The sequence below is a fragment of the Procambarus clarkii genome, chromosome 37 (assembly GCF_040958095.1).
Source record: "Procambarus clarkii isolate CNS0578487 chromosome 37, FALCON_Pclarkii_2.0, whole genome shotgun sequence".
NCBI lineage: Eukaryota > Metazoa > Arthropoda > Malacostraca > Decapoda > Cambaridae > Procambarus > Procambarus clarkii.
This window is the reverse complement of record NC_091186.1, coordinates 36,970,246-37,114,424: the sequence shown is the minus strand read 5'-3', so window position 1 is coordinate 37,114,424 and position 144,179 is coordinate 36,970,246. Positions and strand designations below refer to the sequence as shown.

General features: G+C 42.8%; 2 protein-coding genes across 4 annotated transcripts in view; both read left to right on the top strand.

Annotated features, from left to right (window-relative positions):
- The first annotated feature begins 38,915 nt into the window (after positions 1-38,915).
- LOC138372107 (uncharacterized) lies at positions 38,916-127,152 on the top strand. 2 transcript variants are annotated; one of them, XM_069337396.1, is made up of 6 exons: positions 38,919-39,239; positions 87,893-87,963; positions 102,628-103,329; positions 103,809-103,955; positions 121,844-122,059; positions 122,168-127,152. In XM_069337396.1, the coding sequence occupies exons 2-6, from the start codon at positions 87,958-87,960 to the stop codon at positions 122,678-122,680; spliced, it is 1,584 nt and encodes a 527-aa protein (XP_069193497.1). In that variant the 5' UTR covers positions 38,919-39,239; positions 87,893-87,957; the 3' UTR covers positions 122,681-127,152. The 2 variants fall into 2 exon arrangements, with proteins under 2 accessions (XP_069193496.1, XP_069193497.1); XM_069337395.1 differs by lacking the exon at positions 87,893-87,963 and having other exon boundaries at positions 38,916-39,239.
- Positions 127,153-132,413: 5,261 nt separating this feature from the next.
- Positions 132,414-144,179, top strand: part of LOC138372106 (uncharacterized) — a 13,590-nt gene continuing 1,824 nt past the window's right edge. Inside the window, exons 1-3 of one of the 2 annotated variants that reach the window (XM_069337394.1) lie at positions 132,414-132,513; positions 136,923-137,029; positions 139,913-140,019. In XM_069337394.1, the coding sequence (XP_069193495.1) occupies positions 139,975-140,019 (45 nt within the window). In that variant the 5' untranslated portion in view covers positions 132,414-132,513; positions 136,923-137,029; positions 139,913-139,974. Of the gene's footprint in view, positions 132,514-133,097; positions 133,241-136,922; positions 137,030-139,912; positions 140,020-144,179 lie in introns of those variants that run through there. The other variant, XM_069337393.1, reaches the window with a different exon arrangement.

The window sequence follows — 144,179 nt, the reverse complement described above, 5'->3', positions numbered from 1 at the left end:
TATACATACATATACATTCACATACATATTCAATCACCCACACAAATACACACATCAATAATCTTTGTATCACAAATGATTCAACAAGAGGCTCACAAGTCACTATACTAGGCACTTTACATCTATGGTGAGTCGTCCAATTACTAGTCTTGCTCTACACCCACCCAACTGGGCGGCAGCTTAACAGTCATGTGCTCCACACCCACCCAACTGGGCGGCAGCTTAACAGTCATGTGCTCCACACCCACCCAACTGGGCGGCAGCTTTACAGTCATGTGCTCCACACCCACCCAACTGGGCGGCAGCTTAACAGTCATGTGGTCCACACCCACCCAACTGGGCGGCAGCTTTACAGTCATGTGGTCCACACCCACCCAACTGGGCGGCAGCTTAACAGTCATGTGCTCCACACCCACCCAACTGGGCGGCAGCTTTATAGTCATGTGCTCCACACCCACCCAACTGGGCGGCAGCTTAACAGTCATGTGCTCCACACCCACCCAACTGGGCGGCAGCTTTACAGTCATGTGCTCCACACCCACCCAACTGGGCGGCAGCTTAACAGTCATGTGTTCCACACCCACTCAACTGGGCGGCAGCTTAACAGTCATGTGCTCCACACCCACCCAACTGGGCGGCAGCTTTACAGTCATGTGCTCCACACCCACCCAACTGGGCGGCAGCTTAACAGTCATGTGCTCCACACCCACCCAACTGGGCGGCAGCTTAACAGTCATGTGCTCAACACCCACCCAACTGGGCGGCAGCTTAACAGTCATGTGCTCCACACCCACCCAACTGGGCGGCAGCTTAACAGTCATGTGCTCCACACCCACCCAACTGGGCGGCAGCTTTACAGTCATGTGCTCCACACCCACCCAACTGGGCGGCAGCTTAACAGTCATGTGCTCCACACCCACCCAACTGGGCGGCAGCTTAACAGTCATGTGCTCAACACCCACCCAACTGGGCGGCAGCTTAACAGTCATGTGCTCCACACCCACCCAACTGGGCGGCAGCTTAACAGTCATGTGCTCCACACCCACCCAAATGGGCGGCAGCTTTACAGTCATGTGCTCCACACCCACCCAACTGGGCGGCAGCTTAACAGTCATGTGCTCCACACCCATCCAACTGGGCGGCAGTTTAACAGTCATGTGCTCCACACCCAACCAACTGGGCGACGGCTTTACAATCATTTGCATGAATTACTTACAGTAAGCAAATTTTAGATACTTCGCTAAGATTTCGGGCAGCACATCATTATAAATGAAGTACTTACACTTTTCTTGGACACCAATGATGGTGTTATCTCTGAATTCCGCGATTTTTTTTAAATTCCAGTACTGTATATAATGACGCAAAGTATGCGAATAGTTCTGCAATAGTGATCCTATCCTGCGTCATAATTTACATACATATCTACTTCTGTTTTGTGTATTAAAATTACTACATTTTTATGTTAATTTATTTCTGTAAATGATGATGATGATAAATTTCAATAAATGTAAGTAAGAACATAAGAACGGAAACTGGTCGCGTAAATGGAAATGGTTGGGTACATTTCCTTTCACCTACCTAATGCGAATATTCATGTGTCCGGACACTGGCGATGGTGTGGTATTGCCTATTTATTTGACCATATCTTTGCTTTCATTTAAGATATGTTTTCCTTGAAATGTATTTACATTATCGTCTACATCTGTCTTTATTCTGAAATAAAAACCTTTGACGTTACTTTGCATATATGTATATTAATTATAAAATTGATTGGCTTGTGTGCAGGCCTTCACACTCCCTGAGCGAGCCATCAAGTAACTATAAAAAGGCATATATCTTCACTTTCACTTCAGTTATATTTATACCAAAGTATTAACATGCAGCTTATATGTCTTTCTGATGACATAAAAAACTTCGTTTTTTACAATATATAGATTCAATTAACATTGATTTTCAAAAGGTCATAGTTCCCATCGAAAGGGAGAGCGTCGGCCAAGAAGCCTTGTTTAAAATATGAATATTTTTCCTCTCTAATAAGGTATAATCTCTGTGATGCATTAACACAAACTATTTTATATCTGCCTTTCTGATAACATATATAAATATAATCTTTATTTGTGAATATTTGTTAATTAAGCAATATATCAGAGAGCGTGTAGGGTTCGGTGTTCTATGAACGAAAAGGACTGGAGTAGTTTAAATAGCGAACGCATACCAACGAATAACGCTAGTTTCTATATAACAAATGTATTGTCATGTGGAATTGATTTAACTTCCAAACACTTTTTTTTAATAAATATTAAATATTTTGTGGCTGTTTATGAAAAATATTATTATAAATACACATTCTACTTGTTAATATTACCAATTAAATTTGCGACAATTTGAGCCATGAAATACGACGACTGGATCACTGTGTACAGGAGGCTGTTATGGCAGCAAACACTCTCCAAGCGACCATATATCTTGGATAAGTCGCTCCACACAATTGTCGCTTGGACCGTCGACTTCCTATGGCGTCACCTCTCTCATATTTACGTCTCATTTCGTTATGAAATTAGATTATTTCAGAGTAAAAATAGGTTTGATCATGTTCTACGTGTAGCACCAACATTATAGTAAGTAAATATACCATATTTCTTCATTACTTACGTAATGCTAATACGATTTGGGTAGTTTTGGCCTGATTTGGGCGATTGGGGTAATTCTATGGACCCAGGGCAGGGCCGACAGGTGTTGTTGACGTTCGTTCGTTCCGTAATTGTGAACATTTTGCCCTCTGCGGTTTTTCTCACCTTTATCAGTCCATCTCTAACGAAGCACTGATGAATCGCATCTGGGTTTTTTTGACGGATTTGACGCAGGCGGTAGAGGAGGTGCTGTCTGTTCCTAGTCAAGCACTCGTTGATGTATAATCCCTTCCGTTGGGCTACAGCTGTCCGGACTAGATTGGATTTCGTGAACTGGGAAGACAGCTTCAGGCGAATTTTCCGTTGGTTTTGACCTGATGGATTCTTTTTGCCTACTCTGTAGGCAGCAATAACGTCTGATTTGTTTAGAATGAGCTGCAATTTGTCTTTTACGAGATCCAGAGCTATTTCGACACAGTTTTCACCTTCATGTTCCACAGGTATATCTTGGGACGACACTATAACAGAGTCTAGCAGCTTTTGCTGGTCTTGTTCATCCTGGGAGACAGAACGCTGGGCTGAAAATGTACTGATACATGCAGTCATTTTGCTGAGAGCTTCCTCCTGTTTTTTAATGGCTTCATCAGTTTTCAGAAGGTTGCTTTCCTCACGGAGGTCATTCAAATCATGCTGTAGTTGGTCTTGGCTTGCCTTGCAGTTTCTAATATCCTCGCGGAGGAGGGTTATTTCTTGTTGTTGTTGTTGGAGATTAGCGCGGATCGCTAGATTCTCATTTAGAAGACTCAAGATGATAGCATTTTGAGACTCGAGGACTTGGCACAACTTTTTGAACCACTGATTCTCGGCCCAGTTATAGAATTCCGGTGAGGGACCGGAAGCTCGCTTAAGTTGCTTATAGTGGGATGCTAGCATGTCCATAGGAGAGGGTTGAGAGTACTCTGCTCCCTTGCTCAAAGGGGTGGAGGGGAGGGCAGCACCGCTGCCCTGGACCCCAGAGCTTCCAGACGGAGAAACACGAATATTGTTTGAGTTGGCCGGGATGGTTGCCTTGTTAAGGGGTTTGTTGTCCTTCTTTCTCTGCACAGCCCCATGTTTAGGAGACATGATTGGTTAGAATGGACTGGGGGTATATATTGTGAAGAAACTTGCGTCAGGCAGCGCGGTGGCGGCAGCATGCACTGGTACTCACAGCCGTAGAGGAATGTTTTGAAACTTAATTGAGATGGAATGAGTTGATTTTGGTCGGTTACTTTGGTTTTGCTATAACATGCTAGGACTCCATGTACTTAGCTGCCTGTGGGTGGCGGTCTACATCATCTGGCGATAGTATAAGGGCTGATATACAGCTTAGAATGAGGAGCGTAGCGTGATCACGTTGGTCTCGTAGCGTAGCGAGAAGACCTCCTCCCTCTGCTTCTTTCCATAGGTTATGCCAAAAGGTCTTGGGCACTCCTGCAACTTTCCGTAGGGTTTTCCAAAAGATCTGGGGCACCCTGCATCTTTCTGTAGGTTATACCAAAAGGTAGATCAATTTTGAATTTCCCCTAACATGATTGTTCCAACCAGGCATACTACTTCTTTTATTGGTTATAAGTAAGTAAGTAATTATCAAAAGAAGGCACCAAACCGGGAAGGCTATGTAGCACCATCAAGTACGCAAAATAATCAGAGGGCGCTAAATATCACCAAGGATGCCAATACGAGAACAAAAACGCATAAGGCGAACGACATCAAAAGTATCCGAGTCACCAAGAATTCTATCGAGGGACAGGTGACCGCGAGGGGCGGTCGGAAAGCAAGACACACGCTCGTCCTGGAAGTCAGGACATTCAAGAAGGACATGCACGACCGTAAGAGGGACGATGCAACTAGGACAATAAGGAGCAGGGCGGCGCTCCATCAAGTGACCATGGGTTAAGCGAGTATGGCCAATACGCAACCTCGCCAGAGCTGTTTCCCACCGCCGGTTACGGTGGAAGGAGGACGGCCACGAGGAAACACAACATTTAAGAGTACGTAGCTTGTTACCAGTAACAGACAACCAAGAAGCCTGCCAACGGGTAAGGACTGAGGAATGGATAACCGGGTAAAAGTCGGAATACGGAATGCCTTTGCGAGAGATGGGACAAGAGCGGACAGCTTCCTTGGCAGCAGCATCCGCACGCTCATTTAAAGACACACCAATATGGCTGGGAACCCAACAAAACTCAACCGACTTAAATTTACTGTGAACGAGAAACAGCCAATGCTGGATCTCGACAACTACCGGATGAACCGGATTAAAGGACCCGAGAGCCATGAGGGCACTACGAGAGTCAACAACAACCACAAAGGAAGACTGACAACGAGAAAGCAGGAGACGAAGAGCATAGAGAATAGCATAAAGTTCCGCTGTAAAGATGCTAGTCTCCGGAGGCAAGCGACACATATAAGTGCGATCAGGAAAAACAACAGAGTAGCCAACACCGTCCGGTGACTTAGACCCATCGGTGAAGACAGAAACGGAGCGGGAGTGAGAAGAAAAGTGCTCGAGGAAAAGGCGTTTGAGAACCGTAGGAGGGGTAAAAGCTTTAGTGATACGGGTCAAGGATGTACAAAACCGCGGAAGAGGGACCCTCCACGGGGGCAAAGAAGGAACAACACGAGGAGAAACATCAGAAATACGAACGGAAAGAGAATCCTGTAGGCGAGATAACCGGACAGAAAGAGGGAGGTGGTGAAGAGGAACAGGAACCGCAGGAGGGGTAAAAGTTAAAGCACGACAGAGGCGAGAGGAAGGATGTTGTAAGGACCGCGCAAGATAGCGAAGACAGTAGCGATCACGGCGGTCCTGGAGAGACAGGAAGCCAGTGTCAACATACAAGCTAAGGATGGGAGTCGAACGAAAGGCACCAGAACTGAGACGCAACCCAGTATGGTGCAAAGCATCAAGACGGCGAAGAGTAGAAGGAGAAGCAGACGAGTAAGCAGGGCAACCATAATCGAGCTTAGACAGGACGAGAGAGGAATGTAAAGCAAGGAGAGTGCGCCTATCTGCCCCCCAAGAAGTATGGGACAAGACCCGAAGGAGGGTAAGGGCCTTAGAGCACTCAACACGGAGGTAAGAGATATGGGGAGACCAAGACAAACGAGTGTCAAGAAATAACCCCAAAAGCTTCGCGGAATCTTTGTATTCAAGGGGATGACCATAAAGTGACAAAGAGGGACGAAGAACAACCCGTTTCCGCGTAAAAGTCATGGCACAAGTCTTAGAAGTAGAGAACTTGAAGCCATGACCTGTGGCCCAAGACGACACGGCATCAATGGCAAGTTGAAGCCAGCGTTGAAGGAGAGGCGAATCATCACCCTGACAACAAAGGGTAAGATCATCGACATAGAGAGCGGAGAAGACACCAGAAGGAAGAGAGGAAAGAAGACCATTGAGGGCAACCAGAAAAAGAGTAGTGCTCAGAACACTACCCTGGGGCACACCTTCGTATTGTTGAAAAGAGGGAGAGAGAGCGGTACCAAGGCGCACCCGAAAGGAACGACGAGAGAGGAAGCTGCGGAGAAAGAGAGGGAGATGACCACGAAGGCCAAAAGAATGAAGTTGAGATAGGATATGATAACGCCAAGTGGTGTCATAAGCCTTTTCTAGATCAAAAAGGACGGCAACAACGGAGGTCTTCGCAGCAAAAGCAGTACGAATATAGACCTCCAAGTTCACCAGGACATCTGTCGTGCTGCGGCACTTGCGGAAACCAAATTGAGAAGGGGAGAGGAGGTGATGGTGTTCCAGGAACCACATCAGACGAACGTTAACCATACGTTCAAAGAGTTTGCAGACACAACTTGTGAGAGCAATAGGGCGAAAGTCCTTAGGGGAAGTACCCAGAGACCCCGGTTTGCGAACAGGGAGGACAACGGCATCGAGCCAGTCCTCAGGGACTGACGACGACTCCCAGATCCGATTATACAGACTCAGTAAATACTGAGACGTGCTCGGAGGGAGATGGCGAAGCATCTCATAATGAATACCATCGGAGCCCGCCGCCGTAGAACCGCAGAGGGCCAGGGCAGAACGAAGTTCAGAGAGAGAGAAGGGATCATTATAGGGAAGCTGAAGATGAGTGCAGAAATCTAAAGGACGAGACTCAAGGACAGGTTTACGAAGAAGGAAAGATTGGGGAAGATGAAGACCAGAGCTAACAGAAGAAAAGTGGGAACCCAGTTCGGAAGCGACCTGCAACGGGTCCGCCACAAGAGTATCATGGAGGTGAAGGACCGGAGAAACATCGGGAACGAACTTACCCGCTATCTTGCGGATACGCTTCCAGATCTGGGCCAGAGGGGTTTCGGACGTAATTGTTGAGACATAAGATGCCCAACATTCACGTTTAGCCGTACGGATGGCCCTACGGGCCACCGCACTCGCTTTCCGAAAGAAAAGAAAAGAATCGGTCGTCTGCCTACGGCGGTGCCTCTTCCAGGCTGCACGCTTACAGCGGACAGCCCGAGCACAGTCCGCATTCCACCAGGGAACGCACTTCCGTGGACCCCGAGAGGAAGAGCGAGGAATAGAGCGGAGGGCAGCGTTGAAGACAGTGTCATGAAAAAGGAGGAGAGCGCGAGAGAGGGGCAGAAGGGAGAGGTCAGAGAGAGTAGCACTGAGGGAAAATAGGGTCCAGTCCGCCTTAGCAAACTGCCACCTAGGGAAAGAGAGGGAAGGGCGAAAAGAGAAAAAGGAAACAAGGATGGGGAAATGATCACTTCCATGGAGGTCATCAAGAACCTGCCACGTGAAATCTAAGTAAAGAGAAGAAGAGCAGAGAGAAAGATCAAGACAAGAAAGGGTGCGAGTTCGAGAGTCCAAATGAGTGGGCTCACCAGAATTTAGAAGAGACAGGGAAGAAGAGAGGAGAAACGGCTCAAGGAGGCGACCCCGGGTATTCGTCAGAACGTCACCCCAAAGAGAATGACGACAATTGAAGTCACCCAGCAGGAGCACAGGCTCCGGCAAGGAGTCTAGGAGGTGTTTCAAATCAGGAAGAGAGAGCGGGACACTCGGGGGGAGATAAATGGAACAAACTGTGTACCATTTCCCCACAAAGATACGAGCAGCAGAACAATGGAGAGGCGAAGGAAATAGTAAAGGAACAAAGGGAACATCAGCCCGAATCAAGAGAGCAGAAGAATTAGAAGCCCCAGCAATGGCTGGGGGGGGGGGGGAGAGAAAGGAATAGCCACGAAAACGACCAGGACGAGCACCAAGCATTGGCTCCTGGAGACAGACACAAAGGGGCGAAAACCGCGAAATCAGAAGTTGGAGTTCGAGGAAATTGGCGTAATAACCTCGAACGTTCCATTGAAGAATGGACAACGACGAGAAGAGAAAGGACAAAAACAGAGAACAAGGAAGAAACAAAGGCGAAAGAGCAACAGAGCACGTTAAAGAATATCAGGGTCGGGATCAGGGTCAGCAAAGTCAGGGTTATGGGGCATGGGTAAACTGAGCAAAGACGGAGGGAAGGAAACGGGAGAACAGATCAGAGGTGGGCGGGCAGGGTCCGGAGGAGGAGGAGGAGGAGGAGGAGGAAGAGGAGGAGACAACGGAGAGGAGCAGTCAAGGACAGCAGCAGGAAGAGGGGGAGTAGAAAGAGGGGAGCGCACCCCAGCAAGAGCAGCAACCGAAAGGGAAGCAGGGGCCAAAGAAACCTCCATAGCAGGAACAGGGGGCGCGAGCACTGAAACGGGAGGGGAAGGAGCAACAGAGCCAGAAGGAGGAGCTGAGGAAGAAAGCGAAGCCTTCTTACCCGCCGGGGAAGAGGAAGGAGAGGAGCCAGGCTTACGTTTCTGACTTAAAGAGACCGGTGTCCCAGCAACTACGTACCGGGCAACGGATTCCAGTGTCTCAACAGGAGAAGCCGAACGAGAGCACACACGACGGCCGTTAGGAGAGCGATGGACATCCGCCCGCACCGACAGGCAGTGGGGAGAGCCGATAGATGGAGGAAGAGGATGGGAAGGAGGATCGGAGGGGGACGAGGAAGAAGACACAGAAGACACGACAGACCGGGTAGAAGGAAGGGGAACCCCAGACAGAGGACCAGGAGGAGGATCCTTCGGGAGAGAACCCAAAGGGACAGAGGAGGGGGCAGTGGGCGCATCAGGGTCCAAGGCCCGGAAACGGTTGTGAGTCTGAGGAAGGCGGGAAGGACGAGGAGAGGAAGAGCGCAACACGCGAGCATAAGAGATATTAGCATAAGGCGGGAGCCGGCGAACCTGGCGCCTCGCCTCAGGAAAAGATAAACGCTCCCGGTGCTTCAAGTTGAGGACAGCTGCCTCAAGCTTGTAATGGACACACGCACGGGAGAAGGTAGGATGGGCCTCACCGCAGTTGAGGCAACGAGCCTGGGGAGAAGCGCACTCCGACTTAGAGTGACCTTCGCCACCACACAAAGGACAGAGAGAGACAGTCCCGGAGCAGCGGAGGGCACCATGCCCAAACCTCCAGCACTTGTTGCAGAGCCGAGGAGAAGGAATGTACTCCTGGACAGAGCACCTGGCACCAGCAAGAATGACAGAGGGTGGAAGGGTCCTACCATCAAAGGTAATCTTCACAACCCGGAGGGGTTGACGGCGACTACCACGAGGGGAACGAGTAAACGTGTCCACCTGGAGAATAGAATGGCCCTGGGCAGTGAGGATATGGCGAATATCGTCGTGGCAGTCGCGCAGGTCCCGAACACCGGTCGCAACATGGGGCGGGAGCAAAATAGTGCCAACACTGGCATTCAACTGAGCGTTCTTTGAGACCCGAACGGGGGTCTCGCCAAGGCAGGATAAGGCAGCCAAGCGGGAAGCAGCATCCTGAGAAGGAGCAGCAACGACACGTGTACCGAGACGAGTGGGGTTGAAAGTAATGGAGGCATCCACGGAATCAATGAGATGCCGATGGAGGGAGAAATCGTCAGGAGGCGCAGAATCAAGAGGGAGGAGATCAAAATATTTGGCCCACGAAGCGGGACCAAACAAGGCTTGATAGGTAGCAGAGCTGGAAGGAATCGAGCGAGGGCGGCCGTGACGAGGACGGCGGTGAGAACCCCCAGAGAGAGAGGGGTTAAAAGGTGCAGTAGTTACAACCAGAGAAGGAGCCGCGCCAGGGGACGAGGTAGTCACCACTGGGGGCTTGGGGCTCGACCCAACCACAGAGGAGGGAGGGGAGCCAGAGGAAGGAGTCAGAGAGGCCAAAGGAGGAGCAAGGTCGGGGCCCAATGCAGCGGAGGCTACAGAGCCCGGTCTTCCAATACGTACCGACTCGGGGGCTTGGTCGCCCACCCCACGAGCCTGAGAAGGTAAACCAGAAGAAGCCGAAGCAGGGGTAATCATCTTGACGAAAGAAGAATTCACTCACGAATGTGCCCCCACACCCACCATGGAGCCACAATTAGAGGCAGGACACCCAACAAGAAGCTATCGCCGATCTTGTCGGGGCCTCCTAGGGGTGCGTCGTGAGTATACGCCCCACAAACGCCACCTTAAGAAACCGACAGTCCGTCGAGATCGGGTTCAGTGACGAAGTGGGGATTGACAATAAAAGGTTCCCCTCGCTCTCGACGTCGGGTACTGCAGTTCTACGGGTGCAAGAGGATGCCTCCTCAAGCACCCGGGCGTCAAAATAGAAGAAGTCCAAGGGAAGAACCAGAACGAGCAAAAGGTCGGCAGGAAACGGCAAGCAGATAGGAGAAGAGGGGGGAGAAAAACGAAACAGAAGGAAAAGGAAAAGATGCCCAGCAGAATTGGAGAGGACGGCAGCAGGAGCACAAGGCTAGAAAAGGACAGAGGACTGTCCCAAGGAGCATCACACTCCGGCAGCCGCCCACTAAGCCCCCACACGGCGACAACGAGCTGAGCGGGGAGGGGGTTATTGGTTATAAGATAAATACTCTCTTCCCCTGCCCTATATAGCACTGAAACGACTGATGTGAAAAAGTCCTTGAGATTGTTCTGATGCAAATTGCACTGGATAATATTGCAAGCAATTGCATCACTTGTGATTTGAGTATTGGTTAAGCAGTCATTTAAACTTATCCAGGTCAGCAAGAGTGGCCTTCCTACGTTTAGGTGTGTTCTAGGGAGGTTTATGTTATCTTTGGCAGCAGCAACTTGTGAGTGAGGTATATTGGAGGTGGCCATGGCAGGATGATACCAGGACAGGTTGTCATCACTGACAGCCTTATACTTAAAGGTGTGACCAGTTATATCATCAATAAGAAAATGATCAATATGAGACCTTCCATTCCTATCTCATGACATAAAGCTATACTATTAGTAAATCATTAATAGCAGGATTATGTAAATTTTCAGCATCCATGAATTCATTAAACAAATTGAAGTATACATCTTAGCGGGTAAAATCAGTGTTAAAAATCACCTACCACCCCATGAGTTCAGCATTATGATACAAATTAGTCAATTGATATATTTCTGATTATACATTTCCATACTCATCTGCACAGTTGATATTGCTTGTGGAAACCATGCATATACACACACACATAATCAAATACTGCTGAGCACCTTTCAGGCCCCTGAGAAAAGGGGCCTGACATCCGAGCGGACAGCACATCGGATTCGTAGTCCTGAGGTTCCGGGTTCGATCCTTGGTGGAGGCAGAAACAAATGGGCAGAGTTTCTTTCATCCTGATGAGTCTGTTCACCTAGCAGTAAATATGTACCTGAGAGGTAGACAGCAGCTACAGGCTGCTTCCTTGGGATTGTGTAACAAAAAGGAGGCCTGGTCGAGGACCGGGCCGTGGGGGACGATAAGCCCCGAAATCATCTCCAGATAACTATAGGACACAAGTATAGCAGGAGTGAGCCCTGATACAATATTGACAACCTCAACTTTACATTGCATATTGTTATGCCCAGGATAGCAGCAGCACCATAGGGTCTTCCAGGACCTGACCAGTCAATAGACATGTCAATACTGGCAGTGGAAAAAGAACTATCAATAAATTTGAAGTGGTTTTGATATTCATAAGATGTAAGCCAGTGTTCTTGCAAAACAAGAATATTTTGCACATACCAAAATGCTTTTAACGTTGATATATTCAGGGTTTGTTATTTCTCTAATTACCTTAATAACCGGGAATTATAACTTTACAAATACTGAAGCATTGTCATGGGGGTAAATAAACCATATTACGTGAAGATCATTTATGTGCTAATTAAAACAACACTTATAGTAAGAGGACAGTAAATTGGAATGTTGAGACAATTGTCAAGTAATAATAATATAATAATTAACAGGTTTTAAGAGCCATCTATTGCACATTATTCTATCTATAAATAATCTGAACTAATAACAGAGCCTAAATAAATAATAATCAAACATCATTCACATCCATCAAGACAAGAAATTAAACGACCAATCAAAACCATATAGGTTACTCCTACACCTCATAATACAGGCCAATAATGATCATAAATATACTTTTTTTTTTTTTTTTTTGAGATATATACAAGAGTTGTTACATTCTTGTACAGCCACTAGTACGCGTAGCGTTTCGGGCAAGTCCTTAATCCTATGGTCCCTGGAATACGATTCCCTGCCGCGAAGAATCGTTTTTTTCATCCAAGTACACATTTTACTGTTGCGTTAAACAGAGGCTACAGTTAAGGAATTGCGCCCAGTAAATCCTCCCCGGCCAGGATACGAACCCATGACATAGCGCTCGCGGAACGCCAGGCGAGTGTCTTACCACTACACCACGGAGACTGCCAATTATCGATTAAACAATAGTGAAACTAAGGACTTTACATCAAATTTGTTAAATCACTAATTTAAAAGCAGACATCCTTTTATATTAATAAATTGTCAGATTAAGGTATTTGTAAACAAATGAAATAAATAACAGTTAAGCTTTTGATGAAATACTCCGCATTATAATACAAATTCTGGAGTCACTCATATATATGCAAAGTTTTGGTTTATAAAATACCAGATATAAGATAATACAAATATCAGAATCAGGCTAATATTATTGCCAGATTCATATACAGTACTGTGTATATATATATAATTGCTTGCTACTTATATATATATATATATAATATGTGACGGTAAGGCGTTGGTGTTCGGCTGTTCAAAGCTAGGGGTATGGCCTCGTCACATAGTATTAAAAAAAAATAGAAAATCTGGAACTTCGTCTGTGGTAAGGTAAGGAGAAGACACACAAAACACAAGTAAACTTTAACAATGAAATTTTAATTACGTTAAAGAAATAAAACATGAATAAAATGGACAAACAATTTCGTATAATAAAATCAATCAATCAAAATAATAAGAATAATTAAATGACACAATGAAAAGTTACGTTAAGACAAAATAACAAGAAGTGCAATAGACAAGTATATGAAAGGTGCTGGAATATTGGCTTTAAGCTATCACCTCTCTCAGTATACGTACGCTAAAGCTTACGTCTAGCAGGGAGAAGTGTTAACTGTGAAAGCACGGAACATTCTGAGGACTGAGGTCGTGGCGGCCCCAGACATCAAGTAGTATGGGGGGGTGAGTGCAGTTGCAGCCAGACCGGCGACCAATCAGGCGAGAAGCCGGCAGTAAGACAGGTAGTTTGGCGGTTTGAGTCTGAGCAGGTGTCCCTGGCTGCATACGTTTTGCGCTCTGGCAAACCCTGCTGGTGTTGTTGTCGTTGTTGGACATTTCTTCCATAGTAGTTTTATATATATATAACGACGTAATTGTGGAGGGAAGAGCAGGCTCAATCTCTTGAAGGAGATTATCGTCACAATATATATATATATATATATATATATATATATATATATATATATATATATATATATATATATATATATATATATATATATATATATATTATTAAATATGACCGAAAAAGTAAGATTAATAATTCTAACACGAATTTTCTCAATCTTTCGTACATTACGCTTCACTGTTGGAGGTAAATCAAAAATCACTTCTCCAAAATTCATTTTTATTTCTAGTCTGACGCGACACGGGCGCGTTTCGTAAAACTTATTACATTTTCAAAGACTTCACAAATACACAACTGATTAGAACTTATGTCTCTCTGATATTATATCTACATTTGAGTGAGGTGGGAAGGGTGATGTGGCATTAACACAAGATAGAACAGGAGGGGATATTAATAGGGTATTAAAAGTATCAACACAAGACAGAACAGAAACAATGGGTATTGAATAGAAGTGTTTGTAGAAAGCCTATTGGTCCATATTTCTTGATGCTTCTATATTGGAGCGGAGTCATGAGGTGGGTAGAATATAGTTGTGCAATAATTGGCTGTTGATTGCTGGTGTTGACTTCTTGATGTGTAGTGCCTTGCAAACGTCAAGCCGCCTGCTATCGCTGTATCTATCGATGATTTCTGTGTTGTTTACTAGGATTTCTCTGGCGATGGTTTGGTTATGGGAAGAGATTATATGTTCCTTAATGGAACATATAACTTCTTTTCCACTGCTCATAAAACGGAGGAAAGGGTCCTGAAAGATATTGTTAATAGAAACGTTATCCCTACAGACAAAAATCAGAGGATACAACTGACGATTTACTATAAAACCAGAAAAACGGCCAGCCTACTCATGAGAAACTCTCCAGACACAAAACAGAACGCTTTAAAAGAGACTAACGTCGTCTATGCCTTCAAATGCCCACTTGGGGACTGTAAGCTCCAAAAAACCCAGTATATAGGCAAGACAACAACATCTCTTTCTAGGCGTTTAACGATGCATAAGCAACAGGGCTCCATTAAGGAACATATAATCTCTTCCCATAACCAAACCATCGCCAGAGAAATCCTAGTAAACAACACAGAAATCATCGATAGATACAGCGATAGCAGGCGGCTTGACGTTTGCGAGGCACTACACATCAAGAAGTCAACACCAGCAATCAACAGCCAATTATTGCACAACTATATTCTACCCACCTCATGACTCCGCTCCAATATAGAAGCATCAAGAAATATGGACCAATAGGCTTTCTACAAACACTTCTATTCAATACCCATTGTTTCTGTTCTGTCTTGTGTTGATACTTTTAATACCCTATTAATATCCCCTCCTGTTCTATCTTGTGTTAATGCCACATCACCCTTCCCACCTCACTCAAATGTAGATATAATATCAGAGAGACGTAAGTTCTAATCAGTTGTGTATTTGTGAAGTCTTTGAAAATGTAATAAGTTTTACGAAACGCGCCCGTGTCGCGTCAGACTAGAAATAAAAATGAATTTTGGAGAAGTGATTTTTGATTTACCTCCAACAGTGAAGCGTAATGTACGAAAGATTGAGAAAATTCGTGTTAGAATTATTAATCTTACTTTTTCGGTCATATTTAATAATATATGTCTACAGGAAAGACTGCTACCAAAATATACTAATATATATATATATATATATATATATATATATATATATATATATATATATATATATATATATATATATATATATATATATATATATATATATATATTGGTGTATACTGGCAGCAGGTTTTCTTTCAAACATGTTTTATTGAATATGACCGCATATTCTGTATTTATTATTTTCTGGTTTAGGGCTTCTATCCCTCTAACTATTTTCTTAGCATCAGGGCTTAGTTGAAATAGGAGTTCTCCAAAACTCATTTTCGTACTTTTAAGGTGAAGAAAAGAAGTGATTTACTATAGAATGTATTACACATATTTATACAATTTGCACAACGTTTCGAACCTCCATGGTTCATTCTCAAGTGAAGAGATCTTACAATGCTGGTTGATTTTATATCCGCACTGGGTCAGGTGATAAAGACAATAAAGACAATGGTATCTGTGCATGGGGTTCAACCACTGCAAACCACCTCAAGTCCATCATCACCCAGCAAAAATCTGCTATCAGAATAATATCAAATTCTGCTTTCAGACAACACACAGCCCCCTTGTTTAACTCCCTAAACATGCTAAACATAATCTCACTCCACAAATTCTCTTGTGTCAACTACATTTACAAAACCCTGTTCTTAAATGCAAATCCTTGTCTGAAACTCTTCCTGGACAGATGTAATAGGACCTATTATCACCACACCAGAAATAAATATCTCTTTGATATCCCCAGAGTTAAACTTAATCTGTGTAAACACTCTATGCAAATAAAGGGACCCAGTGTATGGAACTCACTCCCTACTGAATTGAAAAGCTGTCCAACTTTTACATCATTCAAAATCAATACTAAAAAGTACCTAATTTCATCTTCATAGTTTTTCCCTTTTTGCCTTAAAATTGCACTGTATCTATTGCTACCCAATCTCCCAACCTTTATGTTCCCAATCTGAACATCTTTACCATTATGATCATTGCTGTTTTCTTATATGTGCTGCCAATCTGCTGTATGGTGTTTATAAATCTTGTTTATCTGTATCTTTTGCTACCCAGTCTCCCAATCTTTATGTACCCAATCTGAACATCTTTACCATTGTGATCATTGCTGTCTTATATGTGCTGTCAATCTGCTGTATGGTGTCTATTAATCTTGTTTAAATTACTAATCAAGCTGTCAATGTAATCAATCAGAGCTTTAATATAACAATGTGCTTTAATATACTTACTAAGCTCTCTCATCTCATTTTTCTCTTGCAATGTATCTTTATCATTTATCAATTCTGATAAGAAATTACCTACTTAATATTATCTGCTAGGTTAAGGACCTGCCCGAAACGCTGCGCGTACTAGTGGCTTTACAATGTGGAATGTGGAATGAATGTGGAATGTGGAATGTGGAATGACCTTCCCAACCATGTTAAAGACTGTACCTCTCTCAACCAGTTTAAGTTAAAAACGAAGCTATACCTAATAAATTCCCTGTAACCCACCTTACCCCTCTGTTGTCAACCCATGTATGTTTTTTTTTTTTTTTTTTTTTCAAATCAACGCTGTTTGAATGTAATTTTCTGTAATAATCTGTAATTGTATTTGTGCTGCTTTTTCAACAATGTTCCCCCCTCTTTTACCTCTATTTTTATATGTACTCAACACATCTTATTCTTTTTACCCATTAGTTTTAAGCTTTAGTCATTAATGTTTTTCCTGCCCGAGACGCTTTGCGTAATAGTGGCTTTAGGCATTGTATGTACTAGCTCTATCTATAAAGCCAACAAACTTTGTAAAAATCTCTTTATGTATGTACCTTACCTAAATAAAAATTATTATTATTATTATTATTATTATTATTATTATTATTATTACAAGAATGTAAATACTGTACTATCCAATGTATTCTCACAAACCCAATGTACCTTCTTGTATATATATAAATAAAATATAATAAAATAAAAAACATAAGAGTCAATCAACTTCCCGACCCTTCAACTTCTCTAACTTATTTATTTATTTATTTATATATATGCAAGAAGGTACATTGGTATGGTGAGGATACACAATGCTCTCTAGAGTGGAGTACTGCTGCACAATGACAGCACCTTTCAAAGCTGGAGAAATTGCTGACCTGGAGAGCGTGCAGAGAACCTTTACTGCTAGAATCCACTCGGTAAAACATCTAAACTATTGGGACTGACTAAAGAGCCTAAATTTGTACTCCCTTGAGCGCAGGCGGGAGAGATACATAATAATTTACACGTGGAAAATATTAGAGGGGCTGGTCCCAAACCTGCACACACAAATAACATCACATGAGACCAGAAGACATGGCAGGATGTGCAGAATACCCCCGTTGAAAAGCGGAGGTGCGACAGGTACTCCGAGAGAGAACTCTATCAACATCAGAGGCCCGAGACTGTTCAACACGCTTCCACTACACTTAAGGGGCATAACTGGCCGACCCCTCACAGTGTTCAAGAGAGAACTATCAACATCAGAGGCCCGAGACTGTTCAACACGCTTCCACTACACATAAGGGGCATAGCTGGCAATCCCCTCAGTGTTCAAGAGAGAACTGGATAAGCACCTCCAAAGGATACCTGATTAACCAGGCTGTGACTCATACATCAGGCTGCGAGCAGCCGCGTCCAACAGCCTGGTTGATCAGTCCAGCAACCAGGAGGCCTGGTCGACGACCGGGCCGCGGGGACGCTAAGCCCCGGAAGCACCTCAAGGTAACCTCAAGGCAAGGTATACATAGCATAGTAATTACAATCTTGTAAAGCCACTAACTAGTACGCGCAGCGTTTCGGCTCAGTCTTTTAACTCAAAGTTGAAATATATAAACAGTAAAATGCGCAAATAAGGCTTTGTTAATTTAGTAGTTTTTATTTTGTTGATAAATATTTATCTATGCTATGTAACTTTACTACCTTCCCTACCCTACACCACTTTCTCTCCCCTACACAACCTTTTTATCCTTCACCATTTTCCCTACCTTGCACCATCTTCCCTATTATTTGATCATAATGCTATATTTCCCACAAAGGGGCCGGCCTTGGGGCTCGACCATTTTGTGTATACATGATATACACACTCATTCCACACATTCTCTTGTGCTCGTTACTCTTACAAAACCTTTTTCCTAAATTCTAATCCGGTTTTGAAACTCTTCTTTAGATAGACATAATAGAACTCGCAGGGGTATCACACCAGAAGTATTTATCGATATTTCTCTGATATTTCTCGCGCCATACACAAAAACACCCAATATATATGGAACTCCCTCCTTAATTAATGAAATAAAAAATTGGCTAACATATAGTATACTTCTGTTACGACCCTGGGTTCCTCAGTGGAAACCAGAGGTCAAAATTGAGCTAAATAAGCTGCGATGCAACTGGTGTACAGGAGACCTTAACTGCTCGACCATCATGACCGTACAAAAGATGATGGTAGCCGAGGCTATTTGCCCATCATCCCGACGGCAAAGCTCTGCTGGTAGTCTTGGTCATAGTATTTTATCAAATCACCTCATTTTTGGGGGCCACGTGAGCAAAACAAATGCGAACAAGCCTGAATGGTCCCAAGGCATATATGCAACTGAAAACTCAGTATGGGTTCGAGTCACTTCTGGGGTGTGGAGTTTTCAGTTGCATATATGCCTGGGGACCATTCAGGCTTGTTCGCAAATATATATATATATATATATATATATATATATATATATATATATATATATATATATATATATATATATATATATGTATATATATATGTATATATATATATATGTATATATATATACATATATATATATATATATATATATATATATATATATATATATATATATATATATATATATATATATATATATATATATATATATATATTTAAACCTAGAAGGGGTATATATATATATATATATATATATATATATATATATATATATATATATATATATATATATATATATATATATATATATATTGTGACAATAATCTCCTTCAAGAGATTGAGCCTGCTCTTCCCTCCAAAAATACGTCGATACATCTATATAAAACTACTATGGAAGAAATGTCCAACAACGACAACAACACCAGCAAGGTTTGCCAGAGCGCAAAACGTATGCAGCCAGGAACACCTGCTCAGCCTCAAACCGCCAAACTACCTGTCTTGTTGCCGGCTCCTCGCTGATTGGCCGCCGGTCCAGCTGCTACTGCACTCACCCACCATACTACTTGATGTCTGGGGCCGCCACGACCTCAGTCCTCAGAATATTCAGTGCTTTCATACGGTTAACACTTCTTCCTGGTAGACGTAAGCTTTGGCGTACGTGTACTGAGAGAGGTAATAGCTTAAAGCCAATATTCCCGCACCTCTCATTTTTTGTATATTGCACAGCTTGTTATTGCTCACTTGTCTTAACATAACTTTTCATTGTGTCATTTAATTATTCTTATTTTGATTGATTGATTTTATTATACGAATTTGTATGTCCATTTTATTCATGTTTTGTTTATCTAACGTAATTAAAATTCCATTGTTAAAATTTACTTGTGTTTTGTGTGTCTTCTCCTTATCTTACCACAGACGAAGTTCCAGATTTTCTATTTTTTTTTATACTATGTGACGAGGCCATACCCCTAGCTTTGAACAGCCGAACACCAACGCGTTACCGTCACAATATATATATATATATATATATATATATATATATATATATATATATATATATATACCTTTTGTATCCATTTGTATGTATCCAAACCTTTCCAGATATTCTAAAAAAAGCGAGAGTAATGCCTGTCCACAAATGTGGTGATCTCACAGATGTTAACAACTACAGACCTATATCAATCCTGCCAAACTTGTCAAAAAATGTTGAAAAACTAATCTATAAGCAGCTTTACTCTTATCTAGCCAAACACAATATACTTAGCCCTTGCCAATATGGCTTCAGACCCAAAAAAAGCACTAACGATGCACTTATTAGTATGCTTAACTCGATTTATACAGCTCTTGATAAAAATGAGTTCCCTGTTGGGTTATTTGTGGACCTGCATAAGGCTTTTGACACTGTCAACCACCAAAACCTTCTTCTTAAATTACATCATTATGGAGTCAGAGGACACTCCCTGCAATACCTCAAATATTACCTAACTGACAGGCTCCAGTATGTTTCTGTGAATAATTCAATTTCTCCCACCCTACCCATCAACATTGGTGTTCCTCAGGGCAGCATACTTGGCCCTCTCCTCTTTCTCATCTACATTAATGACCTTCCAAATGCCTCCCAACACCTCAAAACCAAATCTATTAGCTGACGACACAACCTTCATTTACTCCAGTCCTGACCCCCTTGCTCTAAATGCCACAGTAAATACTGAGCTAAATAAAGTCCATCTTTGGCTAACTGCCAACAAACTCACCCTTAACATTGACAAAACTTTCTATATTCTGTTTGGCAATAAATCCTCTAATCAAATAAATCTCAAAATAAGCAATACCCAAATTTGTAACAAATTAGATGGCAAATTCCTTGGCATTCTCATTGACCACAAGCTGAATTTCCAGGGACACATTCTAAATATATAAAAAAAGTTTCAAAAACTGTTGGCATTCTTTCTAAGATCAGATATTATGTACCCCGACCTGCCCTGGTGACTCTCTATTACTTCCTCATCTATCCATATCTCAACTATGGTATTTGTGCTTGGGTTCTACTACCCAAAATCATTTACGTCCTCTAATTACTCAACACAAAGCTGCTATTAGGACAATATCCAACTCTGGCCCCAGACATCACTCGGTACCCCTACTCAAATCTCGGAATATGTTAGACATTAGGTCACTGCACATTCTTTCATGTGTATTATACATATATAAAACGCTAAACTGTAATGCCAATCCTGACCTCAAAAGCTTCATAGAAGGTTGTAACAGAACCCATGAGCACCACACCAGAAATAAATAGTTTTGATATTCCTAGAGTACGACTTAATCAAACTAGAAATGCTCTACAAATCAAGGGACCCAGAATGTGGAATGACCTTCCCAACCATGTTAAAGACTGTACCTCTCTCAACCAGTTTAAGATAAAAACGAAGCTATACCTAATAAATTCCCTGTAACCTACCTTACCCCTCTATTGTCAACCAATGTCTGTTTTTTTTTAAAGAGCGCTGTTTGTCGACAGAATTGTATTTGTGCTGCTTTTTCAGCTATGTTTTCATTTCATGTTTTCATTTTACTCTTTATGCTCAATTAGTATTAAGCTTTAGTCATTTAAGTTTTTCATGCCCGAAACGCTTTGCGTAATAGTGGCTTTAGGCATTGTATGTACTAGCCCTATCTATAAATCCATCACTCCTTGTAAAATCTCTTGTATGTATGTACCTTACCTAAATAAACATTTGATTTTGATTTGATTTGAATTTCACACTTTTCTAAACAAAATATTTTCTTTGCGACTACTAGAAGATGCACTTGTAATAATTATTACGAGAATATAGAGAAATGTAGTTATATATATATATATATATATATATATATATATATATATATATATATATATATATATATATATATATATATATATATATGTATTGAATTTTGTATTTGAATAAATATTAGAGAAATGCTTCCTTCATTAAGAGGCTCGTTGGGTTGTTATCCCTCGTTCGGTGCCGTGAACGAGGCGCACCTCGCCGCCCCAGCAGACGCCTCCTGGCCGCGGTCCGAGCAACACGCTGCCCGTTGGAGCTCCCTGACTGCCGGTAGGTACCTCTGTACCTACTAGTTTGACTTTGATTTTTTTTATATAATTCACTGTGTTTAGGGGGTTAGGTCTAAGTGTATAAGACCTAAGGTTGTTGTGGTATCAGATTTAGCTACTGAACGGGCTACGGTGAGCCCGTGACACCTAAGGTTAGGTCCAGTGTATATATGTATGTCATTCATTCCCCACAACAAGGTGCCTGTTTACTGGTAGATGAACATGCCAATTAAGACATCACTCGGTACCCCTACTCAAATCTCTGAATATGTTAGATATTAAGTCACTGCACATTCTCTCATGTGTATTATACATATATAAAACGCTAAACTATAATGCCAATCCTGATCTCAAAAGCTTCATAGAAGGTTGTAACAGAACCCATGAGCACCACACCAGAAATAAATACAGTTTTGATATTCCTAGAGTACGACTTAATCAAACTAGAAATGCTCTGCAAATCAAGGGGCCCAGAATGTGGAATGACCTTCCCAACCATGTTAAAGACTGTACCTCTCTCAACCAGTTTAAGATAAAAACTAAACACTACCTAATAAATTCCCTGTAATCTACCTCACTCCTCTATTGTCAACCCGTGTCTGTTATTTTCTTTTTTTTAATCAACACTGTTTGTCAACCTATTGTATTTGCGCTGCTTTTTCGTTCATGTTCCCCCCCTTTTTTTTTTTTTATCTTTATTTGTATTTGTTCTCAACACTTTTTATTCTTTATGCTCAATTAGTATTAAGTTCTAGATATTAATGTTTTTCTTGCCCGAAACGCATTGCGTAATAGTGGCTTTAGGCATTGTATGTACTAGCTCTATCTATATATCAATCCATTAATGTAACATCACTTGTATGTATATACCTTACCTGAATAAACATCTGAATCTGAATCTGAATCTGAAAAGTGATATGAATACATAGCCGATGATTTCGGGGCTTAGTGTCCCCGCGGCCCGGTCCTCGACATGGCCTCCACCCACCAGGAAGTAGCCCGTAGCAGCTGTCTAACTCCCAGGTAACTATTTACTGCTAGGTAACAGGGGCGTCAGGGTGAAAGAAATATTTTGGCCATTTGTCTCCGCCTCCACCGGGGATCGAACCTGGAACCTCAGGACTATGAATCTGAAGCGCTGTCCACGCAGCTGCCCCTACCTGGTCGGGATTCGAACCCAAAATTCCAGACTGTAAGTCTAGGACGAACCCGACTGTACTGCCGGGACTCAAAGTTTTTAATAAGCTACATAGATATCGGTCTCAAATTAGGACAAATGGTGGGGGATGCAGTTAGGTTTCATAACCCTGCTAATTTGTCCTCTAGATAGTAGTATCCCTCTGGTAAATTCAGGTGCCGCACACAAGGTCCTGTCCATGCATGTTGCATGCATGGAAATTGATACATGGTGTATTCCACATTTAGGCTTTGAGAAATCTGCCAGATGTGTGTGTATCCCAGGCGTATTCTGGTCACTATAACATGATATTGCCGAGTTCTTGTTCAATTAGTTCCATATATATTGACAATTGACAGATTAAAGTAGTCACTTAATGAAACCCCCATATCAATTTCTACTAGTGGTTTTCTACAGGGCTGTCTATGCTAGCATATCAGTGTCATCCCTTGAGGTAACACTATGTATAACAGGCAGGACAGAGTAAATATGTGATTAAACCACATGACACTTAATGAAGCCCGACCAAGAGCCCTGAAAGACATAATGGTAAATCCTAGCCGAATTAAACGGAAATTAATCAGGCGTGCAGAAAATACCTAGACTGGGGAAAAACCTGATATGACAATGGATGATAAATTTAATCCCAGGGCGTGAGGCCGTGCCGCCAAGGAAAGGAGATAAGGTTTTCCTGACCAGTCTACTAGCACGTAGACTGGCTGTAAAGGCAAAGTATTAGCTGCAAACAGCGGAACACTTGGGGACCGGCGCTGCACCCCCCCCCCCCTTCCCTTTTCGCAGCGGGAGTAGAAACAGGAGGGACAACTGGCGTAATGCATGACAGGGAAAGCAGACCCTTGCAGGAAGGGGAGGCGGGCTGGAGTTTAGTGCAGCGGACCGGGGCAGGAACAGTGAGGGCAGGTCTGCGCTTCTTCCGGCTATTTACAGTATATGCCACCCAGTACCCCCCACACTGCGCCTGCGGATCGCGCAGTGCACTTTTTTTTTCTTCTTCCCTTCTCCTTTCCCCCTCAGAAATATCGCCGCTTTTTGTGCAAAAAGCAGTGGTCATTTCATTAGCAGCTAAAACATTCATTGTATATCACTATTTTCTGGGTCGTACTACTGTACTGTTCAGTGCCAGGAGTGCACTCTGCGAGTCACAGTAAGCAAGTCCACTGCCATTCTTTAGTTTTTTTTTTGTACCACAGATGTGGCCACACATTTACAATGCTAACCAGCATATATACATTTTCTTCTGTCCTCCATGGACAGGGTTAGAGATGTGTTAAACATGTAGTTCAGGTGAACAATCCACCACAGATGATTCAGTGCTTTTAAAATGCTAAGCTAATCTCAACCACAAATGATTCGGTGCTTTTAAAATGCTAAGCTAACCTACATACGTAAATACATATAGAGATTTACGTATGCCCTACATAGGGCTCGATGTCTTTTATATAGTCATTAATGTGCATTTACAAAGGTGAAATGTAATTCTGATCAGCTTCCATATATACTATATACACACATACATACACACACATACGTACATATACACACATGCATTCACATTTCTTTTACCGACAGGGTGAGATAGCTGATAAACTAGTGTGCAATTAGGCACTAATCACTGAAGGTGATTAAGGTGCTTTTACAAGCTCAGGTTATATAGTTACATCACATACATTGTATAATTGATACATTACATGGTTAATCTTGGGTACAAGTCCAATATATCAGTGTTCCAGTACTCGTATAGTAATTACAGTTGAGCATACCTTAGCCCAGGAGGGTGAAAGTTGGTCAATATGGGACATTTTACAATATAATTTTAAAGTGCACGTTTTCTTTCACAAAGTTGACACATTGTGTACAGTACTTGACAATTGGGTTTTGAGAAAGCTGCCAGATACGTTTATATCCCAGGCGTATTCTGGCCACTATAACATCACATTGCCGGGTTCCTGTTCTATTAATCCCATATAAAAATGTAGTGGGTGGTGGAAATACCACATCGAATGAGGGCACGAGTTTTCTGTATGGAGATAAGGGCACATTCCTCGGCCCTAATAGCAAAATCGAGCAGACCTTGCATTCTAGGCGCGGAGGCAGCCTGTAAAGTATGCATTAGAACGTTAAACTACAAGGGACTGAGGATCCCTCTTGTGGCATTCTCAGTTCAAAGTGTTTGCTCTCTGTGCCATTAAACAAAACATATGCTGTTTGATGACAAAAAGCCCTCCATTGATCTCGGTAATTTTCCTTGTATTCCAAGCTCAGTAAGCTGTTCTAGTATGACTTTTTTTTTTGTATCAGAAGCTGCTGCTAGGTCGATGAAGACTGCTTGAAACTAGCTCATCTGCACCCCATACCCCTCTTGTGGGTAGTAGAAAGGGTTAGAGGCACATAATGGGCTTAGGGACTAAAATTTAAATTCAAAATTCAAATTTTTATTCAGGTAAGAGTACATACATAGGCAAAGAATTAAATATAATTACACACAGAAATCACAATGTGATGCATGAACAAATCCACAAGGGCCGTGATGAGGATTCGAACCTACGTCAGAGATCATCCCAGACACTTCCTTAATTGACTGAGCTACGACATTGCATTGCTCTTCAAAAAGTCACTTGAATGCCAAACCTTTTTAGATATTCTAAAGTGAGAGTAACCCCTGTCCACAAATGTGGTGATCTCACTGATGTTAACTACAGACCTATATCAATCTTGTCAAATATTTGAAAAACTAATCTACAAGCAGCTTTACTCTTATCTAGCCAAACACAATATACTTGGCTCTTGTCAACATGGCTTCAGACCAAAAAAAAAAAAACTCGCTAACTATGCACTTATTAGTATGATTAACTTGATACATTCAGCTCTTGATAAAAATGAGTTCTGTTGGGTTATTTGTGGACCTGGTTAAGGCTTTTGACACTGTCAACCACCAAAACCTTCTTAAATTACATCATTATGGAGTCATAGGTCACTCCCCTGCAATACCTTAAATCTTGCCTTACTGACAGGCTCCAGTATATTTGTGAATAATTCAATTTCTCCCACCCTACCCATCAACATTGGTGTTCCTCAGGGCAGCATACTTGGCCTTCTCCTCTCATCTACATTAATGACCTTCCAAATGTCTCCCAACACCTCAAACTAATTCTATTTGCCGACGACACATTCTTCATTTACTCCAGTCCTGACCCCCCCGCACCCCCTTGCTCTAAATGTCGGTGAATACTGAGCTAAGTAGTGTCTTTGGCTAACTACCAACAAACTCACCCTCAACATTGACAAAACTTTCTATTTTTTTTTGGCAATAAAATCTCAAATCCCATAAATCTCAGGATAAACAATACCCAAATTTGTAACAAAGATGGCAAATTCCTTGGCATTCTCATTGACCACAAGCTGAATTTCCAGGGACACATTCTAAATATATCGGTTTCAAAAACTGTTATCATTCTTTCTAAGATGAGATATTATGTACCTCACCCTGCCCTGGTGATGCTCTATTACTCCCTCATCTATCCTTATCTCAACTATGGTATTTGTGCTTGGGGTTCTACTAACCAAGATCATTTACATCTTACTCAACACATAGCTGCTAATTAGGACTATATCCAACTCTGGCCCCAGACATCACTTGGTACCCCTACTCAAATCTCTGAATGTTTAGATATTAAGTCACTGCACATCCTGTGTGTAAAATGCTGAACTGTAATGTCAATCCTGACTTTAAAAGCTTCCTAGAAGGTTGTAACAGAACCCATGAGCACCACACCAGAAACAAATACCTACTCGATATTCAACGAGTACGACTTAATCAAACTAGAATTGCTCTACAAATCAAGGGACCCAGAAGGTGAAATGACCTTCCCAATTATGTTACTGTACCTCTCCCAACCTGTTTAAGATAAAAACTAAGCACTACCTAATTTAACTCCCTGTAACCTACCTTACCCCTAAATGTCAACCCATGTCTATTTTAAACAATACTGTTTGTTGACCAAATTGTGTATTTGCCATTTTAATGCCATGTTCCCCCCCTTTATTTTTATTATTTAGCAATACCCTGGCAAGGTATTGCTAACCGGTTTGCCCAGACTAAGTGTGTCTAAAGCTGAATCCCTGCGATGTGTACAATCATGGGGGCCTAGTAGGGGACCATCAGAATAGAGGGAGGACAATGACCGAGGGGGGGGGGGCAGACCCCCCACCAGGCAAAACAAAGGAAAAAACCCTGCAGAAGCACGTCTGTTTTATTTGTACGTTTCATTTAGGTCCGTGATGCTGTTTTTATAGATTTCACACATACTGAATGTAATGCAGTATTCAAATCCTCCTGAAAAAGAAAATGGTACTGTCATAATTAACCATTGAACTGCAGAGCCCTCTTTAAGGCGCACAATTGCAGAGTACCATATGGCATTTTTAGTTAAAGGGAATGATTCAAAACTCCCGTGGCTACATGGGGTTCACATCCTGTAGCTCGGGACTCCAGTAAATGGATGCCATCTGGAAAAAGGACTCGGTGCCGGCACCATTGCTGGCTGGCCGCACATGGATTTCTTCCCAGAAAAACTTTAGATTCTGAGCACCCATCAGCTGAAATCATTGCAGTTTTGTGAGGAAGAATACATAAATACTCAGACCCAGGCGATATCTTGTTTGGAAGGAAATAATTTAGATTTCGTTTACAATTGGAGAAACAATGTTGATTACCTGCTGTCCAGCTGACTGGTATTCTGTGCAACCCAGTATGCAGGCAACCCAAACTCTCGTACCGCACTCTCGATGTCCATGATTTTTTTATACTGTATCAATGACCAGGTCACTTAGTCCTGCCCTGAAGGGCGAGATGATTTCCTGCGGGCATTGCCACAAGGGAGCACCTTAGGTGTACCGAGCCTTTTCAGGGAAAGGTAGACCAAATGGCTTGTTAGGTGTCCCTGATTCCACCTGGGGGAATCATTCTACGACCTCCGTTGGAGGGGAATGAATTTCTTCAGGCCTAGGAGTGTCTCGGGCATTAGGGAGGGCAGTGAATCGGCCCTCGCTACGCCGAGACATGGGGAAGTCTCAGAAAGAGGCAATGGAAGCAGCTTTCAGACGGAGGTGCAGCAGGCACCGAAGAAAACTGCTATCGAGGCTTCACCACGTGCTTCTACCAGCAAGACGGCAGAAATAATGGACCTAGAGCACAGTACCAGTCACACACCAGCCAGTGTCAATGTACCTCACCACAGCCCAGTCACAGGACAACAGTGAGACAGGAGAGAACAGTCAGTCTCACACCAGACAGTCAGACTCTGGACATCTTCCAAAATTAAAGATGTGCAGTCAGACCACTTTCCTACAACATTAGTAGTAATGGCAATGGAAAAGGAACCAGAACTCAAACTTTCATCATAGTCAACCTGAAAGGAGAATTAATAATGCCACAAGACCAACAGACTGCAAATTACTTAGAAAAAGTCCTGCAAGGGAAACCCGTGTTGGGAAAAGCTGGACCCTTCACAAAGACGCGCAAGTCGTGCTTTTGGGTTCCAATAATGTCTCGTCCCTATACATGTCATACACATTTCTCTATAGTTCATTTGTCTTATAATATTCTAGACCGTTTTTCTACATTTAACACTCTTTTCTTGCATTGAATTTGCTTTTTTAACCATTTTATCCCCTTTGTTTACATTGGTTTTTAGATTATTTTCCTGTTGAGATGGTGCTCTGTACATCTGAAAGGGGTCGGTTCCAGACTGGTTTTTCAACATTTAACACTTATTTCTCCCTACACAAGGGTCTCTAACATCCTCCCTGGCATTTTCGCTCGTCGATGGTGTAATTGCATTTACTGCAGTTACGAAGATTAATGTCCAATCGGGGACACACACCAGGTGTCTGGAACTTGGTTATCACCTGCACTGGTAAATTAGAAGTGGTCTTGTTGCTAGCCTGCAAGGGGAGTCCTCCTGTGAGTGTGTGGTCTCAAGATATCTTCAACTAACTTGAATGGCTCATTGCAGTGCACCATGCACCGAGTCATGCACAGGGCCCTATCTGTTAGCCCTGGATGGAAACTGTTGGGTGTCATTAGGATGCCCACATAATCAGGAATTCTGGTATCATACGGAGGCTGCCGTATGTCCAGGTAAAAGGTAGATATAGAGGAATTAAACATTCATGCCAGTTAGGGAGTACACAGTGAAGGTGTCGGCCATGAGAGGGAGGTGCTAGTGAGGCAAGAGATAAGCTGACCTCTGGGGGTCAATCTTAATAAGTGACGTAGTCGTAACGTGGTCATGACGTCATTCTCCTACCTATCGTGTAACAGTCTTATTGGTTCCAGCACCTTTGCTGCAATGCCATTGGTCAATTGGCAGACCTGGTGTTTGTGCCCCGAGGAAGTATTAAAGAGCGTTCTCGTGAGGAAGTCTGTACATGGTGGTTGTCATTGTCTATCGGCCAATAGACAGAACACCATTCATTCCTCACCGTCAGTTAAACTTTCTGCTCAATATACCAGCGCTCGCCCGGAATTGCGACAATGAATGTTTAGAAAACTAGTGATGGTCTCTGAATCACCAGACCAAGAGACTGGTATGGGGGTAACCCCTGGGGACAAATTGAGATACTGTACTGTGAGTGACCTAGTGACCTAAGGAAGTGCTGCTGCTTAAGTACTTTGTGAACTTGTACACAGGTACCTGCAGGTGTAATAACTTAGTCGCCGCTGTCCCCACTCAGTCTACAGCGTGTAGCAGCCTCCAAGCTGTCACACGCCCTGCCTCACTGTACTACGTGACATCACCGCCCGTCATCACCTTGCTCACCGCCAGTGCATACAGCATGCCATCCTGCGAGTACCCTACCGTGTCCAAGTACGGTGTTCGGAAAGCTTGTTGTCAGTGGTCTCGCGTCGTAACGAGCGAAACCAGCTGCCAGGCCACCTAAAAGGTCTGCTTGAATGTGCAAGAGTGAATAAGGAAGGTAGCCTACCTGTAAGTAAAAGATCTTGTGTTTAATGTGTTGATCAGTGGCCAACCACATTTCTCAGCTTCTCAATACCTGACACAGGTATAGGTGGAGAGACGCCAGACGGTGTATGCGTGGTCGAGAGATATCACGACATTACACTCGTCTGAATGTGAGCTTTGCATACCCCACACAATAACAAAAGTATTGTGCATGATTATTGACCTATTGACAGTGCCTTCATTTTCTAGTGTGGTTTGGTAAACACACTGACAAGGTCACTAAATTACATAACGGATGAAAGTGACTGTTTTCGTTACAAACGACAGTGCTTTTGTAAATGTGTAGCTATACAGGGTATGCTGGTGAAATGAAGTACCTAGTCTCCAAAAGTAACCATCGTTATATTCAATGTGAATAGCTACATTAAGCCTGTATATCTTCTTGAAAATGTTGTAAACCCTGAACGTCTGACAAGTGGTCTCATAGCTGTCACATGGAAAGGTGCCACAACTATACCTGACAGAATTTACTCTAGAGCAGCTTTAGGCTGGTACTGAAACATAGCCCTATACAACCCTTTTCTATGTAGATGCTGGAAGTGTCAATGCTGGGTAAGTCACGACCAGGTACTGCACAAGCAGAGACTATTTTTATGCCATGTGTGGTGACTCATAAATCTGAGGCGTTTTTTAAACAAATAAAGGAACTGCACCCAGTAAGTGAAAAAGCATAAACTGTGGCAGGTGTGGTGTTTAAGCCTGGCACCTTGACTGTCAAACGACCAGCTGTTTACCGTCCGGGTGCCCAGCTCTGCCCGTCTGGGACGGAGGTTGCCAGGTACAGCTGCTGGCTCTAATCCTTGTGCAGAGACATCTGGACATTATGTTCGTAGCAGCTAGCTACAAAATACTCCATCTGCCAACCACCAAGTGCACCATGGGGCCAGATGGCGGGTTTCTGTTCAACCTGCTGCTGTCCGTCAAGTGTCGGGAACCTACCACCCGGGGGTGTCGACCCCGCACTCTTCTTCCCTTCCACACAATCTCAATTGTGTGGAGGGGAAGGCTTTCCCTCTTCACAATTGAGATCATAGATACTAGTTATGTGATGTAATACAGCTGCAAACACCAGACATTGTTGCACTCATGGAGATAAAACTTGAAGATAATATTGTAAATAGTCATATTCCCAACTGGCTAGTCTGTTTGGAGATGGGACAGAAAAATTAAGGCGGTGGCATAGCTGTGCTGGTGAAAGAACTCCTGAAGGTAAATGAAATAATGATTGCCAGTCCATGAGAAGTTGACATAATAGCACTAGAGATCTGTAATCAGGATAATAAACTATCATAAATGCATATAGTTCACCGCCATGCAACACATGGTCAAAGGAGCTGGATAATAAGAGAGGCTTATAACAATGAGATTATAGCGAGAGCTGATAGATATCATGACTGTTGGTAGACGGTAGTGTTGGTAGACAACTTGAAATCCATAGACTGGGAGGCATATGAAGCTAGAACAGGATTTTTGGACTTGTAGATTCATGAACCTCATCATGGAAACTTTAATGTATCAACATGTTAAACAAGCTACAAGGATGAGGGAAGGGGATGTTCCCTCTATGCTGGATTTGATACCAGGAAAGAGATGATTTGACATTCAGTACCTCCCTTGGGGAAAAGTGACCATGTCTTTTTAAGAATAAAGTATGCAATGTTATAATCCGGAAGAAAAGGAGGTTGAAGCAGTTGAAAAACCTGATTTCAGGAGATCATTATGGGGGATTTTGGACATTTCTTTAAGGAATTTAACTGGAAAGACTTGCTGTTAAGACATCAAGTAAATGAGATGCATGTCATATTTTGTGAAATATATGATAAAGGCACAAAAACAATCTATACCAAAACAGATGCAGAACTAGGAAAAAAGATTGGTTCAACAGAAATTGTGAAAGGGCCAGAGACCAAAAGACACAAAAATGGAATCGATATAGGAAGAGGCCAAACCCCCAAACATACCAGCGATACAAAGATGCGAGAAACAACTACACGGCAGTGAGGAGAGGGGCAGAAAATTTTTGAAAAAGGGATCGCGGACAAATTTAAAACAGAACCAGGTCTATTCTATAAATTTATAAAAAACAAATTGCAGATTAAAGATAATATTTAGAGGTTGAAAATGGGGAATAGATTAACGGAAAATGAAAAGGAAATGTGGAAAACATTAAACAAAAAGTTCCAAAGTGTGTACAAAATAAAATCTTCAGAGAACCAGACACAATGGGAATTCCAGAGAACATAGAGCACAGAGGTGTCTAGAGATAAGATCTGGGTGCCTAACCCGGTCATTGGCACACATGGAATGCCTCTAACCACATGGGGGTTTCTATATGCCATTGCTCCTCGTGCGCCTCTGAGGGGGCTCGGTTCTTGCTCGTGGTCCCTGGTACACAAGAACTTCAATGAAAATGGTCTAGAAACATATCAGTCGAGTAAGCTACGAGGAGCCTCCGGGACTTGCCCAGAAAATGGCATTTCATTACATTCAACGCTGGTTCATTTTGGCAATTTTCAGGCTGTGGTCTTTAGTTTTAACCATGCAGTCTTTTGGTTTGCCTCTTTCTGGGTTCCTTCCCCAGTTGGTGGCAAGTATAAATAACTTTACATTGAAGTGTTCAAAGGCCATCACTCCTTTTGCCTCCGAGACCTGGTTCTGGCTTGTAGCCCTCTGTAGACCAATAGAACTTTGCGACTAATGGCACAGAGAAATATGGCATTAATCAGTGTACGAGTTTCAGGGAGCCTCTGGGGCTCATCCAGAAACTGGCATTTCATTACATTCAACACTTTTTTAATCTAGATTTTGCATAAGAGAAAATATTTCGGATTCATCTGTTTCACTAATGGCCTTTTGCTCTCTCCATAGGACCACCGGAGATATTTCAGATACTGGTTCCTCGAATCAGGAACATGTACACTCCTTCACACCTTCACCTTCAATAACAATTGAAGGGAAGGTGTGGGGTAGAGAAGAGATCTCTATTCTTATTTATATGAATAGAGAATATGAAGCTAAGAATAGAGAATATGAAGCCGAGGTCGAAGATCTCAAGAAAAAATTAACAAAATGAGGTATGTAGTTAATAAACATATTGTAGTCTCTAGAGTGGAATATTGTTGCAACCTAACAGCCCTATTCAAAGCTTGCTGACTTGATCCATTATTTGTTGACCCGATCCATCCTCCTGCTTCCTTGACTCCATTGTCTCTGCATGCTTTGCCTATACCCCATAACCCCAATTCACTGATCAAAGATTAAGAACTCTTTTGCAGGAGACAGAAGAGGAACACCAGAGACGCGTACATAGTCTAAAGGAAAGACTAAAGAAATATGAGGTATGTAGTTATTAAACGTATTATAGTCTCTTAGAGTGGAATATTGTTGCAAACAACCCTATTTAAAGCTGGAGTAATTGCTGACATGATTCATCCTCCTGCTCCCTTGACTCCATTGTCTTGCTTGCTTTGCCTATACCCCGTAACCCCAATTTCACTGATCCTGGTCTTACTTAGTCTACTGTGTTGTTCTTTGCCTTTGTTTCTCCCTTGTTATCTCTGCTTCTGTTCTCTATTTTTGTCTGTCTTTTCTTCAATGAGATATTCGTGATTTTTATGCTAACTTTCATAAACTCTAACCTTTAACCCTTAAGTTGCACAACACATCATATGATGGGTTGAGTGACTTGGTATAAATTGTGCATCCCATCATATGATGTATTGGAGTACTACGCAAGATTTAAAACGACCCGCAGATACACGGGGTTCACCACACCATCATCAGGGCTCTTGTAAACACACTGTTTTCAAACAAAATCGTGGGCCAAATTCCCGGGTGTGAGGGGCCTCAGTATTGAGTGAGCCACCAAGCCTGACGCACGCAGCATGAGCTCACAGCACTGCTGTTCAGCTTGTGACCACAGCATCAGCTAAAATTGCCATAATATACATGTTCATGCTATTATTTAGCAATATTATTATTACAGAAGACCCCTGACTGATAAAAATGACCAGGATTCTGATAATAGCAGGATTGTTGTGATAATTAGCACTGTAGTGGGAGGAGTAATCTTGGTGGGGAGGGGGGTAGCGTTGTCTGCCGACTCTGTGTGACCACCTTTTACTGTCTGGACTCACTATTGTATCTGCTCTTATTCTTGTGTTTTGCTTTATCGTGTATCTTGTATCGTGATCCCTCTGCATCTCTATGCACACTGATATTGATCCTGATCAAAATCTTCTGTCTCATATCTATACCAACCAGCACATTGATCATCATTATTGCAAGTATTTCACAGCACACCAGGCTAAAAACAAACTCCAAAATAGCACCTATCTATCAGTTTATAACCAAAATGTTAGATCACTTGGTAAACATTTTGACGATTTAAATGCACTACTCACAGCACTAGGTACTAACCTATCGTTCATTATTTTAACAGAAACTTGGCTAAATAAAGACTATACCCAACTCTACAACTTAGCTGGTTATAAAGCCATTCATAACTGTAGGCCTAATAAAAAAGGTGGTGGCACAGCTATATATTACCGAGATACATTTATCTGCAACAGTGTTATTAGTGACAGAGATGACTACTGTGAATATACTTTTGCTCAGTTTACAATTAAATCCCTTAAATCCTCTTTGACTATTGGAGCCATCTATAGATTTCCTAATACTAACATAGCTTCTTTCTCAGACAACCTAAGGAATCTTATTATAAACAACAATCTCAACAAAAACCACATCATTCTGGGAGGAGACTTTAATATTGACCTGGGTCAACAAAATTGCTCTCAAGTTGACTATTTCCTTAACAGCATGAACTCCTGTATGCTAATCCCCACTATCACCAAACCTACCCGAGTCACTCAAACATCAGCCACTATCTTGGACCACATATGGACAAACATAACAGCTCCCCTTGTATCTGGTATAATCTACGACAGAACAACTGACCACTATCCTACCTTTCTCATAGCGAACATGGACATAACACCACCAAAAAGCAAGAAACTTTCATTTAGGCTACACAGTGAATCAGCTTTAGACAATCTTACAGAGGCACTTCACAATATTAACTGGGATTCTGAATTCAATAATACCCATGATATAAATTCATTAGCTAACCTCTTCCTCTCCAAAACTCTAAGCCTCTACAACCTTCATTGTCCCCTTCTTACAAAGCAAGTAACTGACAAAAGATTAAACAATCCATGGCTCACAAGTGGCATTCCCAACTCAATCAACAAGAAACATGAATATGAAAAGAAAGTTAGGATTGGCCTAGTTTCAAAGGAAGTAGCTAAAAGGTACTCATCAATGCTTACCAGTATCATAAGAAAGGCAAAACTTGCATATTATGTCAATAGATTCAATGAAGCAAAAGGCAACATGAAAAACACTTGGAAAACTATCTCTAGTATCCTAGGAACTAAACAACACTCACATAACCAAATAAAACTCTACAAGGATGGGGATATACCGTCAACTGATTTAGAAATGGCAAATGAATTTAATAGTTTCTTTTCATCGGTTGGTGCTAATCTTGCCAGTAAAATCCCACTGACTCAGACACATATTAACACATATCTCTCAGGCAGCTATCCAAACTCTCTTCTCCTTTCACCAATCAGCCCGGCAGATGTTGTGTCCATCATACACTCTCTAAAAACCAAGGCAGGGAACACCAGTGAAATTCCGTCCATTGTGTACAAGAGAGCCTCCCATGCCCTTGCCCCACCCATAGCACTACTGTTCAACAAATCTAGTGTCACACCTTCCCTGATATCCTCAAAAAAGCAAGAGTAACGCCAGTCCATAAAGGAGGCAATCCGGCGGACATAAACAATAATAGACCAATATCAAATCTACCCATTCTATCAAAGATATTTGAAAAAATTATTTACAAACAGCTCTATTCCTACCTCGTAAAATTCGACATACTCAGCCCCTGCCAGTTTGGCTTCCGGTCCCAAAAGAGCACCAACGATGCAATCATTAGTCTCCTTGACGTTATCTACTCAGCCCTTGACAAAAATGAGTTTCCGATTGGACTCTTCATTGACCTAAGAAAAGCCTTTGATACTGTTAATCACAACTACCTCTTACTTAAACTCCAGCATTATGGAATCCGAGGCCTTGCCCTTGACTACATCCGATCCTATCTTAGTGACAGACACCAATATGTAACCATCAATGATACAACTTCGTCCACTCTACCAATTACCGTTGGAGTGCCACAGGGCAGCATCTTAGGACCTCTTCTATTTCTTATATATATAAACGATCTGCCTAATGTCTCTAATATTCTCAAACCTATACTGTTTGCTGACGATACTACTCTTATCTATTCAAACCTCAACCCACATACACTAAATAATGTTGTGAATAATGAATTAAAAAAAGTCCACTTATGGATGTCAACGAACAAACTAACATTAAACATCGAAAAGACTTACTACATCTTATTTGGAAGCAAATCATCAAATGCAATTCAGCTACAGATAGACAACATTAACATCAGTAATAAAGATGATGGCAAGTTTCTTGGCCTATTCCTAGACAAGAGACTCAACTTCAGCACCCACATTCAACACATAACTAAGAAAGTCTCTAAGACAGCTGGTATACTCTCCAAAATCAGATATTATGTTCCTAACTCTGCTCTCCTCTCACTATATTATGCACTAATTTACCCCTATCTTAATTATGGTATCTGTGCATGGGGGTCTACCACTGCAAACCACCTTAAGCCCATCATCACACAGCAAAAATCTGCTATCAGAATGATAACTAACTCAGCTTTCAGACAACACTCAGCTCCCTTGTTTAAATCCCTAAACTTGCTAAATATTAACTCCCTCCACACATTCTCTTGTGTCAACTACATTTACAAAACCCTGTTCTTAAATGCAAACCATGCTCTGAAACTCTCCCTGGACAGATGTAATAGGACCCATTATCACCACACCAGAAATAAATATCTCATTGATATCCCCAGGGTCAAACTTAATCTGTGTAAACACTCTATGCAAATTAAGGGACCTAGTTTATGGAACTCACTCCCTAGTGAATTGAAAAACTGTAAAACTTTTGCCTTATTTAAAAGCAAAGCCAAAAAGTACCTAACTTCATCTTCTTAGTTTCCTACACTGAGCTTTAAATTTGCTCTGTACCTAGTGTTACCCAATCTCCTAATTTTTATGTAATTTCAAACAACCTTATCATTGTGTTCATTGCTGTCTTCTTTTATGTGCTAGCCATATGCTGTATTGTGACTACCAATTTTTGTCAACTACCATTCAAGCTGTCATTGCAACCAATCTTATATTGTTTCTGCTGTATTATACCTACCAATTTTTTTGTCAACTACCATTCAAGCTGTCATTGCAATCAATCTTAGCTACCTATGTGCTTTAATATACTGTACCTACAATTTTCTCTCATCTTTTTTTCATTTCATGTAATCTGTTATCATTTTTTGTCTATAATTTTGCAAGTATTTACCTCCTTAAAATTTTCTTAGATTAAGGACCTGCCCGAAACGCTGCGCGTGCTAGTGGCTTTACAAGACTGTAATTACCATATTTGTATCCTCACATTCCTTATGTACATTCTTGTATATGCATAAATAAAATAAAATAAATACCAGCTAAGTTGTTCACTATGGTAAACAAAACTTTTTATGGACTTTTTATTGATTTTATGGACTGGGAAGCTAGCTTGAAGAGAATTTTTCGCTGGTTTAGACATAATGGATTCTTTTGCCTGCTCTGTAGGCAACAATAATGTCGGTTTTATTTAGTGACACGCAATTCGTCTTTTATGAGAGCATGAACTATTTCAATACACTTTTCACCTTCACGTTCCACAGGAATATTTTGGGACGACACAATAACATAGTCAAGCAGCTTTTGCTGGTCCTGTTCATCCTGGGAGATGGAATGTTGGGCAGATGACACATTTGCAGATGACACTAAGATCTATGATAAAGAAGGAAGTGAAAGTGATATTGAGACCTTACAAAGAGATCTACATGAACTCCACCAATGGTCAGATGACTGGCAAATGCTCTTTAATGTCGATAAATGCAAGACCTTGCCTGTAGGGCATAACATTCCTCGTCACAACTACCAAATTACCAGCTTTACCTTACAACAGATAGATGAAGAATGCGACATTGGAATCAGAATCCATCATTCACTAAAAGTTGCACAACAAGTGGGAGCGGCAGTAAAAAAAGCGAACCAAATCTTGGGAATAATTAAGCGGGCCTTTACCTTCAAGTAAACTAAAGTAGTCCTTCAATTGTATAAGTCTCTGGTGCGCCCCCACCTGGATTATTGCATACAGGCATTGAGACCTTATCTTCAGAAAGACATAGCTGCTCTGGAGAAGATGCAACACCGGGCAACAAAAATCATACCAGAGCTTAGTCATCTCTCGTATCAGGAAGGGTTGAGGGCCACTGGCCAAACACTGCAAATCAGGCATGACAGACAGGGCGGAGCTCATCGAAACACTTAAAATACTAACTAATTTGGACGATGTTGATCCGGACACTTTCTTCACAAGGTCAGATGTAACACGAACGAGGAGCAACGGGTTCAAGCTCAACAAGCCACAATGTAGGACAGAAAACAGGAGAGGCTCTTTCACCCGTATGGTTGTAAACCCGTGGAACAGCCTACCAGCCAAGGAGTAGATAAGGTAAACGCCAAAACTCTACTGGGTTTTAAAATAGATAGAAAAGATCATTCGGGCAAACGGGAAGGACTTTTGAGAAGCCGCCAGCTTCCTGTCCTCGTCAAAGTCACTAGTATTAATAGCTTTTAGGTAATTTCAGCTAAATTATATGTCGAAAAACAAATCAGTAACCAAAGAAACTGGGAAGAGCACCGTGGCGGGTAAGCGAGCGAGCGAGTGACGTCATCACAACAAAGGTTGCTATGCGACGTCTCCACGACTCGTGAAGTTCGCCTGTCTTAAAGACCTGTGTCCACAATACCCGCCAAATTGTCCCTCCCACAGTACTCTCAGGACACTTATGGCAGTGTAAGTGTGTGGTGAGGCCACACCACTGAAGACATTGAGGATATACCACGAGGGAGAGACAAAACTGTTGAAGGAATGCGTCACTGGCTCCACCTGACCACCTTGTTCCTCGCACTCTCATCGTCCTCCGTAAGTACTTGAGTACTTTCTGCTCCACCATTGTCTTACACCTCAACATGTAATTGTTGAGGTGTGGAAATAGGCCTATGGAATTGTTGGGGTGTGGACGTAGGCCAATGGAATTGTTGGGGTAAATTATATGCCTGGCATTGTTAGGGGTGTGGACATTGTCCTATCGAATAATGATAATTGTTATTATAATAATAATAATAATGAGAAAATCCACTGGGACTGTATGGTGTTGCAAACCCATGACCAAGGCATTGCCAGCTGCATACTCTACCACTGTACCACCACTGACTTCCTAAGTCTTACAATCAGATTTCTACTGATATCACAGGAAGTCTGTGATATCCTGAAATCACAGGAAGTCCTGAAGCCAGTCCAAGTTTTACGTAAGACCCCTAAGCACTCGGGTAAAGGGGTAAAGTATTGTAGTTGAAAACCCTATGCCCAACTTCAGATACACAGAAAATCACACTAAGGTGATATACATCAATGAACATTCCACTGAGGCTGTGAGGTAACGCAAACATTGCAGGTTCGCATTGCCTCACTGCTCGAGTGAATTTTCTCATTGATGTAGTGTACATATATCATGTTAGTGTGATTTTCTGTGTAAATAATAATAATAATATTATTATTTATTCAAAAGATTGTGTGTACTAAGAACATAAGAGTATTGTTCAATTGAAGGGACAGGAGTTACACATACTAATGAAGCCACTATTATGCAAAGCCTTTCGGGCAAAATTAATAATATAGAAATTTTTTAATCAATGTTGTGACAGGGTAAAACACTTAATACTATTAGAGAAGTAAGTTAACAAAATGAGTGTTCAAGGAAAATTAAAAATTAATGCAAAGGTGATACTTACAGATGACAAGCATAGACTATTACATTATGGAGTCAGTAGTTCTAGCAACAGTACAGTAGTTTATTTACATTAATTACAGGATGGAAATACAAGGTCTAATTCAGAAAAGTAAGTGAACTGCTCCTCATAACATTTTTTTGGAACATATCAGAACGTAGAGTAACATACTATAATTTAAGGTTAATGGGACCAACACTTACAAATAACCAAGATCATAAAGGACACGAGTAAACACTTTATCAAAGAAATGCATGAAATTAGATGACATTAAATGTAGACAGTAAATGTAGAAATTAAATGAGTAATACAGTGTCCTCGCTTGAACGAACTATATGAGGCATGGCCAATTCGTTCCAGTGTGGAATTCATTCCATCCGTCCAGCTCCAGCAACCCCCTTCCCCCCAAAAAATACAATCACATTAACCCTTAACATGCTCGGGGTCTAATATCCTGCCATCCGCACAGGCGCATGTCATTTTGAAAAAAAAAAATTTTTTTTTTTTTTTTTGCTAATCTGTTAAGTTCTGTTCACTGATCACGGGAAAAATAAAAAAAAAATCTATTGTACTTGCTTTTGTTGCAATAGAGCCGAGAAGCTCGGTGATGACGTCACAATCTGCATGTTCGCTCATGCAGTACACGCCCGGGAGGTGTTGCGCGCGGTCCTCAAACAGCCAGAGTTGCCACAAATATATTTTCGCGCTATTTATTTACAATGTCTAAACGCATTTTATCTAATTTTTTTTCACTAATTGTGTTTCAAATACTGTTTGAACATATTTTGTATCAATAATTGTTGCATATTTGAGTATACACAGGCGCACACAAATGTTTTCAATTACGGCAATATAATATGTCATTACAGTCTATTATATTGTATGTTCTGCTTATATTTGTATATATTTACACACACGCACACGCTATCTGCTTATATGTTTACATATTTACACACTCGCACACGCAATACACACTTTGAAGCACACTTAGAAGATTTCTAGACTGTGGTAGTCATTGAAGCAGTCGACAGCACATAATGGGATACCACACGTTTCACACCATGTTTGCACAAGCTTCCGTTTCTTGTCTCTACGTGTCGTTGTTTTACACACCAAGCAATCACGTTGGGCTATTGCACGCTTCACACCAGGTGGCAAATACTTAAGTTTGTGTGCTAGGAAGCCTTCAGTGTGAGCGAGGCGTGGAGTACCAGCATGCTGCAACAGTGGGTTTATGATGGGCCGCTGAATACCTGGGACATCTTTTGCAAACTTTCCTAATAACTGTATTGCAGCATCAAATACAAAGTCACGGAAAGTGGGCTTACGTCCAGTTCTCACAAGGTACATGTTGAAACAGTTCAGCATGCTCATGTCCACAAGATGGAAGAACACTTTTTTCGTCCACCTACATGTCTTCCGCACACACTCTGCAGTGCCAATCATCATGTCTGATTTATCAATCAACCGCATGTTGATATTATAGTCTAAAACACAGTCTGGCTTATATAGTGGTGCGTTTGTTTTATGGCTCACTTTCCCACTGTTCACCATTGTTCCATCATGAATTGTTGTCAACAAGTTCACCTCTCTTTTGTCTTTCCACCGAACTGACAGAATGTTATCACTTTTCCTTCTCTGACACTCGCCAACTGCAATGTCGTTGTCAAACACAGGCATTTCCCTTCATTGTGGCTTTACTGTACCAACCAATCCGGTTCTATTTTCTAGCAAGAACCGAGCTAGCAAGGGACTTGTATAGTAATTATCTGTGTATAAAATGTGTCCCTTGTTCATCCACGGAGCCATGATGGTCTTCACTACACTCTCCGAGAATCCATGTTCGTCGTTACCGGGAATGTCTACATCACTAGCCGAGTACAGAATCATGTGTAACACGTATCCTGTCTCACAATCACAAAGAACAAAAAATTTCGGGCCAAATCGGTTTCATTTTGAGGGAATGTACTGTTTGAATGGAACACGTCCCTTGAAAAGTATGAGAGATTCATCAACCACCAGCTTCTGTGCTGGAACGTAAAAATCTCTGAATTTTCCAATAACATCGTTCATGTAGTGCCTCACTCGCCACAGTCTATCATCAGGTGTTCGGTCCTGAACACTTCCAAAATGTAGACACCTGAGGAGTATTTGAAACCTGTCTCGTGACATATATTTCCCGAATAAAGGTGTTGGTATTGTCTTGTCCTTGCTCCAATAGTCATTTATTGCATGTTTGTGACAGTGCTTCATCAACAAACAGAGTGCCAAAAACACATACATTTCCGCCACTGTGGTATTTTTCCAACGCTGCAGTCGTGAAAATTCTGTGATTTCCCTCTCAATCAGGTAAGCAGCATGCAGGTTTGTTTGGTGTACAATGTATTCCATGAGTGGTTCATCATAGAATGCTGTAAAATATTCCATCTCAGCCATGTCCTCACCTTGATTAGGGAAAAGGTTTGTAATCCCTACATCTTTATCGTCAAAGTGAGGAATATTAGGAATAAAATCGTCACCATCACTCCACTCAAGTACACCAGGCGTCCTGCGAGATGCAGAGGAAAGACGGCGAGGAAGCGATGCATACCGGTGACCAGGAGCTGAATACCGTCTGCGAGAAGCACGGCAGCTACGTGCACGTGAGGTGGATGCACGTGAGGTGGATGCACGTGAACACGAGGGTCTTGGTCCCTCATGTGGTGCCATGCGGTGGCGCTTGGCCGGGCGAGATGCTGCTGACGCGACAATTTCTCGCCCAGTTACACCACTGGTACCAGCCACAGGCTCAATAAAACTTTGATCTGAGTCACTAAACCCAGAAAAGGAGTCGCCTCCCTCTGACTCGTCACCCTCAAACAGAAAATATTCACAGGAACTGTGAGGTCGTGGTAGAATTGGGGTAGAAAATGGGCGAGGAGGCATGGGAGAGCGTATAGGCCTCGCCATGGCATGGCGGTCATTCTCACTTTCACTGCTGCTGCTACTATCACCCGACAACTGTGTATAATCCTCATCGTTGTCTGAATCGTCAAACACACTTTCTTCACCTTCAGAGAATAATTTGTGGGCTATTTGCTCTGGGGTGAGGGACTGAGTGGTGCGTGCCCGTGAGGCGTTTGACCGTGCGCTCGCCATGGTGACTCTCGCTAAACTGAGGCCTCCCATGCCTTCGGATCGTGAGCGGGAATTTTTTTCAAAATGGCCGCTGTTTACTAGAGCCCCTGGGCAGCGTATGGGACCCCCAGCTACACCGCGGGCCATTCAAATCGTGCACGGTACCCATACACTTCATATGAAGTGAAGCGCAGTTGACTGGTAAAACGATTTACACTTCATATGAAGTGATGCGCACTTTAAGGGTTAATACATATGCCAGTACACATTTGCCTTATGAAAAATTTAAATAACAAAGAATTTGTATTGCAATGAGTGCTGGTAAGGTGTGTCCTTACCAGTTGAGTTGTGTAGTGCAAACTTTGTTAGCCTCAATATCCTGAGTGCCACACATATGATATGAATATAAGTGTTTAAAGAACAGTAACTTTTCTAACAAATATACATTATACACTACAGTCTGTACATAAAGTACGGACCACAAGAATCACACTACTGCAGTACACGTATATTACTTAAACTATACTTTGTGCATTTAATGTCATTAGAACTGTGCTGTACAGCTCAATTGGCACTCCCAGGTAAGTTATGTCTAGTGCTGGGTGCTGGTCCAGTTGCCTGGGCATCCTTGGAAGGTGAGTCCTTGCTAGTGCTGGGTGCTGGTCCAGTTGCCTGGGCATCCTCAGAAGGTGAGTCCTTGCTAGTGCTGGGTGCTGGTCCAGTTGCCTGGGCATCCTCAGAAGGTGTGTCCTTGCTAGTGCTGGGTGCTGGTCCAGTTGCCTGGACATCCTCAGAAGGTGAGTCCTTACTAGTGCTGGGTGCTGGTCCAGTTGCCTGGGCATCCTCGGATCGTGAGTCCTTGCTAGTGCTGGGTGCTGGTCCAGTTGCCTGGACATCCTCAGAAGGTGAGTCCTTGCTAGTGCTGAGTGCTGGTCCAGTTGCCTGGGCATCCTCGGATCGTGAGTCCTTGCTAGTGCTGGGTGCTGGTCCTGTAGGCCTACTGTGAAACCGTACCAAAAACTTTTGAATCTTAGTTTGTTTCTTTGTTGTGAGCTTCATTATAATATCTTTCATGTCCTTTAGGTGCAGGTAATAATCTGTCAGCTCTTCATTATCAGTTACAGCAACCAAATCGAGCAGATCATTAACCTTTTGCAATGATGCAGCATATGGAATAGGTAATGCACTATCATCTTTCTCTTCCACATCCTCATCATTATTACCAGTAACAGACTGGATAATCTAATCATCAGTTAATTCACTATAACCTGGATCATCAGTATCATTATCTAACCACTCATTCTCATCAGAAAGTTGTAAATCTTCCTCACTTGCATCTATGAATGTCTCAAAAATTGCATTATCAAAGCCCTCAAAAGCACAGTCATCTTCATTCTAACCAGGTACTGGACTCAGAATTTTATTCCATGCATTCTTTAACCCCTAAGCTGCTTTGGGCTATTTGGCTTACAACACCCACAGGCACAACAACAAAAATAACAAAATTATTTTGTCTTAAAAAAGTGTTCATTTGTGTTACCTGAGCACGGGAAAAATAATAAAAAAAATTGTAAGTGGCATATTTTGGCCGCAGTAGGGTGGGGGGAAAGTCTGGCAAAAAAAAGAGGTGTTGACAAAGCAAGTGTCGGAGGCGGTCTGCTTCGCCCCAGCTGTCAGGTGGAAGTTGCCACAAAGATGATATTACCTAATTATTTCAATGTCTCTGATTTTTTCTTAGTTTTTTTGCAGTAATATTATTCAATAGTGTGTAGTGTGATATATTTATATAATAAAATGTGTGAATCATTGCTGCATTCAAAATTATGGTGTGCATATTATTGATTCAATTATTATGTTCATAAAACAATGAACAAATACTTTTGCAGTTATTACACTATATACACACAGGTTATATATAAGTATCTGCATGTTTTGTTCACCGTAATGAACCACAAAGTTGATATGGTGAGTCAAAAAGCCACGAGAAGTGGCCACCACATACCAGCCACTCGTCACTCACTCACTCAAAAACTCCTCACGCGTTCATCTAAGCTGGCATAGTGCACAAAGAGCATAGTGGCCACCCTTACACAGCATGACAAGTCAGGAAGGTGACGCCACCTCCCTCACCAAAATGGCTTCTCCCAACACTCCTTTTGCTGTTATTACACAATATATATATGTTATATATAAGTATCTACATTTGTAATTATCTAAGTATAATTGCCTTAGTGTAGTTAAAGGATAAGAGCTATGCTCGTGGTGTCCCCTCTTCCCAGCACTCTTTGTCATATAACGCTTTGAAACTACTGACGGTCCTGATCTCCACCACCATTTTGCCTAACTTGTTCCAACCGTCTACCACTAAGTTTGCAAAAGTAAATTTTCTTATATTTCTTCGGCATCTGTGTTCAGTTAGTTTAAATCTATGACCTCTTGTTATTGAGGTTCCAGGTCTCGGGAAATCTTCCCTATCAATTTTATCAATTCCTGTTATTATTTTGTACGTAGTGATCATATCACCTCTTCTCCTTCTGTCCTCTAGTTTTGGCATATTTAATGCCTCTAACCCTCTCCTCATAGTTCTTGTCCTTCAGTTCTGGGAGCCACTTAGTGCCATGTCTTTGCATGTTTTCCAGTTTGTTGATGTGCTTCTTAAGATATGGGCACCATACAATTGCTGTATATTCCAGCTTTGGTCTAACAAGTTGTGAACAATTTCTTTAATATTTCACCATCTATGTATTTAAAAGCAATTCTGAAGTTAGAAAGTGTAGCATAGGCCCCTCGCACAATATTCTTAATGTGATCCTCAGGTGATAGTTTGTATCTAGAAGTACCCCTGGATTTCTTTCTTTATCAGACTTCTTTAAAGATTTCTCACATAATTTATAAGTTGTGTGGGGGGGGGTCTATGTTCTCCTATTCCACATTCCATAACATGTCATTTATTTACATTAAATTCCATTTGCCAAGCGGTGCTCCATATACTTATTCTGTCCAGGTCTTCATGAAGGATATGACACTCGTCTAAGTTACTTTTCTTCCCTATTATCTTAGCATCATCAGCAAACATGTTCATATAATTCTGTATTCCATCTGGTAGAGCGTTAATGTAGACAATGAACATTACCGGTGCATGAACTGAACCCTGTGGTACTCCGCTTGTGACATTTCTCCAGTCCGATGCACTTCTTCTTATTACTGCCCTCATTTTTCTATCAAATTTTTTTTCATCCATGTTAGCAGCTTACCTGTCACCCCTCCAATGTGTTCCAGTTTCCAGAACAACTTCTTATGTGGAACTATGCCGAAAGCCTTTTTTTAGGTCCAGATAGATGCAGTCAACTCAACCATCTCTTTCCTGTAAAATCTCTGTGGCTCGATCATAGAAACTGAGTAAATTTGTTACACAGGATCTTCCAGACTGAAAACCATACTGGCGGTCTGATTTTATATCGTTTGTCTCCAGGTGTTTTGACTATTACACTTGTCAACGATACGGGTCTATAATTGAGGGGGTGTTCCCTGCCGCCACTTTTGTAGATTGGAACTATGTTGGCCTTTTTCCACGCATCTGCTACGATTCCTGTACACAGGGATGCCTGAAAATCAGGTGAAGTGGAATGTTGAGCTCAGATGCACATTCTCTCAGAACCCCATGGTGAAACTCCATCTGGGCCAACTGCTTTGTTCTTACTTAGCTCCTTGAGAATATTTTACACTTGGTCTCTAGACAACTCTATATGCTTTATGTTCTCTGGAAGTCTTATTTATGTCTGGTTCTCTGAAGATTTCATTTTGTATAAACACACTTTGGAACTTTTCGTTTAATGTTTCACACATTTCCTTATCATTTTCCGTGAATCTGTTTCCCATTTTCAACCTCTGGATATTATCCTTTACCTGCAATTTGTTTTTTATGAATTTGTAGAATAGGCCTAGTTATGTTTTTCATTTGTCCTCTATCCCTTTTTCAAAATTTCTTTCTGCTTCTCTCCTTGTAGTTGCTGTGTAATTGTTTCTTGTACCTTTGTTTCACTGGTATATTTGAGGGTTAGGCCTCTTCCTATATTGATTCCATTTTTATGTCTTTTGGTCTTTGGCCCTCTCGCAATTTCTGTTGAACCAATCCTGTTTTCTGGCCCCTGCATCTCTGTTTAGGTATGAATGTTTGTGTGCCTTCATCCTATATTTTGCAAAATTTGGCATACATCTCATTTACTTAACCTGGCTAGCAACAAGTCTGTCCAATTACACTCATTAACATTTTTTTTTAAGTTCTCCATAGTGTCCTCTCTTGAAATCAAGTTTATCGACTTTTTCAATGTCCCCATTTTCTTCTAGGTGATATCTTAAGGCATATTTAATGTCTAACATGACATGATCACTCTTTCCCAAGGGTGTTACCATAGCGAGCCACTAAGCTTGTTTGGTGATGGCAGACAGTAACAAGTGGCACCACACAACTGATGTTCCCCTCCCTCTCTCAGTGGTTCAATGCCAGACACACTAACATTTCTCCTTCAAGTACAGTATACTGTTTGTGGTGTTATTACACTATATACACACATCTATATAAATAAAAATGGAAATGTTCGTTTGTTCAAAATCGCTTATCTCCAAGAGTTCTTCACCGATTGCCTTGAAATTTTCACACAACGTTCCCTTCGCATCCGAGCGGGTTTTTATATACATACTATATAGATGTCACATCTGTGACAGGAAAAAACATGCTTTTTTTGAAAAGCAGTGTTTTTCGGGTGTTTTTCATATGAGGGAAATCTTCGAAACCTCTTTATTGATTGCTTTGAAATTTTGACACAACATTGCATTCGAATAGGCGAGTGTTTTTACATACCTACTATATACATGCCTCAACTGTGATAGGGAAAAACATGCTTTTTTTGAAAAACAGCGCCATCTGTAGGACGTAAGAGCAACACAAGCTGTAATCTCTGAAAGTTCTACGCTAATTGCTTTGAAATTTTAGCACAATGTTCCATTCGAATACATGCGTGTTTTTATGTACCTACTGTTTAGGTGCCGCACCTGTGACAGGTAAAAACGTGCGTTTTTTGAAAAGCAGCGCCATCAGTTGCATGCAAGAGCAACACAAGATATACAAAATATGTTACGATGACATTTCAATGTTTCCGATTGCATTGATAAATTGAATTTTCATAGATTTTTATTTATTTTCATTTTGATTTAATTATTTTGTGTGACGTTGCATTGGAATTGAGCTGTGTTGTTTACCATACCGTTTATTTCGTGGGTATACAGTAGCTTATTTTTTTCTTTTTTCATTGTTTTTCATTTCATATTTTTAACTATTATTAGTTTTCAGTGCAATTGATGGTGAAATTGAGCTGTGTAGATTGATCTGTGTTTGAATTGAAATATTTCTTTAGTATTTTTTGTTTTTGTTTTGAAAACAAGAAAATGGACAACACGTTTATTTCAAAACTGCAAATGTACAACAAACAGCTATGAATCCATCGGCTACAACGTTAACTGCTTTCTTCACGTTATGTCAAAATGACGAGTTTGCGAAAACACTGCTGTATTCGGAAGTGCATACGTATTACACATGGAATGCCAGTAGAAAATCATTTGAACGACGCAAATGAGGAGACCGAGTCAACGGACAACCTGGCATATTCAAATAAACTACGATAGGCAGACTATACACCATGCATCCCAATCAAGATGAAGGCTTCTTTCTTCGCATGCTGTTGGTAAATGTGCCCGGTCCAATGTCTTTTCAGCCACTGAGATTTGTCAACGGCGTAACACATGCCACATTCCGTAATGCATGTCAAGCTGGAAGTTTATTGGAGAACGACCGACACTGGGATGTATGCATTAATGACGCGTCCAACACGTTACATCCAAATCAAATTTATACAGTTTGCAATCATATTGACCGCCTGCTCTCCTTCATCTCCAACAGAGTTATGGGAGAAATATAAATTGCACATGGTTGAAGATATTATCTGTTGAATATGAAGGAAAATTCAGATATGAACTTGGATTTCACAGCGGAAATCTACAACAAAGCGTTGATAATGATTGAAGATTTGTGCTTAGAATTCGTGAACAAAGTTCTAAATCAATTGGAAATTTAATCACCGAATCGATCTGCTGCTGCTTCGTTCGATGTAGAATTGCGTCGTGAACAAAATTACAACATGAGTGATCTGTTGTCGTATGTGCAATCAAATATTCCTAAGCTAAACGCTTGAGCGAAAAGGCATTTACAATCGAATACTGTAACCCCGCGCTTATCCGAGATTCGAACATCCGGAAAATGCCCTTATACGGCCAAAATCGTGACCGGATAAAGTTCTCAATATCCAGCCAAAATGGCTACAGGAACCGGATAAAAGTGGGTTTGGCCAGATGAAAATTCGGTCGTACCGTATTAATCCCGTCTGCCTGTGGCTCTAGACGCATGGTGGAGGAGGGGGTGGGGTGGGTGGGTGGTGTCGGGAGGGTGGGAAGGGAGCGTCGGGAGGGACCACCTGGGTACAGGAATTACCATTAATTTTAGAAAAATTAATCATAGCCAAAAACAAATGAAATAAGTACTTGTAATTATGTAATAACAAAATAAATAAGTTTCCTAAAAGCAATGTGATGTGCACAGGCTGAAGTTTCCTTAAAAAAATATTGAGTTTTTTTCCTCCTGGTGGCCTACGTAACGTACTATAACTGCCCCAAGTGGACCCGTCCAACATTGGTCAACCCATGTGTGGTCCCGTCCCTCGTGTTATACCACAGTGCTGCGCCATTAGTGAAATATTTTTTAAATAACTTTTCTATTTTCATAGTAACTTTAAACATTTTTGGCCAAGACTATGTCTGGTAGCAGCATCAATCGTTCTGGAGGTGTTAAGAGGAAGAAGGTTGTCCTAGCAATTAAAGACAAGTTACGGGTTGTTCAACAAGTGAGGCGCCACAGGCAAGCCAAGCGCCTTCAACAAGTGAGGCGCAAGCAAGCGCCATCAACAAGTGAGGCATCACAGGCAAGCCAAGCGCATTCAACAAGTGAGGCGCCACAGGGAAGCCAAGTGCCTTCAACAAGTGAGGCGCCACAGGCGAGCCAAGCGCCTTCAACAAGTGAGGCGCCACAGGCGAGCCAAGCGCCTTCAACAAGTGAGGCGCCACAGGCGAGCCAAGCGCCTTCAACAAGTGAGGCGCCACAGGCAAGCCAAGCGCCTTCAACAAGTGAGGCAAGCAAGCACCTTCAACAAGTGAGGCTTCACAGGCAAGCCAAATGCCTTCAACAAGTGAGGCTTCACAGGCAAGCCAAGCGCCTTCAACAAGTGAGGTGCAAGCAAGCGCATTTAACAAGTGAGGCCTCACAGGCAACCCAAATGCCTTCAACCAGTGAAGCTTCAGCAGCTGGCAGTCAATACTAACTTTGCTTAACCCTTAAACTGCTAGGGGCCCAAATGGAATTCACACCCACAGGCGCAACAAAAAAAAAAAAAAATCCAAAAAATTCTTTCATCTTATAGAAGTGTTCATTTTTGTTCTCTGATCACAGAAAAAAATAACAAAAAAATCGTAGGTGGCATATTTTAGCCGCAATAGGGTAGGGAAGTGTGGCGAAAAAGGGGCGTTGGCAGAGCCTTTGCCAGACGAGGTCTACTCCGCTCGAGCTGTCAGACAGCAGTTGCCACAAATATATTATTACCTAATTATTTCAATGTCTCTGATTTTTTCTTAGTTTTTTTGCAGTAATATTATTCCATACAGTGAATTGTGGTATATTTATATTATAAAATGTGTGAACCATCTCTGTATTCAAAATTATGGTGTGCATATTAGTGATTCAATTATTATGTTCATAAAACAATAAACAAATAGTTTTGCTGGTGTTACACTATATACACAGGTTATGTATAAGTATCTGCATATTTTGTACACCATAACAAACTACTAAGTTGGTCTTGTGAGTCAAAAAGCAACGAGGAGTGACCACCAAACACCAGCGAGCCACTCACTGCCACCCTCACTGGCACTCACTGCCTCCCTCAACACCACCTCACTCACCCTCATTCACCTCCCACAATACTGTTTTTGTATTTATTCACTATATACAGACGTTATATATACGTATTTACATGCTTTGTTCACCATAACTGTACATCTAAGCTTGTATGGCGAGTAAAGGCACAAAGACGTAGCTACTCACTCAGCTGATCGGCAGCCGCCCTCAAGGCCAGACGCACTAATATTTGTCCTCCAACAAAATTGTTTGTGGTGTTATTACGCTATATACACACATTATATATAAGTATCTACCTGTTTTATTCACCATACCTGTACAAATAAGCTGGTATGGTGCCCAAAGACCATAGTGGCCATCAGTAAACACTATGTCAAGTCGTGCAGACGACGCTCCTCCCTCACCAAAATGGCGGCTCCCAACCTTCTCCTCTCGCTGTTATCTCACACTATACACACGTTATATAAAAGTATCTACATTTGTGTTCACCATAGCGAACCACTAAGCTTGTATGGTGAGTGCAGCCAATTAATGGTGGCCACACACAGTCAGAAGACGACGCCACAACCCTCCCTCCCACAGCCTTACTCCTCCCTCCATGGAGCACAGCGCTAAATATCACCACAATCCTGCTATTATCAGAATCCTGGTCAGTTTTATCACAGTCAGGGGGCTTCAGGGGGCAATCACTGCTAAATAATAGCAGTATCATTTATATTATGGTATTTGTAGGCGATGCTGTGGTCACAAGCTGAACAGCGGTGCTGTGAGCTCGTGCTGCGTGCGCCAGCCTTGGTGGCTTGCTCAATACTGACGCTGTAACACCCAAGAATGTTGGCCTAGATTTTTTTTCTAGGTGGCATCTGGCAACTATCGGTCGTGGCTGTACTATAGCTGCCCCTATCCCAGGCGGGGCATTTAAATTATAGCGCTAGACACGAAATCATATATAAATGATGTGCGCGGTTTCGGTTTTGTCACCGATATCATTTATATATGATATACGCGGTTTGAGAGTTAATGAACTGTACAGTAATTTTAAAGTGTTAATTTTAGTGTTGTGTTAGTATAGGTTACGTAAATTTTTAAGAATTCTTAACTTCAAGATGTGTGGCATCAATCAAGAAGACGAACACCAACAAGGTAAGTTGAGGTTTCTAGTTGAATATTTAATAATTATGTGTGGCAAGGCAATTCAAATTATGTTGTTTGTAGTTTAAAAATAGTTGGAAATGGTCACTTTTAGACTCGTAGGTGAAAAAGTACTATTATCCGAAAAATGTGATAATCCAGCTGGGGATCCTTCCCATATAGTCTGGATGATCGAGTGGAGACAGTAATTCAAACTGTCAATAACGGGTTTGGAGAAATCTTCTTAGATGTGCCAGGAGTAACTGTAAATCCTTCCTAATTAGATTGATTCTGGCAGCATTTCGATCCAAAATGGCATAACCTTAGCTCTTGCATCGTCCGTAATAGCTGCGACATTGTTACCAGGTGGAAGAACTGCTACTTCGGCTTGTTACCAGGTGGAAGAACTGCTACTTCGGCTTTGAAATTGCCACTGAACATGCAATTCATTGAAACTCCCATGTGCAACATTTCCAAAGCATCCTGCATGGGAAAAGTATTGCAGAAATGTAAACTTATTGTTTGGGTTGAATGCACAATGGCCCACAAAAAATCACTCAAGGCTCTTGATCGATCATTGTAAGATTTGCGTGGAAACATCAGACCATTTGGGAATGCATTAATGTTGCTTGCAGGAGATTTCAGGCAAACATTACCTGTAATTCCTCGATAGAAGTCCGTCGACACTGTTGAGAAAGCAGATGAAGCGGTTAGTTATCCAACAGAATTTTTTAATTCTCTCGCTCTGCCAGGGATACTATCACACGTACGGCAATTGAAAATCTGCGTGCCAATTATCATGTTGCGAAATATCAATCGGCTAAAGCTTTGCAACGCCATGCACCTTGCAGTAAAAAAATGAATCAGCAATGTCGTAGAAGCAACAATCTTGACAGGACCTTTCAGTGGTGAAGATGTCCTCATTCCTCGCATTCTTATGATTCCAACAGATATGCCATGCAGGCGATGAGTCACAATAACGTGGCTGAAGTATGTTGACCAGACCACACACTAGAAATTGAAGGGACAACGACGTTTCGGTCCGTCCTGGACCATTCTCAAGTCGATTGTGATGAGGACAGGTAGGGACAGGCATTAAATAGGCAAGAGAGAGCTGAGGAGGAAAGTCAGGTGTAGGGGATAGTAGTAATGAGAACTGCAGCAGGCCTATTGGCCCATACGAGGCAGCTCCTATTATAACCCCCGAAGGAGATAGTAATAGGAATAAGAGGAGGATAGCAAGGGAGCGTAGAAGACAATGAACAGAAAAAGGGAGAAGAGAGAAAGAAAGAAATGGAAGGGGGAAAGCTTATGTTAAGTCACGTTTGTTAGAAAGATTAGAGCATTTGAGTATATACTGTGAAAGGGAAGAGTCCACAGCAACAAAGCCAGGACTCAAGTTCATGTTGGGTACATTGTTAATAAGAGCCGATTCTACAAGACGGCGTCTGTGTAGAGTAGAGGCAGGAAAGATTATTTTGGAGGAAGACCAATCAATGGGATGATTAGAATCCCTCACATGGCAGAAGAGAGCATTGTTAGTGTCTGCAGACATAACACTTCTCTTGTGTTCTTTAAGTCTGTCATTCAGTGTACGGCCAGTTTCGCCAAATTATTGGAGAGGACAAGATGAACAGGAAATAGAGTAGACACCAGCAGCATTAGAAGCAGGAGGAGCAGTGTGAACTAGATTGCTACGAAGTGTGTTAGTTTGTCGAAAGGCGAGTTTAATGTCAAGAGGACGAAAGGTATTGGTAAAAGTTTTGAGTTCAGATATGAAGGGAAGGCATAGTACAGTGCTACTAGTGTTGGAAGCAGGTTTAGGATGAAAGAAATTTCGTTTAGCTTGAGAGTGGGCACAGTTGATGAAATGCAAAGGATAACCAAGGCGAGAGAATGATTTGTAGATAAAGGCAATTTCAGAATCAAGAAACTGAGGGTCGCTGATGCGTAGAGCGCGGAGGAAGAGAGAGACGAGGACACTTTTCTTAACAGAAAGAGGATGGTAGGAAAAGAAGTGAATGTACATGCCACTATGGATGGGTTTACGGTAGACAGAGAAAGAGAGCCCAGACACAGAGCTGTGAACATGAACATCAAGAAAAGTCTGATATTCGGGCGCGGGGATTTTGGCGGTCGAACAGGGTCCTGGCTGCTCGTTACCTTGTGAATGTCCCTGGGCCTCGTCGGGCCTGTGTTGCTTTGGGTCGGCGGTTGCGGCCAGTTGTCTCGGCTTCGAGTTCAGGGGTGAGCGACGACCGCCTCCCAGGTAAGTCCCTCTTTTGTTCTGTCTGTGGGTAGTTAGCTCCGGGGAGCCGATGGGGCTCCCCCCAGAAAACCAGCGTTGAATGTAATGAAACGCCATTTTCTGGGTGAGTCCCGGAGGCTCCCCGGCATCCCTCCCTCCCTCCGGTCAGCGTTTTTTTGCGTTTTTGACATCCAGCCTCAAGAACTGAGGTTTGGGTAGCCGGCGTGGGGGGTCTGGGGCTCCCCCTTCCCCCTCCCGGGGAGGGGGGAGCTGCGCAGACAGCGGCGCGGCGGTGTGTGACGTCACACTAGTTTGCTTGTTTTCGGTTGGGGAGTTCTATCCACTAGTTCGGTTTTTGGTAGCAATTTTAACCAGAATAGGGGTTTGTTTTGGGGCGCTTACCTTTCTGGGTGCCTACCTTTCTGGGTGCCTGTTCCGGTCGATGGCAGACATAGAATGCTTCCAACTACACGGGGGCTTCTATAGGCCATTGCTCCCCCTGCCTCTCTGAGGGGGCCCGGTTCTGGCCGTGGTCCCCGGTAGGCCTAAGAACTCCATACACATGACTGATGCCAAAGTCTGACATTAGCATATCAGCCTGGGATAGCTCCGGGGAGCCTCCGGGACTCACCCAGAAAATGGCGTCTCATTACATTCAACGCTGGTTTTTTATTTTTGGCTATTTGAACATAAAATTTGTTATTACCTGAGTATATCTCGCCATGGGTCCAAAGAAAGCCAGTGGTAATGTTCAAGCCAAGAAAACACATGTGAGAATGACCATAGAGGAAATACAAAGAGATCATTTTTGTTAACATGAAAATGGTACGTGTGTTTGTTCAACTAGCTAGGCAATACAACAAATCTATGTCAACAATATGCACTGTAATTGCTAAGAAAAAGGACATTTTGAGTCCTAAATTGACAAAAAGCGTGTCAACAATTACGAAACAAAGAACACAAACACTTGAGGATGTTGAAAAGTTGTTATTATTTTGGATACACAACAAGGAGTTAGCAGGTGATAGCATTTCAGAGGCCTTCATTTGTGAGAAAGCAAGGGTATTGCTTGAAGACCTTGTAAAGAAAACCCCTGGAACGAGTGATACGAAAGAGTTTTAGGCAAGCAGGGAATGGTTTGAGAAATTTAGAAAAAGAAGTGGTATTCATAGTGTTGTGAGGCATGGGAAGGCTGCCAGCTCAGACAAACCAGCGGCTGAAAGATATATTGATGAATTTATAGATTTTGTAGAGAATGAGGGATACCTTCCACAACAAGTGTTTAATTGTGATGAGACAGGACTATTCTGGAAAAGATTGCCTAAGAGGACATGCATTACCCAGGAGGAGAAGTCATTGCCTGGACACAAGCCTGTGAAAGATAGGTTTACTCTTGTGCTGTGTGGTAATGCAAGTAAAGATTTGAAAATTAAACCCTTGCTTGAGTATCATTCTGAAAATCCAAGGGTTTTCAAAAAATATAATTGCAGAAAAACCAAATGTATATGATGTGGAGGGCTTATAGTAAGGCATGGGGGTGACTAGGCTATTTATTATGGAGTGGGTAAATGAGGTGGTTTGCCCTTCCATACAAAAATATCTGCAGAAGAAAAATTTGCTACTCAAGGCACTGCTTCTCCTCGACAATGCTCCTCCAGGTTTGGAAGATGCATTGTTAGACAAATTTAATTTTGCTACAATAAAGTTTCTTCCTCCTAACACCTCTCCTAATTCAGCCTATGGACCAGAAAATCATTGCCTGTTTTTAGAAACTTTATGAAATGGCACTTTTACGGAAATGTTTCGAAGTGACTGATGTCACAAACCTCACCTTCAAAGAATTCTGGAAAAACCATTTTAACAGTTGTAGTGCTGTAAAACTCGTTGACAAAGCCTGGCAAGAAGTGACTCAAGGAACCCTGACCTCTAACCCGAGAAAATTGTGGCCTGAAAGTGTTTCAAAACTAGACTTTGAGAGGTTTGAGCCTGGAACTGAGGTGCCTATTGTTGAGGAAATTGTTACTCTGGGTCGGAAAATGGGCTTGGAGTTGGATGATGCGGATGTGGAGGAGTTGGTGGAGGAACACGGCGAAGAACTGACCACTGAAGAACTCCTAGCCCTTCAAAAGGAGCATCAATAAGAGGCAGTTGAGGAAATGTCTTTAGGGGAGGAGGAGGCAGTAAAGAATGTCCCATCCTCAACAATTAGGAAGTGGTGTAGGCTGTGGGAAGAAATGCAAACTTTTGTGGAAACAACTCACCCAGAGAAGGCTGTAGTAGGCTGTTGCATTAACCTTTTCAATGACAATGCAATGCCTCACTACAGACAAGTGTTACAAAGAAGAGAAAAACAATCTTCAATGGAACGATTTCTAGTGAGAAAATCAATCGGTGAGCCACAAGCAGGTCGCAAGTGGTATGCAGGTAAAATGCCCCAGATAAGTCATCACTGATGTTATAATGGAAGGGGACTCCCCTTCCAAAGAGTAACACCTCTCCTTCTCCCCCTCCCCTGCCTCACCGTTTTCCATACTCCTACAGGAGTCATCAGTAAAGGTAAGTAATAACTTGTACATACTTTTGAACTTAAGATTTGGGTGAATTAGGTATAAAATTTACTTTCAAGTTAATTTTTTTGGGAGTCTGGTGTTACTGCTCATTCACACAGCTCGTAGAGTTAAGGTACAGTGATAAGCATTGTCTAGGGTTATTCACTGTCTCTAAGTATGCTTTACCAGAGTGCCTCGTGAGGAGTCAGCACAAAACAAAAGAAATGCAATACTGTACTAGGATATAGAAACATTCACATAAAATATATGTAATATAATATAAATTCAAGAATATTCTTAAATGTATCACAATATAATCAGATGGCAAATCAACACAATAATATATATCAATTGTCTCCAGATAAAGTAATCTACTACAACGAAACTAGATTAACCCTTAACCCTCAAACCATTAGGGGCTCAAATGGAATTCACACCCACAGGCGCAACAAAAAAAAAAAATCCAAAAAATTCTTTCGTCTTATAGAAGTGTTCATTTTTGTTCCCTGATCACGGAAAAAAATAACAAAAAAATCGTAGGTAGCATATTTTAGCCGCAATAGGGTAGGGAATTGTGGCAAAAAAGGGGCGTTGGGAGAGCCTTCGTCAGACGAGGTCTACTCCGCCCGAGCTGTCAGATGGCAGTTGCCACAAATATATTATTACGTAATTATTTCAATGTCTTTGATTGATTTTTCTTAGTTTTTTTGCAGCAATATTATTCCATACAGTGAATTGTGGTATATTTATATAATAAAATGTGTGAACCATCGCTGTACTCAAAATTATGGTGTGCATATTAGTGATTCAATTATTATGTTCATAAAACAATAAACAAATAGTTTTGCTGTTGTTACACTATATACACAGGTTATATATAAGTATCTGCATGTTTTGTTCACCATAACGAACTACTAAGTTGGTCTTGTGAGTCAAAAAGCAACGAGGAGTGATCGCCAAACACCAGCGAGCCACTCACTGCCACTCCCTCCCTCAACACCACCTCACTCACCCTCATTCTCCTCCCACAATACTGTTTTTGCATTTATTCACTATACACAGACGTTATATACAGAGCACCACTTGGTTTCCGAACTTTAGTTATCCGAAACTTCAGTTTCCCAATTGGGGTTGGGGAGTCATGCTACCCGAACTCCGCCTAGCGTCACCCCGGCCTATGGTGGTGGGTGGGAGATGGTCCAAAATAAAAAAGTTTGCCCACTGTGACTTCACAGCCTATTATTCCTATCACACACAGAGATCACACTAACGTGTTGCATCAAATGAACAAATCCACAAGTGTCTGGGATGCTCCCGGACGCAGGTTCGAATCCTCGTCATGGCCCTTGTGGATTTGTTTATTATTCCTATTATTTTGAATTGTCATAAGGCCGGAATGTTCATTCTGTGCTTTTGTTTTACATATCTGCACAATCAAGAAACATCTGTGCACCATGTTGGCTCCAAATGCACGCATTGCGTCAGTGATGGCTGACTGGTGGGTAGGTGGATGGGAGAGCTTAGGTGGGGGGCAGTATGAGAGAGGGGGGAGAATCAGTGAGAGAGGGGGAGAATTAGTCAGAAAGGGAGGGAGAGATGCTAGGAGGGAGGGGGAGGTAGGAAGGGAAGTAGTGAGAATTAGGGAGGGAGGGAAAGGCAGGCAGGCTGGCTGACTGACTGGCAGGCAGGCAGGCAGGCAGGCAGGCAGGCAGGCTGGCTGACTGACTGGCAGGCAGGCAGGCAGGCAGGCAGGCAGGCAGGCAGGCAGGCTGGCTGGCTGGCAGGCTGGCTGACTGACTGACTGACTGGCAGGCAGGCAGGCAGGCAGGCAGGCAGGCTGGCTGGCTGGCAGGCTGGCTGGCTGGCAGGCTGGCTGGCCTGCCAGCGAGGTGAACCACGTGACCTTTGAGAGAGTGTGTATGGGTTGGAGGGGGTGTCGGTGGTGGGGGGAGGGACCAGCTGACTTCGTAAGCCTAACCATACTCGACAAACCTGTGACCCAGATTTGTTTCTTAAATGTACATCATCGTATATTTTTGGCAGGCATGCAGGCAGGCTGGCAGGTAGGTAGGTAGGCAGGCAGGCAGGCAGGCAGGCTGGATGGCAGGAAGAGGGAGGCAGACTGGATGGCAGGCAGAGAGGGAGGCAGGCTGGATGGCAGGCAGAGAGGGAGGCAGGCTGGATGGCAGGCATAGAGGGAGGCAGGCTGGATGGCAGGCATAGAGGGAGGCAGGCTGGATGGCAGGCAGAGAGGGAGGCAGGCTGGATGGCAAGCAGAGAGGGAGGCAGGCTGGATGGCAGGCATAGAGGGAGGCAGGCTGGATGGCAAGCAGAGAGGGAGGCAGGCATAGAGGGAGGCAGGCTGGATGGCAAGCAGAGAGGGAGGCAGGCATAGAGGGAGGCAGGCTGGATGGCAAGCAGAGAGGGAGGCAGGCATAGAGGGAGGCAGGCTGGATGGCAAGCAGAGAGGGAGGCAGGCTGGATGGCAGGCCGAGGGAGGGAGGCAGGCAGGCTGGATGGCAGGCAGAGAGGGGGGCAGGCTGGATGGCAGGCATAGAGGGAGGCAGGCTGGATGGCAGGCAGAGAGGGAGGCTGGCTGGATGGCAAGCAGAGAGGGAGGCAGGCTGGATGGCAAGCAGAGAGGGAGGCAGGCTGGATGGCAAGCAGAGAGGGAGGCAGGCTGGATGGCAGGCAGAGAGGGAGGCAGGCTGGATGGCAGGCAGAGAGGGAGGCAGGCTGGATGGCAGGCAGAGAGGGAGGCAGGCTGGATGGCAGGCAGAGAGGGAGGCAGGCTGGATGGCAGGCAGAGAGGGAGGCAGGCTGGATGGCAGGCAGAGAGGGAGGCAGGCTGGATGGCAGGCAGAGAGGGAGGCAGGCTGGATGGCAGGCAGAGAGGGAGGCAGGCTGGATGGCAGGCAGAGAGGGAGGCAGGCTGGATGGCAGGCAGAGAGGGAGGCAGGCTGGATGGCAGGCAGAGAGGGAGGCAGGCTGGATGGCAGGCAGAGAGGGAGGCAGGCTGGATGGCAGGCAGAGAGGGAGGCAGGCTGGATGGCAGGCAGAGAGGGAGGCAGGCTGGATGGCAGGCAGAGAGGGAGGCAGGCTGGATGGCAGGCAGGCAGAGAGGGAGGCAGGCTGGATGGCAGGCAGGCAGAGAGGGAGGCAGGCTGGATGGCAGGCAGGCAGAGAGGGAGGCAGGCTGGATGGCAGGCAGGCAGAGAGGGAGGCAGGCTGGATGGCAGGCAGGCAGAGAGGGAGGCAGGCTGGATGGCAGGCAGAGAGAGAGGGAGGCAGGCTGGATGGCAGGCAGAGAGAGAGGGAGGCAGGCTGGATGGCAGGCAGAGAGAGAGGGAGGCAGGCTGGATGGCAGGCAGAGAGAGAGGGAGGCAGGCTGGATGGCAGGCAGAGAGAGAGGGAGGCAGGCTGGATGGCAGGCAGAGAGAGAGGGAGGCAGGCTGGATGGCAGGCAGAGAGAGAGGGAGGCAGGCTGGATGGCAGGCAGAGAGGGAGGCAGGCAGGCTGGATGGCAGGCAGAGAGGGAGGCAGGCTGGATGGCAGGCAGAGAGGGAGGCAGGCTGGATGGCAGGCAGAGAGGGAGGCAGGCTGGATGGCAGGCAGAGAGGGAGGCAGGCTGGATGGCAGGCAGAGAGGGAGGCAGGCTGGATGGCAGGCAGAGAGGGAGGCAGGCTGGATGGCAGGCAGAGAGGGAGGCAGGCTGGATGGCAGGCAGAGAGGGAGGCAGGCTGGATGGCAGGCAGGCTGGATGGCAGGCAGGCTGAATGGCAGGCAGGCTTGATGGCAGGCAGAGAGGGAGGCAGGCTGGATGGCAGGCAGAGAGGGAGGCAGGCTGGATGGCAGGCAGAGAGGGAGGCAGGCTGGATGGCAGGCAGAGAGGGAGGCTGGCTGGATGGCAGGCAGAGAGGGAGGCCGGCTGGATGGCAGGCAGAGAGGGAGGCCGGCTGGATGGCAGGCAGAGAGGGAGGCCGGCTGGATGGCAGGCAGAGAGGGAGGCCGGCTGGATGGCAGGCAGAGAGGGAGGCTGGCTGGATGGCAGGCAGAGAGGGAGGCCGGCTGGATGGCAGGCAGAGAGGGAGGCCGGCTGGATGGCAGGCAGAGAGGGAGGCCGGCTGGATGGCAGGCAGAGAGGGAGGCCGGCTGGATGGCAGGCAGAGAGGGAGGCAGGCTGGATGGCAGGCAGAGAGGGAGGCAGGCTGGATGGCAGGCAGAGAGGGAGGCAGGCTGGATGGCAGGCAGAGAGGGAGGCAGGCTGGATGGCAGGCAGAGGGGGAGGCAGGCTGGATGGCAGGCAGAGAGGGAGGCAGGGATAGTCATGTGGTTGAACCGCGTGACCTTGAGGAGAGAGTATGGGATGTAGGGGGGGGGGGGTTGTTGGTGTTGGGGGAGAGACTAGCTCACTCCTGAATTTTAAGCCTAACATACTCGACCCGTTAGCAGGATGGCAGGGAAGGAGGCAGGCAGAGAGTGAGGCTGGCTAGCAGGCTGGCAGGCAGGCTGGCAGGCAGGCTAGCAGGCTGGCAGGATGCTCCTGCAGGCTGTTCTGGCAGGCTAGCAGGATGTTCCTGCAGGCTGGCAGGTTGGCAGGATGTTCCTGCAGGCTGGCAGGCTGTTCTTGCAGGCTGGCAGGCTGTTCTTGCAGGCTGGCAGGAAACATCCACAGGATGTTTGCCAGACGTCGCTAGGAATTTTTTGGGGAATTTGCTAGGAATTTTTTAATTGCTAGGAACAATTAAGGACTTTTATAAGGAGGATCAGGACTTCACTTATTGGTGAGTACAAACAAAATACGGTCGCATTTACGCTATGAACCTGTCGATTTTTCCCCTAGAGTTTTTCATAATTTTTTTATAATTTTTTTTTTACATTTCTAGTTTATTTTTACCCTTTATTTCTCGTTTACGAACTTACATGTTAACTGACGGGTCTCGTCCCCAAGGGGTTCGGAAACCAAGTGGTGCTCTGTATACGTATTTACATGTTTTGTTCACCATAACTGTACATCTAAGCTTGTATGGTGAGTAAAGGCACAAAGACGTAGCTACTCACACAGCTGATCGGCGGCTGCCCTCAAGGCCAGATGCACTAATATTTCTCCTCCAACAATATTGTTTGTGGTGTTATTACACTATATACACACATTATATATAAGTATCTACATGTTTTATTCACCATACCTGTACAAAAAAGCTGGTATGGTGCCCAAAGACCATAGTGGCCACCAGTAAACATGCCAAGTCGTGCAGATGACGCTCCTCCCTCACCAAAATGGCGGCTCCCAACCTACTCCTCTCGCTGTTATCTCACACTATACACACGTTATATATAAGTATCTACATTTATGTTCACCATAGTGAACCACTAAGCTGGTATGGTGAGTGCAGTCAATAAATGGTGGCCACACAGTCAGAAGACGATGCCACAACCCTCCCTCCATGGAGCACAGCTCTAAATATCACCACAATCCTGCTATTATCAGAATCCTGGTCAGTTTTATCACAGTCAGGGGGCTTCAGTAATACTATCACTGCTAAATAATAGCAGTATCAAATATATTTTCGCATTTGTAGGCGATGCTGTAGTCACAAGCTGAACAGCGGTGCTGTGAGCTCGTGCTGCGTTCGCCAGCCTTTTTGGCTTGCTCAATACTGACGCTCTAACACCCAAGAATGTTGGCCTGGATTTTTTTTCTAGGTGGCATCTAGCAACTATTGGTCGTGGCTGTACTATAGCTGCCCCTATCCCAGGCGGGGCATTTAAATTATAGCGTTAGACACGAAATCATATATAAATGATATGCGCGATTTCGGTTTTGTCACTGATATCATTTATATATGATATACCTGGTTACCTGGATATGCGCGGTTTGAGGGTTAAACTGCGCATGGCGTATATATACGCCCTGAGTAACATGTCCCACGGTGCGCATGGTGTATATATACGCCATAGGGTGCCAGGCCCGATTCAAATGGCCCGCGGTTACACAGGTTCACATTAGCTTCCTCAGGGCTCTTGTAAACAGACGCCATTTTTTTTAAATCGTGGGCAATATTCTCAGGTGTGAGAGGCACAGTACTGTTGGAGCAACCAAGGCTGGCGCACGCAGCATGAGCGAACAGCATTGCTGTTCAGCTTGTGACCACAGCATCGCCAAAAAATGTCAAAATAAATATTTAATTGTTATTATTTAGCGATGACAATATTATAGATGACCCCTGACTGTGATATAAATAACCAGGGTTGTGATAATAGCAGGATTGTTGTAATAATTAGTGCTGTGGGAGGAGTGATGCTGAGAGACGGAGGGAGACAGCATCGTTTACTGACTGTGTGGCTACCCGTTATTGTTTGCATTCACCATACCAGCTCAGTGGTTCTCTATGGTGAACACTAATGTAGATACTTATATATAATGTGTGTATTAGTGTAATAACAGCAAAAGGATTATGCTGGGAGGAGCCATTTGGGTGACGGAGGTGACGTCGTCTGCACAATTTGTCTAGCTGTTTAGAGCGTGGCAACTATGCTCTTTGGGCGCACTACAAGCTTAGGTGTACAGTTACGGTGCATACAACATGTAGATACTTATTTATAGTATGTGTATATAGGGTAATAACACTGCAAACAATATTGTTGGGGGAGAAAGTTTAGTGCGTGTGACCTTGAATGAGTGAGGGAGCCGCCAGCTGTGTATAGCGACGACTCTTAGTGTCGCTATACACAGCGACACTAAGTGTCGACTCTTAGTGTCGCTAGACTCTTAGTGTAACTAACTATATCAGCTTAGCTGTACAGTTGTGGTGAACAAAATACTGTATATACATACTTATATATAACGTCTGTATATAGTGTAATAACACCACAAATGGTATTGTTGGGGGAGAAAGTTTAGTGCGTGTGTTGAGGGAGTAGCAGCGATTGGCTGGCTGGTGTGTGGCGGTAACTCTTCGTTGCTTTTTGACTCTCAATACCAACTTAGTGGTTCGTTATGGTGAACAAAACATGCAGATACAGTACTTATATATAACCTGTGTATAGAGTGTAATAGCAGCAAAACTATTTGTTTATTCTTTTATAAACATATTAATTGAATCACTAATATGCACACCATACTTTTGAGTATAGCGATTATTCACCACTTTTATTATATAAATATATTATAATACACACTATTGAATAATATTACTGCAAAAAAACTAAGAAAAAATCAATCGGAGACATTGAAACAATCGGGTAATAATATCTTTGTGGCAACTCCCACCTGTCAGCGCGGGTGACGCTGACCGGCTTTGACGACCGCTCTGTCAAAGCCCACTTTTTTCAGACTTCCTCGGTCAATTGCGCCCAAAATAAGTCACCTATGATTTTTTTTTTCCCCGTGCTAAGGGGACACAAATTAATCCTTAACATGTTAGGGGTATAATATCCTTTGTTCCCCACAAGCGCATGTAATTTTGAAAAAAAAACAAATATTTTTTCTTCCTAACCTGTTAATTTGTGTTCACTGATCACGGGAAAAATAATATAAAAATCGTAAGTGGCATATATTGCCCGCTATAAGGCGGGGAAGTCTGGCAAAAAACAGGCGCTGACTCAGCGTGCGTCCCAGGCGGTCTGTTGATCGCCAGCTGTCAGGCCGGAGTTGCCACAAAGAGATAATTACCTAATTATTTCAATGTCTCTGATTGATTTTTCATAGTTTTTTTGCTGTAATATTATTCAATAGTGTGTAGTTTGATATATTTATATAATAAAATGAGTGAATCATCACTGTACTCAAAAAATATGGTGTGCATATTGTTGATTCAATTATGTTCATCAATCAGTGAACAAATACTTTGTTGGTTATTACACTATATACACAGGTTATATATAAGTATCTGCATGTTTTGTTCACCATAACGAACCACTAAGTAGCTATTATAAGTCAAAAAGTAACGAGGAGTGACCGCCATGTACCAGCCAGCCACTCACGCCCTCCCTCAAGTCATCTGACTCACCCACATTCTCCTCCCACAATACTGTTTTTGCTTTTATTCACTATATACAGACGCTATATATAAGTATCTACATTCGTGTTCACCATAACGAGCCACTAAGTTGTATGCTGAGTGGCAGTGGCAGCCCGCCACTGGCTGCCACTCCCTCCCTCACCTCACCTGACTTGCCGCCATTCTCCACCCACCATACGGTTTTTGCTTTTATATACAGATGTTATATATAAGTATTTACATGTTTTGTTCACCATAACTGTACATCTAAGCTTGTATGGTGAGTAAAGGCACAAAGACGTAGGACCTCACACAGTCAGCTGATGGCTGCCGCCCTCAAGGCCAGACGCACTAATATTTCTCCTCCAACAATACTGTTTGTGGTGTTATTACGCTATATACACACATTATATATAAATATCTACCTGTTTTATTCACCATACTTGTACAAGTAAACTGGTATGGTGCCCAAAGACCATCGTGGTAACCAGTAAACAACACCGTCGTCTGCACGGTGGCGTCATGCAGACGACGCCACCGCCCTCACCAAAATGGCGGCTCCTAACCTTCTCCTCTTGCTGTTTATACCCTCTATACACACGTTATATATAAATATCTACATTTGTGTTCACCATAGCGAACCACTAAGCTGGTATGGTGAGTGCAGTCAATAAAAGATGGCGACACACAGTCAGAAGACATCGCCACCACCCTCCCTCCCACAGCATTACTTCTCCCTCCATGGCGCACAGCGCTAAATATCACCACAATCCTGCTATTATCAGAATCCTGGTCAGTTTTATCACAGTCAGGGGTCTTCTGTAATAATATCGCTACATAATAGCATGAACAAGTATATTATGGCATTTTTAGGCGATGCTGTGGTCACAAGCTGAACAGCAGTGCTGTTAGCTCATGCTGGGTGCATCAGGCTTGGTAGCTCACTCAATACTGAGGCCCCTAACACCCGGGAGTTTGGCCCACGATTTTTTTTAAAAATGGTGTCTATTTACAAGAGCCCTGATGGTGTGGTGAACCCCGTGTATCCGCGGGCCATTTAAATCTTCCATAGTACTCCAACACGTCATATGACGTGATACGCACTTTAACCCTCAAACCGTGCATATCATATATAAATGATATCAGTGACAAAACCGAAACCGCGCACATCATTTATATATGTTTTTGTGTCTAGCGCTATAATTTAAACGCCCCTCCTGGGATAGGGGCAGCTATAGTACAGCCACGACCGATAGTTGCCAGATGCCACCTAGAAAAAAAATCCAGGCCAACATTCTTGGGTGTTACAGCGTCAGTATTGAGCAAGCCACCAAGACTGGCGCACGCAGCACGAGCTCACAGCACCGCTGTTCAGCTTGTGACCACAGCATCGCCTACAAATGCCATAATATACTTGTTCATGCTATTATTTAGCAGTGATAGTATTACTGAAGCCCCCTGACTGTGATAAAACTGACCAGGATTCTGATAATAGCAGGATTGTGGTGATATTTAGCACTGTGCTCCATGGAGGGAGGAAAAAAGCTGTGGAGGGAGGGTTGTGGCGTCGTCTTCTGATTGTGTGTGGCCACCATTTATTGACTGCATTCACCATACCAGCTTAGTGGTTCGCTATGGTGAACACAAATGTAGATACTTATATATAACGTGTGTATAGTGTGAGATAACGGCGAGAGGAGTAGGTTGGGAGCCGCCATTTTGGTGAGAGGGGAGCGTCGTCTGCACGACTTGGCATGTTGTTTACTGATGGCCACTATGGTCTTTGGGCACCATACCAGCTTATTTGTACATGTATGGTGAATAAAACAGGTAGATATTTATATATAATGTGTGTATATAGCATAATAACACCACAAACAATATTGTTGGAGGAGAAATATTAGTGCGTCTGGCCTTGAGGGCGGCCGCCGATCAGCTGACTGTGTGAGTAGCTACGTCTTTGTGCCTTTACTCACCATACAAGCTTAGATGTACAGTTATGGTGAACAAAACATGTAAATACGTATATATAACGTCTGTGCATAATGAATAAATGCAAAAACAGTATTGTGGGAGGAGAATGAGGATGAGTGAGGTGGTGTTGAGGGAGGGAGTGGCAGCAAGTGGCTCGCTGGCGTTTGGCGGTCATTCCTCGTTGCTTTTTGACTCACAAGACCAACTTAGTACTGTAGTTCGTTATGGTGAACAAAACATGCAGATACTTATATATAACCTGTGTATATAGTGAAACAACAGCAAAACTATTTGTTTATTGTTTTATGAACATAATAATTGAATCGCTAATATGCACACCATAATTTTGAGTATAGCGATGGTTCACACATTTTATTATATAAATATACCACAATTCACTGTATGGAATAATATTACTGCAAAAAAAACTAAGAAAAAATCAATCGGAGACATTGAAATAATTAGGTAATAATATATTTGTGGCAACTGCCGTCTGACAGCTCGGGCGGAGTAGACCTCGTCTGGCAAAGGCTCTGCCAACGCCCCTTTTTTGCCACACTTCCCTACCCTATTGCGGCTAAAATATGCCACCTACGATTTTTTTGTTATTTTTTCTGTGATCAGGGAACAAAAATGAACACTTCTATAAGACGAAAGAATTTTTTGGATTTTTTTTTTTTGTTGCGCCTGTGGGTGTGAATTCCATTTGAGCCCCTAGCGGTTTGAGGGTTAAGGGTTAACATGTTTAGAAGACGAAAAAAAAAATTGATTTTTTTTTTCGTGTGCACAGGGGTGTAAATGTCCTCAGGACCCCTGAACAGTGGAAGTGTTAAGCGTTAACAGACTTATCAGACATGATGTTCCCGATTGAGTAACTCTAGCAAACTGAGGTCTTCCCCGACTCTCTACCCACAATTCCCTGCTTCCGCCTCCATCCAGGATAAGGGATGATAGACAAGTAATTTTACTTTAAATCAAATGAAAAAAGCAATCGTTCTCACCTGGATATTAATACAAACTAAAATGTAACTGCAGATAATATAAGTTACAATGCCACATGCTTAATCAATGGAAAATAATAATAATATGAATATTAAAACGCAACATCTAGCAACTGCCACAAATGTACATGTACAATTATTTGGTCCAAACTGACTAGATTAATACAGGTATAATACCTGTGGACATATAGCAAGCCTGCACCATGCTCCACTATGCTGCCAATCTATACTACACATTTAAAAAATATACTGTCTCCACTCGATCATCCGGACTATATGGGAAGGACCCCCAGCCGGATTATTACATTTTTCGGATAATGGTACTTTTTCACCTACGAGTCCAAAAGTGACCATTTCCAACTATTTTTATACTACAAACAACATAATTTGAATTGCCTTGCCACATACAATTATTAAATATTCAACTAGAAACCTCAACTTACCTTGTTGGTGTTCGTCTTCTTGATTGATGCCACACATCTTGAAGTTAAAAATTCTTAACAATTTACGTAACCTATACTAACACAACACTAAAATTAACACTTAAAATTACTGTACAGTTCATTAAGCTAAGTTAGTTTTGACTGCCAGCTGCTGAAGCCTCACTGGTTGAGGGCATTTGGGTTGCCTGTGAGACCTCACTTGTTGAAGCGCTTGCATGCCCTCACTTGTTGAAGGCGCTTGGCTTGCCTGTGACGCCTCACTTGTTAAAGGCGCTTGCTTGCGCCTCACTTGTTGAAAGCGCTTGGCTTGCCTGTGGCGCCTCACTTGTTGAAAGCGCTTGGCTTGCCTATAATGCCTCACTTGTTGAAGGAGCTTGGCTTGCCTCTGGTGCCTCACTTGTTGAAGGCGCTTGGCTGCCTGTGACGCCTCACTGTTTGAACAACACGTAACTTGTCTTTAATTGCTAGGACAATCTTCTTCCTCTTAACACTTCCAGAACGATTGATGCTGCTACCAGACATATTCTTGATCAAAAATGTTCAAAATTACTATGAAAATTAAGAAAGTTATTTAAAAAAATATTTCACTAATGGCGCAACACTGTGAGGCCGCACTGGTTGAGGCGTATAACTGTGACTTGTCTTTAATTGTTAGGACAACTTTCTTCCTCTTAACACCTCCAGAACGATTGATGCTGCTACCAGACATTGTCTTGGCCAAAAATGTTCAAAGTTACTATGAAAATAAAAAAGTTATTTAAAAAAATATTTCACTAATGGCGCAGCACTGTGTATAACACGAGGGACGGACGCACATGGGTTGACCAGTGTTGGACAGGTCCACTTGGGGCAGCCATAGCGTTACGTAGGCCGCCAGGAGGAAAAAAATTCACAATATTTTTGAAGGAAACTTCAGCCTGTGCACAATGCTTTTAGGAAACTTATTTATTTGTTATTACATAATTACTAGTAGTTATTTTATTTGTTTTTGGCTATGATTAATTGTTCTAAAATTAATGGTAATTCCTGTACCCAGGTAGTCCCTCCTGACGCACCCCTCCCACCCTCCCAACACCACCCACCCACCCCACCCCCACCTACACCATGCGCCTCGAGTCTCGGGCAGACGGGATTAATACCGTATGGCCTGCCTCATGTTTTCATATACGGACAAAGGCACGATTATCTGTGGGACTGACCGGATAGTGTAATTTCTGCAGAAAACCTGCTTTAATCCGGTCCCTGTGGCTATTTTGGGCGGATATTGTGATAACTTTATCCGTTCACGATTTTGGCCGTATAAGGGCGTTTTTCGGATGTTCGAATCCCGGATAATCGCGGGGTTACAGTACATGTATACCTGTACATATAAAGAACTAATTTCAAGTAATTATATTTCATATTAAATAATGTGAGTATCCATAAATAGGGATACATAACAGCTGGAATGGATTAATTAAATTTTCATTTTTTCAGATGGGGAAATTCGCTTCAGTTTATGAATTTTCGGGTTACGAGCCATCTCTGGGAACGGATTAAATTTGTAAGCTGAGGTACCCCAGTATCTGCATGTTTTGTTCACCATAGCGAACCACTAAGTTGGTATAGTAAGTGCAGATGCCAACAGGTGGCCACACAGATTCAGCAGACGATGCTACATCCATCCCACCCTCAACATTATTCCTCCCACAGCACAGCGCAAATTATCACAACAATCCTTCTATTATCAGAATCCTGGTCATTTATATCACATTCAGGGGTCTTTTGTAATACTATCATCGCTAAATAATAACAGTTACATATATTTTTGACATTTTTAGACTATACTGTGGTCACAATCTGAACAGCAGTGCTGTGAGCTCATGCTGCATGCGCAAAGTCCACTATGGGTTCACCATAGCCCATGCTATTTGGAACTTATTATTCCAGGTAACGAATCTTAAACAACAACAACAACAACATACCCAACAACACAACATACCCAACAACACAACATACCCAACACACCACATCCCGGACCAACTGGGCTGTGATGGGTATGTGGGCCTGCGGGCCGCTCCGAGCAACAGCCTGGTGGACCAAACTCACAAGCCAAGTCTGGCCCCGGGCCGGGCTTGGGGAGTAGAACTCCCAGAACCCCATCAACCAGGTAATCAACCAACCAGGTAACAGCTGTGTGCGCCAACCTTGATGGCTCACTCAGTACTGAGGCCCTCATACCTGGGAATGTTGCTACGATTTTTTTTTTAAATGGCGTCTATTTACAAGAGCCTTGAGGAAGGTGATGTGAACCCTGTGTATCCGTGGCCTATATAAATCTTGCGTAGTTCTCCAAAACTTCATATACAGTGTTGCGTAGTTTAACCCTTACACTGCTCAGAGGTCCTGGGGACATTTACACCCCTGTGCGCAAGAAAAAAAAAATTCAAAATTTTTTTTTGTTCTAAACATGTTAGTGTCCCCTGAGCACGGGAAAAATAAAAAAAAAATCGTAGGTGACCTATTTTGGGCGCAATTGACCGAGGAAGTCTGGCAAAAAGTGGGCGTTGACAGAGCGGTCGTCAGATCCGGTCAGCGTCACCCACGCTGACAGGTGGGAGTTGCCACAAAGATATTATTACCTAATTGTTTCAATGTCTCCGATTGATTTTCTCGTAGTTTTTTTGCAGTAATATTATTCAATAGTGTGTATTGTAATATATTTATATAATAAATAATAATAGTGGTGAATAATCGCTATACTCAAAAGTATGATGTGCATATTAGTGATTCAATTATTATGTTTATAAAACAATAAACAAATAGTTTTGCTGCTATTACACTCTATACACAGGTTATATATAAGTATCTGCATGTTTTGGTCTCCATAACGAACCACTAAGTTGGTATTGAGAGTCGAAAAGCAATGAGGAGTTACCGCCACACACCAGCCAGCCACTCGCTGCCACTCCCTCAACACACGCACTAAACTTTCTTCCCCAACAATACCATTTGTGGTGTTATTACACTATATACAGACGTTATATATAAGTATGTATATATTTTGTTCACCACAACTGTACAGCTAAGCTGATATAGTTAGTTCAGGCACTAAGAGTCGTTGCTATACACAGCTGGCGCTGGCTGGCAGCTCCCTCACTCATTCAAGGTCACATGCACTAAACTTTCTCCCCCAACAATACTGTTTGCAGTGTTATTACCCTATATACACATATTATAAATAAGTATCTACATGTTTTATGCACCGTAACTATACACCTAAGCTTGTAGTGCGCCCAAAGAGCATAGTGGCCACCCTCTAAACAGCTAGACAAATCGTGCAGACGACGTCACTTCCGTCACCCCCATGGCCCCTCCCAGCATAATCCTTTTGCTGTTATTACACTAATACACACATTATATATAAGTATCTACATTTGTGTTCACCATAGAGAACCACTGACCTGGTATGGTGAATGCAAATAATAACAGGTAGCCACAGTAAACGATGCTGTCTCCCTCCGTCTCTCAGCATCACTCCTCCCACAGCGCTAATTATTACAACAATCCTGCTATTATCACAACCCTGGTTATTTATATCAGTCATGAGTCATCTGTAATATTGTCATCGCTAAATAATAACAATTATATATTTATTTTGACATTTTTCGGCGATGCTGTGGTCACAAGCTGAACAGCAATGCTGTTCGCTCATGCTGCGTGCGCCAGCCTTGGTTGCTCCAACAGTACTGTGCCTCTCACACCTGAGAATATTGCCCACGGTTTTTAAAAAAAATGGCGTCTGTTTATAAGAGCCCTGAGGAAGCTACTGTGAACCCCATGTAGCCGCGGGTCATTTGAATTGGGCCTGGCACCCAATGGCGTATATATTCGCCATGCGCACCGTGGGACATGTTACTCAAGGCGTATATATACGCCATGCGCAGTTTAAGGGTTAACCACTAGCGCAAAACTTCATATGAAGTGTGACATTGAGTTCAGTTTTTGAAATTTTCAGAAACTTTCAAATGTTTTGTGCATATTCTATTAGGCAAATGCTCCAACTTTGTCTAAATGATACCAATGTAACTTGAAAAAGAAGAAAATAAAAAATAATTATAAAATTGAATATTAAAAACTTCAGATTTTGAAATCGGCTGCAAAAATATAAAATATCACCAATTTCTCATTTGGTGTTGTTATACTCTCAGGTGAGAGCATATGATCTTCATTTTCATCTATTTAGAATATAGGTTTTTAGTATAGTTTACTGTAAAAAAAATATGCTGTTACGGCCCTACTGGGACGCAACCGGGTTCTTTTCTGATGTTATTAGAGTTTGGGTATCCGGCCCCAAGTTAGTAGAGGCTTTCAAGGGGTGTGTGTTCCGTAACGCAAGTTAAATTAAAGGGGGAGGGATACAAATGTTCCAATTTATATATATATATTCTCCATCACCACGAATAAATAAATATCAGTCACACGGGGGTTATAAATACACTATAATGTACAGAGTTGTCTTCCTCCGAAGACACTGGATGCTCCACGGTGCATACTTTGGGTAGCCTTGGTTCCTTCCTCCGTGGCCCACGATGAATCCTCTGATTCTCTTGGCGAATCTACCCTGGCCACAGGCCAGCCAAATCACAGTCCCACTGGGTGCTCCGTCGTGGAGGCCTTCAACCACAATCCAGCCTGTAGCTGGCAGGTACCGATAAGCTCCGCTGTGTAGGCCACTCCACGACCGATACTAGGGTTGCGAGCCCTAGGCAGGAGCCTCGTGTGATCCCGCTGATCACTCTCCTCACTAAGCACCACAGTGGCTAGTCTCTTTCAACAGCCAGCCCAGGATAAGGCGATTCCCGACACTGCCACGTCACAGGCAGGCTAATACTCTCAACAGAGTTCGTCCGGGAGTGACTCACAGCTTCTTCAGCAGACTCGTGAAGAGACCTTGGCTGTCTTGGGTAGACTGATCCATCATCCAACACAGCAGTCCCAGTTCGACTCTGCAATCAGACACGTCATTAATACTGGGACGCTCTAGGGAACCTCACTTACAGGCTTAGACACAAACGTCCACTTATTTGCTCCATAGATGGCGTTCACTGTCCAAGCGCCACCTCACCAGAGGTCAGCAGCGGCTACGTTATGAGCTGATTAAGACGGGAATCCAGCTCCTGTGGCCGGTATATCCCGTCCTCGCTAGATGGCGTTGTCCATGTTGCGGAGTTTTCGTCTGGCGACTCACAGATGGCGCTGACTTCATGGCTTCGTGCTCCGACGCTGGACTCTGGTCCATAACATATGCCAATATAGCATTTGAAATATGCGCAAATTTAGACAACAAAAATTTATAACTCCAAACATTTAGAGTTTATGTAAAATCAATTCTGTAAGGATTGTAGAACAGACAGCTGTGCATACCATACGTAAAAATGGTGAGAATCGGTCAGAAACTAGATTTTTGGATACTGAAGCAAGTTGAAATTCTAGTTATAAATATACAATGGGGCCTCGACTTATGATGGTAATTCGTTCCCAGAGACGGATCGTCAGTCGAAGCGATTTTTCCCCTAAGAAATAAAGGGAATTGAATTAATCCGTTCCCCACCCTCCAAAATATTAACTTACAAATACATTTTATAATGAATACAATTTTGTACTCTAGCTACAATACAGTACAAATGTTTACCTTACCTTATGGAGGACTCTTGATGGCATATGGAAGATGGTGAGGAAGGGGGAGGAGAGGTGTTACTGTTTGGAAGGTGAGTCCCCTTCCATTATAACATCAGGCAGTAATGACTTTTCTGGGATACACTCTCTGGCATGTTTTACCTGCACACCACTAGGACCGGCTTGTGGCTCACTGCTTGCTTGTCTTACTAAGAATCTGTCTAAAAACAATTGTTTTTCCCTACATTTTAACACTTGTCTGTAATAAGACATTACATTGTCATTTAAAAGGTCAGTGCAACGGCCTGCTACAGCTTTATCTGGGCGAGTTTTTTCAACAAAACTTTGCAGTTCTTCCCATACTTCACACATTTTCTTAATGAGGAAGGGATATCCTCTACTGCCTCATCTCACAATTATTTTCTTAGGTTGAACCTTACCACTGACTCTGGGACCCATGGCGTGATATATAATAATCAGTTTTATGTTCAAAAAGCAAAAAATCACCACAAAAACGGAATTTCTTATAGGCGTGATTGTCACTAAGCGGGCAGCTCTAATAAACTGAGGTAGGTTGGCCCATGTTACCGGGAACCACGCGCTCGGTCGACCCAAACGTGTACCAACAAATATCGTTAGTCAACGACACTATTGTAAGTCGAGTCGCATTTTTCTATGAAATTTACATCGTAACTCGAAATTATCGTAAGTCAGGGCAATCATAAGTCGAGGTGCCACTGTACAGTACTGTAATTGAAGTTGAAGTTATCGACAATGAATAAGGCAGTTCTAATTCATGAATTTACTTGTATGTTTTAATAAACATTGTTTGGCATTTGTACTCGAATATGTGAAAGTTATAGGTCAATATGTGTTGAAATGAAGTCAAGAAAAAAAAATATAGGGGTAATTATAATGATTTAGGGGATATATTTAGGGTGTACTTTATATAAGTAAAAAAAAAAAACTAATCTGGTCTCTAATCATCAAAACAACCTAAAAAAACAAGGAAAATAGTTTGAAATCTGTTAAAAAATCAACCCAAAAAAATTCAGTCGCAAGTTCTGAGAGTTGACTGATTTATTTATCAGTTTATTTCAGTCTTCACATAGTTAGGGACAGGGTATGCATTCTCCAGGATGTAAAGGTTACAAAAAATTTGAACAAAAAACAAAGGAGGAAAAAACTTAAAACCTAAACAAAAAAAATCCCTTAAAAAAAATATTTTTTGGACATTATTGAATTGAACGTAGCTGATAATAACTTTGGGCAATGTATTTATATAATATATAACAAAATAGGGCATAATAACACACTCATTATTATTTGTGTTATTATGTATTACTCATTAATGCTATAGAGGCACTAGCTGCATATCCACTTTTTGGACACATCTTACTTTATGAAAGGACACTTTCCGAAAATGTTTTGAAATGACTGAAGCCACAAAACTCGCCCTCAAAGAGTTCAGGAAACACCCTTTTAACATTTGTAGTGCTTTAAAATTCATTGACAAAGCCTGGCAAGAAGTGACTCAAGAACCTGATTTCTGGCTGGAGAAAATTGTGGCCTGAATGTGTGACAGAACTAGACTTTGAGGGGTTTGAGCCTGTAAATGATGTGCCTATTGTTGAGGAAATTGTTACTCTGGGCCGGCAAATGGACTTGGAATTGGATGGTGCTGATGTGGAGTTGGTGGAAGAACACAACGAAGAACTGACCACCGAAGAACTCCAAGCCCTTCAACAGGAACAGCAAGAAGACAGCTGAGGATGTTTCTCCAGCGGAGGAGGAGGAGGAGGAGGCAGCAGTGAATGTCCTTTCCGCAACCATTAAGAAGTGGTGTCAGATGTGGGGAGAAATGCAAACTTTTATTGAAACAACTCGCCTAGAGAAAGCTGTAGTAGGCCGTTGCATTAATCTTTTCAATGACAATGTGATGCCTCACTACAGAGACATCTTCCGAAGAAGGAAAAAACAATCATCAATGGACCGCTTTGTTGTGAGAAAATCGAGCAGTGAGCCACTACCAGGATCTAGTGGTATGCAGGCAAAACATGCCAGAGAATGCACTCCAGAGAGGTCCTCACTGCCTGATGTTATAATGGAAGGGAACTCCCTTTCCAAACAGTAACACCTCCTCCCCCCTCCTCACCATCTTCCATACGCCTACAGCAGTCATCAGCAAGGGTAAGTAATAACTTGAACATACTTTTGTAGTGTAGATTTTGATGAATTAGGTATAAAATTTAGTTTGAAGTGAGGTTTTTAGGTAGTCAGGAACGGATTAATTCATTTCCCATTATTTATTATGGGGAAATTAGCTTCGGTTTACGAGTTTTCGGGTTATGAGCCGTCTCCAGGAACGGATTAAACTCTTAAACCGAGGTATCCCTGTATGTGACATATATATTATATTCTACATTCAGTCAAACAGTGTTTTTGCTGTTATTACACTATACACATTGTATGTACCCATCTACATATGTGTTCACCATAACGAACCATTTAATTGGTATGGTGAGCCCAAAAACAAGATTGAGCTGCCACACCCAGCCAGCCAGCACTCCCTCACTCCTCCAACACCTTACTCACCAACATTTTTCCTTCCACCCATATTGTTATTGTTTTTATTACGTACACTATTTACACACGTTATGTATAAATATCTACATGTTTTATTCACCATAACTATACAACTAAGCTGGTATTATATCCAAACAGCACAGTGGCCACCAAATACTGCATGACAAGTCACAGAGCATACGACGACGCTACAAGTACGACGCCATCTCCCTCAACAAAATGGCTCCTCCCAACATACTGCTGTTGCTGTTATTACACTATATACACACGTTATATATAAGTACTGTATCTACGTTTATGTTCACCATAGTGAACCACTAAGCTGGTGAGCAAAACAAGAGTGGCTGCCACACACAGTGACACTACCTCGATTCCCTCCCTTGTTCACCAAAATTCCTCCTCCCACAATACAACTCACAGCACTAATTATCACCACAATCCTGCTATTATCACAATCCTGGTCACTAAATCCTATAAATGAATAATCGACTGCAAGTTTATTTTGTAAAGGAACGTAAGAAGTCGTTTGAAGATTCCTAGATGGACGAAATAATGCTGTGGTGCTGTGGCTAGTGCTGTGAACATCTTTAACAGCATTGATTCACTGACATTTGAACATTGTTCACAGTTATTATCACACTCAGGCTCTTCTGTAATACTATCATGGCTAAATAATACCAGTTACATATATATTTTGACATTATTCGGGGATGCTGTGGTCACAAGCTGAACAGCAGTGCTGTGAGCTCATGCTGCGTACGCCAGCCTTGGTTGCTCACTCAGTACTGAGGCTCTCACACCCGGGAATGTTGCCCACGATTTTTTTTTTTTTTGGCGTCTGTTTAGACGCCATTTTAAGTGTCTAAAGATGCCAGATGAGTGGATAGAACTCCCTGAAAACAAACGAGCAAACGATCATGATGTCACACGTCATCACGCCGCTGTCTGCGCAGCTCCCCCCTCCCCGGGAGGGGGAAAAGGGAGCCCCAGACCCCCTCTCGCCAGTTTTCCACCCGTCAATTCTAAGGCTGAGGTCGTGTGCTCTGGCTCCAGTGGTTATTTCAGCACTGTACCTAGTGTGTGGTGACTGTCTTCTAGGTGGTGCGTGAGCCAGGAGTGATTCTCCAGTACTCGGGCTGCATGCGCCTAGGGTTTCCTTCCCTAGGTGCCCTGTAAGTACTGCCCTTGGGGTTTGGGGCCACCTTCCACAAGTTCCTTGGGTTTCTGCCCCTTCTAGGTCGTTTGCTGCTTGGTTTTCGGCCCGCCCTTTGTGTGCTAGGGTGTTCTGTCTCCCTTGTTCGCCTTTGGGTAGGGGACAGTTTGCACTGGTAGGGGCGCAGGGTACTGTGCAGCTTATTTTCACCAGTCATAGTGTCCGGCTCTGTTCTGCCTGGGTACGTTGTCCTCCTGCGGGGTTTTCTTTTTCTCTTTGTTTGTCTGCCTGGTTGGGGGATCTGCCTTGGTTCTTGCCCCCTGTGTACTGATTACTCTTCCTTCTTCTAGTGGTTCCCCCTGCTAGGTCCCCGTGAGTGTACATGTCCCGGGGGTTCAGTTCTTAGAAGGTTGTTTGGTATTTGTGGGTGCCGGTTAGCAGTACCCTGCCTGGTATTACCTGGCTTTGAGTCCCTGTTGGTAAACTCTCGGGACCCTGGGAATCCCCATGGGGGCGCGAGGGTTCGGTGGATGTGACCCGAGTCCCCCCTCGCTTTGTGCGAGTTCGAGGGCTGCTCTGTCCCCTTGTCTCAGGGTGACTCTCACTGTTTTGCCTCCGTCTGCTGCCTGTGGTGGCACCTTCGGCCCGGAGCCCTGCGAGTTTTGTTGCTTGTTTCTCGCTCGATTACCCAGTCTTATGCTGACTATGCGGGTGCAGGCAGCACTGGTGTTACAAGTTTTGGTGATGCAACGCGCTACATCCCCGGGAGCCCTGGGGCTGCCCAGTTTTGGTTGGTGTGATGGGACTTGGGGGGTGTGGGACGCTTCGGTTTTGTTCCTTCTGCGCCCCCTTGTCTTTTATCTGTTATGGTCCCTATGGCCAGGCTCTGGCTCGTGGTCCCCGGTAGGCCCACAGAACTCCATACACATGACTGATGCCAAAGTCTGACATTAGCATATCAGCCTTGTAAGCTCCAGGGAGCCTCTGGGTCTTACCCAGAAAATGGCATTTCAGTACATTTGTGACGATAATCTCTTTCAAGACAGATTGAGCCTACTCTTCCCTATATCAGTCAAGTCATTCTTCAAGTACAAGATGCTACATTCAAGATACGTCCACCAGTAGCACAAAACGTTTTGACCAGGAAGCAAAGCGTACCCTGCACCACCCGTCACGCCGGCTCACCGCCCGTCGTCAACAAGCTAACTACCTATTCTCCGCCTGCCTGCTCCTGATTGGCTGGTGTATTGCCGACAGCACACCTGCACCTGCACTCACGCCCTCTACCTGAGTCGACGTCTGGGCCAGCTCAAGCCGTCCTCCTCAGAATATTCCTGTGCTCTTAGAAGTTGACATCTCTCTCTGGTATACTAAGCCCTGGCTGTCGTATACTAAGGGAGGTAGCAGCTATAGCCAATATTCTCAGCACCTGATTATTACTGCATTGCACATTATTTTATTGTAGAGTAAATTTTCATATCTAGTAATTATTCATGTTGTTTTGTTTGTTGACTTGTTTTGAATTTTACGTAAGCCAAGGGATTGTCTTTGTTCATATTTTGTTTTCTAAAGTAATTAAAATTTCATTGTTTGTATTTTGTGTTTTGCGTGTCTTCCCATTACTTTACCACAGGCAAGCAGTCTCTTTTTTTTTGTAAGTGTGACCAGGCATTGACACCTGCCATTGGAGGACTGCCGAACATCAACACTCCAACACTTTACCAGTCACACATTCAACGCTGGTTTTTTACTTCTTTACAAAAGTGATATTGGAACCTATCCTCAAAAATAATCTGTGTGAACCATGCATTTTTTGTGTTGTAGTAGATGACAGGTAGCCTGATCATACAGTTTTTCAATGCTCTGGGGTTGGCAGATTTCCCAACAATTGCGTACATTGTTCGGTGACTGCCATCTGCGTTAGAGCACAATAATGCTGAAATTCTTTCCTTCTTTACCTTGCAACCAGGAATACCCTTCTCAAGCCTGAAGGCCAAAGTGTTTCTTTGAAGGCATTTCCAGTTAAAGCCTGTTTTATCTGCATTGTACACTTAAAACTTGCTTGGATTATTAGATATTATGTGCTGAGAAAGTTTATGCTTATATGCATTAGCACTTCCAACATCTGCACTTAATGCCTCGCCACAAATTTTCTTGTTAATGATGCCATAGCTCTCTTTAAATTGACATACCCATTCAATGCTAGCCTTGAAACTGTCTATGTTTAACTTTACAGCAAGTCTTTCTGCTGCATTTCTAATAGAATCAACTGAAACAGCAATTCCTTTCGCACAATGCTGTGTAAATCATTTAAATACAGAAGAGTCCAAATCCGTATACTTAGCAGGCTTCATTGTTTTCCTGTTGTTTATTGCATCAGTTTGAGCAAAGAATTTCTTAATATTATCCTTATGCTTTTTTATATCACAAATTGTAGCTTTACTGATGTTGAATTCTTGTGTGAGTTGACTGACAGAGTATCCACGCTCTGCTTTCTCTGTGAAGTCAACTGTCTGATCAGTTGACAAATGTTTTCTCTTTTGTTTTATACCTTCAATACCATGAATGCTCTGAGACATCTTGACAGATTAAATGAGTTCAAACAGTAAAATTTGTTAAAATTTATCACGAAAATCCTTCGCACGCAAGCCCGATGTTTTTACCTCAGGAAGAGAAGCACATGGTGCCAGCCATTTCATCCAGGCCCAATGCATTGACATGACCTGTGCTTATTTTATAGGCATACTCAAAATTTGATGTACTTATTGACTGTTACAAATTGTTTTATTTAAAATATTATTATTGTTATAACTAGTGAAATATTGTTAGTTTTGAAGTTTTATGCATTTTATACAGTATAGTTCTGTATTAACCCTTAACCCTTCAATTGCGCATCGCATCATATGATGCTTTGCCCGACTTGCAGTAAATTGCGCATCGCATCATATGATGCGCGGGCGTACCGAGCACGATTTGAAAGGCCCGCGGGGTAGAGGGGGTCCCTATACGCTGCCCAGGGGCTATAGTAAACAGCCGCCATTTTGAAAAAAATTCAGCTCACGTTACTATCGCTTGGGAGGCCTCAGTTACCGGCAGCCACCATGTCGAGCGCACGGCCGAACGCTTCTCGGGCACGCCCCACGCAATCACTCACCCAAGAGCAAATAACCAGTGAATTATTTTCCGATGGTGAGGAAAGTGACTTTGATGACTCTGATATTGATAAAGACTACACCCAATTGACCGATGTTGATAGCACGGACAGTGAATGAGATACAGCCGCCTCCTATGGCGAGGCCTATACCCTCACCCATGCCGCCTCGGCCAGCGTCGACCCCAATATTCCCTCGGCCACACAGTTCCTGTGATTATTTAGAGTCTGAGGATACTTTCGGAGACGAGTCAGAGGAAGGTGACTCTTTTTCTGGTTTTAGTGAAGTGGAATCAGAACATAGTGTTACCGAGCCTGGTGCCAGTACCAGTGGTGTTACTGGGCGAGATTTTGTCGCGTCAGCAGCGTCTCGCCCAGCCAAGCACCACCGCATGGAACAACATGAGGCACCAAGAGCCTCATGTTCACGTGCCTCTACCTCATGTGCACGTGCCTCTACCTCACGTGCACGTGCCTCTACCTCACGTGCAGGTAGCGGCCATACTGTGCGTAGACGGGCTTCAGCTCCTGGTCCACGGGGTGCATCGCTTCCTCGCCGTAGTGCCTCTGCTACGTCCCCTGTTGCGTCCCCTGCGTCTCGCAGGACACCAGGTGTACTAGTGTGGAGTGATGGTGCTGGTTTTATTCCCCGAATTCCTGCCTTTGACCATATAGACGTTGGGATTACAGATCTTTTCCCTGATAATGGTGATGATATGAGTGAATGTGATTATTTTACCGCATTCTATGATGAGCCCCTCATGGAATATATTGTACACCAAACGAACCTTCATGCGGCTCATCTCATTAGAAAAGATATATCAGAATTTTCACGCTTGCAACGTTGGAAAGACACCAATATAGGGGAAATGTATGTGTTTCTTGCAATATGTATGTTGTTGAAACACTGTGTCGAACACGCTATCACAGATTACTGGAGCAAAGATCTGACTATTCCAACACCTTTCTTCGGGAAATATATGTCCAGAGACAGATTTCAGATACTCCTCAGATGTGTGCATTTTGCAACTAATGAGGACCGGACTGAGGAGGGTAGACTTTGGCGAGTGAGGCACTATATGAATGAGGTGATTGGAAAATTCAGAGATTTTTACGTACCAGCACAGAAGCTGGTGATTGACGAATCCCTTATACTATTCAAAGGACATGTTTCATTCAAACAGTATATTCCCTGAAAACGAAACAGATTTGGCTTGAAATTCTTTGTACTGTGTGACTGTGAAACAGGATATGTGTTACACATGATTCTGTATTCAGCTAGCGATGTAGACATTCCCGGTAACGACGAACATGGATTCTCGGGTAGTGTGGTGAAGTCACTGATGGCACCATGGATGAACAAGGGCCACATCCTATACACAGATAATTACTATACAAGTCCATTGCTAGCTAAGTTCTTGACTGAAAATAGAACCAGGTTGGTTGGCACAGTAAAGCCACGAAGAAGGGAAATGCCAGTGTTTGTCGGTGGACTTGCAGTTGGTGAGTACCAGGTACGGAAATGTGATGACATTGTCTCAGTACGGTGGAAAGACAAGAGAGAAGTGAACCTGCTGTCAACCGTTCATGATGGTACAATGTTGAACAGTGGCAAGGTGCACCATGTAACGAGAGAACCAGTATATAAGCCAGATTGTGTTCTTGACTACTATATCAACATGCGTTTGATTGATAAGGCTGACATGATGATTGGCACTATCGAGTGTGTGCGGAAAACATTGAAGTGGACGAAAAAAGTGTTTTTCCATTTTGTTGTCATGAGCATGTTGAACTGCTATAATTTGTACCTGGTGAAAACTGGACGTAAACCTGTGTTCCGTACATTTGCTTTTACACTTGCAACACAGTTATTAGCAAAGTTTGGTCAAGAAGTCCCTGGCATACGAAGACCAATCATGAACCCAGTGTTGCAGCATGATGCAACACCCAGGCTCGTTCACATAGATGCCTTTCAGCAACACAGACTAAAGAATTTGCCAGCAGGTGGAAAGCGTGCAATAGGCCAACGTGCATGCGTAGTATGTAAAACAACAAAACGAAGAGAGCAAAAACGTAAAATGGTGCAAACATGGTGTGAAGGGTGTGGAGTTGCATTGTGTGCTGTCGACTGCTTCAACGACTACCACTCACTCCAAGACTTCTAAATGTGCAATAATAGTGCAAAAACCTGTACATAGTGCGTGCTAGTGTGTACATATAAAATAATGAACATTGTGATTACTGTACATAATATAATGCCATAATGGAAAACGTTTGTGCGCGCATGTGTATACTCGATGTGTGCAACATATATTGACAATAACTGTCAAGTGACATTATGTGCAACATTATTAGTGACTAATATTGCAAAGAATACATGCGTAAACACTGTAAATAATGACGCGAAAATAAATTCGTGGCAACTGTGGCTGCTTGAAGACCACGCGCGACGCCTCCGGGACGTACAGTGCATGAGCGAACATGCAAACTGTGACGTCATCACCTATCTTCTCGGCTCAATTACATCGCCGGTAAGTACGATAGAATTTTATTTATTATTTTTCCCGTGATCAGGGAACACGACTTAACATGTTAGGAAGAAATTTTTTTGTTTTTTTGTTTTTTTTGTTTGTGCCTGTGGGTGTCAATCAGTATATAGCCATGCGCCATTTAAGGGTTAAGCTGTGCATGGCATACATACACAACAGGACCTGATGGCAAAGTTCAATTTCTCAAAATTGCTCTAATGCTTTCCAATTTTTTGTGCATACTAGCAAATCCTGCAACTTTGTCTAAATGATCACAAATGTAACTTGAAAAATAAGAAAATAAAAAATAATTACTGTATAAAATTGAATATTGAATACTTCAGATTTTGAGATCAGCTGCAAAAATATATACTATCACCAATTGTTCATATGGTGTTGTTATGCTCTCAGAATAGTATAGGATCTTCATTTTCATAGATTTAGAATATATGTTTTCAGTTTAGTTTACTGTAAAAAAAATCGTCAATGTGGCATTTGAATTATGTGCCAAATTTAGAAAAAAATTGATAACTACAAACGTTTATGGTTTGTGAAAAATCCATTCTAATAGGATTGTAGAACAGACAGCTGTGAACGTTATTTGTAACAATGGTGAGAATCAATCTGGGCGGTGGTGGATATGTGGGCCTGCAGGCTGCTACAAGCAACAGCCTGGTGGATCAAACGTTCACAAGTTAAGCCTGGCCTCAGGCTGGGCTTAGGGGAGTACAAGAACTCCCAGAACCCCATCAACCAAGTATCAGTCAGAAACTGAATTTTTTGAAGCTGACTCAAAGTTTGAGATAATTGAAGTTGAAGTTATCAGCAATGAATAAGGTAGTTCTAATTCATTAATTTTTGTATATGTTTTAATAAACATTGTTCGGCATTCGTATTCGAATATGTGAAAGTTGTAGGTCAATGTGTGTTGGAATGATGTTAAGAAAAAATAACCCCCAAAAAACTAAATATAGGGAAAATTATAATGATTTAGGGGATAAAAATGTATACTTTATAGAAGTGATAAAGCCCTAATCTGGTCCCTAAATCATCAAAACCGACTAAAGAGAAAAAGAAAATAGAATTTGAAATCTGTGAAAAACTCAGTCAAAAAAAATTCAAAGTCCCAAGTTCTGCCAGTTGTGACTGATTTATTGGGTGACCAATTTCATTCTATCTTGACATAGTTAGGGATGGGTATGCACTCTCCAGGATGTAGAGGTTACAACAAAAGGAGATAATAAATAAAGGAGACACAAAAAAATGGACATTGGTGAGAGTTACAGATATTAACATTAGGCAATGCATTTTTATGATATTTAACAAAATAGAGCATGATAACATATTCATTTTTATTGGGATTATGATGTGAGAGAGTGTCTCTCAAGATTTTCCCACAGCTGACTGGAATGGCTCATTGCTGTGCACAGTGCACCGATCTTGTGCACAAGGTCCTATTTCTGTTAACCCTGGATAGTGACCTGGCATGTTGGGTATCTCCAGAATGCCCACTTAACCAGGAACACTTTCATAATATGGAGGCCTCCGTATGTCCAGGCAGAAAGTAGATACAGGGAGTTAAGCATACTTGCCACCAAAGGGTCAGTGAGTACATGGCTGGTGCCCGCGTGGGAGAGGGGAGACGCTAGCAACGTCTGACCTCTGGGGTCAACCGGCGCGATGGACAATAACAGCTATGACGTGGTCGTGACGTGTTCATGACGTCACTCCTGCTACTGCTCATCGAACGAGCTAATATGATTGGTTCCCGCTCATTTGCTGCAATGCCATTGGTCAAAATGTAATCCCCTTGTGTGTGCCACAAGATGCCCTGAGCTTCAGGCATTCTTGTGAGGGATCTCTAGCAAAGTGGACGTGTTCTGTTCTACCGGCCAATAGACTGAACACCGTCTATTCCTCACCGTCAAGTTAACTCAGCATCTGAAGATTATACAATACACCCGCCCAGAATCACGGGTTGTGAATATAGTATTCAGAAGCCTAAAGTGACAAATCTCCAGAGTGAAAGACTGGTATCAGGTAACCCCTGGTGACAAAGATCGTTGTGAGTGACTTAGAGTGAACTAAGGCAGTGCCTCCGCCTAAGTAACCTGTGTGTGACTTTATCACAAGTGTACCTGCATGGTACCACAGCCGTCACTCGTCCCGAGCGTGCACCTCAGTACCTCTGTACCTCAGAACCTCGAGGCGCCCGCCGCCGCCCTCACACTACTACGTGACGTCACCACCTTGCTCATCGCCAGTGCCAGTGGGTGCGCGTGTGTTAAGCACACAGCCCGCCCTACTGCAAGTACCCTCCGTGTCTGAGCGAAACCAGCTGTCAGGCCACCTACGAGTGCTTGTATAAATGTGCCTGACTGAGTAAGGAAAGGTACCTTATCTGTAAGTACAAGATCTTGTCATTGTTTTATTGTGTCTGTGTTGATCTGAGGTATCAGCCACAGTTCTCACCTTCCCATACCTGTCACAGGTCATAGGTGAGTCGACGGTGAATGCGTGTTTATCTGTGTGGTATCACTGCATTTCACTAGTCTGTGAATGTAAGCTTCACATACACCACACATTTAGTTATTGTGTGATAATATTATTGTGCATGTTATTGCCTGTCCCATTGACAGTGTAGTTGTTGATTTATTGCATATCACCATTACCGAGTATCCGGTTGGAACTCTTGTGATCCCTTTGCATACCGGCAGTTAGGTTGCCGTGTTAATGATTGGCTGTCAACTGTGTTAAGTTAGGCGTTTCTCCACGAGTGGATACGAGTCGTTTAGCCAGACATAAAGAGTCTCGCTAATATAACCATAGCTTTGCTGACGCCAATCTAAAGTAAATCAAGCACCCTGTGTATTAGTGGTTAAGTTAGTAAATAAACTACTGTTAAGCTTTATGTGACGTTTCCGTTGAACCACTTCTGAATACTGCAAATATTACACAAGCCTTCAGCTCTAAAGTATCTTCAACACCGAGTTGCCTATAAGTCACAAACTATAAATGTGATGAGGACCCTAGGAGTCCCTTAAAGTGTTAAATCATTGAGGAGATTCCAACGATCAACGTGGAGCAGGACCAGGTGAGACTAGTCTGAGAAGAGACCCTCAAGGACTCTGACTCGACCTTGCTCCCAGGCCCTGTACGGTTGCTCTCGTATTTTCTATTCTGCAAATTCCGACAGCTTCGTGAAGCGTCTGCCACATGTACATTGGCGACGTACACATTGCAGTCGTGAAAGCAAAAAAGAAACACCCCACATATGATATATTACTCAGCAATGCTATACAGACACCAGCTGCATATCTACTTTGTGGACACTTCTTGCTACTATTCTTCTTCTTTGTACATTGGACAAGTGCTTGCATCTCTTTATTACTGCATTATCCCTCAGTTCCAGTTAATAGGAGCTGTTCTCCTTATCAACAAAATGTTCTCCTTTTTAAAAAAAATTGTCTAAAATACATTTCTGAAAATATTGAATGAAACTTTCATGACGCTTAAGCCAATAAGTTGGAGATTTGTTTAACATTTAATATTAATTTTCACATAATTCAAATATTTTTTGTCCAGCCACAGCTTTTACAGCCCAGGCTGTAGCAGCTTTAGGGTTAATGCACGTGGTTTGTATTACGTAGGCTGTCAGAGAGAGGGGAGGAGGCAGCCGAGAACCTGCCCATACCCCCTTCCCCTTTCTTGCCCACCCTCCTTACTCCTGCCCATCCTCCTTATTCCTCCCCACCCTCCTTATTCCTGCCCACCCTCCTTACTCCTGCCCACCCTCCTTACTCCTGCCCACCCTCCTTACTCCTGCCCACCCTCCTTACTCCTGCTCACCCTCCTTACTCCTGCCCACCCTCCTTACTCCTGCCCACCCTCCTTACTCCTGCCCACCCTCCTTACTCCTGCCCACCCTCCTTACTCCTGCCCACCCTCCTTATTCCTGCCCACCCTCCTTACTCCTGCCCACCCTCCTTACTCCTGCCCACCCTCCTTACTCCTGCCCACCCTCCTTACTCCTGCTCACCCTCCTTACTCCTGCCCACCCTCCTTACTCCTGCCCACCCTCCTTACTCCTGCCCACCCTCCTTACTTTTGCTCAAAGCACAATACCTAAAAAAAAATGATTTAATGTATTCTAAACATTTACTATGTTTTGGTCGGGAAAATTTAGTCATAGAAACCTTAAATTTGTTTTATTTTGCCTTAATAGGTAATACTGCGTCCAGTCTCTGCTCAGCTTCCCAGGACGATAGCAAACACAACTTCTGCCCATTAATGATGGTAAGGACAATTTTATTCTTACTGTATTACCAGTGTGTGTGTTTATCATGTTGATGTCAATATCCAGTGATTGTGAGTGTATTAACCCTTGAATGGCGCATAGCTATATACCATTTGACACCCACAGGCGCATACCAAAAAAAAAAAAAAAATTATTTTTTCTTCCTAACCTGTTAATTTGTGTTCTCTGATCATGGGAAAAATAATAAAAAAATCCTAAGTGGCATATATTGCCCGCTATAGGGCAAGGAATTCTGGTAAAAAATAGGCGCTGACTCAGCATTCGTCCCAGGCGGTCTGTTGATCGCCAGCTGTCAGGACGGAGTTGCCACAAAGAGATAATTACCCAATTATTTCAATGTCTCTGATTTTTCGTAGTTTTTTTGCTGTAATATTATTCAATAGTGTGTAGTGTGATATATTTATATAATAAAATGAGTGAATCATCACTGTACTAAAAAATATGGTGTGCATATTGTTGATTCAATTATGTTCATCAAACAGTGAACAAATACTTTGTCGGTTATTACACTACATACACAGGTTATATATAAGTATCTGCATGTTTTGTTCACCATAAGTGTACATCTAAGCTTGTATGGTGAGTAAAAGCACAAAGACGTAGGACCCCACACAGTCAGCTGATGGCTGCCGCCCTCAAGGCCAGACGCACTAATATTTCTCCTACAACAATACTGTTTGTGGTGCTATTACGCTATATACACACATTATATATAAATATCTACCTGTTTTATTCACCATACTTGTACAAGTAAACTGGTATGGTGCCCAAAGACCATCGTGGTCATCAGTAAACAACATGGTAAGTCCTGCAGACGACGCTCCTCCCTCGCCAAAATGGCAGCTCCCAACCTACTCATCTCGCTGTTTATATTCTCTATGCACACGTTATATATAAGTATCTACATTTGTGTTCACCATAGCGAACCACTAAGCTGGTATGGTGAGTGCAGTCAATAAAAGGTGGCCACACACAGTCAGAAGATATCGCAACTACCCTTCCTCCCACAGCATTACTCCTTCCTCCATGGCGCACAGCGCTAAATATCACCACAATCCTGCTATTATCAGAACCCTGGTCAGTTTTATCACAGTCAGGGGTCTTCTGTAATAATATCATCGCTACATAATAGCATGAACAAGAATATTATGGCATTTTTAGGCAATGCTGTGGTCACAAGCTGAACAGCAGTGCTGTGAGTTCATGCTGCGTGCGTCAGGTTTGGTTGCTCACTCAATACTGAGGCCAATAACACCCGGAAGTTTGGCCCACGATTTTTTAAAAAAATGGCGTCTGTTTACAAGAGCCCTGATGAAGGTGTGGTGAACCCCGTGTATCCGCGGGCCGCTTAAATCTTGCGTAGTACTGTACTCCAAAGCATCACATGATGCGATGCGCAATTTACTGCAAGTCGGTCAAAGCATCATATGATGCGATGCGTAATTGAAGGGTTAATCAAGATATTTTCATTAACTAGTGTATTAATGTTGGTGTTGTCATTTACCAGTGATGGCGAGTGTATTAATTATAGTCATTACCCAGTGATGGTGAGTGTATTAATCATATTGGCATGACCCAGTGATGGTGAGTGTATTAATCATATTGGCATTACCCAGTGATGTTGAGTGTATTAACCCTTGTGTTGCTAAGGGCTATTTACCCCTTCTCACCCACAGGCACGTAACAAAAAAGAAAAAAAAATCTTCCTAAGCTGTTAATTTGTGTTCCCTGACCACAAGAGAGAGGAAAAAATTAATCGTACTTACAAATGACATAAATGAGCCGATAATATGAGTGATGACGTCACACCCTGCATGCTTGCTCATGCAAGGTGCGTCCCAGAGGCATCGCACACAGTCTTCAAGCAGCCAGAATTGCCACGAATTTATTTTCGCTGCATTATTTACAGTGTCTAGGCATATTTTATCACAAATATTCTTCACTAATTGTGTTACATATAATGTTACTTCATGTTCAGTGGTAATAAATGTTGCATACATTGAGTATACACATGTGCACAAAAATATTTTCCCACTATGCCAATATAATATGTATTCACATTGTTCATTAATATATTTACATACATGCACACACTATTTACAGGTTTTTTGCACTATTATTGCACATTTAGAATTCTTGGAGAGAGTGGTAGTTGTTGAAGCATTTGATAGCACACAATGGGACTGCACACGCTTCACACCATGTTTGCACAAGTTTATGTTTCTGATCTCGTTTATTGTTCTACAAACTAGGCAATCACGTTGGCCTATTGCACGCGTTCCAGCTGGTGGCAAATATTTTAGTGTGTGTGCTTGAAAGCCCACCATGTGAGTGAGCCTGGGTGTAGCAACATGCTGCAACACTGGGTTCATGATGGGTCTTTGTATGCCAGAAACATCTTTGCCAAACTTTGCTAATAACTGTGTCCAAGTGTAAAATCAAACGAACGGAAACTTGGTTTACATTCAGTTTTCACCAGATACATATTATAGCTGTTCAGCATGCTTATGTCAACAAGATCGAAAAACACTTTTCGTCCACTTCAATGTTTTCCGCACTCACTCGACAGTGCCCACCATCATGTCAGATTTATCAACCAAATGCATGTTGACATTATAGTCAAGAACACAATCTGGCTTATTGGTTCTTGCGTTACTCGGTTCACCTTGCCAATGTTCACCATTGTACTATCATGAACGGTTGTCAGCAAGTTCACTTCTCTCGTGTCTTTCCACCTAACTGAGCGTATTTGATCAATTTTTCTTAGCTGGCAGTCACCAACTTCAAGTTTATTGTCAAACACTGGCATTTCCCTTCTTCTTGGCTTTACTGTGCCAAACAATCCAGTTCTATTTTAAATCAAGAACCTAGCTTGCAAGGGACTTGTATAGCAGTTACCCGTGTATAAAATGTGGCCCTTGTTCATCCATGGTGCCATCAGTGACTTTACCACACTACCTGAGAAACCATGTTGGTCGTTACCGAGAATGTCTACATCGCTAGCAGAATACAGAATCGTGTGTAACACGTATACTGTTTCACAGTCACATAAAACAAAGAATTTCAATCCAAATTTGTTGTGTTTGGAGGGAATATACTGCTTGAATGCAACACGTCCTCTGAAAAGCACAAGGGAATCGTCAATCACCAGCTTCTGCGCTGGTACGTAGAAATCTCTGAACTTACCAATCACTTCATTCATATATAGTAGTGCCTCACTCGCCAAAGTCTATCATCCTCTGTCCGGTCCTCATTACTTGCAAAATGAAGACACCTGAGGAGTATCTGAAACCTGTCTTGGGACATATATTTCTCGAAGAAAGGTGTTGGAATAGTCTGGTCTTTGCTCCAATAATCTGTGATAGCGTGTTTGACACAATGTTTCATCAACATACATATTGCCAAAAATACATACATTTCACCTACTGTAGTGTTTTTCCAACGCTGCAATCGTGAATATTCTGTTATCTCTTTTCCAATGAGATGAGTCGCATGAAGGTTCATTTGGTGTACAATATATTCCATGAGCGGCTCATCATAAAATGCTGTAAAGTAATCCATTTCACACATGTCCTCACCATTATCAGGGAAAAGGTCTGTAATCCCAACTTCTTTATTGTCAAAGGCAGGAATTAGAGGAATAAAATCATCACCATCACTCCACACAAGTACACCTGCTGTCCTGTGAGACGCAACAGCGGCTCGACAGCGAGGAAGCGTTGCACACCATGGACCAGGAACTAAAGTCCGTCTATGCAAAGTACAGCCGCTATGTTAACGCGAGGGGAAATCACGTGAACACGAGGGTCTTGGTTCCTCATGTGGTGCTATGCGGCGGCGCTTGGCTGGGCGAGATGCTGCTGACGTGACAAATTCTTGCCCAATATCACCACTGGTACTAGCAACAGGCACAGTAACACTATGCTCTGAATCCACTTCACTAAAACCAGAAAATGAGTCACCTTCCTCTGACTCGTCGTCCAAAATATCCTCGTACTCTAAATAAGCACAAGAACTGTGTGGTCGTGGGTGAATTGGAGTAGACACTGGGCGAGGAGGCACGGGTGAGCATGTAGGCCTCGCCATGGGAGGAGACTGTATCTCATATTCACTGTCTGTGCTACTATCATCAGTCAATTGTCTGTAGTCCTTATCAATGTCAGGGTCATCAAAAATCACTTTCCTCACCATCAGAAAATAATTCACTAGTTATTTGCTCTTGAGTAAGTGATTGTGTGGTGAGTGCTCAGGAGGCATTTGGCCGTGCGTTCACCATGGTGACCGCTGGGTAATTGGGGCCTCCCACGCATTGGTAGCATGAGCTAGATATTTTTTACAAAATGGCAGCTGGTTTACTATAGCCCCTGGGCAGCGTATGGGGGCCCCGCTACCCCGCTGGCCATTCAAATCTTGTGTGGTATTCCATCACGTCATATGACATGATGCATAATTTATAGCAAGTTACTCAACACATCATATGACGTGTTGTGCAGTTTAAGGGTTAATCATGGTGTTATTACCCAGTTATGTTGAGTGTATTAACCCTCTGAAATGCAAATAGCGTATAATTTTGCTCAATCAGGGGTGCGCATAACACCTTAACCACTGCACTGTGCCAAACGACAAATGCCATTTGCCAATTACTGCGCCAACTGACAAAAGTATTTTTTATTTCTTCGTACACAGTCGAAGTGCGAAGTGCGGTAGGTTGGGTACAAAATGGACTCTTAGGACCTCCAGTGAGAGGCAGCCGTCTTGGAAAAAAATCCCAGAATGTCCTAGGGCTGCTGGCTGGGTTAGTACTGAGTGAGCAACAATGAGTGGCACATGCGCCTCTGGCTCCCAAACACCTGTCCAACGCGGTGTTGACTTGGGTACAAGATGGATTCCTGAGGTGTTTGCCAGATTGAAAAAAATTCCCAGCATTCCCCACGGTCATGGGTAGGCTCATATTCAAGGTAGCAACCATGTCGTATTCATCCATATCGAGCTCCCAGCCCTAGTCGGCCATGTTTTTAAGAAAACATCACCTGATGTTGGAATACAAGGCATATTGCTTGAAGATGAGCATGCCAATGATTTTGATAACCCAAATCTGGAAAAAGACCTAACACAGGTGTCTGCTACTAGTGATATGGATAGTGAAGTGAACGATGTGGAGAGTGTACAGCTCTCACAGCCCTGCCATGCCGGACTAGGTCATCACCATCAGTGGAACAACACAAAGGAATTTTTGTATGTTCCACTGAACATTTAGTGCCAAATGCAATTCATTTGGACCATCCGGGAATTTGTTAGAGCGGGGTCTGTTAGAGTGATGATGCACTGTATTTGAAAAGAAAAAAATGCAAGAATAGAGAAGTGATTGTAAATATTATTCAGCAGATATGTAAGTAATAAAATTTAGCAGATACTGTATATAAGTAATAAAATTTACCAGATATAAAAGTAAAAATAATAAAGAACAGAAGAGTGGGAAATTAGATAATCAATTAAGACTTCTAGAGTAAACGAACTGAGATTCAAATAATTAATCAAATGGAATACAAATAATTAGCTAAGTTAAGAATTACATTAATATTGTAATAGTGATACCTCGGTTTCAGAGTTTAATCCGTTCCTGGAGGCAGCTTGTAACCCGAAGCTTATTTCCCCATAAGAAATAATGGGAAATGAATTAATCTGTTCCAGACTACCCAAAAACCTCACTTCAAACTAAATTTTATACTTCAACTAAATCTACACTACAAAACTATGTTCAAGTTTTACTTACCATTGGTGATGAATGCTGTAGGCATATGAACGATGGTGAGGAGGGGAGAGGAGGAGAGTTGTTGTTATAATGGGAGGGGACTCCCCTTCCAAACAGTATCAGGCAGTGAGGACCTCTCAGGGGTGCATTCTCTGGCATGTTTTGCCTGCATACTACTAGGTCCTGGTTGTGGCTCACTGCTCGATGTTCTCACAACGTATCTGTCCATGGAAGCTTGTTTTTCCCATCTGCGCAAGATGTCTCTGTAGTGAGGCATCATATTGTCATTGAAAAGATTAAGGCAACGGCCTACTACAGCTTCTCTGGGTGAGTCTTTTCAATAAAAGTTTGAATCTCTTCCCACATCTGACACACCTTCTTAATTTCTGCAGAAGGGACATTCGCAACTGCCTCATCCTCCTCCACTGGAGAATCATCAGCTCGGTCATCTTGCCGTTCCTTTTGAAGGGCTTGGTGTTCTTCGGTGGTCATTTCTTCGTTGTGTTCTTCCACCAACTCCTCCACATCACCATCCAATTCCAAGCAAATTTGCCGGCTCAGAGTAACAATTTCCTCAACAATAGGCACATCATTTACAGGCTCAAACCCCTCAAAGTCTTGTTCTATCACACATTCAGGCCACATTTTTTTCCAGCCAGAGATCAGGGTTCTTCGAGTCACTTCTTGCCAAGCTTTGTCAACGAGTTTTAAAGCACTACAAATGTTAAAATGGTTTTTCCAGAACTCTTTGAGGGTGAGGTTTGTGGCTTGAGTCACTTCAAAACATTTCCGGAAAAGTGCCCTTTCATAAAGTTTCTTAAAATTCGCTATGATTTTCTGGTTCATAGGCTGAATTCCGAACAGTCTCCGTGGTGTAGTGGTAAGACACTCGCCTGGCGTTCCGCGAGCGCTATGTCATGGGTTCGTATCCTGGCCGGGGAGGATTTACTGGGCGCAATTCCTTAACTGTAGCCTCTGTTTAACACAACAGTAAAATGTGTACTTGGGTGAAAAAACGATTCTTCGCGGCAGGGGATCGTATTCCAGGGACCATAGGATTAAGTACTTGCCTGAAACGCTACGCGTACTAGTGGCTGTACAAGAATGTAACAACTCTTGTATATATCTCAAAAAAAAAAAAAAAAAAAAAAAAAAAATTAGAGGAGTGGTGTTAGGCGGAAGGAACTTTACTGTGAGAAATTTATTGTATCTGGGCAACAAATCATCTTCCAAGCCTGGAGGATGAGCAGGAGCATTGTCGAAGAGAAGCAGGGCCTTGAGTGGCAAATGTTTCTCCTGCAGATATTTTTCTATGGCAGGGCACACCACTTCATTCACCTACTCCGTAAAAAAAATTCTAATCACCCATGCCTTATTATTAGCCTTCCCACATCACACACATTTGGGTTTTCTGCACTTTATACTGTTTGAAAACCCTTGGATTTTCAGAATGATACACTAGCAAGGGTTTAATTTTCAAATCGCCACTCGCATTTGCACACAGCACAAGCGTAAACCTATCTTTCATAGGCTTGTGTCCAGGCAATGCGAAGAATGAGACTGCTGCGTTCCGGAGGGGTCCATGGGTTGTTGATGCTTGGTTGGTCAGGCCGGGGGTGCATCATGTTTTGTGTCCGGTTGTGGCGCTTCGCCGTTATTTGCGTGCCACAGCTTCTGTGTCCGGGGACGCGCTGTGGGTTGATCCGGTTTCCCTTCTTCCCTGTTAGTGGGTTCGGGTCTCCCAGGTCGTCCGCAGGGTTATTAAGTCCAGCCAGCCTGCGGTCTATCCCATGACGTTCGTAAGTTCGCGGCTCTTGCTGCCGTCTTTGGGAATATGTCTTGGTCTGATATTCGGGCGTGGGGATTTTGGCGGTCGAACTGGCTGCTCGTTACTTTGTGAATGTCCCTGGGCCCCGTCGGGCCTGTGTTGCTTTGGGTCGGCGGTTGCAGCCAGTTGTCTCGGCTTCGAGTTGAGGAGTGAGCGACGACCGCCTCCCGGGTAAGTTCCTCTTTTTTCTGTCTGTGGGTAGTTAGCTCCGGGGAGCCAACGGGGCTCCCCCCCAGAAAACCAGCGTTGAATGTAATGAAACGCCATTTTCTGGGTGAGTCCCGGAGGCTCCCCGGCATCCCTCCTTCCCTCCGGTCGGTGGTTTTTCGCGTTTTTGACATCCAGCCTCAAGAACTGAGGTGTGGGTAGCCGGCGTGGGGGGTCTGGGACTCTCCCATTCCCCTCCCGGGGAGGGGGGAGCTGCGCAGACAGCGCGCGGCGGTGTGTGACGTCACACTAGTTTGCTTGTTTTCGGTTGGGGAGTTCTATCCACTAGTTCAGCTTTTGGTAGCAATTTTAACCAGAATAGGGGTTTGTTTTGAGGCGCTTACCTTTCTGGGTGCCTGTTCCGGTCGATGGCAGACATAGAATGCTTCCAACCACACGGGGGCTTCTATAGGCCATTTCTCCTCTTGCCTCTCTGAGGGGGCCAGGTTCTGGCCGTGGTCCCCGGTAGGCCTAAGAACTCCATACACATGACTGATGCCAAAGTCTGACATTAGCATATCAGCCTGGGATAGCTCCGGGACTCACCCAGAAAATGGCATTTCATTACATTCAACACTGGTTTTCTAAATTTCTCAAACCATCCCCTGCTTGCCTTAAAGTCTCTTTCTCCACTCGTTCCAGGGGTTTTCTTTACAAGTTCTTCGTGCAATACTCTGGCTTTCTCACAAATGATGGCCTCCGAAACACTATCACCCGCTAACTCCTTGTTGTGTATCCAAATTAATAACAACTTTTCCACTTCCTCAAGTATTTGTGGTCTTTGTTTTGTGATTGTTGATACTCCTTTTGCCACTTTGGCACTCATAATGTCTTTTTTCTTGGAAAGTATAGTGCATATCGTTGACGTGGATTTGTTGTACTGCCTGCAAAGTTCAACAACACGTGCACCATTTTCATGCATCCGAATGATCTCTTGCTTTTCCTCTATTGTCATCCTCACATGCGATTTCTTGCCTTGAACCTTACCACTGGCTTTCTTGGGACCCATTGCGATGTATATTATAACAAATTTTATGCTCAAATAGCAAAAACTCCGAAAATAAAAGGTAAATCCTTGTGAAGAATTCAGGCGGGATAGTCACTGGGCGCAAGGCACTGGCAAACTGAGCGGCGATCGCCGAGCCACCACGCGCTAGGTTGGCCCGTACGCGTATCAACAAACTCGTATCCTGAGGCAACCCTCGTAACCCGATGCAAATTTTCCGAGCAAATCCTGCTCGTAACCCGAAAAACTCGTAACCAGGGACGCTCGTAAGCCGAGGTACACCTGTACATGAATATTATATGGTAATAATACAAGATGGGCAAGGATATGCAATATAAACAGGCAAAAAAAATAAAAAGAGAACAAAGTGAGAATTAGACAATTAGATTAAGATTATGAATAAATAAATGGATTCAGATTCAAAATAATTAATAAAAAAGGAAACATAATTAATCAAATTAAAAATTCAGTAATCTCTTAAGATTGTAATACAGTAATATCATATGGTAATAAGACAAGTTGGATAAGGGTATGCAATAGAAACACACATATCGCCTGGAAACACTGATGTACTTAAAGCTTAAGAATCTATTAACAATACTGGAATATTAGACAACAAACAAGACTAGTAGCTAATATTAATGGGCAGATATATAAGTGAGAAATTAAATTATTAATTTTTAATTCACAAAGTAATGAATTAAAGATTCAGATACATTGACACATTAAGAGTTCAAGGTTCATAAAATTTTGTGAAATGGAAGTCTTAGTAGTAAGAGATAATTGGGTAAGTTGCAAATATTTTAAGCTAAGAACCTGATAACTAGACAAATTAAGCATTGAAAGAATTATTACATTTTATAAAATTGAAGTGTTTGTAGTAACAATTATAAGAGGATAAATTACATGTAAATGAAGCCAATAATATAAAGAAGCCTTTAGTAACTAATATACAAATATAAAAAAAAAAAAAAATTTAAATATGATTAGGCTAGGTAAGGCTTGGTCACTCATGTGTTACTCTCAGTAAGGCTTGGTCACTCATGTGTTACTCTCAGCAATGACATTGGAAGTTCGCTGACTTCCAGTTCTGTCACAATCAACAAAGAAAGTAAGTAATTGTTGGACACTTTTGATTTCATGTCTTTTGCATGTTCTTTCTTAGCAATGATCGTTCCATTCCTGGTGTAGCACTGCTTGATAAGATTTGGGGTTTGTTTGTGAATATGATGCTGTCTGTAGAGGAGGATCAACGCTGCTTGGTAAGGCACTCATTAATATAATATGATGCTGTCTGTAGAGGAGGATCAACGCTGCTTGGTAAGGCACTCATTATTATAAAGATTGGTTTTATATTTGTAGCTGCTTGAATGACGTCTTACTTATCATTGGGATAAGCTAGTTTAGTGAGCATCTGTCTGGTGCTATGGTGATAGTTTTTATCTATTCTGATAGATTTAATAGTATCATTAAAGTTTATCTCTGACGTAATCAGTTGTTGGGCTACACTTGAACAGTTTTGACCTTGTTCTTCAGGCAGTTCAGTAGAGCTGATGATGAGCAAATCATGGAGTTTATGTTAATACTGTTGTCTGGAGAGCCTGAAACACTTATAAATTCAGTACTACCTACCTAACTACACATGCTGTATTGCATATTAATGGGTTATAAGCCAGTCCAAACATGGTATAGTTATGAAATACTATAATTCTCATACTGGGTGGGGTGGATATTATGAGGGACTGGTGGCTCATAACAGTTGTGACTAACCTGTGTTGGTGAGTGTATTAATAACACTTTCACGCTTCGATGTCGCTTTCCAGTGACATCCATTTTTCTCCTGGGCCGTCTCGGATGACGCGGTCTGAAATCATCCATTAAAATATTTGTTAAAAATTAAAATTTTAACTGATCAATCTGGGTGTGGTTTCAAAATGAGCACCTTTAGATTGCACACAATTTGATGCCAAAATGAAAGACATAACATGAAAATTGTTGTCAGAACACTGTAAAGATATAAATAATTTTGTGGTGATGAGCGTTAAAGTGTCCAAAAGTTAAAATATTTGTTAAAATTCTATTTATTGTTTTATTATTATGGGACTAGTTTTAAAATATGTGCCTTTAGATTGCGCACAATTTGATACCAAAATGGAAGACGTAACATGAAAATTGATGTCGGAACACTGGAAAATATATTTAGTATTCTAGTATTTCTTTTGTTTTTGGCTATGATGAATTGTTCTAAAATTAATGGTAATTACTGTACCGTAGTGTATAGGCCGCTCCACATCCCCCTTAGCCCCAAGGTTATCCCTCCCAACGCTCCCCTCTCTCCCGATACCAACCACCCACCCCACCCCCTCCTACACCATGCGCCTCGAGCCACAGCCGTACGGGATTAATATGGTACGGCCCGCAGCCTGGCTTTCATATCCAGACAATTCATTCCTTGTCTGGCTGACTGTCCGGATATTGCAACATCGGCAGCAAGTTAACCGGCCCAGATTTTTATCCGGACAAACACCTGATTTTCTGGCTCCTATGGACATTTTGGCCGGATATTGAGATAACTTTATCCGGTCACGATTTTGACCGTATAAGGGTGTTTTCCAGATATTCGAATCCCGGATAATCAAGTGTCTACAGTAATTATTTTGTGTGACATGGCATTGGAATTGAGCTGTGTTTTAACCCTCAAACAGCTAGGGGCCCAAATGGAATTCACACCCACAGGCGCAACAAAAAAAAAAATTCCAAAAAATTCTTTCGTCTTATAGAAGTGTTCATTTATTTTCCCTGATCACGGAAAAAATAACAAAAAAATCGTAGGTGGCATATTTTAGCCGCAATAGGGTAGGGAAGTGTGGCAAAAAAGGGGCGTTGGCAGAGCCTTCGCCAGATGAGGTCTACTCCGCCCGAGCTGTTAGACGGCAGTTGCCACAAATATATTATTACCTAATTATTTCAATGTCTCTGATTGATTTTTTCTTAGTTTTTTGCAGTAATATTATTCCATACAGTGAATTGTGGTATATTTATATTATAAAATGTGTGAACCATCGCTGTACTCAAAATTATGGTGTGCATATTAGTGATTCAATTATTATGTTCATAAAAGAATAAACAAATAGTTTTGCTGTTGTTACACTATATACACAGGTTATATATAAGTATTTGCATGTTTTGTACACCATAACGAACTACTAAGTTGGTCTTGTGAGTCAAAAAGCAACGAGGAGTGACCGCCAAACACCAGCGAGCCACTCACTGCCACTCCCTCCCTCAACACCACTTCATTCACCCTCATTCACCCCCCACAATACTCTTTCTGTATTTATTCACTATACACAGACGTTATATATACGTATTTACATGTTTTGTTCACCATAACTGTACATCTAAGCTTGTATGGTGAGTAAAGGCCACAAAGACGTACCTACTCACACAGTCAGCTGATCGGCGGCCGCCCTCAAGGCCAGACGCACTAATATTTGTCCTTCAACAATATTGTTTGTGGTGTTATTACGCTATATACACACATTATATATAAGTATCTACCTGTTTTATTCACTATACCTGTACAAATAAGCTGGTATGGTGCCCAAAGACCATAGTGGCCATCAGTAAACACCATGCCAAGACGTGCAGACGACGCTCTTCCCTCACCAAAATGGCGGCTCCCAACCTACTCCTCTCGCTGTTATCTAACACTATACACACGTTATATATAAGTATCTACATTTGTGTTCACCATATCGAACCACTAAGCTGGTATGGTGAGTGCAGTCAATAAATGGTGGCCACACACAGTCAGAAGACGACGCCACAACCCTCCCTCCCACAACCTTACTCCTCCCTCCATGGAGCACAGCGCTAAATATCACCACAATCCTGCTATTATCAGAATCCTGGTCAGTTTTATCACAGTCAGGGGGCTTCAGTAATACTATCACTGCTAAATAATAGCAGTATCATATATATTATGGTATTTGTAGGCGATGCTGTGGTCACAAGCTGAACAGCGGTGCTGTGAGCTCGTGCTGCGTGCGCCAGCCTTGGTGGCTTGCTCAATACTGACGCTGTAACACCCAAGAATGTTGGCCTGGATTTTTTTTCTAGGTGGCATCTGGCAACTATCGGTCGTGGCTGTACTATAGCTGCCCCTATCCCAGGCGGAGAGTTTAAATTATAGCGCTAGACACGAAATCATATATAAATGATGTGCGCGGTTTCGGTTTTGTCACTGATATCATTTATATATGATATTCGCGGTTTGAGGGTTAATCATTCTGTTAATTTTGTGAGTATAGATTGTTTTTTTTTTTTGTTTTTTCATTTTGTTTTGTTTTTTTTTAACTGTTTTTCTTATATTTCAGTGATGGGAACATCAGATCATTTGATGTTCCCAATTTTCTAATGGGAACATTAGATCATTTGGGAATGCATAGGACGAGGGAGTGGGGAGGACGAGGGGATGGGAGTGGGGGGGGGGATGGTGAGGGGGGACAGGGGAGGGGGTAATGATGGGAAGGATGAGGGGATGGGGAGTTGGGGATGGTGACGTGGGGGACCGGGGAATGGAGAATGGTGGGGAGCACTAGAGGACAGGGGGAGTGGGTGATGAAGAGGATAAGGGGACCGGGGAGGGGGGGAATTGTCGGGCGGATGAGTTGGAGTGAGAGATGGTTAGGAAGCCGAAGGGATGGTGGAGTGGGGAATGGTTAGGAGGAGATGGTGGGGAGGAACTAGGGGACGGGGAAGTGGGGAATGGTTGGGAGGACGAGGGGACGGGGGAGTGAGGAATGGTTGGGAGGATGAGGGGACTGGGGAATGGTGGGGAGGACTGGGAGACAGGAAAGGTTGCTGTGGCTCAACAACGCACATGTGTTGTTGAGCCACAGTAACGTGTGGCCAAGTACAGCTCGTAAAGAATAATGTATAATGGATTAATCAGTTCCAAACCACAAAAATAAATACTGTATAGTTATACAATAATTAAATGGAATAAATGCTAACACACTACACTTTACCTGTACTTCGGAGAGTTGATGGCATATATGGAAACTAATGAGGCAGAGGAAGAGAGATGTTCTTTGGCAGGAGAGTTCCCTAACATTAAAACTTCTGGAAGTTGTGCTTCTGATGTTCTTTCTCTTTTCTGTCTTTTTCTGTTTCCCTCATTACACTCACTGAATGTTTTCCTTACAAGAAACTTGTCCAAGGATGATTGTTTTTGCCTGTGCATTAAAATGTTTTTAAAGTGAGACATAGCATTGTCATTCAACAGATTTATAACACAGTTTGTCAAGATGATAATTTCAAGAAAAGGTTGGCACTTTCCCTCATTTTGCACACATTTCTTTTATTAGAGAACTAGAGTTAGGCATACCAAACTCTGTAACAAGAGCTGTCACTCAGGTACCACTCTCATATTTAGCTGTGAGTTCTTTCTTCATCTATATCGTGATTCTAACCATTTTTCTTTTTGCTAGGCTCATATCACAAACGTTCATAGGTGTCATGGTGACTTATTTACAATAAGAATATAAAAAATATCCAAGAGAAAAGTGTAGTAGGTTGTGCACTGACCAACAGCTATGGTGAAACTGATGCATCAGGGACGCGTGTTTACATCTGAATGTCGAGCAAACAGACGAATACCGAACATGAACACAGCGTCTGAATACCGAAAAGTGCGAATTATTAGCAGTGCAAACACCGAGGCTCCTCTGTACAAAGAAATTATGTAAATATTATGTAATTTGTATCGGTAAATACAGTACAGTACTGTAATATTGCTTTTTGTTGTAAATTTTTCTAGCTTAACCAAATATTTTTTTCCACAGGATAACAACCCAGAGGAATGTTCAGTGTGTTTTAACAATTATGATGACAATCAGCTACGGCCTCGCACACAGCCTTGCGGACACACATTCTGCTCCCAGTATATTGACAATGCTATCAAGAATGGGCAGCTGACCAGCCCCAGCTGCCTTGCCGAGCATGCTGCCACAGCTGCTACTCAGTTCCCAATTAATTATGGTATGGAGGCCCTTATCAGAAAACTAAAAGGTATCGAGGTTGTACCAGAGAAAACGTTAACAGCAAAACCCATTAAAGCTCCTGCAAGAGGAATCAGCAAGAAGTTACATTCCATGGTGGAGGAGCAGAAGAGCAGCATCAGTAGCCTCATTACTAGCTGTGAAGAGGTGCTGTCCCAGCTGGGGGAGTATCGGGGGCAGCTGGGGGACTGGAAGACTCGCCACCTCCAGCTCCAGGACAGACTCTATGCTCTGGTAGAGCAGAACAAGTCAGCAATGAAGCTCTTGGAACTGGAGGACACCAGTGTGGTGGATATGACAACACAAGGAGAGGAAGGGAAGACTCAGCTGCAGGCCATGTTGGGGAGCCTCGACACAGTCAACACAGCGCAGGAAGTATTCATGACTATCAATGAAGTTGACCAATGCAACATGGAGGTAGAAAATTGGCTCAAGAAGTGCCAGAAACTCTTCCCAGATGTCAAGACTGTCCACACCTCAGTGAAGGTAGGTTGCTGAAGGTCACATTGTTCTCACCCAACTGAGTGTAGTATTGCCTCTATATAAACACTTTTGACATGGAGACACATCATGATGAGAGTTGACTTTATATATAGGAAACTTTTTGCTCTAACACATGAAACATTTTTATTAATAAAGTCAGCTGTCATCTTGGTGTTTCTCTACACTGTGGTCAGTGTAGAGAAACATTACTTACATTGTCAAATTGCTTTACTCAGTCTGATGCTTCATTATAGTCCAGTTACTTTACTCAGAGCCTGATGCTTCATTATAGTCCAGTTACTTTACTCAGAGCCTGATGCTTCATGATAGTCCAGTTACTTTACTCAGTGCCTGATGCTTCATTATAGTCCAGTCACTTTACTCAGAGCCTGATGCTTCATTATAGTCCATTTACTTTACTGAGAGCCTGATGCTTCATTATAGTCCAGGTTCCACATTAATGTTTGTGTTGGTAATGACAGGTGCAGGAGACCATCAGGGAGGCCCTGGAAATGACGACCACAGAGACAGGTGCCACAGCTGACCCCGTACACCTGGGAGACTCAGCCTCCAGCATCATGAATAAAGTTCAGGAAATCACTGAAGAGATCCCCCAGAAGCAATTAACAGTAAGTTTTTTATTTTCTCTCATAGGTCATATCACAAGATATTGAGTTGCGTTTAGAGGAGAGGAAGCCTGTTCTTAGGTTTATCGGAGTTCCCCAAGGTCAACTGCTGACTTTCCTTAATATACAATCTACAATAGTTGACTAATTCCTGGATAGATATTTACTGGTAGGTGAACAGAGGCAATAGGTGAAAGGCAACAGACAACAGGAAACAGGTTAACTATTTCTGGCCTGCATGGTGATTGAACCTGTGATCCTCTATTGAACCCGGGATCCTGACCCCGTCACAGAGGCGCAGAGAGCGGGTGACACTCCACCAACCTATCGAGAAAGCATACCTGGTTGATACCTGGTTGATGGAGTTCTGGGAGTTCTTCTATTCCCCAAGCCCGGCCCGAGGCCAGGCTTTTGAGAGACTTGTGAGAGTTTGGTCCACTAGGCTGTTGCTTGGAGCGGCCCGCAGGCCCACATATCCCCCACAGCCCGGTTGGTCCTGCACTCCTTGGAGGAAACAATCTAGTTTCCTCTTGGAGATGTCCACGGTTGTTCTGGCAATATTTCTTATGCTCGCTGGGAGGACGTTGAATCTAGGAAGACAGCGAACCAAATCAGACCACTGCTGGGTACAAAGAGACTGAAGCCTTAAAACTGCCACAAACTCCCAAACAATGCCAGCACTAACCCCCTGCCAGTAGAGGTGGAGGGGGGGAGGGCTGGAGCTACAGGTCCAGCACAAACCCCCTGCCAGTAGAGGGGGGCTGGAGCTACAGGTCCAGCACCAACCCCCTGCCAGTTGAAGGGGGCTGCGGCTAAAGGACCAGCACCAGTCTCCCTGCCAGTAGAGGTAAGGGCTGGAGCTACTGGTCCAGCACCAACCCCTGCCAGTAGAGGGGAGGCTGGAGCTACAGGTCCACCACCAACCCCCTGCCAGTAGAGGGGAGGCTGGACCTACAGGTCCAGCACCAACCCCTGCCAGTAGAGGGGAGGCTGGAGCTACAGGTCCACCACCAACCCCTGCCAGTAGAGGGTGGCTGGAGCTACAGGTCCAGCACCAACCCCCTGCCAGTAGAGGGGGGCTGGAGCTACAGGTCCAGCACCAACCCCCTGCCATTAGAGGGGGGCTGGAGCTACAGGTCCAGCACCAACCCCCTGCCAGTAGAGGGGGCGGGAGCTACAGGTTCAGCACCAACCCCCTGCCAGTAGAGGTCGGCTGGAGCTACAGGTGCAGCACCAACCCCCTGCTAGTAGAGGTGGGGGCGGGAGCTACAGGTCCAGCACAAACCTCCTGCCAGTAGAGGTGGGCTGGAGCTACAGGTCCAGCACCAACCCCCTGCCAGTAGAGGGGGTCTGGAGCTACAGGTCCAGCACCAACCCCCTGCCAGTAGAGGGGGGCTGGAGGTACAGGCCCAGCACCAACCCCCTGCCAGTTGAGAGGGCTGGTGCTACAGGTCCAGAACCAACCCCCTGCCAGAAGAGGGGGGCTGGAGCTACAGGTCCAGCACCAACCCCTGCCAGTAGAGGGGAGGCTGGAGCTACAGGTCCACCACCAACCCCTGCCAGTAGAGGGTGGCTGGAGCTACAGGTCCAGCACCAACCCCCTGCCAGTAGAGGGGGGCTGGAGCTACAGGTCCAGCACCAACCCCCTGCCATTAGAGGGGGGCTGGAGCTACAGGTCCAGCACCAACCCCCTGCCTGTAGAGGTGGGCTGGAGCTACAGGTCCAGCACCAACCCCCTGCCAGTAGAGGCGGGCTGAAGCTACAGGTCTAACACCAACCCCCTGCCAGTAGAGGGGGGCTGGAGCTACAGGTCCAGCACCAACCCCCCTGCCAGTAGAGGGGGGCTGGAGCTACAGTTCCAGCACTAATCCCCTGCCAGTAGAGGGGGGGGGGGGTTGGAGCTACAGGTTTAGCACCAACCCCCTGCCAGTAGAGGGGGGGAGGGCTGGAGCTATAGGTCTAACACCAACCCCCTGCCAATAGAGGGGCGCTGGAGCAACAGGTCCAGAACCAACCTCCTGCCAGTAGAGGGGAGGGTTGGAGCTACAGGTTCAGCACCAACCCCTTGCCAGTAGAAGGGGGCAGGAGCTACAGGTCCAGCCCCAACCCCCTGCCAGTAATGGGGGGGCTTGAGCTACAGGTCCAGCACCAACCCCCTTCCAATAGAGACGCGCTGGAGCAATAGGTCCAGGATCAACCCCTTGCCAGTAGAAGCGTCCTGGAGATACAGGTCCAGCACCAACCTCCCTGCCAGAACAGGGAGGCTGGAGCTACTGGCCCAGCATCAACCCCCTGCCAGTTGAGGGGGGCTGGAGCTACAGGTCCAGCACCAACCCTCTGCCAGTAGAGGTGGGCTGGAGCTACAGGTCCAGCACCAACCCCCTGCCAGTTGAGGGGGGCTGGAGCTACAGGTCCAGCACCAACCCTCTGCCAGTAGAGGTTGGCTGGAGCTACAGGTCCAGCACCAACCCCCTGCCAGTAGAGGGGGGCTGGAGCTACAGGTCCAGCACCAACCCCTGCCAGTAGAGGGGGGCTGTAGCTACAGGTCCAGCACCAACCCCCTGCCAGTAGAGGGGGGCTGGAGCTATAGGTCCAGCACCAACCCCCGGCCAGTAGAGGTGGGCTGGAGCTACAGGTCCAGCACCAACCCCCTGCCAGTTGAGGGAGGCTGGAGCTACAGGTCCAGCACCAACCCTCTGCCAGTAGAGGTGACCTGGAGCTACAGGTCTAGCACCAACCCCCTGCCAGTTGAGGGGGCTGGAGCTACAGGTGTGGGATATCTGGGGCTTGACTCAATTATTCAATTTTTACTGATTTAATTTGATAACGAAGGACCACCCACTTTTGAGAAAAGAGGGAAAACTAATAAAAGTGATCATTAGAATAACACTAGGGAACTAGTGTCTATGGACAATTATTAGAAAGGATAATCACTTGAAATAATGAATGGACTGTATGATTAATTAACTAAAGTCAGAGCCTCAAACACCTACATTGGGGGGTATTACTAGAACTTCATATACGTCTAGGAACTAGTGTGGTTCGTCACCAGTTCATTGCTGAGTAAATAATAATATGATCTAAAATGCTGTAGATTCAAATATGTAAACTCAAATTGTAAATATTAATGATTATTAAATTACGGAGCAACCGTCTAAGCAAACACATGAATTTCCAATCATCATATCTGGTAATAATATTTAATATAATGATCCTACAAAATTTGTATAAGAATTAAATTGGAGGAATTAAATGTGTACAAAGAGTCTTAGCTTTAAGACGATTTCTATGACATCGTTTTGTGATTCGTCCTCATGATCTCAGGATCTCCACATAGAAGGAATTAGAGGTGAATAACACGAATGAAGAAAACGACTCGATGACTCCTCACATACGAGCTGAAAATTAAAGAATATTAAGTAGCATTGGAATAGGCTACTTTTAATCTCAATATTCATGAAAATAGAAGAAATGCCGATGTGGTACTAACATTGGATATGGGGTCGTCTCACTATGTAAAGACAGACTTCTCACAAATATACGATCTTAAATGATGCATCAAGAAAGAAACTATACTTAACGTGAGTGTAGGTACTACTGAAGTCTACGATATCGCGTCTGCCAGTCCCAAACGTTCACGTCGTTGTACGCGTATTTGTGAGTTTTGGCTTTAATTATCGACGCGTTATTAGTTGGCTGAGCACTATGGAGCACGTGGAAGAATAATTATTCACTATTACTGTCTCCACTCGATCATACGGACTATATGGGAAGGACCCCCAGCCGGATTATCACATTTTTCGGATAATGGTACTTTTTCACCTACGAGTCCAAAAGTGACAATTTCCAACTACTTTTATACTACAAACAACATAATTTGAATTGCCTTGCCACATATAATTATTAAATATTCAACTAGAAACCTCAACTTACTTTGTTGGTGTTCGTCTTCTTGATTGATGCCACACATCTTGAAGTTAAGAATTCTTAACAATTTACGTAACCTATACTAACACAACACTTAAAATTACTGTATAGTTCATTAAGCAAAGTTAGTTTTGACTGCCAGCTGCTGAAGCCTCACTGGTTGAAGGCATTTGGGTTGCCTGTGAGGCCTCGCTTGTTGAAGGCGCTTGCATGGGCCTCACTTGTTGAAGCGCTTGCATGTCCTCACTTGTTGAAGACGCTTGGCTTGCCTGTGAAGCCTCACTTGTTGAAGGCATTTGGCTTGCTTGTGACGCCTCGCTTGTTGAAGGCGCTTGCTTGCTTGCTCCTCACTTGTTGAAGGCGCTTGGCTTGCCTATGGCGCCTCACTTATTGAAGGCGCTTGCTTGCTTGCTCCTCACTTGTTGAAGGCGCTTGGCTTGCCTATGGCGCCTCACTTGTTGAAGGCATTTGGCTGCCTGTGACGCCTCACTGGTTGAACAACACATAACTTGTCTTTAATTGCTAGGACAACCTTCTTCCTCTTAACACCTCCAGAACGATTGATGCTGCTACCAGACAGTGTCTTGGCCAAAAATATTCAAAGTTACTATGAAAATAAAAGTTATTTAAAAAAATATTTCACTAATGGAGCAGCACTGTGACGCCGCACTGGTTGAGGTGTATAACAGTAACTTGTCTTTAATTGTTAAGACAACTTTCTTCCTCTTAACACCTCCAGAACGATTGATGCTGCTACCGGACATAATCTTGGCCAAAAATGTTCAAAGTTACTATGAAAATAAAAAAGTTATTTAAAAAAATATTTCACTAATGGCGTAGCACTGTGTATAACACGAGGGACGGATGCACATGGGTTGACCAGTGTTGGACGGGTCCACTTGGGGTGGGGCAGCTATAGCGCGTTACGTAGGTCGCCAGGAGGAAAAAAAACTCACAATATTTTTGAAGGAAACTTCAGCCTGTGCGCATTACTTTTAGGAAACTTATTTATTTGTTAATACATAATAACTAGTACTTATTTAATTTGTTTTTGGCTATGATTAAGTGTTCTAAAATTAATGGTAATTCCTGTACCCAGGTGGTCCCTTCATACGCACCCCTCCCACCCTCCCCACCCCCTCCTCCACCATGCGTCTAGAGCCACAGACGGGATTAATACGGTATGGCCGAATATTCATCCAGGCCAAACCAGCTTTTATCCGGTTCCTGTGGCCATTTTGGCCGGATATTGTGATAACTTTATCCGATCACGATTTTGGCCGTATAAGGGCGTTTTCCGGATGTTTGAATCCCGGATAATCGCGGGGTTACAGTAGTTGGGTATCAGTGTAATTCTTGCTGATAACTCCCAATCGCCACGTGTCTCACCACTCTTGACACCAGGACCCTTCTCTCTCGTACGCTGTCCAGGCACGCTCGCTCTACAATGGCGTCGCCGCCTCCCTCAACCCGGCTCTCGCATTCACCACAGAAATTATTAATCACGAATAATTCCTTTTCGCGCGATTATGGATGAAATACTTTAATGAGGACTGGGTTGCAATTATAGGGGTTTAAATATTATCGCATTCTCGTTTTATGGTTTTAAACGAGAAATGGAGAAGATTTTATTTCTCTATGACATTCGTGTGAGACTGAAGAAAATGTTACAACAGAATAATTTAACTAATAACTCTCGATTTAAGATTATTGGGAGTTATGTTATCCGTAAGTAATTATCACACAGAATACTGATGATTTTAGAGAACCACATTCAATTCTCTAACACATTGGTAATAAATGTGTTTAGACATTATCTGACGCAAGGTTGCTGCTCCATTTAGTGAGAATTCTAGCATTAATACGCAGATGCAATGGTTAGTTTATGTTGACACTACTGTTAGTAAATTTAGTGACTGCTGTAGTTATAATATAATAATAATGATTTATTATAATACAATAGTAGTTTATTAGTGTTGGAAATTTCCAACAACAGGTCCAGCACCAACCCCCTGCCAATAGAGGAGCGCTGGAGCAACAGGTCCAGCACCAACCCCTTGCCAGTAGAGGGGGGAATGGAGATACAGGTCCAGCACCAACCCCCCTGCCAGTAGAGGGACGCTGGAGCTACTGGTCCAGCACCAACCCTCTGCCAGTACAGGGGTTCTGGAGCTACAGGTCCAGCACCAACCCCCTGCCAGTACAGGGGGGCTGGAGCTACAGGTCCAGCACCAACCCCCTGCCAGTACAGGGGGGGCTGGAGCTACAGGTCCAGGACAAACTCCCCTGCCAGTAGAGGAAGGCTGGAGCTACAAGCCAAGTACCAACCCCTTGCGAGTAGAGGGGGCTGGAGCTACAGGTTTAGCACCAAACCCCTTCAAATAGAGGGAGGGGGGGGGGGGGGCTGGAGCTATAGGTCCAGCACTAACCTCCTGCCAGTAGAGGGGGCTGGAGCTACAGGTCCAGCACTAACCCTCTGCCAGTAGAGGGGGGGCTGGGGCTACAGGTCCAGCATCAACCCCCTGCCAGTAGAGGGGAGGGCTGGAGCTACAGATCCAGCACCAACCCCCTTCCAGTAGAGGTGGGGCTGGAGCTACAGGTCCAGATTCAAACATCTTCTAGTAAAGGGGGGTTGGAGGTACAGGTCCAGCTCCAACCCTGTGCCAGTAGAGGAGGGGTTGGAGCTATAGGTCTAACACCAACCCCCCTGCCAATAGAGGGGCGCTGGAGCAACAGGTCCAGCACGAACCCCCTGCCAGTAGAGGCGGCCTGGAGCTATAGGTCTAGCACCAACCCCCTGCCAGTAGAGGGGAGGGTTGCAGCTACAGGTTCAGCACCAACCCATTGCCAGTAGAGGGGGGCTGGAGCTACAGGTCCAGCACCAACCCCCTGCCAGTTGAGGGGGCTGGAGCTACAGGTCCTGCATCAACAACTTGCCAGTAGAGGGGGGGCTGGAGCTTCAGGTTCAGCACCAACCCCCTGCCAGCAGAGAGGGGGGGGGGATATGGAGCTACAGGTTCAGCATCAACCCCCTGCCAGTCGAGGGGGGGGGGCGGAGCTACAGGTCTAGCACCAACCCCCTGCCATTAGAGGGGGGGCTTGAGCTACAGGTCCAACACCAACCCCCTGCCAATAGAGGGGCGCTTGAGCAACAGTTCCAGCACTAATCCCCCTGCCAGTAGAGGGGGGGGGGGCTGGAGCTACAGGTCCAGCACCATCCCCATGCCAGTAGAGGGGTGCTGGAGATACTGGTCCAGCACCAACCCCCCTGACAGTAGAGGGAGGCTGGAACTACTGGTCCAGCACCAACCCCATTCCAGTAGAGGGGGGCTGGAGCTAAAGGTCCAGCACCAGCCTCCTGCCAGTAAAGAGGGGGCTGGAGCTACAGGTCTAGCACCAGCCCCCTGCCAGTAGAGGGAGGCTGGAACTACTGGTCCAGCCCCAACCCCCTTCCAGTAGACGGGGGTTGGAGCTACAGGTCCAGCACCAACCCCCTGCCAGTAGAGGGGGGCTGGAGCTACAGGTCCAGCACCAACCCCCTGCCAGTAGAGGGGGGCTGGAGCTAAAGGTCCAGCACCAACCCCTTGCCAATAGAGGGGGGGATGGAGCTACAGGCCCAGCACCAACCCCCTGTCAGTAGAGGGGGGCTGGAGCTACAGGTCCAGCACCAACCCCCTGCCAGTAGAGGGAGGCTGTAGCTACAGGTCCAGCACCAACCCCCTGCCAGTAGAGGAGGGCTGGAGCTACAGGTCCAGCACCAACCCCCTGCCAGTAGAGTGGGGGGGGGGGTGAAGCTACAGGTCTAGCACCACCCCCTTGCCAGTAGAAGGGGGGCTGGCGCTACAGGTCCAGCACCAACCCCCTGCCAGTAGGGGGGGGCGGCTGGAGCTACACGTCCAGCACCAACCCCCTGCCAGTAGGTGGGGGGGCTGGAGCTACAGGTCCAGCACCAACCTCCTGCCAGTAGAGGGGGCTGGAGTTATATGTCCAGCACCAACCCCCTGCCAGTAGAGGTGGGCTGGAGCTACAGGTCCAGCACCAACCCCCTGCCAGTAGAGGTAGGCTGGAGCTACAGGTCGAGCACCAACCCCCTGCCATTAGAGGCGGGCTTGAGCTACAGGTCCAACACCAACCCCCTGCCAATAGAGGGGCGCTTGAGCAACAGGTCCAGCACCAACCCCTTGCCAATAGAGGGGGGATGGAGCTACAGGCCCAGCACCAACCCCCTGTCAGTAGAGGGGGGCAGGAGCTACAGGTCCAGCACCAACCCCCTGCCAGTAGAGGGAGGCTGTAGCTACAGGTCCAGCACCAACCCCCTGCCAGTAGAGGAGGGCTGGAGCTACAGGTTCAGCACCAATCCCCTGCCAGTAGAGGGGGTTTCTGGACTTACAGATCCAGCACCAACCCCTTGCCAGTAGAGGTGGGCTGGAGCTACAGGTCCAGCACCAACCCCTTGCCAGTAGAGGTTGGCTGGAGCTTCAGGTCCAGCACCAACCCCCTGCCAGTAGATGGGGGCTGGAGCTACAGGTCCAGCACCAATCCCCTGCCAGTAGAGGTTGGCTGGAGCTTCAGGTCCAGCACCAACCCCCTGCCAGTAGATGGGGGCTGGAGCTACAGGTCCAGCACCAATCCCCTGCCAGTAGAGGGAGGCTGTAGCTACAGGTCCAGCACCAACCCCCTGCCAGTAGAGTGGGGGCTGGAGCTACAGGTCCAGCACCATCCCCCGGCCAGTAGAGGGGGGGCTGGAGCTACAGGTCCAACACCAACCCCTTGCCAGTAGCGTGGGGGGGGGGGGTGGAGCTACAGGTCCAGCACCATTCCCCTGCCAGTAGCGTGGGGGGGGGTGGAGCTACAGGTCCAGCACCAACCCCTTGCCAGTAGAGTGGGGGGGGGGGGTGGAGCTACAGGTCCAGCACCAACCCCCAGTAGAGTGGGGGGGGTGGAGCTACAGGTCCAGCACCAACCCCCTACCAGTAGAAGGGGGGCTGGAGCTATAGGTCCAGCACCAACCCCCTACCAGTTGAAGGGGGGCTGGAGCTAAAGGTCCAGCACCAACCCCCTGCCAGCAGGGGGGGGCTGGAGCTACACGTTTAGTACCAACCCCTTGTCAGTAGAGAGAGGGGTGGGGGTTGGAGCTACAGGTATAGCACCAACCCCCTGCCAGTAGAGGTGGGCTGGAGCTACAGGTCTAGCACCAACCCCCTGCCAGTAGAGGTGGGCTGGAGCTACAGGTCCAACACCAACCCCCTGCCAGTAGAGGTGAGCTGGAGCTACAGGTCCAACACCAACCCCCTGCCAGTAGAGGGGGAGCTGGAGCTACAGGTCCAGCACCAGCCGCCTGCCAGTAGAGGTGGGCTGGAGCTACAGGTCGAGCACGAACCCCCTGCCAGTAGAGGGGGTTTCTGGACTTACAGATCCAGCACAGTAGTAGGGATGGCAGTCCAGCGGCCCTTTTTTTTCTGGGAAAAAAAGGGCCCCTGGACTGCCAGGGTTTTCATGCGAATTGGGCTAGTCACAGATTTGGAATTAAGGAATTCTTATGAGGGAGTAATTTCTGAGATTTTAGAAGTTTGTTAAGGTTTCTTATGATGAAAATAATGTCATACGAGTTTGTTAAGAGTTCCTTTGGGCAAAATTCAAGTCACTGATGTGGAATTAAGGAATTCTTATGATGAAATAATGTCATATGAGTTTATTAAAAGTTCTTATGATGAAAATAATGTCATACGAGTTTTGTTAAGAGTTCTTATGGGAGAAGTTTTCAGAGTTCCTACCGATAATAAACCGATATTTAGGCCTTATACATTTAAGTAGGATTCTTACTTAGAAACTAGTATATTGCTATATATCTGAATCATTTCACTGCCTTCCCCTCCCCCTGCATCTCCCGCTCATACCTCACACCCCCTCCCTCCCCCTTACCTCACAATCTCTCGCCTCACCTGTGTTTACCTTACGCCGCCGGCGAGACGCTGCCATCAGGTCACCTCCTTAATCTTATCTTCTCCATAATATCTGGACCGTCCCTCCCCCCTCTCTCGTCCTGTTTCAGTACACCTCTCTCCTTTTCATATTTTTCTTTCTTCGTAAGTCCTTACAGCTATTTTCTGACATCGAAGTGTTTGTTCCTTTTTCATTAACCACACAGTTTTACACAAATCAACCGAGGCATCTCAATGTAACCTTTAATACTGAAGCTGCCTCCGAGCCTATCTAAGCCGCCCCAGGCTACCTGCCTCAGGCTATCTGCCCGAGGCCTTCAACACCTGATTACCTGCCCTGTCATCTACCTGTCATTGTCAGCGTTCACCACCGTAATAATTTATATACATTAGGCGGTAATAAACATATTTATTTTTATTTAGTCGTCTAATTTTTAGTTTACGCAATTTATAATAAACGACTCATTTTATCCTGAAGTTCTAAAAAGCTCGCTCCTCAATCCGCTTGTATAATATCCGTCCTATTCACTCCTCATCTCTGTAAGAATGTCAGTTTAGATAGCGTTTACACATGTAGCCACTACCTCCATCCCTATCTCACAAAGCAGGGGTCATCTCCGTAATCTTACATTATCTTAGCGTCACCGCAACACCTGTTCCTACCTCGCACCCACCCTGCATCTCACTCCCGCGTCACCTACACCGACCCCCACGCGGGCGTGCGGTCGCCCCCGCACGCCCCCCAATGCGTGGGGGGCGTGCGACCCCCACGCTGCTGTTATCTTATCGTCACGATCTTATCTAGACCAGTCTCTCTACCTGACACCTTACTCTCCCTATTCATTATCATTAATATTGTTCTTTCACAAATCCGTACAGCTATATAGACTTCGTAATGCTAGTTCCATACATTAAACAAGACAGTTTGCTCAAATCAACCGAGTCAATTACCAAACTTTAGCTCATGTCCCCGCATTAGTTCCCTCGCACATCATCGTTATTAACCTATTATTTTCATTAAATTTTAACCCGCCATACTTCTAACTGTGTAAGTAAGGAAAACACATTGACTAAACTCTAGCTCTTATCCTCCGCCTTAGCGCTCTCTCGTATTTTCGTTAATACATAATCAAATTCCCTGAAATTTTAACCCTCTGTAATTCAGACACAGTAAATAAGATCAAGTCAATTACTGAGCTCCAGCTCTCATCCCCCACCCTACTTCCCCCTCAAGTCTTTGTTAATATCCTATCAATTCCCCTGAAATTTTTACCCTCTGTATTTCAGACATAGTAAATATGATGTAAACAATTATAAAACTCTAGCTCTCGTCCTTTGTCCAAGTTCACTCCTGTAAATTCATTACAATCAATCCAAATCCCACTGAGATTTAAACAGCCAACTACATTTTCAGACATAGTAAATAAAAGCCAGTTCAGTTACCGAGTTTCAACTCTTGTTCCCCGCTTATCTCATTTTATACAAGTTCTTTATTATCCAACTAAATCACCTGAGATTTTAAGATCACCTTACTTCTAACATAGTAAAATTAATCAGGACATTAGCCAAGCTCCATTTCCTCTGTCTTAGATCATCGAACATAAATATATCCAATCAAGTCCCTCTCCAGCCTTACTCTTTATCAGAGTAATCACCTTACCCTTTCCCTCCTTTACCTTCTCATCCCCAACGTATCCAAACCTTCAATAATCATACTGTATTTGCTTATTTTCTCTATTTTCAGCTGTGTTCTTCACATTTTTTCCATGTTATCTGTGTTCACTCCATGTTCTACAAATGTTCACAGCATGCTCAGTTCAAATTTTTTCACCTGTTTTTCTCAATTTTTTCTGTTTTCTACCATTTTTCCCCCACGTTCATTACAGTCCCTTACATGTTCTCTATAACTTTTATACTCAGTATTCATGTTCTCAATGTTCTTAGCTTGTTCTTCACATGTTCAGTGTTCATTCTTTGTATTCCCTATGTTCCTTATCATGTCTTCATATTCTCTATAAGTTCATATTCCCCGCATGTTCACTCTATTCATCAACTTTTTCTTACATGTTTTCTGTGTTCACCGTATGTTCACTGTGTTCATTCCCTTACTTATCCTCAATTTTTTATGTTCTCTGTTTCTTTAAACCAATTTGTTTTTTTCCATTCACTAACTAGTTCTTTGTCAAATATTATCATCGGCAATACAGTTCCCTCAACAATTTTAGTCACCCAGTTTTATTTGCAAAACTATGTCAAAGTAATTCTCGTAGTCAACTTAATAGTTCTACCAACCCTGTTCTTAAACAAATCTACACTTTATTCAGTTCCAAATTTACAAAGACAAACCTTTCTTGTAACTTCTTAACTAAAAATTACTTGTCAATCAACCAAAAATAGTCAGGATTAATCTCATTCAACGCCGTTCTTAACTAAAACAACCTTTCTCTTAGCTAAAAATTGTCAAAGGAATCTTTCCAACACTGTTCATAACTAACTTTATCCATCGCCATTCAACTAAAAATAATAACTTTCATCATTTCCTAACTAAACTTATTCCATAGTCAACAGAAAATAACCGTGTTCATCATGTTTCATTGTCATTTCTTATCTAAAAAATTATCCGCCAATCATCAGAAAAGTCATGTTCATCATGTTTTGTCTTTTGCTTAACTAAAAGTATTCATCAGTCAACTAAAAAATAGTTACTTCATCATGTTTCCCTGTCATTTCTTAACTGAAATATCACTTCTCTCATCTGAAATAGGCATGTGTAGCCTCTTTCCAACACTGTTCTTTCTCATCTTCATTAATGACCTTCCAAATGCCTCCCAACACCTCAAACCTATTCTATTTGCTGACGACACAACCTTCATTTACTCCAGTCCTGACCCCCTTGCTCTAAATGCCACAGTAAATACTGAGCTAAATAAAGTCCATCTTTGGCTAACTGCCAACAAACTCACCCTTAACATTGACAAAACTTTCTATATTCTGTTTGGCAATAAATCCTCTAATCAAATAAATCTCAAAATAAACAATACCCAAATTTGTAACAAATTCGATGGAAAATTCCTTGGCGTTCTCATTGATCACAAGCTGAATTTCCAGGGACACATTCTAAATATATAAAAAAAAAGTTTCAAAAACTGTTGGCATTCTTTCTAAGATCAGATATAATGTACCCCGCCCTGCCCTGGTTACTCTCTATTACTCCCTCATCTATCCATATCTCAACTATGGTATTTGTGCTTGGGGTTCTATACCCAAAATCATTTACGTCCTCTAATTACTCAACACAAAGCTGCTATTAGGACAATATCCTACTCTGGCCCCAGACATCACTCGGTACCCCTACTCAAATCTCTGAATATGTTAGATATTAAGTCACTGCACATTCTCTCTTGTGTATTATACATATATAAAACGCTGAACTGTAATGCCAATCCTGACCTCAAAAGCTTCATTGAAGGTTGTAACAGAACCCATGAGCACCACACCAGAAATAAATACAGTTTTGATATTCCAAGAGTACGACTTAATCAAACTAGAAATGCTCTACAAATCAAGGGACCCAGAATGTGGAATGATCTTCCCAACCATGTTAAAAACTGTACCTCTCTCAACCAGTTTAAGATAAAAACTAAACACTACCTAATAAATTCCCTGTAACCTACCTTACCCCTCTATTGTCAACCCATGTCTGTTATTTTTTTTTTATCAACACTGTTTGTCAACCTATTGTATTTGTGCTGCTTTTTCAGTCATGTTCCTCCTTTTTTTATCTTTATTTGTATTTGTTCCCAACACATTTTATTCTTTATGCTCAATTAGTATTAAGTTCTAGATATTAATGTTTTTCCTGCCTGAAACGCATTGCGTAATAGTGGCTTTAGGCATTGTATGTACTAGTTCTATCTATATATCGATCCATTAATGTAACATCACTTGTATGTATGTACCTTTCCTGAATAAACATATTTATTTATTTATTATTTTAACTAAAGTAACCTTTCACTTCGCTAAAATAGTCATATTCATCATTGTTCCTAACTAAAATTATGTGTCGCTAAGTAAGAAAAATAGTCAAATGTAACTTTTTCAGCACTTTCGTAAAAATTATATGTCGTTAAGTAAGAAAAATAGTCAAAGGTGCTCTCCGTGACACCAAAGTTACTCTTCGAGAAATCAAAGACACTCTTCAATACATCAAGGACTTACTCAAAGACACCAAAGTTGCATTCAAAGACATCCTTTGAGACATCAAAAACATCCTTTAAGACTTCAAAGACACCTCTCGAGGCATAAAAGTTATTCTTTAAGACAAAGTCATTCTCAGAGTCATCAAAAGTTATTCTCAGAGTCTCCTTTGTTATTCAAAGAAGCCTTCTGAGACATCCTCGTTCAACAAAAACTGTCCTCAGAGCCATCAAAAAGTTAAATACAGTCATCAAAGTTATTCTCTAAGTATCTTTTCGTTCATCAGAGAAGCTTTCTAAGACATCTTTGTTCATCAAAGTTGTTCTCTAAGACATCAATCTTGTTCTCTAAGACATCAAAGATGTTCTCTAAATCATAAAAGTTAATCTCTAAGTCACCTTCGTTCATTAGAGAAACTTTCCAATCCATCATCGTTGATCAAAGTTATTCTCAGAGTCATCAAAGTGATCTCTAATTCACCTTCGTTCTCCAAAAGTTGTTCTCTAAGACACCTTCGTTCATCAAAGAAACTCTCCTTCTTCCATCATGTTATTCTTTAAGACATCTTCAGTCATAAAATTTCTCTCCAAAATGTAACTAGTTCAGCTTTTCATACCAAACCTGCACTTCTGTTAAAATATATTTTCTTAGTCACTTTACCTTAAAACTGTTTCTCTGAACTACACTGCTCAAACCTACGTAACCTATCCTCTCCACCCAATGTTACTTAGTTAACGTAACGTTCCTAAACCTAACTTTACCTATCCTAACTTAACTTACCTTACCTTTACCTATCTAACCTAACTTAACCTGCATAACCTAACTTAACCTGCATAACCTAACTTTACCTATCCTAACATAACTTACCTTACCTATCTTACCTAACTTATCTAACCTAACCTAACTTATCCTGCTTAACCTAACTTACCTACATTACCTAACTTAACCTGCTTAACCTAACTTTACCTATCCTAACTTAACTTACCTATCTTACCTAACTTAACCTGCATAACCTAACTTTACCTATCCTAACTTAACTTACCTTACCTAACTTATCCTGCATAACCTAACTTTACCTAACCTAACCTTACCTAACCTAACCTGCTTAACCTAACTTACCTTACCTTACCTATCTTACCTAACTTAACCTAACTTATCCTGCTTAACCTAACTTACCTACATTACCTAACTTAACCTGCATAACCTAACTTTACCTATCCTAACTTACCTTACCTATCTTACCTAACTTACCTAAATTATCCTGCATAACCTAACTTTACCTAACCTAACCTGCTTAACCTAACTTACCTACCCTACCTAACTTAACCTGCTTAACCTAACTTACCTTACATTACCTAACTTAACCTAACTTATCCTGCTTAACCTACCTTACCTAACTTAACCTAACCTAACTTACCTACCCTACCTAACTTAACCTGCTTAACCTAACTTACCTTACCTTACCTAACTTACCTAACTTAACCTAACTTATCCTGCTTAACCTACTTTACCTAACTTAACCTGCTTAACCTAACTTACATAACTTATCTTACCTATCCTAACCTAACCTAACTTGCTTTACCTAACTTAATCTTACATTCCCAAACTGATGTATCCTAACTTATCTAGTCCAACCAGACATGATTTAACTTACATAATTATTCCTGCTTGTCTTTTGTGTTTCGTCAATCATTGTCTCGTATTCGTTTACTCATTTCAAGGGTTAATTTCTCAAATAGACATTTTTGCATTTCAAGTGTTATTTGTTTAAGATTGGGTGTTTAACCATTTCAAAGGATTTTTGTTATATATGGGAATTTACTTGTTTCAAGGGCTAATTTCTCAAATGGTCATTTTTGCAAATCAAGGGTTATTTGTTAAAGTTCATCGAGTTGCTCATAAGTTGTATTTATTATGTTTGTTATCATTTATTCTTATTCCCCAACCCCTTAACCTAACCTCTTGTAATCTTAGTGTATTTAGTAGGTTCTATCATATGTTCTTATTCCCCAACCCTTTAACCTAACCTTTCAGATGTAGTTTTGTTTCTTTGTATATTTTTACCCAAAACAAACAGGTGAAACAGCCGTAAATTGTTATAAAACACGATATTTTCTAAACAAATTCTTTAAGATTTTCCTAATTATTTTCATCATAAGAACTTTTAACAAACTTCTAAAATCTCGGAAATTATTTTTCTCATAAGAATTCCTTACTTCCAAATCTGTGACTGACCAAATTTACCTGAAAACCCTGACATGCTACACACGATATTTGAATTTCTCCCATAAGAACTCTTAACAAACTTTTATGACATTATTTTCATCATATGAACTCTTAACAAACTTCTATAATCTCAGAAATTATTTTTCTCATAAGAAATCCTTAATCCCAAATCTGTGACTCCCCAAATTCGCCTGAAAACCCTGACATGCTACACACGATATTTCTAAATTTACCTGAAAACCCTGACGGTCTACACACGATATTTGGGGGGAAAATTTCCCCCCAAATATCGTGTGGGGACCGTCATCCCTACTACTCAGCACCAACCCCTTGCCGGTAGAGGTTGGCTGGAGCTACAGGTCCAGAACGAACCCCCTGACAGTAGAGGTGGGCTGGAGCTACAGGTCCAGCACCAACCCCCTGGCAGTAGAGGGGGGCTGGAGTTTCAGGTCCAGCACCAATCCCCAGCCAGTAGAGGGGGGCTGGAGCTACAGGTCCAGCACCAACCTCCTGCCAGTAGAGGGGGCTGGAGCTATAGGTCCAGCACCAACCCCCTGGCAGTAGAGGGGGGCTGGAGTTTCGGGTCCAGCACCAACCCCCTGCCAGTAGAGGAGGGCTGGAGCTACATGTCCAGCACCATCCCCCTGCCAGTAGAGGGGGCTGGAGCTACACGTCCAACACCAACCCCCCTGCCAGTATAGGGGGGCTGGATAATGGCGCTGACACTGCCCACAGGTGATAATGGGGCTGACACTGGCCACAGGTGATAATGGGGCTGACACTGCCCACAGGTGATAATGGGGCTGACACTGCCCACAGGTGATAATGGGGCTGACACTGCCCACAGGTGATAATGGGGCTGACACTGACCACAGGTGATAATGGAGCTGACACTGACCACAGGTGATAATGGGGCTGACACTGACCACAGGTGATAATGGGGCTGACAATGACCACAGGTGATAATGGGGCTGACAATGACCACAGGTGATAATGGGGCTGACACTGACCACTGGTGATAATGGGGCTGACACTGACCACAGGTGATAATGGTGCTGACACTGCCCACAGGTGATAATGGGGCTGACACCACACGTGATAATGGGGCTGACACTGACCACAGGTGATAATGGTGCTGACACTGCCCACAGGTGATAATGGAGCTGACACTGACCACAGGTGATAATGGTGCTGACACTGCCCACAGGTGATAATGGAGCTGACACTGACCACAGGTGATAATGGAGCTGACACTGACCACAGGTGATAATGGGGCTGACACTGACCACAGGTGATAATGGGGCTGACACTGACCACGGGTGATAATGGGGCTGATACTGACCACAGGTGATAATGGGGCTGACACTGAGTACAGGTCATAATGGGGCTGACACTGACCACAGGTGATAATGGGGCTGACACTGACCACGGGTGATAATGGGGCTGATACTGACCACAGGTGATAATGGGGCTGACACTGCCCACAGGTGATATTGGGTCTGACATTGTCCACAGGTGATAATGGGGCTGACACTGACCACAGGTGATAATGGGGCTGACACTGACCACAGGTGATAATGGGGCTGACACTGTCCACAGGTTGAGGACCTCCGCAGGATGAGTGAGCCCGTCAAGAGGCTGGTGGAGGCTGGCCGGGTGGTGGCCGTCAAGAGGCTGGTGGAGGCTGGCCGGGTGTTGGCTGTCCAGGAAGACCAAGATGGCCGCCGCTCCGCCAGGATAACTCTACAAGACGGACAGCTGTACCTCCACCCACTCCTGCGTCAGCCCACGCCCGCCCACGCCCACACCCTCCAGGTTACTTTATTACACCCACTAGTCTTACTGACTTACTGAGTTATGATAACTAATATGATAACATTATTGTTATACAGTTATCAGCATGATATATTTCATTTCCTGCAGGAGAGTGAGGTTGTGGGCATGCTGGAGCCCTCCTGCACCCTGGCGTTCCTTGACCTCGGGTGGGCGGGGTCAACAAGAGGGCGGGTCACCATCCAGCTGACCCCTGACACTCCGCTGGCCAGACAGTTTGTGTTGTTGTGTACGGGCCTGTGGGGCCACACCTACCACAACACTAAACTGTTGTGGCTGGGGAACAAGGGTGAGCCGGAGGAGTGGGTGGGGGGCGGAGACTACGAGTTTAATGATGGTTGGGGAGGAGCCCCACTGCTGCCTGACCTCCAGGGGCAGTACCGGGAGTCAGGCCGGGCAGGAACTGTGTGGGTCAGGGGTGCGCTGGGGAGTGCCAGGAGTGCCCAGTTCTTCATCACCACCAGGGACCGCCAGGATGGTGGCCAGTGGCCACTTGTCATCGGTGATGTGGTGAGCGGCCTGGATGTGGTGAGGGCAGCAGTCAACCACAGTGACATTACGGAGGTGACTGTGGTGGACTGTGGTGTTCTGCTGACACTCTAGTTCACTGTACCACCACCATCACTACTGTGGTGTTGTGCTGCCACTCTAGTTCACTGTACCATCACCATCACTACTGTGGTGTTGTGCTGCCACTCTAGTTCACTGTACCATCACCATCACTACTGTGGTGTTGTGCTGCCACTCTAGTTCACTGTACCATCACTACTGTGGTGTTGTGCTGCCACTCTAGTTCACTGTACCACCACCATCACTACTGTGGTGTTGTGCTGCCACTCTAGTTCACTGTACCACCACCATCACTACTGTGGTGTTGTGCTGCCACTCTTCCCTCACTATCACTGATATATCACTATCACCTCACTATCTCTGCTATATCACCATCACCTCACTATCACTGCTATATCACCATCACCTCACTATCACTAATATCACACTACCACTGCTAAATCATTATCATCTCACTATCACTGCTATATCACCACCAACTTACTATCACTGCTATATCACCATCACTATATCACCATCACCTCACTATCACTGCTATATCACCATCACCTCACTATCACTATATCACCATCATGTCACTATCACTGCTATATCACCATCACTTCACTGTCATTGCTATACAGGTATCACCATTACCTCAATATATCTACTATATTACCATCACCTCACTCTCACTGCTATATTACCATCACCTCATTCTCACTGCTATATCACCATTGCCTCACTATCACTCGGGTTCCACACATAGGGTCAGACACTGAACAATTTGAGTAATAAAACTTAGCTGTGGATAAGTGGCCATGTATATATTTTGCACCAAAATGTAACAATGTAATATAATATATATTATTTCATTATCCATAGTGTTACTGGTCCATGGTGTGTTGTGATATTACCATACTGGACCATGGTGTGTTGTGGTATTACCATACTGGTCCATGGTGTGTTGTGATATTACCATACTGGACCATGGTGTGTTGTGATATTACCATACTGGTCCATGGTGTGTTGTGATATTACCATACTGGTCCATGGTGTGTTGTGATATTACCATACTGGACCATGGTGTGTTGTGATATTACCATACTGGACCATGGTGTGTTGTGATATTACCATACTGGACCATGGTGTGTTGTGATATTACCATACTGGTCCATGGTGTGTTGTAAAATTACCATACTGGACCATGGTGTGTTGTGATATTACCATACTGGACCATGGTGTGTTGTGGTATTACCATACTGGTCCATGGTGTGTTGTGATATTACCATACTGGACCATGGTGTGTTGTGGTATTACCATACTGGACCATGGTGTGTTGTGATATTACCATACTGGACCATGGTGTGTTGTGATATTACCATACTGGACCATGGTGTGTTGTGATATTACCATACTGGACCATGGTGTGTTGTGATATTACCATACTGGTCCATGGTGTGTTGTGATATTACCATACTGGTCCATGGTGTGTTGTGATATTACCATACTGGACCATGGTGTGTTGTGATATTACCATACTAGTCCATGGTGTGTTGTGATATTACCATACTGGACCATGGTGTGTTGTGATATTACCATACTCGACCATGGTGTGTTGTGGTATTACCATATGGGTGTGAGGTGGTGTTATGACCACACATACACCAGTATAATCATACTGTAGCTGGTGTATGATGTGCTCAAACTGTATAGTGATGTCTTGGCTGATTAGCCTAGTATCACGAATATTAATTTATGTAGTTATTCTTTTTACAATACACTAGTATTAAATGTGTATTGCCAATGTATGCCACATATATCTATGTATATTATATATTGGTGTATACTGGCAGCAGGTTTTCTTTCAAACATGTTTCATTGAATATGACTGTATATTCTGTATTTATTATTTTCTGGTTTAGGGCTTTTATCCCTCTAACTATTTTCTTAGCATCAGGGCTTAATTGAAATAGGAGTTCTCCAAAACTCATTTTCGTACTTTTAAGGTGAAGAAAAGTAGTGATTTACTATAGAGTGTATTACACTTATATATATATAATTTGCACAACGTTTCGAACCTCCATGGTTCATTCTCAAGTGAACAGATCTTACAATACTAGTTGATTTTATACCCACACTGGGTCAGGTGATAATACAATAAAGGTGAAAACATGGGGGGATACATAAGGGATAAATGTGAGGTGAAACATAGGGGTAACTGCAGAAGGTTTATTGGCCCATACGAGGCAGCTCCTATCTAAACACAGATTAATCCAGTGTAATTGGCCTATTATCAATACCATATGTCCAGTATGGTATTGATATTATATATCTTTACCATAAGCCCTTGCCATGTATTTGTGGATATATATTAGAAGTCTAGTGAATAGCAGTAGCCTAATGTCATGTAGCTTGAAAAACATCTGTATATGCTTATATTATGGAATGCGACATAATGCTGTATAGGAAATATTATGTGAACTATGTTGGAGAATGTATAAATTTAGGTCTCGGATGTATTACTGTCATGTATACTGTATAATTTCCCTTTCATTATTGTTCATTACATTGTCCTCTAACATTTAATTAGATTTTGGCACTGTGAGATGTATACCACATATACATGGTTTTGATACACATGTTGTATATATATTGTGACGGGAAAGTGTTGGAGTGTTGATGTTCGGCAGTCCTCCAATGGCAGGTGTCAAAGCCCGGTCACACTTTAAACAAAATTATTGACTGCTTGCCTGTTGTCTGTGATAAGTTAGAGGGAGGAACACGTAAAACACAAAATATGAACAATGAAACTTTAATATATTTACTTTAAACATAAATGAAAATAAAGACAAATCTCGGGAAGTTAAATTAGTTAAAATAAAATAAAATAAAATAAAATGTATATTTAGGTAAGGTACATACATACAATAAATTTTTACCAAGAATGGTTGACTTATAGGTAGAGCTAGTACATACAATGCCTAAAGCCACTATTACGCAAAGCGTTTCGGGCATGATAAACTTAAATGACAAGCTTAATACTAATTGAGCATAATGAGTAGAATGAGAACAAGAAATGAAAACATAGATGAAAAAGCAGCACAAATACAATTATGTCGACAAACAGCGCTCTTTAAAAAAAACAGACATTGGTTGACAATAGAAGGGTAAGGTAGGTTACAGGGAATTTATTAGGTATAGCTTCGTTTTTAACTTAAATAAATAATGAAGAAAATTCAAAGACAATGTGAAGTACAAAATACAATGTTAAAATGGTGCTGAGAATTTCGGCTATGGCTGAAACCTCCCTTCGTATACAAGCTAATGAGCGAGTATACCAGAGAGAGATGTCATCCGTAAGAGCACAAGGAATATTCTAAAGTGGATTGCTGGTCAGGCTCAGACGTCGATTCGTGTAGAGGGCGCTGAGGGGCTATGTCCAGGTGCGCTGCTGGCAAGTCGCCAATCACAGGCAGGCAAGCTGGTGAAGGGTAGTTAGCTGGTTTGATGACGAGCCGGCGTGAGGAGGGTGTGTGGAGTGGGGGGATCTTGGATACGTTTTGCCTCCTGGTCAAAACGTTTTGTGCTACTGGTGACGTATCTTGAATGTAGCATCTTATACTTGTTGCTTTGGCGTAACTTGAAGTAGGGAAGAGCAGGCTCAATTTCTCTTGAAAGAGATTATCGTCACAATATATATACTTTATATTGCATTCATGTATACTTATGTATAATGGCTGGCGGGCAAACGTCTTGAAATCCTCCCTTAACCCCTCCTCCCCTCTCCCGCCAGTGTTACCATGTCTTGCCAATATGAATTCTTTGTTCACATATTTTTATATCATTATATAATCTTTAATGTACTGAATTATTGATATGTATTATTATGTAAGGTTGTGTATTAGTCTTTATTTTGTTGATATATGAATTAGAAGTTCTTGATCGAGATATGTCTGTATATGAGCTTGAGATATTTGAAAGAGAGGAGTCAGCTGACTCATAGAGGTGGATACAGTGTCGCTCCCGGCCAGCATGGCTCTGGGCGGTCACTCTTTGATTTTCTCAGTCGAGCGCATGTGTTGCCGCTACGGTCCGGGTTTTGTGACCTTATTTGTGTCATTTGACTGCTAGGATATTTGTCATGTTGCAGTAATGTATACCATGGATCAGTTCTACCATTGTGCATCCTTTATACCAGGTGATAGGTGCTGTTATATATCTTAGTGAGGTGGGTACCTGAGGATCTTAAGTGATGCCATTGTGCTGTGTATGATTCATCATACCTCATTTGTTAATGGTTGTGACACCACCACCCTGTATTGGTATTAGCAGCATAATAGGCGATTGTGTCCCACTGCGCCACTATAGAGCCTGGCGTCAGCTAGTGCTGATTGTATGCAGTTTTGAGACCTGTTGATGATCATGCCCAGCTTTGAGAAGCTGGATAAATCATTGAGTGTGAGTTTATAGATTGTATTAATTTTTTTATGTTATGTTAATGCCCAGTAAACTGGAATATTTTTTGTTAGCCTTTCACTTCCCTAGACACTTATTGATATTTGGCCAGGCTATGTTTTCCATTGATGCTGTAGGTTACTCCCCCTTAATACAGAGCACCACTTGGTTTCCGAACCCCTTGGGGACGAGACCCGTCGGTTAACATGTAAGTTCGTATACGAGAAATAGAGGGGAAAAAATAAACTAGAAATGTAAAAATAAATTTTTCCGAAAAATTTATGAATAACTCTAGGGGAAAAAATCGACAGGTTCGTGGCGTAAATGCGACCGTGTTTTGTTTGTACTCACCAATAAGTGAAGTCCTGATCCGCTTTATAAAAGTCCTTAATTGTTCCTAACTGATTATTAAGACGTCTGGCAAACATCCTCTGGATGTTTCCTGCCAGCCTGCAGGAACATCCTGCCAGCCTGCAGAAACATCCTGCCAGCCTGCAGGCACATCCTGCCAGCCTGCCTGCCAGCTTGCCTGCCAGCTTGCCTGCCAGCTTGCCTGCCAGCCTGCAGGCACATCCTGCCTGCCAGCCTGCAGGCACATCCTGCCTGCCAGCCTGCAGGCACATCCTGCCTGCCAGCCTGCAGGCACATCCTGCCTGCCAGCCTGCAGGCACATCCTGCCTGCCAGCCTGCAGGCACATCCTGCCTGCCAGCCTGCAGGCACATCCTGCCTGCCAGCCTGCAGGCACATCCTGCCTGCCAGCCTGCAGGCACATCCTGCCTGCCAGCCTGCAGGCACATCCTGCCTAAAATATACGATGATGTACTGTACATTTAAGAAACAAATCTGGGTCACAGGTCTGTGGAGTGTGGTTAGGCTTATGGAGTCAGCCGGTCCCTCCCCCACCACCGACACACCTCCCCCTCTCCCCCCACCCCAAACCCATACACACACACACACACACACACTCTCAAAGGTCACGTGGTTCACGATTCACTTCAACACCCATATATCGCTTCCTGCCTGCCTGCCTCCTTCCCAGCCTGCCTGCCTGCCTCCTTCCCAGCCTGCCTGCCTCCTTCCCAGCCTGCCTGCCTCCTTCCCAGCCTGCCTGCCTGCCTCCTTCCCAGCCTGCCTGCCTGCCTGCCTCCTTCCCAGCCTGCCTGCCTGCCTCCTTCCCAGCCTGCCTCCTTCCCAGCCTGCCTCCTTCCCAGCCTGCCTCCTTCCCAGCAAACACAAATCATCTACACAACGTTCGCCTATCTCTTGCCATAGGTGTGGGAATGATTTGCATTGAGAATGGTGCAGGAGAGCCTTTGAGAAACTTTTACTCAAAAAATCCAAACACAAAGGTTTAATTATAAATTGTTTTTCTACAATTATTTTCTTCCAAATGTAAAACAAATAGTTTTTACATGTTTAAATATAAAATTTATGGTGTTTTTTTGTAAAATTCATTAATAAATTGTGAATGATATATATTGGCTGAGTGAAACCTTTATAATCCATTTAGTTATAATTTGAACAGAAAAAAGTATTTTTCCAAATTTTCTAAAAATTGCTCTTTTTAACACAATTTGACTCCTTATACATTCCACTAAACACTATATCATGTTTAAATATATAATTTATGTATTATTCTCTAAAATAATTTATATAAATTATATAAGTTGCTGGAAAGTGGTGTTAAGGATTTTGAAAACATTTTGTTGTGTTAATATGTTCTTATTAACTATGTCTCAAGTTCACAGTTTATCAAACAAGAATATTAACATTCGTCAACTCTTAAAATCTTATATGTTATCTTGCTGGTGCAAAAAAGGGTGAATCTTTAGGAACAGCTATAGTATCTATATATCACAAATGGTGTTTTCCCTAACTCAAACAATGTAGGGTTTATTATTCTACACATATTTCTAATGACTCTTAGATGTTTACATTCTCTGAAGTATAATTGTGAAGGCTGTGTCCATCACTCTCAACACAGATTCTTAAACTCGTCTCTGCAGGTTCAACTATATAATTAGTTTCCATTTTGAATTTCCATGGACATTTGTATCCAAAATGAAACCAATGTGGTTTCCTTCAGCGCCTTCAGCCAGCACATTTGCTCATTCATTTCCACAGATTCCAACAAGGTAGGGGATTTACAGAAATTTGTATATTCATATTGTTATATATTAAAAATATGAATGCAGTTCAATATGATAAGACAAATACATGAGTTTATGATAAATTCGTTTTCTGTGATATACCATTGATATGCTCTTTTTTTCTTTAAACGGCAGACTAAACTAAAGTGCTCACATCAACAGATTTGATGTATAAATGGTCAACGCTCAACAGAGTTAGTATAAATGTATTAGTATAAATCTTACTTGTCTCATTGTTAATTCACATTCAATGTCAACTTGTGGTTTTGATGTGGCACGTTTGGCCAAGACACCCCACCCCATTATGCACCCCATACCCATCTTGTGGGCGGTTGTGGAAAGGGTTACAGAGGCACATAATGGGCTCAGGGACTGAACCCCACAATTCATTTAGCTAAGCAAGTTACAATCTTGATGAGCTAGTTACAAAATTCAATATAAGTCATCACATCAACAATGGGTTCGAGATCGACCTCAAGTACAGGTTCTAAATTAAGCAACTGACATATGTGGAGAGCTAGTATCAAAATTTATATGTTTGTCCTGCACACCGTCCCCCATCCAGTGGGCAGCGGTGGATAGGTTACAATCACTTAGTTGTTATCTACAGTTAGCAAACTGGGGATATTTGGCTAAAATTTCTGGTAGCAGATCATTTTGAATGAAATATTGACACATCGCTGGAACATTGGTTATAGAATTGTCTCTAAATTCATGTATCTTTTCGCACTCCATCACATAGTGACGGAGGGTGTGCGAATAATTTTGTTGACACAGTTTACATTTGGTCAGGTCTACATCAGCAGATAATGAGAATTCCCAGAGATACTTGTAACCGAGTCTAAGCCGAGCAGTAGTAACATCTAGAAGTCTGCTGATTTTATTGGATGATCCATAGATGTGTGGCTCCTCTTGTATGATATGTATGATAGATGGAATTACTAGTTCCAGTTTCTAGGCAGGCGATGAGTACTCACAATAACCTTAATTAAGCGTCAAAACAAAAATGTGTATACTCTTTTTACTCTCCTGACCTTAGTTCTCGAGCTATGTATTTCATTTTGGTACCAACGTGTTCGCAATAACATTCTCTAGAAGAAAATCAGCAAAAACGGTCACCAAAAGTTATATGAATACCAGCACCCAATAAATACCTACGTAGATGACTCGCCGTGTGTGTGTTTGATGGTGGTCAAACGATGTTTGATGTGTTTGATCAGGTGATGTCCTGATCCGCATAATTAATAATAAGTATAATAATAATATAATATAAGTATAATAATAGTATAATAAGAGCAAAGCGTTCCTATTACGAGAATAGATTCAAAGAAGCAAAAGGCAACATAAAAAGCACATGGAGAGCCATCTCTACCATCCTAGGAGCTAAACAACATTCACATAATAAGATAAAAATCTCCAAGGATGGTTATACACCTGCAACAGATCTTGAAACAGCAACTGAATTTAATAGCTTCTTTTCATCGTTTGGTGCTCACCTTGCCCGAAAAATCCCAGAGACTCAGACATATGTTACCACATATCTTTCACGCAGCTATCCAAACTCTCTTCTCCTCTCTCCGGTCAGCCCTACAGATGTTGTGTCCATCATTCACTCGCTAAAAACCAAAGCTGGGAACATTAGTGAAATACCATCGATGGTACACAGGCGTGCCACCCATGCCCTTGCACCATCCATAGCACTGCTGTTCAACAAATCCCTAGAGTGTCATACCTTCCCTGATATCCTTAAAAAAGCAAGAGTAACGCCAGTTCATAAAGGAGGTAACACGGCAGACATAAATAATTACAGACCCATATCGAATCTACCTATATTATCAAAATTATTTTTTTTTTTTTTACAAACAGCTCTACTCCAATCTTGTAAAATTCAATATACTAAGTCCCTGTCAGTTTGGCTTCCGCTCCCAAAAGAGTACCAATGATGCTATTGTTAGTCTGCTTGACTTAATCTTCTCAGCCCTTGACAAAAGTGAGTTTCCAATTGAACTCTTCATCGGCCTGAGAAAGGCCTTTGATACTGTTAACCATAACTACCTCTTACTTAAATTCCACCATTATGGAATCCGTGGCCTTGCCCTAAACTATATCCGATCCTATCTTAGTAACAGACACCAATATGAAGCCATCAATGATATAACCTCTCCCACTCTACCACTTAATTACCGTAAAGGTGCCACAGAGCAGCATCCTAGGACCCTCCTGTTTCTTATATACATCAATGATCTCCCTAATGTCTCTAACATACTTAAACCTATATTGTTGGCTGATGATACTACTCATCTACTCTGACCCCAACCCACTCCTGTTAAATAATGTTGTAAACAATTAATTAAAAAAAGTCTACTTGTGGATGTCAACCAACAAACCTCACACAAAACATAGAAAAGACCTACTATATCTTATTTGGAAACAAATCAACAAATGCAATTCAGCTTCAGATAGATAATGTAAACATTAGCAATAAAAATGATGGAAAGTTTCTTAGCCTATACTTAGACAAGAGACTCAACTTCCGCACCCATATACAACACATAACTAAAAAGGTTTCTAAAACAGTTGGTATACTGTTTAAGATCAGATATTATGTACCCTACTCTGCTCTCCTCTCACTCTATTATGCACTTATCTATCCCTATCATTCTTATGGCGTTTGTGCTTGGGGTTCAACCTCTGCAAACTACCTCAAGCCCATCATCATCCAGTAAAAATCTGCTATCAGGACAATAAATAACTCTACCTTCAGACAACACACAGCTCCCTTGTTCAAATCCTTAAACATGCTAAACAAATTCACTCCATACATTCTCCTGTGTAAATTACGTTTATAAAGCCCTTTTTCTAACTGCAAACCCTGTTCTGAAACTCTTCCTGGACAGATGTAATAGAACACATGGCCACGTCCCCACCAGACATAAATATCTCTTTGATATCCCCAGAGTCAAACTTAATCTATGTAAACACTCTATGTAAATAAAGGGACCTAGTCTATGGAACTCACTCCCTTATAATGATTTGAAAAGCTGTCCAACTTCTGCCATATTCAAAAATAAAACCAAAAAGTACCTGTAGTACTTTTTAAGTACGAGGGAGTAATGCGCAAAGCGTCCCTCACCTGTGACGTCACAGCGTCACCTGACGCCATATCAACACATCGGCCATTTTGTCGTCAGTTCAGTCATGGCGAGGACTAACCCTTCATGCAAACTGCACCTACTATCAAGAAGAAGAAGATTTTGTGTTCCACCGATAGTATTATCGTAAGTAAGCACTTATATTTTATATTTTATTAAATTAATTGATTCTATTTTTCTGTAATAAAGGTCCAAAGGGTTGTTAAGGAACAAGGGTGTAGCGATACCGACGCTCAGTGCGCTCAACTCACACCAAAGTATCACCTGTGTAGCTTCTGTAATTAGTGTTAATTAGTTATGCTATAAGATAATGAAGCGAGTATAAGATTAACTCGCTACAAGGGTACTGTGTTGGGAGGTGAGGGCTGTTACTGGTGTCTGTGGGGATGTGAGGACTTGTACCAACCACTATCACCACCAGTACCTTGTCTTGCATCCTGCTTAGTATTCCTATTGAGATATGAAGTATTATTGCATTCATATAATTATTCATTCATTGTCATTACTATTTTTATGGGCTATGTTCTGTTACCCTAATGCTTTTTACCCCTGGGCATGTCCATTTACTCTCCAGCCCTTCACAAGCCACTGCTGCACCCCCTCCATGCCCATACTTACTGTGCTTATTCTTACAGGACTGCACTGCATTATGTGGTGCTCACTGCCTGGACACCTTGATACATGCATTATAGGGTTCTGGTAGTTGTTCTACTCACCAAGCCCTTCCAAGGCCAGGCTTGACATGTGAGAGCTTGGTCCAACAGGCTGTTGCTTGGACAGGCCCCTCAGGCCCACATATCCACCACAGCCTTGTTTGTCCGGCACTTCAAAATCAAATGTTTATTTACGTAAGGTACATACATATTTTTAGGTAAGGTACTCTTTATTTGGGTAAATTTATCTTCGTAGTATTTAGCTTTGGCTCGTCTAATTATCTTGGATAGCAATAACGAGTAATTCTTTGAGAATTCTTTGGAGACAATTCCTAACCTATACTTCTCCCAACCTATACTTCTTCTCAAGGTCATCTTCACTTCTTGAAGATGTTCAGGTTTTCTCTTGAAGATGTCGACGGTTGTTCCAGCAATACTGTATTTCTTTTATTGCTGAAAACCTGTTTTCAGCCATAAAAAAATAATCCTGAATCCAGAAAAAAATCCCTTTTGTATCGTCTGGAAATTTTCAAATATTGCTGATCAAACCTGAGTCTAAATTATTTGTATATATTATGAATTACAGAGGTCCCAGGACAGGGTTTTTAGGCACTCCACTTACATTTTCCCACTCTGACTTAACCCCCATTTATACAAACTCAGTCTTATCTTTTAGCTAATAATTTATTGTACACACCATACTCAGCCTGTGTAGGGTAGTTTATTGTGCATGTGTAGTATATATATTTGTGTAGTATATTTGGTATATTTAATGCCTCTAACCTCTCCTCATAGTTCTTGTCCTTCAGTTCTGGGAGCCACTTAGTAGCATGTCTTTGCACCTTTTCCAGTTTGTTTATGTGCTTCTTAAGATATGGGCACCATACAACCGCTGCATATTCCAACTTTGGTCTAACAAAAGTCGTGAACAATTTCTTGAGTATTTCGCCATCCATGCATTTAAAAGCTCTGAATATTATCCTTTACCTGCAATTGGTTGTTGCTGTATTTATAGAATATGATTTGTTCTACTTTACATTTGTTTGTTCCTTTTTTTCAAAATTTCTTTCTGCCTCTCTCCTCACTGCCGTGTAGTTGTTTCTCTTTGTATTACTGGTATGTTTGGGGGTTTGGCCTCTTCGTATATTGATTCCATTTTTGTGTCTTTTGGTCTCTGTCCGTCTTGAAATTTCAGTTGAACAAATCCTGTTTCCTAGTTCTGCATCTTTGTTTTGGTATAAATGTTTTTGTTCCTTTATCATATATTTCACAAAATTGACATACTGTGCATTAATTCATCTCAATTACTTCCTTTCCTAACAGCAAGCCTTTCCAGTAAAATTCTTTGAATTCTTTTCTGACTTCTGGCCTAATGTTTGTTTTATCCTAGTGTGTATGATGCCTAGCGTGTGTCTGGTGCCTGTTGTGTTAAACCGAAGATAAATGCATAAGTATAGGTCAGTAATTTCTCCAGCTTTGAAAGGGGCTTTCATTATGCAGCAGTATTCCACTCTAGAGAGCACTAGCGTCTTGAAAACTATCATCATCGGTATAGCATCTCTAGTGTGAAAAGTTCTTGTTATCTATCCTGTCATTTTTCTTGCAGTTGTGACGGCTACTTTATTGTGTTCTTTAAATGTAAGGCCTTCTGACATCAGTACACCCAAATCCTTTACGTTGCTTTTCCGTTCAATGTTATGATTTGACTGAGTTTTGTAAGTGGTTTCCGTTTTTATATTTTTTATTTTTTCCGTAGCGCATGAGCTGAAACTTATGTTCGTTAATCACCATGTTATTTTCTGTAGCCCATAGAAAGACCTGATTTACATCTGATTGGAGGTTTGCCGTGTCCTCTATGTTGCCTACTCTCGTGAAGATTCTAGTGTCATCTGCAAAGGATGATCAAGTACTATAGGTTGTGTCCTTGTCTATGTCCGATATGAGGATGAGAAAAAGTATTGGAGCAAGCACAGTACGCTTGGGGACTGAGCTCTTTACGGTTGATGGTCCAGATTTTATTTTGTTGACTACTACACATTGGGTTCTATTAGTCAGGAAGTTGTATATCCATCTGCCTATTTTTCCGGTAATTCCTTTTGAACGCATTTTATGTGCAATAACACAATGGTCACATTTGTCAAAGGCTTTTTTTTGTCAAAGCGTTTTGTTTGTCTTCCATGGCATCTAGTGCCATGTCAGAGTGGTCCAGCAACTGTGATAGGCAAGAGCGCCCTGTTCTGAAACCATGTTGTCTGGGGTTATGGAGATGCTGTGATTCCATGTATTTTGTGATCTTACTTCTTAGCATTCTCTCAAAGATTTTTATGATGTGCGATGTTAGTGCTATCGGTCTGTAGTTTTTTGCCTCTGCCTTATTTCCTCCTTTATGGGGCGGTGCTATCTCTGCGGTTTTTAGTATGTCAGGGACAATGCCAGTATCTTGGCTTTGTCTCCAAAGAATGTGAAGGGCCTGCGATAACGTTTTTTACAGTTCTTGATGAATATAGAGTTCCAAGAGTCAGGGCCTGGTGCAGAGTGCATAGGCATACTGTCTATGGCTTCTTCAAAATCCAGTGGGGATAGGATCACATCTGATTTATGATTTGATGTTGGTATCATATCCATGAAAAATTCATTTGGGTTATCAATCAGATGGATGGAGAGCTACACTCGTGGTGTCCCATTTTCCCAGCACTTTGTCATATAATGCTTTGAAACTTTTGACGGATTTGGCCTCCACCACCTTCTCACCTAACATGTTCCAACCGTTTACCATTCTGTTTGCAAAAGTGAATTGTCTTACATTTCTTCGGCATCTTTGTTTAGTTCGTTTAAATCTATAACCTCTTGTTCTTGAAATTCCAGGTCTCGGGAAATCTTCCCTATCAAGTTTATCAATTCCTGTTACTGTTTTGTACGTAGTGATCATATCTCCTCTTTTCCTTCTGTCTTCTAGTTTGGAATATTTAATGCCTCTAATGTCTCCTCATAAATCCTGCCCTTCAGTTTTGGCATGAATGTTTGTGTGCCTTCATCGTATATTTTGCAAAATATGGAATACATCTCATTTACTTTACTTTAAGAATATGGTTCGATCAATTAAAAACCCTCTTGTTCAAATTGCAAAGAGACTGAAAGAGATGCAGCATGCTCAATGGATTATATATTAGTGATTATTATTAGGATTATATATTAGTGAATCATATTAGTGATTCAATTATTATGGTCATAAATTCACTTAAAAATGTAAATTTTAAGTTAAAAAATTTTAACCAAAAAACTTGATATTTTTCATATTTGGAACCATTCCATAATCCCAAGCATAAATGATTATATTTCTATCACTTGCTCTTAAGATTGTTTCATTTAATAGAGGTTGGGCATAATTGTTCTCTGCTGCTAATAGAACTGACTGACTTGGCTATAGGAAAATGTAAAATTAATTGGTTTATCCATTACAGTATTTTGCAGTTTATTTCATGATCCTGTGCTTAATACTTGCATAAATAGTAGATTACAAAATGCATTTTTATATCATTAGTATTGAATAATAATAATGCAAATAATTGACTTATAAATGATGTACAATTAATTGGTAGGTGATATTATATTATTAATATTTTTTCATTCTTGCAAAGCCTTAACAAAGTCATTAACATGTTAATATAAACTTGATCACCTTCCACTTATTTTCTCATGTGCTACCTACATGTACAAAACCTTATTCCTAAATGCATATTTTGTTCTGAAACTTGTCCTTTATATGTTGTGTATCACCATCTCTGGAGAGTTTTATCTGATTGATGTATAAATTACTTTTAATTTTACAGAATATTATTGTTATACTGAATTTATTATTATATAAATAACTTAATTTTACAGAATCATCTATCAACGCACATCCACAAGTTGAGGAGGAGGATGTGACCTTCCAGATGTCTGAAGTACTGAAACAGGCACCAAACAGGCCTGGTGGATCTAGGTACAAGGTAAAATAATTTAATTTTTTTTTTTTTTTTTTTTTTACTAATTGTCCGATATATATATATATATATATATATATATATATATATATATATATATATATATATATATATATATATATATATATATATACATATATATATATATATATATATATATATATATATATATATATATATATATATATATATATATATATATATATATAATGTGTCGTACCTAGTAGCCAGAACGCACATCTCAGCCTACTATGCAAGGCCCGATTTGCCTAATAAGCCAAGTTTTCTTGAATTAATGTTTTTTCGACTACCTAACCTAACATTTTCAGCTACCTAACCTATCCTATAAAGATAGGTTAGGTTCGGTCATATATCTCTATTAATTTTAACTCCAATAAAAAAAGAATTGACCTCATACATAATGAAATGGATAGCTTTATCATTTCATAAGAAAAAAAATAGAGAAAATATATTAATTCATGAAAACTTGGCTTATTAGGCAAATCGGGCCTTGCATAGTAGGCTGAAAAGTGCGTTCTGGCGACTAGGTACGACATATATATATATATATATATATATATATATATATATATATATATATATATATATATATATATATATATATATATATATATATATATATATATATATATGTCGTACCTAGTAGCCAGAACGCACTTCTCAGCCTACTATGCAAGGCCCGATTTGCCTAATAAGCCAAGTTTTCATGAATTAATTGTTTTTCGACTACCTAACCTACCTAACCTAACCTAACCTAACTTTTTCGGCTACCTAACCAAACCTAACCTATAAAGATAGGTTAGGTTAGGTTAGGTAGGGTTGGTTAGGTTCGGTCATATATCTACGTTAATTTTAACTCCAATAAAAAAAAATTGACCTCATACATAATGAAATGGGTTGATTTATCATTTCATAAGAAAAAAATTAGTGAAAATATATTAATTCAGGAAAACTTGGCTTATTAGGCAAATCGGGCCTTGAATAGTAGGCCAAAAAGTGAGTTCTGGCTACTAGGTACGACATATATATATATATATATATATATATATATATATATATATATATAATATCTCTATCACATCTATATCACTTTGTGCTTTAGCCCTGGTGGAGCTTGGTCCACCAGGCTGTTGTTTGGAGTGGCCCGCAGATCCACATACAGTCTGCATATGATATACAGTCTGTTGATCAATTAAACTACAGTAGTTAGTTTTTATCATCCGAATGCACCAATATGTGTTCATTCTTCCCAGATGAAGGAACTAGGTAATATTCATCATCTGAATGCACCATCTGAAGCTTTAACACACTCATGATACACGAGAGGTTTAAAAAACTTTTAAAACTTTTAAAACTTTTTGACCTATGTATTTAAAAGCAATTCTAAAGTTAAAAAGTGTAGCATAGGCCCCTCGCAGAATGTTCTTAATATGATCCTCAGGTTATAGTTTTCTATCTAAAACCACCCCTAGATCTCTTTCTTGATCAGAATTCTTTATAGATCTCAGTGGCTCGATCATAGAAACTGCTCTAAATCCTTGTTGGCCTGGATTGTGGAGGTCATTGGTCTCTATAAAACTAGTAATCTGACTCCTGATCACTCTCAAATAATTTTATTATGTGGGATGTTAGTGCAACTGGTCTATAATTCTTTGCCAATGCTTGTGTTGTGTTGTGTTGTTTTGGTAGTGATGTGCAATGTGTTGTTTTGGTAGTGATTCGTCCAGTTCTGGTAGTAGTGCGGTTGTTGTGTAGTGTAGTACTTGTGTGCTTGTTAATGACTTGTATTCCAGTCTTGTGGGTATCTCCTTTCCCCTACGGGCCAACTGCTTTGTTCTTACCTAGCATTTTGCTTTGTTTGGGTATGAATGTTTGTGTGCCGTATATTTTGCAAAATTTGCCATATATCTCATTATTTACTCCTCTGCCTAGCAACAAGTCTGTCTAATTATACTCATTAACTGTTTTTCAAAGTTCCCCATAGTGTCCTTTATTGAAATCGAGTTCATGAACCGTTTCAATGTTCTTATTTTCTTCTAGATTATATCTTAAAGTATATTTAAATGTTATTGTTATTATTGTTATTAAATGTTATTGTGACATTGCATTGCAATTGAGCTATGTTGTTTACCATACCGTTCATTTCGTGAGTATAAGTATAGATGCCACACTTGTGACAGGTAAAACCATGCCTTTTTTGAAAAACAGCACCGTCTGTTGCACGTAAGAGCAACCCACACTATATTATGTTGCGATATTATTTCAATATTTCCGATTGTATTGATAATTTGAATTTTCATAGATTTCAATTTATTTTCATTTCGATTTAATAATTTTGTGTGACATTGCATTGAAATTGAGCTGTGTTGTTTACCATACTGTTCATTTCATGAGTATAGTTTATTTTTTTATTTTTTTCATTTCATTTTTTTAGCTGTTCTTATTTTTCAGTGATGGGAATATCAGATCATTTGATGTTCCCAATTTTCTGATGGAAGCATCAGACCATTATAGAATGCATCGGATGAGGTAGTTTGGAATGGTGGGGAGGACGAGAGGGGGGTATGGTGGGGAAGACGAGGGGACAGAGGAGAGGGTAATGGTGGGGAGGACGAGGGGACTGGGGAGTTGGGGATGGTGGGGACAGGGGAATGCTGGGGAGGACAAAGGGACAGGTGAATGGGAGATGGTGGGGGAGGAAGAAGGACAGGGGAGGGGAAAATGGTAAGGAGGACGATGGGACAGGGAAGTGGGAATAGTGGGGATGATGTGGGGACAGGGAAGTGGGAAGGACGAGAGGACTGTGGAATGGGGAATAGCAAAGTGAATTATAATTATATATATTAATTAATTCTTATAAATTTCCAGAAGCCTGTATCAACACCCACACTAATGCAACTGAAAGAGATGTTGAGACAAGTATTGCTGATATGTTGAAGAACGCCCCAAACAAACTCGGTGGAAACAGATACAAGGTAAAGTTTGCCAATTTGCTGTAGTCTAATTCAATTTCTTTTTAGTAATCTTCGAGAACATTTATGCTATGAATAAGATAAAATAATGTAACTGATTTTGATTTATTTACTATTTATTATTTATTTACCGTTATTAGTATAATAGATCTCGTAATAATTTTGCAAAAATAATGGCATTTACTATTTTAAAAAGCTCGGGTGCAGGGGGGGGGGTTATGTAAAAGCCTGGTTTGTGCCTCGGAGAGGCTATGGGATCCAGTAAGATCGTCCTTCCTTTCCTCCCTAGAATCTGGATGTAGCAGGTGCTCAATTGTCAAAAGTGAAAAATTGGTTTTGTCTTCCGAATGCACCATTTGTGTAAATTTGCTAATAATCTTTTAAAAATAGTAAATGCCATTATTTTTGCAAAATTATTACGAGATCTATTATACTAATAACGGTTTGATAAAATACAGTAGACTGCCTACTGGATAATAGTTCCAGTCCACCTGTAGACAGGGATCTCACATCAGCTTGTATATTATACAAGGATAAGATTTGATTTACTTTTGTATTTATATGCATATATGCATTTATATGCATTATTCTCTAGAATAATAGATCTCGTAATAATTTTGCAAAAATAGTGGCATTTACTATTTTAAAAAGCTCGGGTGCAGGGGGGGGGGGTTTGTGTAAAAGCCTGGTTTGTGCCTCGGAGAGGCTATGGGATCCAGTAAGATCGTCCTTCCTTTCCTCCCTAGAATCTGGATGTAGCAGGTGCTCAATTGTCAAAAGTGAAAAATTGGTTTTGTCTTCCGAATGCACCATTTGTGTAAATTTGCTAATAATCTTTTAAAAATAGTAAATGCCATTATTTTTGCAAAATTATTACGAGATCTATTATACTAATAACGGTTTGATAAAATACAGTAGACTGCCTACTGGATAATAGTTCCAGTCCACCTGTAGACAGGGATCTCACATCAGCTTGTATATTATACAAGGATAAGATTTGATTTACTTTTGTATTTATATGCATATATGCATTATTCTCTAGAATAATAGATCTCGTAATAATTTTGCAAAAATAGTGGCATTTACTATTTTAAAAAGCTCGGGTGCAGGGGGGGGGGGTTTGTGTAAAAGCCTGGTTTGTGCCTCGGAGAGGCTATGGGATCCAGTAAGATCGTCCTTCCTTTCCTCCCTAGAATCTGGATGTAGCAGGTGCTCAATTGTCAAAAGTGAAAAATTGGTTTTGTCTTCCGAATGCACCATTTGTGTAAATTTGCTAATAATCTTTTAAAAATAGTAAATGCCATTATTTTTGCAAAATTATTACGAGATCTATTATACAGAGCACCACTTGGTTTCCGAACTTTAGTTATCCGAAACTTCCAGTTTCCCGATTGGGGTTGGGGAGTCATGCTACCCGAACAAAGTTCGGGTAGGAAGGGGTCCGCCAAGCGTCACGCCGGCTTGTTGTGGTGGGTGGGAGATGGTCCAGTTTGCCCACTGTGACTTCACAGATTCACGGCCTATTATTCCTATTATTTTGAATTGCCATAAGGCTGGAATGTTCATTCTGTGCTTTTGTTTTACATATCTGCACAATCAAGAAACATCTGTGCACCATGTTGGCTCCAAATGCACGCATTGCATCAGTGATGGCTGACTGGTGGGTGGATGGACGATGGAGTTTAGGTGGGAGGCAGTATGAATGAGGGGGGGGGGAGAATCAGTGAGAGAGGGGGAGAGAGAGATGCTAGGAGGGAGGGGGAGGTAGGGAGAGATGTTAGGAGGTAGGGAGAGATGCTAAGAGGGAGGGGGAGGTAGGGAGAGGTGCTAGGAGGTAGGCAGGAAGGGATGGAAGTAGTGAGAATTAGGGAGGGAAAGGCAGGCTGGCAGGCACAGGCAGGCAGGCAGGCGCAGCAGGGAGTGAGTGGTAGTCGCGGTTGAACCGCGTGACCTTGAGAGATGGGATGTAGGGGGGCGGGTGGTTTGTTGGTGGTGGGGGCGAGACCGGCTCATTCCCGAAGATAAGCCTAACACACACTACCCGTTAGCATGATGGCAGGGAGGGAGGCAGGCTGGCTGGAAAGGAAGCAGGCTGGCAGGCTGGAAAGGAAGCAGGCTGGCAGGCTGGGAAGGAGGCAGGCAGGCAGGCAGGCTTGGAAGGAGGCAGGCAGGCAGGCAGGCTTGCAGGCTGGGAAGGAGGCAGGCAGGCTTGCAGGCTGGGAAGGAGGCAGGCAGGCTTGCAGGCTGGGAAGGAGGCAGGCAGGCTTGCAGGCTGGGAAGGAGGCAGGCAGGCAGGCTTGCAGGCTGGGAAGGAGGCAGGCAGGCAGACAGGCTTGCAGGCTGGGAAGGAGGCAGGCAGGCAGGCAGGCAGGCTTGCAGGCTGGGAAGGAGGCAGGCAGGCAGGCAGGCAGGCAGGCTTGCAGGCTGGGAAAGAGGCAGGCAGGCAGACAGGCTTGCAGGCTGGGAAGGAGGCAGGCAGGCAGGCAGGCTTGCAGGCTGGGAAGGAGGCAGGCAGGCAGGCAGGCTTGCAGGCTGGGAAGGAGGCAGGCAGGCAGGAAGCGATATATGGGTGTTGAAGTGAACCATGAACCACGTGACCTTTGAGTGTGTGTGTGTGTGTATGGGTTTGGGGTGGGGGGAGAGGGGGAGGTGTGTTGGTGGTGGGGGAGGGACCGGCTGACTCCGTAAGCCTAACCACACTCCACAGACCTGTGACCCAGATTTGTTTCTTAAATGTACAGTACATCATCGTATATTTTAGGCAGGATGTGCCTGCAGGCTGGCAGGAAACATCCAGAGGATGTTTGCCAGACGTCTTAATAATCAGTTAGGAACAATTAAGGACTTTTATAAAGCGGATCAGGACTTCACTTATTGGTGAGTACAAACAAAACACAGTCGCATTTACGCTTTGAACCTGTCGATTTTTTCCCCTAGAGTTTTTTCGTAAATTTTTTTTGAAAAATTTCTTTTTACATTTCTAGTTTATTTTTTCCCCTCTATTTCTCGTATACGAACTTACATGTTAACCGACGGGTCTCGTCCCCAAGGGGTTCGGAAACCAAGTGGTGCTCTGTACTAATAACGGTTTGATAAAATACAGTAGACTGCCTACTGGATAATAGTTCCAGTCCACCTGTAGACAGGGATCTCACATCAGCTTGTATATTATACAAGGATAAGATTTGATTTACTTTTGTATTTATATGCATATATGCATTTATATGCATTATTCTCTAGAATAATAGATCTCGTAATAATTTTGCAAAAAAGTGGCATTTACTATTTTAAAAAGCTCGGGTGCAGGGGGGGGGGGTTTGTGTAAAAGCCTGGTTTGTGCCTCGGAGAGGCTATGGGATCCAGTAAGATCGTCCTTCCTTTCCTCCCTAGAATCTGGATGTAGCAGGTGCTCAATTGTCAAAAGTGAAAAATTGGTTTTGTCTTCCGAATGCACCATTTGTGTAAATTTGCTAATAATCTTTTAAAAATAGTAAATGCCATTATTTTTGCAAAATTATTACGAGATCTATTATACTAATAACGGTTTGATAAAATACAGTAGACTGCCTACTGGATAATAGTTCCAGTCCACCTGTAGACAGGGATCTCACATCAGCTTGTATATTATACAAGGATAAGATTTGATTTACTTTTGTATTTATATGCATATATGCATTTATATGCATTATTCTCTAGAATAATAGATCTCGTAATAATTTTGCAAAAATAGTGGCATTTACTATTTTAAAAAGCTCGGGTGCAGGGGGGGGGGGTTTGTGTAAAAGCCTGGTTTGTGCCTCGGAGAGGCTATGGGATCCAGTAAGATCGTCCTTCCTTTCCTCCCTAGAATCTGGATGTAGCAGGTGCTCAATTGTCAAAAGTGAAAAATTGGTTTTGTCTTCCGAATGCACCATTTCTGTAAATTTGCTAATAATCTTTTAAAAATAGTAAATGCCATTATTTTAGCCTGAGTATGGTAAGTGTTGCTGAATTTTTTTAGCCTTGTACATATGTCTTTTGATTAGTTTTTTTGCAGATGAAGGAAGGTGGGGTGGCACATAATTGATTGTTCAGTGTTATGTTTAAGGTACAAATAAAACAAAAGCAAAAGTTACTCAAATTCGTTGATTTTTGTAATAGTTAAGAAGGAAAATATTTTAATG

Bases quoted from the DNA above. Each gene is read 5' to 3' on its own strand.
- LOC138372107 (XM_069337395.1), top strand. From the start codon at position 39,186: ATGCGTCACTGGCTCCACCTGACCACCTTGTTCCTCGCACTCTCATCG. The intron at 103,956-121,843 runs GTAAGTTTTTTA...CACTGTCCACAG, and splicing joins TCCCCCAGAAGCAATTAACA to GTTGAGGACCTCCGCAGGAT. The intron at 122,060-122,167 runs GTTACTTTATTA...CATTTCCTGCAG, and splicing joins CCCACGCCCACACCCTCCAG to GAGAGTGAGGTTGTGGGCAT.